General features: G+C 43.2%; 1 protein-coding gene across 3 annotated transcripts; it reads right to left on the bottom strand.

Moving 5' to 3' along the window:
• Window positions 1–45938: 45938 nt before the first annotated feature.
• Window positions 45939–127299, bottom strand: LOC138764598 (uncharacterized). Of its 3 annotated transcripts, XM_069940725.1 has the most exons (5): window positions 127096–127299; window positions 115794–115896; window positions 98489–98528; window positions 51400–51434; window positions 45939–46123 (listed from the first exon to the last, which is right to left on the bottom strand). In XM_069940725.1, exons 1-5 carry the CDS (start codon window positions 127120–127122, stop codon window positions 46059–46061), a joined length of 270 nt encoding a protein of 89 aa, XP_069796826.1. In that variant the 5' UTR covers window positions 127123–127299; the 3' UTR covers window positions 45939–46058. The 3 variants fall into 3 exon arrangements, with proteins under 3 accessions (XP_069796826.1, XP_069796820.1, XP_069796822.1); XM_069940719.1 differs by lacking the exons at window positions 45939–46123; window positions 51400–51434; window positions 98489–98528; window positions 115794–115896 and adding an exon at window positions 118065–122740; XM_069940721.1 differs by lacking the exons at window positions 45939–46123; window positions 51400–51434; window positions 98489–98528; window positions 115794–115896 and adding an exon at window positions 118065–122737.
• Window positions 127300–144179: the final 16880 nt, after the last annotated feature.

The following is a 144179-nucleotide window of genomic DNA, read 5'->3' as shown; positions in this document are numbered from 1 at the left end:
GACTTCAATCAGAAGTCAATCAGAGCATTCTGGAAATGTTCTCTAAGAAATAAATCTGTGAGGCTGTTAATACAATTTCACCAAAGACTGATGGTATCCCACCCTTTCTTTGGTCCATCATCAAGTTATTAAGAAGATACTAGCACTCTGTCAGTTTTCAGGTGATCATAAGTTCAACAGTTGCTTACCAAAATCTGAGAAAGTCTTTTTAGACATCCACTTTTACTTGCCTTTCTTTGAGGACTTTGAAGTATGTATTGGGCCAATTGCTGCAAATCCCCACTGGCATTGCCTCCCAGATTGGTAGATTCTACTTACCAACAGAGGTCCAATTGGTTCAGAGAATATAAACATGAAAGTCAAAATGTACTACTGATATAGTGGTAGTTCCTTGAACTGTAGGACTACCAATATATCAGGTGTGGCAAATGCAGTATGCATCTTGCTATTTTTTTTTAACATATTTTGTTTGTTTGCTTATTATCTAGATTGGAAGATTTAGAATTTAATTATAAAACATGTGTTATTTCAAAATGGAGTCTTCACCATCTGCAGATTTGTTCAGTTAACTGAGCGTGATTCTGAATACCACTCCAGTCAGCTGCTTGCAGGCCATTTTACAGGAAAGCTTAATTTAAACATTGCCTTTCCATTGAATGATAGTGCCATCAGCAAATCAATGAAATATCCTTCAAGGGGTAATATATATTAATTTAGCTATTTGATCTCCATGGCATATATTGAAAATAAAATTGCTTAATCTTTATGAAAACTGGTAAAGATCTTCAATCATTCTGCATGGACCTTATGAAAATAGGGAAGGACGAAAGAGCATTAACGGTACTCCTTCTAGAAAGGATTTGCTACAAGTCTTGTTTCAGCCTTTCTTTAATTTAGTTCTTCTCCTAATGGGGACCAAATCAATGGGGAAAGACTCTAACAGGATGAAACAATATGCAAACTGAAATAACCAATCTTTAATAACTGGTGTTTACTATGTAGTGGGCCAGGTTTTAATTCCACATTTGATCATCATGAGTTTATTGTCATATATGTTGTGCAATATACATAAGCACTGGAATCCTCACTTACTCCAATATTTGGCAGCATAATTGAATTTAAAAAAAGACAATAGATTTCAGGTTTATTGTCAGATCACTCTGAGGTACTTTTTTCCGATGGGCGAGGCAGAATTACCATTTATTCACACTGAAAAAACCATGTATCAATGTATACATGTAAACAAATAGAAATGTAAACAAACTGACTGTGCAATACAGAGAGAGAAAAAAATAAAATGCAAAATAAGAGTCCTTAAATGGGTCCCTGTTTGAGTTTGTTGTTGAGGAGTCTGATGGTGGAGGGGGAGCAGCTGTTCCTGAACCTTGTGATGTGAGTCTTGTGGCAACTATACTTCTTTCCTTTTAATAGCAGTGAGAACAGATCATGTACTGGGTGATGTGATTCATCATTGCTGCTGCTCTCCAACGGCAATGCTCCCTGTAAATGTTCTCAATGGTAGAGAGGACATTTCTAGTGATGTCTTGGGCTGCATCCACTACCTTTTGCAGGGCTTTACGTTCAGGGGCATTGGCGTCCCCATACCAGACTGTGATGCCGTCAGTCGGCACACTTTCTACCACACATCTGTAGCAATTTTCCAGGGTTTCTGATGTAATACCAAACCTCCATAAATCCCCGAGGAATTAGAGCTGGTGACCTGCTTTCTTCATGGTGCCATTAGTGCGATTAATGTGTTGGGTCCAGGGAAGATCCTTCGAGATAATGACTCCCAAGAACAGAAATTTTCTTACCCTCTCCACCTCCGATCCCCCAGTGATCACAGGATCGTACACCTCTGGTTCTTCCTTTCTGAAGTCAACAATCAGCTCCTTGGTTTTAGTGATATTGAGTAAAATAAATAATAATTATGCAGAGCAATCCCAGTGTTTGTAACTCTTTGTTAGAGCAGTTGGAGGAATTAGATAGAATTATTTTTTCAAAGCCATTTAGTTGAACTTTTTTCTGAGAAATCAATATCTACAAATTTGCTGACGATACACGGTAGTGGGTTGAATAAAAACAGGTGATGAGTCAGTTTACAGGAGGGAGATTGAAAAGTTGGCTGAATGGTGGACCAACCACAACCTTACACTCATTGTCAACAAGACTAAGGAGCTGATTATTGACTTCAGGAAAAGAAACCCAAAGGTATATGATCCACTGATCATTTGTAGATCAGAGCTGGAGATAGTGAGCAAATTTACATTCTTTGGAGTCACCATCTCGGAGGATATTTCCTGGACCAAACACTCTAATGGATGTCAGTGCTGCTTCATCCTTCAGTGTTTGCTGAGGTTTGGTCTGATATTGAAAACCCTGGCAAATTTCTGCGGATGTGTGGCAGCAAGTGTGCTGACCAGCTGCATCATGGTCTGGTTTGGGGATGCCAAAATCTCTGAGCGGAAAGCTCTGACGAAGTTAATGAACACAGCCCAAGACATCACGGGTGAAACCTGAGGAGCCTAGAAGATCACTGGAGTCCTCTGGAGTCCTCCTTTCCTCTATTGATGACATTCATAAGGAACATTGTGTGGTGGAATGTGGTATTGCAGGCATGACCTCGCTGGACTGGGCAGACTGGCCCGCAACATTCTTTTCCTGAACCCTCCAGGGCCCAGAACTTGACCACTGAGAAGGAGGCACAAATTATCGTGGAGGCAGTGCACCACTGGAGGCACTATTTGGCTGGCAGACCATTCACCCTGCTGACAGATCATAGAGCTGTCGCTTTATGTTTAATAATAAACAGCGGGGAAAAATCAAAAATGACAAGATCATGTGGTGGAGAATTGAGCTGTCCACCTATAATTATGAGCACTTGTATTGGCTGGGCAAGCTTAATGAGCCATTCAATGCTTTATCCAGGGGAATCTTAACCAGGGCACAAGTAGATTGCCTCCAAGCCCTCCACGATAGCCTCTGCCATGCTGGGGTCACAAGGCTCTATCATTTTGTGAGGGCCTGTAACCTCCCCTAATCAGTCGAGGAGATCAGGGAGCTAAACTCACAATTGCTCAGTCTGCGCAGAGTGTAAGCTGCATTTATACTGACCGGAGAGAGCCCACCTCATCAAGACAACTTGCCTCCCTGAACATATCAGTATGGACTTCCAGGGGCCCCTGCTGTCCACGAATCGGAAGATGCACTTCATGAATATCATGGATGAGTACTCACGTTTCCCATTCTCCATCCCCTGCCCCGACATGACCATATCCATGGTCATTAAAGCCCTCTGCAACATCTTCACCCTTTTTGGATACCCCAGTTATGTTCACAGCTATCAGGGGTCTTCATTCATGAGTGATGAGTTGCGGCAATACTTCTTTATGTCTCATAGCCACAAGTAGAACCACCAGCTACAACACCTGCAGCAATGGGCAGGTGGAAAGAGAGAATGGCATGATCTGGAAGGAAGTTCTTTTGACCCGCAAGTCAAGAGATGCCCATCTCCAAGTGTCAAGACATCCTTCCAGAAGTGCTGGACGCCACCAGGTCCCTACTCTGCACTGCGAATAATGCCACCGCAAGTGAAATTTTGTTCTCCTTCCCTTGGAGGCCAGCATTGTGAACCATGCTGATGGTCTGACTAATGACCTCAGGGCTGGTGCTTCTCCATAAGCATGTTAGGACCCACAGGCAGACCTGCTGGTCAAGGAAGTGCACCTCCTGCATGCTAACCCATAGTTTTCCCTGGTACGTTTCCTGGATGGACGGGATGACACAGTGTCCACTCGAGACCTGGCTTGAGATGAGGTTCTGGCACAGGAAATACATGTAGTAGCTCCCGTCAGAGACCATTCAGCCTCATGGACCACCTCGACCACCACAGTCCCTCAGACTGCTGCCCCTCACCCCTACAAACAAGTCCATGGAACCAGTAGACACAGACGCAGTTCAGCTCTCCAACACACAATCTGCTGAGCAAGCCACCGTTCCATAGGAACCGACGACACAGCCAGTGCTGTGGCGAATGCAGTGCCAGATAAGACCACCAGATCAGCTGAACTTATGAATTGTTTTGGACTACTTGACCAGTATCAATGGACGTTTCCCCTATCAGACTTCATCCAAAAATGGAGGGGTGAATGTGGTGGAACACAGTACTGCAGGCATGACCTCGCTGGACTGGGCAGGCTGGCCCATGTTCCATACCTGTAGCTCCACCCCGTCTGATTGCTAATAAAGGCTTGTAGCCCTGTGGAAGTCAGACCGCACCTCTGAAATGAAATCAAACTGCAATAGAACACACAGCAAAAATATCTCTTCAAAGCATGCAGGTTTTATTATAAATGTTCAATTCATATGCAGGAAGTGTGGATGACTAGTCAGGAGATGTCTCCAGCAGATATCTCCCTGAAGTCTCAGCTCTCACTTCAAAGATACAGATGTAATATCAAATGAGTAAGGGGCAGAATGATCCACCCATCTGGCTTTTTGGTGTTTACTTTTCATAAGACAAAATAGAATGATGTTATGCTAACTTTATCTTTACTGTTCATTGTATCTGTCCTTACAGAGTCTGCACAATTGGTACCTATTCACAAAGCAGGTTTGCAAAGTCATATTTTCAGCCCTCTAACTGTTTTCAGCCATCTTATGTCACACTAAAGATTTGTCAGCCATCTTGTGTTGAAAGAAAAAGCTTTATCATTGATATTTAAATCAAAAGCATTAAAATGTAAGTTAGGTATAAATCATTCTTCTATAGTCCTAGCCTCCTCCGTCCATACCTGCCTTGGACGTGAGCCAGGAGCATGTAGAGGCATACCGGGGCTTTCTGGTTAATTAAGCCTTTGACTACTTGCTTCATTTCTGTGGATGGTCATTGATCATTAAATAGAACTCAAAGAATTATTGAGGATCCTTACCATTCATCACACAGGATTTTTAACCTAATACCATCAGGAAAGAGGTAGAGGTCAGCTGGGGAAATAACTTCTGCTGTCAGATTATGAAATTGATGAACAATATTCTGTAACCTTGGGTTTCTCACAATTGAAAATGAGTAAGGTATTCCAGGCTAACTATACATATAATACCTTAATGATGATTATTATATGTGATTATCATGTTTCTGTGGTATATGGTTATCTCCACGCTCATGAGAATGAAATGCTATAGCACAACATTATCTATTTTCTTTTGGTGATTATAAAGGATCCCTTAACACCTTTTGAAGCAGAGTTTCTGGTGGAATGGGAATTCTCCACTGAGGCGTGCTGCCCAGGTCAGAATGCCACACGTCTAGTGAAATGCAATTTGAGTGTTGTGCACGTCTACAATAAATTGCCAGCTTTTTGATTTCAAACCAACGTTGCATTCACTGTTTTTTGTATCTACTAGTAGAATTTAGTGTCACTGACACACTTAAATATATGTGCCTCAGGTAGTCTCCCACCTACAATCTATGCGACTTACAGCCATTTGAACATACGACCAAAATTATTTTTTTAAATAAAGGAAAAATATAAAAATTACGCTTTTACAGATGAAAGTAGGGCCCTATCTATGGAAAATAGCACCTATGGCAGGGGTGCCACCCCCCCTTGCAAGAACTGGCTAGTGGCCACTATGTTGCATTTGACGACTGATAAAAACAGATACAGTGAATGTCTGAGGTACATTTTGAGGTATCACCAGTCTGTCAGAATGGAACACAATCATAAGTTGAGAAGTTGAAGACTACCTGTATATACATTCTTTTATAATTCCTGATTTTCAACATTTAAATTCTACTTAGATCTACTTTTCACAGATTTAATGTGGATGGCTTTTCAGTTCCCTCTTATGAACTCTCTTTAATTCTATTTTTGGAGCTTGCATAATCCCTTTCTGCAGCTTTCAGCATCATTCTCCATCACATTGCATGTATACAGGCAGACAAAATGGTTCCATCAAAACAATCACTGAATCATGAAGCACGGAAGCAGGCTCTTCAGCCCACTGAGTGCATGCAAGCCATTAAGCATCCATTTACACTAGCCCCACTTCATTTTCCCCACATTTCCATTAACACTCTGCATTCCACCACCCACCCACAAAGACCAGGGGCAGTTTACAGTGTCAATTAACCCACCAACCTACAAATTATTTGGAAGGTGGGTCAGAACTGGAGCACCCATGGGGGTCACAGGGAGAATGTGTGGAGGATTTAACCTGAATAATTAGAAATGTCAAGCAGCAGCTGCTCTAGCTGTGCCCCTGTAATTCTCATGATAAACCGTGCAATTTATCTTCCAATATGGTTAAGTGAGCCTACATATTCCAGCAAAACCATTATAAATGAGCAGAGATTTACAGGTCATTTAGGTGGAGATTCATCATCAGAAATAACAAAGGCTTCACCTAGAAATATTTCATTTAAAGATGAAAGTTTGAGAGTACAGAGTTTGTATGTTCCTGTCAGGATTAAAAGCAAAGTTAACGGGCAAAGGAAGCCTTGGTTTTCAAGGGATATTGAAGATCTGGTTTGAAAGAAGGGAGAAGTGTCGAGCAGGTATTGGCAAGATGGAGCAAATGAGGTACTTGAGTATAAAAATGCAAGGAAAACCTCAAGAAAGAAATCAGGAAGGCTAAAAGAAGACATGAGGTTGCTTGGCAGACAATGTAAAGTACAATCCTAAGAGTTTCTCGAGGTATGGTAAGAGCAAAAGGATAATAAGGGACAAAATTGGTCCCCTCAGGGACCAGAGTGGTTGGCTTTGTTTGAAGCCAAAACAGAAGGGGGGGGGGAATCGTAAATGTTTTTTTTTGCATCAGTATTCACTAAGGAAATTGGCACAGCATCTTGGAATATAAGGAAAACCAGAATTGAGGTCATGGAACGTATACAAATTAAAGAAAAGGATGTGTTTGCTGTTTTAAAGCAAATAAGCATGGATCAATCACAGATCCCTGACCAGATATTCCCTTAGGGTTTGAGGGAGGGTAGTGTAGAAACTGCAGGGGCTCTGGCAGAAATATTTAAAGTGGCCTTAGCCATGGGTGCGGTGCCCGAGGATTGGAGGTTAGCTCACATTGCTCCGTTAATTAAAAAAGGCTCCTGGAAATTATAGGCTGGTCAGCCTGACATCAGTGGTAAGTAAATTACTGGAAGGTGTTTTAAGAGATCAGAGTAGACATAGATTGAGTAGGGATAGTCAGCATAGCTTTGTGCATGGTAGGTTGTGTTTAAACAAACTTAGAGAGTTTTTTGAGGTGATTACCAGGAAACCTGATGAAGGAAAGGCTGTGGAAGTTGTCTATAAGGACTTTAAAAAGGCCTTTGACATTGGGCTCACATGGAAGCTTAATCAGGAAGGTTCAGATGCTTGGTATATATGGTGAAATAGTAAACTGAATTTGACAATGGCTGGTCAGGAGAAATCAGAGGGTAGTGGGGATGATTGCTTCTCAGACTGAAAGCCTGTGACGAGTGGTGTGGCTCAGGGATCAGTGCTGGGACCAATGTTGTTTGTCATCTATATCAATGATCTAGATCACACATGTCAAATTCAGACCCGCAGGCCAAATTTAGCTCGTGATATAATTATATTTGGCCCGCAAGATCATATCAAGTATGTATTAGAGTTGGCCCGCTGGCTGCCGCGCCTGTATAGCACATGCACAGCTAATACTACAAATCCAAGAATGCGTTGGCGCCGGCCCGTCAGCCCGCTAATCGCCCCCACCTCCTCTCTTTACCTTCATTAGCATCTGCGACCTGTCGCCTAACTCACATGTAATAAACTCCTTATGAAAAATGGCCAAACGAAAGACAGAAAACAGGACCTTTCAAGACAGGTGGGAGGCAGACTATATGTTAATCATTTTAAAAGACAAACCTGTTTGTCATTGAAGCAATTTGTTATTTTTTTGACTTGTTGGCTTGTGAAAAAAAAAAACATTTAAAAGGAACTTAAAGGCTATAGAGAAATATTATTTATTGAATATTTTATTTCTCATTTGTTAATGCTTCTTCTGGAAAGAGTTTAACCAAAACTATTATTAAACATTTATTTTAATAGGAAAAAGTTTAACATTACATATGTTGAAAGAAGAGAAAACATGCAGATGTTGTTGAAAATTTTCAATAAATATTTAGTTTGGCCCACGACTTAGTCCAAGTTTTTAATTTTGGCCCTCTGTGAATTTGAGATTGACACCCCTGCTCTAGATGATAAGGTGGTCAATTGGATCAGCAAGTTTGCAAGATGACATTAAGATTGGAGGTATTGTTGACAACGAATAGGGTCTTTGAAGCTTGCTGAGGGATCTAGACCAGGTGGATAAATGGGCTGAAATGGCAAATGGAATTTAATGCAGACAAGTGTGAGTTGTTGCATTTTGGAAGGACAAACTAAGAAAGGCCCTAAAAGGAAAAGAGTTAGGCCACTGAGGAGTGCTGTAGAACGGAGAGATCTGGGAATGCAAAAAATATATCTACAAGATTGAAAGAGCGCAGAGAAGATTCACTAGGATTTTTCCCAGATTTCAGGAACTGAGCTGCACAAAAAGGTTTAAACGTTTGGACTGTATTCCATGCCGTGTAGAAGAATGAGATGAAATTTGATGGAGATATTTAAAATTATGAAAGGGATAGACAGAATAAATATAGGTAGACTTTATCCACTGAGGGTAGGTGAAATATTGTGGTGGTACACCACCAGCCTACTGCAGGGGCAACCTCTGTACCTGCAGGAGTGTAAGGGGGAAGGACATCACCTGGCCGGCTGCCAATCAGTCGGCCTGAATGGATCAAGCCCCACCCGGTCGGGTGTCAATCACCCTCCGGGATATAAGCCTGTGCCGGCCTCCTGAGGCCTCACGCTGAGTTGCTGCAGCCACAGACAGCCTGGCTCTGTGGAGGTGTTTGTGGATTAAAGCCTGTTGTTCAGTCTTTACCTTGTGTGTGTCTGATTCTGTCGAACAGAGCACCACAATTTAATCCACAAAATTTTCCCATGGCTGCCATGGAAAAACTCCTGTGCACAGGGAGCCTCGAGGTCGACCCACGCCACCTGGAAGCCCAGACACACTTTAAGATCTGGCGGCACGCGGTCGAGGCAATCATCGAGGCACATGACAGCAACATCCTGGACTCCGATCAGAAGAGATTGGTCCTACTCCAGTCAAAGCTGGGTCCCCGAGACTTCCAGGTAACGAAAGGCTGCACCACGTACAAGAGCACAATGGAAACTCTTGAGAACTTGTACAAGCCCCCCATGAATGTGGTCTGTGCAAGGTACCTCCTCAACACCCAAGCCCAGCAACCCGGGGAGACGGCTGAGTCTTACCTGGGACACTTGTGAGAGTTGGCCTGACCATGTCTTGCTGAACCCGGCGTAGGTGTAGAGGAAGTTGAGAGGCTGATACGGGATGCCTTTGTCTGAGGGCTATGCTCGAGGGCCATCTGGCAGAAGCTGCTGGAGAACAACTTCTATGCTCTATCCAGGACTGTGGAAGTGGTCCAAACCCTGGAAGCAGCAGCCCTGCATGTCGAAGCCTTCAATTCCGGTTTTCCCCGGCTCCCTCATGGTCCTCTCACACTGTAGCTGCAGCCCCAGCCTGAGCTGGGGAGGAGAATGTCATTGTAGCAGTCGCCCAGTGTCCCTGTAAGTACTGTGGGTCCAGGTGTGTGTCAGATCGACGATCGCGCCAAAACTGTCCAACTAGGAACCTGTATTGTTCCCAATGCGGCAAGAAAGGCCACTTTGCAAAAGTGTGCCTCTCTAATCCTGCTGACAGCTCAGCGACCCTCTATGACCTAACTATATCCCTGCGGACCATCCCCCCACGTGTGCATGCCGGATGGCTCCATTGTCCCTGGGGCGACTTCCGTCTTTGCTGACTTCAACCGCGCAATATCCGGCCCCGCCAGCAACTGTCACAGCATGTGCCCCGATCATCTGCACCAGCCCTCGCCCTCGCCACTTGCTGAGAACTACAGTGAGATCTCGTCAAGCTCACGGAGCGACATCATTTCCAGCTGACGTAATGACGTCACTGCCGCTGGCCATGATGATGTCACTTCCCCGTCGCAGCGGACATGGCTGGGGAAGGGGGCCAGCGATGGAGCGGCTCCCCACGTTCCACTGCCATCATGGGCCAGACAGTGCCTGATAGGGAGGGCCCCTGATGACATTGAGAACGACATTGTCAACACAGGTGATGACCAGGCCACTCTACTGACGCTCCCCATGCCTCCGGGTGCCATCAGCTGCCGCACGCCGCACCCAGTGACCGATAGCAACGTGGTCAACATGGGTGATGACCAGGCCGCCCTATCGATGCTCCCCATCCCTCCAGATAGCGACGACTCTGACTCTGAGATGGTCCTGGCCACCACCACACTGAGCAGGGACATTCCCCACGATCTCAGGCACTCAATGGTGGATGTGTGAGTGAATGGGCAGGTAACAAAGTGCCTATTGGACAGTGGCAGCTCCGAGAGTTTCGTTCACCCAAGTGTGGCCCACTCCCTAAGGGTAAAGGTCTACCCCACCACCTGCTCGATCGCCCTCGCCACCAAGGATAAGACTGTTGGTACCCTCGGGCACTGCTTGTTTGATATAACGTTGGGAGGGGAGACTTACACAGAATTCAAGCTCCAGGTCATGCCCAAACTCTGCACACCACTCCTCCTGGGCCTGGATTTCCAATGCCACCTGCAGAGTGTTACCCTTGCATTCGGGGGGCTCCACCCTCCACTCACATTGCCCAGCATTCCAACCTACCAGCCCTGGCCAATCTGCAGCATCTCCACACTGTGCATCACCCCACTGGTGCCCTTTCCACATCTTGCGCTAGGCTGCAAGCCGATTGCTGGCAGAAATAGGCGCTATTGCGCTGCAGACAGGGATTTCATCAAGGCGGAGGAGCAGCAATTCCTGGTGGAAGGCGTTAGAGAGCCCAGTAACAGCCCTTGGAGAGCCAAAGTCCTGGTGGTCAAAGGGGGAAGTAAGCCAAGGATGGTCATGGATCACAGCCAGATCATTAATCGGTACACCCAGCTGGATGCCAACCCCTGCTGAGGATCGCTGACATGGTCAATTAGATAGCCCGCTACTGGATTTTCTCCATGATTAACCTGAACTCGGCATTTCACCAAATCTCTATTCACCCAAAGGACAAGCCCTACACCACCTTTGAAGCAGATTGGCACCTGTACCAGTTCCGCCGGTTTCCTTTTGTGGTCTGTCTTCCAGTGGGAGATGAGTCACATGTTAGACAGGCACAAGCTGAAGGTGACGTTCCCGTATCTGGATATTGTCACTATCTGTGGCCGTGACCAGCAGGACCACGACGCTAACCTGGAAAAATTCCTCCAGACTGCCGGGGAGCTGAACCTCACTTACAACAAGGAGAATTGTGTGCTCAGCACCACCTGCCTCACCTTCCTGGTGTACATCGTGGCCCATGGAGTCGTCAGCCCAGATCCATAAAGGATGCGCCCATTAATGGAGTTACCTCTCCCACCCATGCAAAAGGCCCTCCACAGGTGCCTGGCCCTGTTCCTTTATTACTCGCAGTGGGTCCCTCACTTCTCAGACAAGGTCCGCCCAATGGCCCAAGCCACAATTTTTCCCCTCCCACCTGAGACCCAGGCAGCCTTCACTCGCATCAAGCAATACATGACGGATGCCATGATGCAGGCTGTGGATGAGGACTTCCTCTTTCAGGTGGAGAGCGATGCCTCCGAGGTGGCCCTTGCAGCTACCCTCAACCAAGGGGGGGTGCCAGGTCGTCTTCTTTTCCAAGACCCTCCATGGCTCCGAACTAGGGCACTCCACCATTGAAAAGGAGGCCCAGGCAATTGTGGAAACGGTCCACCACTGGCGCCACTACCTGGCCAGCAGGAGATTCCGCTCCTTACGGACCAGCGGGCCGTGGCGTTCATGTTTAACACTTGCCACAAGAGCAAGATAAAGAATCACAAGATCCTGCGCTGGAGAGTTGAGCTGGCAACCTACAGCTATGACATCCAGTACCGCCTTGGGAAGTTTAACGACTCCCCTGATGTCCTCTCTCATACCTGTGGATCTATGCATGATGACAGGTTGCAGGCATTGCATGAGTCCCTCTGCCATCCGGGCGTCACCAGGTTGTACCATTTAATTAAGACCCGGAACCTGCCGAACCATCAGGGACGTCAGGGACATGACCGAGGTCTGTCAGGACTGTGTGGAGTGTAAACCCTGCTTCTTCTAGGCCCCCCCCCCCACCCCAGGCCCACATTGTAAAGGCTACTCGGCTTTTCAAGTGTCTCGGCATGGACTTCAAACCGAAAAGTCTACTTCCTCACGGTAGTGGACGAGTACTCACGCTTCCCTTTTGCCATCCCTTGTCTGGACACCTCCATGGCCACCGTCATCAGGGCCCTGGGGCAGATCTTCACAATGTTTGGCTACCCCGCCTTTATCCATAGTGACCGAGGGTCTAGTTTCATGAGTGACGAGCTGCGCCAGTACATGACGGCGAGGGGTATCGCGACTAGTTGCATGACAAGCTATAACCCAAAAAGCAACGGGCAAGTGAAACGCGAGAATGTGGTGATCTGGAAGGCAGTCCTCCTGGCTCTCAGGTCAAAAGGGTGGGCCATTGAATTCTGGCAGGATGCCCTGCCCGAGGAGCTCCATAACATTCTGTCACTGCTGTGCACGGCTACCAATGAGACCCCTCACGAACATCAGTTCTCATTCCCCAGGAGATCAGCAACTGGAATGCCACTCCCAGCATGACTCACGTTCCCAGGACCAGTGCTTCTGTGTAAGCATGTAAGGACACACAAGGCTGAATTCCTGGTGGAGCAGGTGTTCCTCCTTCATGCAAACCATAACTACACTTACATTACGTTCGGCAGTGGCAGGGAGGACACCATCTCAACCAGGGTCCTGGCACCATCAGGAACACCCACCACACCATGCCACCCTCCAACCCAGGACGACACTGACCAGGCATACACCCCCATCCCCATGCCGCTATGGGGCACGCAGGGCCTCTTTGACCACCAGGAGCCCACTGCAGCCTTAAGAGATGAACCTGCCCCCCCCCACCCATCCAATATTACTCGCATACGTCGACCCCGGCCCTCCTGGCCACCCCTCCGCACGGCACCACACCAGCCACACATACACCCCTGCCACCAGCCCCCCCCCACTTCCCCTCTGACCAGTGACCAGGAGCCAGTCCTACGACAGTCACAGAGACACCAACAGCCGCCGAATCGTCTCAAACTGTAAATATTGTCTGTACATAGTTGGTGTGATTCCTTGTTACTGCCCTCCCCCACCCCCCAGGACAATTTTAAAGAAGTGGGGTGAATGTGGTGGTACACCACTGGCCTACTGCAGGGGGAGACCTCTGTATCCGCAGAAGTGTAAGGGGGACAGGACAACATCTGGCCGGTTGCCAATCAGTCGGCCTGAATAGATCAAGCCTCACCCGGTCGGGTGTCAATCACCCTCTGGGATATAAGCCTGTGCCAGCCTCCTGAGGCCTCACACTGAGTTGCTGCAGCCACTCCCAGCTGGCTCTGTAGAGGTTTTTGTGGATTAAAGCCTATTGTTCAGTCTTTACATTGTGTGTGCCTGATTCTGGCTAACAGAGGACCACAAATATAAACCAAAGAACATGGGTTGAGTGAGAGGGGAAAAGTTTAGGGGGAACATGAACGGGGACTTCTTCACACAGAGAGTGGTGGGAGTGAGGAATGAGCTGCCAGCTGAAGTGGTGAATGTGGCCTCAATTTTAACATTAAAGAAGAATTTGTGCAGTTGAATGGATGGAAGAGGTTTGGAGGGCTATGGACTGGGTGCTGGTCAGGTAGACTAGGCAGAAAAATGGTTGAACACAGAATAGAAGGGCCGAAGGGGCCTGTTTCTTTGCTGTAATGTTCTATAGTTTTATGGTTCTCACTTCAATTTCTTAGGATCCCAAGGCATATTTACTGCATTTCATGATTTTTAGTTATGTACATAAAAGAGACCTTTTGAAGTAAATGGGTCATGAGCGATTCCTGCCCACATGCTTCACCATTTAAAATTTTGCCTTTGGCATAAAAAATCTGCTGCAATATTAATGGGATGAAATGTAAGAAACATCTATAGGGAATATTCAGTCTAAAGTGTATTGCCAAATAGTTCTATTGCATTGTAAATTCATTGCAAATGTCTTGTTTTATCTTAGGTGGCATCCACTCAGTGGAAAAGCCATGAAAATACTTGTGTCCTTGCTTAGCTTTTGTTAATATATTTTATAGAATAATTAACCAAAATAGGCAGATCAAATTCCAATTTCAAGGTTGGATCTTTTAATCTCGACACAACAAATTTGCTCAATGTAAACATGTGGCAAAATCAAAGGTAAAAAAAATATATATTTTAACATCAGAAACACATTTATCTACGATCAGCACTGGATTTCCATACTATTAGACATGGTTTTACAAATTAATTTGATGAAAGGCTCAAGCCTGAAACATTGGTTATGTATCTTTATTTTTGTGACATAAAGTACTCTGTTTGACCTGTTGAATTTCTCCAGCATTAGTTCTTACTTCAATCACAGTGTCCGCAGACTTCCACGTTTAGCATTCTACATGGCATCCTTTGCTGTTCCTCCCACCCTGTCCACTTTGCATTGGGCTCCCCTCTCTGCATCTCAGACTTGATGAAATGTCGACCATTCTTTCTCTCCCTCCTGATGCTGCTTGCTCCCTGTGCTCCTTCTGCAGACTGTGCTTTATCTCTCCTGCCTTCTTCTCTCCCTCCATCACTCTCTTACCCTCATTCTCTTTTTCTCCTTTCCACCCTGTCAGCCTCTTTCTGATAGAATATCTGACTCAATATTTCATAGAATTTTATGGGAGAGAAGAGGTAGCTCGGCCTTCACAGTCTCTCTCATTCTCTGAGGGGCTTCGTGCCATTCTGCACCACAACTGATCAAGTTTAAGAGATTTATTTATTTTTTAATTTACACGTACAGTAGGATAACAGGTCCTACTGACCCCTAAGCCACATGCTGCCCAAATACACTGGTTAACCTACAAACCCCGTATGTTTTTGATGAAGGGGAGGAAAGTGGAGCACCCAGAGGAAGCCCACGCAGACACAGGGAGAAAGGTACAACTCATTAAAGACAGTGCCGGGTTCGAACCAGGGTCGCTGGCGATGTGCCACCGTATACGGAACTGCTCGATGGCAGCCTAGGATGGGAATCCCTGTTATGCAGCTGAAAATTGGCGTGTGACTGTCAAGAAATCCATTGCAGCTTAGAAATGAGGTATTATACACTTGAGCGGTTATTAACTTAGGACTAAGTTATATAAATCCACAGAATTCTGCAGCAGTAAACTTGCTCTTAATCCAAAATTTCAAAGACATGTCTTGAAACTACCAACCGGTCCTCTGAGAGTGACAGCAATGAAGCAGTAGGGTGCACTTCTCCTGAAAGTAATTTGCTTAATATCCCCATCAATTATCCTCTATTTTTGCAGTGATGTTGTTACTTTTAATGCATGGTTTTTACTTCTCAGTTGTTTTATTATTATAGAGCCAGGAAAATATTAATTATTACAAAACTTTCTTGAAGAATGTTATGATTCACCATTTCCGTTTAAATGCTCAGTTGCTCTGCCATTCGATAAGAATGCACAGACATAAACGCAATAACTGCAGATGCTAGAATCTTGAACCAACAACGAGAAGCTGGAGAGACTTAGAACAGAAGAAAAGAAACATGCCGTCTTTTGCATGTCAGAAGCTGCACAATTTGCAATGTCAGTGAGTGTACCAAATATGTATTTTGCATGAATATGTCACTTCCCATGTGTAGGAGAGAATAGAAGGGCTTTTGTTTTACATTTACCAAGCATAACAAAACCAAAATACAATGTTTCCTTGCAGTACAATCTAAATTATATGAGGGCGAAGATAATCATTTCCTCATTAATGCTTGTGGTGGTACACCACCGGCCTACTGCAGGGGCAACTTCTGTACCTGCGGGAGAGTATGAGGGACAGGACCACACCTGGCCGGCTGTCAATCAGCTAACCTGAATGGGGATCAAGCCCAACCCAGTCAGGTGTCAATCACCCTCCGGGATATAAGCCTGAGCTGGCCCTCCGAAGACTTACTCAGAGTTTACAGCAGTACAGCCAGCCCTGCTTTGTCAATTGAATCCTGTTGTATGGTCTCTTCAGTTTTGTGCGTTTGCTTTTGTCTAACAGCGCACCACAATTTAATCGACAAAGACATTTTTCCAGGCTACTATGGAAAATCTCCTGAGCGCCGGGACCCTCAAAATCAACCCACGCCACCCGGAAGCCCAAACACACTTCGAGATAGAGGCACGTGGTTGAAGCAATCATCGAGGCGTATGCAGACAACATTCTGGACTCCAAACAAAAGAAGCTCGTCCAAGCTGGGTCCTCATGCCTTCCAGGAAAACAAAGGCAGCTCCAAGTACACTCTCGAGACATTGTACAAACTCTACACGAATGCGGTCTTCGCAAAGTACCTCCTGAATACCCGAGCCCAGCAACCTGGGGAGACGGTTGAATCTCACCTGGGACACCTGCGTGAGTTGGCCCAACCATGTCTGGCTGAACCCAGGGTAAATGAATATGAGGTCAAGAGACTGATCTGGGATGCCTTCATCCGAGGCTACCCTTGAGGGCCATCCAGCAACAGCTGCTGGAAAAAAAAAATCTACCCCTGGCCAAGACAGTGGAATTAGTCCGAACCCTAGACGCTGCAGCCATACACACAGAAGTCTTCAACTCCAGGTTCGCCCAGGCCTCCTCGAAGTTCCCTCACACTGCTGCTGTGGCTCTAGGCCAAGCTGAGGAAGAAAATATTGTTGCGGCAGGCACCCGGTGCCCCAGTAAGTACTGTAGGTCCCAGTGTGGGTCAGATCGTAGATCACAACAAAACTGCCCGGCTAGGAACCAACGCTGCTCCTGATGCGGCAAGAAAGGCCACTTTGCTAAAGTGTGCCTCTCAAAGCCAGCTGGCAGCTCAGCTGCCCTCTACAACCTCCCCACCTCCCCTGCGGGCCCCACCACATGCACATGCTGGGCGACAGCATTGCCCCCACTGCCACTTCTGGCATCCCCGACTCCAGGGTCACAACTTCCGGCCCTGCTGGAAATGATCGCTGCATGTGCCCTGCGCACCCAGACCAACCCCCGCCGTCGACAGTGCCGCCCACTGAAGACTGCAGTGACATCACTTCTGGCTTACGGCATAACATTACTTCCAGCCTACGGAGTGACATCACTTCCGCCGACCATGGTGATGTCACTTCCCCGGCGTGATGAACGCAGCCGGGGAAGGAGGTCAGCCATGCCCAGCCTCCAATCTGGCACCGCCATCTTGGGCCAGGCAGAGGCTGACACTGGGGCCTTCCAACAACAACATGGTCAATACGGGTGATGTCCAGGCCACCCTACCAACACTCCCCACACATCCAGACACCATTAATTGCTGCCCACTGCACCCTACGACTACAGAGGGCACCACCGGTCGATAGTCACCTCGTACGCTGCCTGCAGAGGACACCCATGATCACAAATCCTCTCCATAGCTGGAGAACGACGGCTCAGACCCCGAGACGGTCCTAGCACCCACCACTCTGATCAGGAATATTCCCCACGACCACTGGCGCTCCATGATTGATGTGCAAATCAACAGGCAGGTAACAAATTGCCTGTTCAACAGTGGCAGCACTGAGAGTTTCATTCACCCGAGCTTGGCCCACTCCCTTAAGCTGAAAATCCACTCCACAACCTTCTCTAACACCCTCGCCACCAAGGATCAGACTGTTGGTACTCTTGGGTGCTGCTTGGCCAATATAACTGTGGGGAAGGGAGATATACACGGTGTTCAGGCTCCTGGTCATGCCCAAACTCTGCGCCCCATTCCTCCTGGGCCTAGATTTCCAGTGAAACCTGCAGAGTGTCACCCTTGCCTTCGGAGGTCCTCAACCTGCACTCACCTACACAGTACGCCAACCTACCAGCCCCGGCCAACCTGCGGCCTCTCCACACTGCGCATCACCCCTCTGCACTCTTCTCACACCTTATGTTAAACTGCAAGCCAATTGCCACCAGAAGTAGGCGCTATTGCACTGCAGACAGAGATTTTATCAAGGTGGAGGTGTGGCGGCTTCTGGCAGAAGGTGTCATTGAGCTCAGCAACAGCCCTTGGAGAGCCCAAGACCTGGTGATCAAAGGGGGAAGTAAACTGAGGATGGTCGTGGATTACAGCCAGACCTTAAACCAGTACACCCAATTAGACACCTACCCCCTGCCGAGGATAGCCGACATGGTCAATGAGATAGCCCGCTATCGGGTTTTCTCCATGATTGACCTGAAGTCGGTCTATCACCAAATCCCCATCCACCTGTGGGCCAAACTCTACACTGCCTTCGAGGTGGATGGGTGCCTGTAGCAGTTCTGCTGAGTTCCCTTTGGGGTCACGAACTGGATCTCTGCCTTCCAACGGGAGATGGATCATATGGTAGACCGGCACAAGCTGAAGGCGATGTTCCCATACCTGGATAACATCACCATCTGCAGCCACGACCAGCAGGACCACAATGCCAACTTTGAGAAATTCCTCCAGACAGCTGAGGAGCTGAACCTAACTTACAAAAAGGAGAAGTGTGTGTTCAGCACCACCCGCCTCACCATCCTGGGGTACATTGTGGTTCATTGGGTCATCGGCCCAGATTCAGAGCAGATGCACCCATTAATGGAGCTACCCCTCCCCCCCAACACTAAAGGCCCTCTGCAGATGCCTTGGCTTATTCTCCTACTATTTGCAGTGGGGTTCCCCGCTTCTCGGACAAGGTCCGCCCACTGGCCCAGGCTACAACATTTTCCCTCCCACCCGAGGCGCAGGCAGCTTTCACGTGCATCAGGCAGGACATAGCAGATGCCACGATGCAGGCCATGGATGAGGACTCCACTTTCCAGGAGGAAAGTGATGCCTCCGATGTAGACCTCGTCGCAACTCTCAACCCGGTGGGGGGGCACCCCGTCTCCTTCTTCTCCAGAACCCTCCAAGGCTCCGAGCTAGGGAATTCTGCTATTGAAAAGGAGGCCCAGATGATTGTGAAAGTGGTCCATCACTGGCGCCACTACCAAGCCGGCAGGAGATTCACCCTCCTCACTGACCAGCAGGCCGTGAGTTCATGTTCAACACTGCTCACAAGAGCATGATCAAGAATGACAAGATCTTGCACTGGAGAGTCGAGCTGGCAACCTACAGCTATGACATCCAGTATCATCTGGGGAAGTTTAACGACTCCCCAGATGTCCTCTCCCGGACCAACGCATCTCTCCACAATGACAAACTGCCAGCACTGCATGAGTCACTCTGCCACCCGGGCATCACCCGGTTGTACCATTTTCTTAAGTCCTGGAACGCCCCGTACACCATCAGTGATGTCAGGGCCATGACCGAGGCATGCTGGGTCTGTGCAGAGTGTAAATCTTGTTTCTTCCATCCACCCAGGCTCATGTCATAAAGGCCACTCAGCCCTTTGAGCACCTCGGCATGGATTTCAAGGGACCCCTGCCTTCCTTGAACTGTAACGTCTACTTCCTCACGGTAGTGGATGAGTACTCCCGCTTCCCCTTCGCTATCCCATTGCCCGGACACCTCCACGGCCACCGTCATCAGGGCCCTGGCACAGATCTTTATCATGTTTGGAATTTATCTACAGCGATCGGGGGTCTAGCTCGACCCCCAGCCTCCCCGGCCACCCTCCACACTGCACCGCACCAGTCACTCCGACCCCCGCCGCGAGCCCCCTGCATACCACCTCCGACCAGTGACCAGGACCCAGTCCCGCGATGGTCACAGAGACTCTGCCAGCCAGTGGATCATCTCAACCTATAAATACTGTATATTGTGTGTGATTTTCTTTTGTTACTGCGCCTCCCCCCCCCGGGACAATTTTAAAGAAGGGGGTGAATGTGGTGGTACACCACTGGCCTACTGCAGTGGTAACTTCTGTACCGGCAGGAGCATATGGGGGACAGAACCACACCTGGCTGGCTGTCAATCAGCAGACCTGAATGGATCAAGCCCCACCCGGTCGAGTGTCAATCACCCTCCGGGATTTAAGCCTGAGCCGGCCTCCCGAGGTCTCACTCAGAGTTGCTGCAGCCACAGCCAGCCTGGCCCTGTGGAAGTCTTTGCTGATTAAAGCCTCTTGTACGGTCTCTTCAGTTTTGTGTGTTTGCTTCTGTCTAAAAACCACCACAATGCAAAAGACTTCCTTAAGTACCCAGATGTAGGTTTTGCCCAAGGAAATAAAATGTCTGGAGTCCTTCCGCTAGCAGACATTGAGGGGCAGAGACTGAAGGGGAAGCCCATCAAACAATGGAAGAGGAATAAAATTATCATAATAAAATTATGATAAAATATAACTTTAACAGGTATAGATTGTGGGGTTTAGTTTTGGTGCACTTCACAAACTGACATCTCAGTAACATTTTACAAAAGATATTTCATTTGGAGGGGCGTGGCAAGATGGCGAGGAGGGCAGACGTGCGATCCCACCCCTCCTCAGCCAGTTTTTTAAGCACCCGTCTTTAAAGTTTATATAAGTGATTAAAAATTGTATCTTTATTTTTGGGAACATTAGTGGGTCTTAATGGCGATCAATCTTAAAAAAATGAAAGCTCAATTACAGAAGAAATGACCTTTTAAAAGTGCTGAAGAATTGAGGCCTACCTGTCCAGTTGAAGCCACAGAATTTTCATTGGAACCTCCAAGGCACAGAGAACTCCTGCCTGGCTGAGTATTACACTGGTGCCGACCTTGTCTCCACAAGATGGCGCTGGCATGTTGACGAGGTCGGCTGGAGTTGATTCGCGCATTCACGATGTTGAACGCGCGGGTGACCTGGCTGAGAGAAGAGCCCGGGCTGCCATCGGGTGAGCCGGGGACGCACAGAATGGCGTCGGAAGCTGCCTCTACACAGTCCCTGGCCTTGCCGGGCATGCGCTGTCCTTCAAGGGTTGTGAGTTACTGGACCACGTGTGGGCTGTGGGGTGGGGGGGGGCGCTGAGTGGCGGTGTCCCGACGTGGTCAGGATAACGCCGTTGGGTGTGCAGACCCGCAGCCTCACCAGGAAGGGCCTGACAACATTGGAAGAAGAGGAAGACTTACCTTTAGTGAGCAGTTCACGGGAACAATTGGAGGTCTAGAGAAGGTAGGCCTCAAAATGTGGAACTGGAATGTCGGATTGAGTCTGTTTGTACAGCCTTGGAAGGGATTGCCTATCATATGGACAATATCTCTAAACAAATGACTCAAGGATTTTTGGATGTGACAACTGAAATATCTAATATGTCTGAAGATATATCTACAGTTAAGAGGGATGTCAGTAAATGTATTAAATCAGTGGATACAGTGCAAGAATTTAAAAAAAAATTGAAACAGCTTTTTCTGAATGTAAAATTCAAGTTGTACATAATAAGGAAAATATAGAAAAAGTGGAAGTTTCGTTTGTGGATTGGGGAATCCAGAAGAAAGATTTACTGAAAAAAATTGATTCATTGGAAAACCAAAGTCAGAGAAACAATGTGAAAATTGTGGGTCTCCCAGAAGACATTGAAGGGTCTGATCCAATAAAATTTTTCAAGAGATGGATTCCTGAGATGTTGGGCAAAGAGTTTTTTTTCGGAAGGTTTAGTATTGGAGAGGGCACATAGAGCGCTTAGGAAGAAACCGTTACTGGGAAAACCACCACGACCGGTCTTAGTTTGGTGCCTGGATTATCAAGACAGAGAAAATATATTACGGTCGGCGGGACAGAAGGGACGACAAAGTCAATCTCCAATGATTATTCAAAATAGTAGAGTATATATTTACGCAGATTTGAGTCATGAAATTATTAGGCGAAACAGGAATTTAATTCGGTTAAAGAAGTACTGTGGCGGAAGGGTTATAAATTTTATTTTCGATATCCTGCAGTGTTAAAAGTCTTTTATGGTAACTTTCAATCTCAACTTTTTGAGAATGATCATGATACATTCAATTTTGCTAATTCATTACCGGATATACAAGGACATGGAAGAGTTTCGCCACCGTCGCCCAAAAAGAGGGCAAAAGGAAATGGAAATGGGCTGAATGGGAAGAATGGGAAAAATGGAAAAAATGGAAAGAAAGAGGTTTTAACACAAAGTCTTATTGACATTGAAGGTCCGGAACAATCATTGGGAATGGAGTCATTGGGTTGAATATATTTGCAATACTGGATTGTGTTGATGTGAATGATGTACTTCTGACTGAGGGTGGGGTAGATAACACTGAAATCTTTGATAGTCATCTCCCACTTGTGGGGTTTACCACTATTATCTGAAGCAATTTAGAGTGTTACTACCTTTTGGTAGTTTTTTTTGGTGGGGGATAATTAAATATTTTTTATATATACTTTAAAAAAATATTTAGGGGAGGGAAAGTGGTTTTAATTTACTAGAAGGGGGCGATATTTTGTAGTAAGTGATTATATTGTTAGTTTATAAGGATGTCTAATTTGAAATGTTCAATTTTCAATGTTCAGGTGTTAAATAACCCGATTAAGCGAAAGTGAGTTTTGGCTTATATCAAGAAAATGAAAATTGACATTGCTTTTTTACAAGAAACACATTGACTGAAAAAGAACATTTGAAATTGAAGAGAGATTGGGTTGAGCATGTGTTCTTTTCTTCATTTAATTCTAAGGCAAGGGGTGTAGCGATTCTAATTCATAAGAATTTGTCTTTTGAGTTGCGAACTATGGAAGGAAATGCTGAAAGTGTTTTAAAAGTTAATTGTAAAATTTTTACTGAATCTTGGACTTTGCTTAATGTTTATGCACCTAACGTGGATGATGTGTTTATTTTGGATGCTTTTTTTTATTAAATCAAGATAATGAAAATATTTTAGTTGGGGGTGATTTTAATTGTCTCTTGGATCCTTTGTTGGATAGATCCCCAAAAAGTATAAAGAAATCAAAGATGGCGATACAAATTGGGGCCTTGATGAAGGATTTAAATTTGGTGGATATTTGGAGAAGGGTTAATCCTATAGTGAAAGATTTTTCTTTTTACTCTACTCGACATGATTCATTTTCTAGAATAGATTTTTTTTTAGTATCAGCACATTTACAAGGAAGGGCATTACAGGCAGAATATAAAAGCAGGGTTATATCAGATCATTCTTTTTTTTTGTTATGTAAGTTCAAAAATGGTATATTCATCTTATAGATGGAAATTTAACACAATATTGTTGAAAAAACAAGAGTTCATTATTTTTGTTAAAGAATAGATTAATTTCTTTTGTCTGAAAATACTAATTCAATATAAAAAGTCATTTTGTGTTATGGGATGTGTTAAAAGCTTATTTAAGAGGACAGGTTATTAGCTATACCACTAAAGTTAAGAAGCAGTATATGGCAGAAAGTTTAGAATATGAAAGCAAATTAATGAATTGGAGAAGGAATTTCAGAAGGAAGTGACAGAAGATAAAAAAGTGGCTTTGACTAAATTGAAATTGCGTTATAACACTGTCTTAGGTAAACTTGTACCTCTTATTTTGTTCGTTTTAGATTGGTCACAGTGTTTGAGCTACTGAAAGAAAATAGACACACACACACCGAGAGTAGTTCAGTTTATACAAGTCTTTATTACTAAATCTGAAGCTAAATTCACACTACAATATGCAAGCCCTTCCCAATTATTCTTATCAACACCTGGACTGGTCTCAATTGCTGAAGCGAGACAACGACTGCACACTTGTAGTAGGTTGTCAGGGCGCCAGTAGCAGCTTCTCCCTCGACTGGGAAGTTAGCTGGACTCTTGAAGTTCTTCTTCTTGCTGAGAGATGTTGCCAACTCTTGGAGAGACTCAAACTTCAGCAGTGGGACCTTGGCATATATTACCCAAAAGTTGTTTACTTCAGATCTTATTTCTTTGAACAAATGATTTAATTATCTGCAACCAACAAAAGAAAACTGCATCTCTGGGCCTCATGGTGGAAGTTAGATAATGTCTACTGATTCATATGCCATCCCTGGGCCCCATAGTGTAAATTAGATAATGTCTTCTGATTCAAACTGCATCCTGGGCCCCATGGTGGAATTTATGTGTGTCTACTAAATATGCATCCTGGCCTCATGGCATAAATTAGATTATGTCTGCTGATTCTAAAAAAAACAAGCAGGTTCTCAGCCTTGCAGAAGCAAAGCCTGCAAAAGTTAAAAAAAACAGTTTAAATCTTCCATTAGAAACACATTGCTGACTTATCAATTTGAATGTTTAATTAATCAATCTAAGCAGCATTATTATGAGTTGGGTGAGAGGGCACATAGGTACTTACATGGCAGTTGCAGAAGGAACAGGGTTCATGGATTATTAATCCTATAAAAAATAATTCAACAGTTACCTATAAACCTCAGGAAATTAATGACCAGTTTCATTCATTTTATAAAAAATTATATACTTCTGAGGGGAAACAGGACAGTGGTTCTATTGATTCTTATTTATCTAAGTTAACGTTACTAGCATTAGAAGAGGAGGATGTTATGGATCTGGAAGCTCCATTTACAGAATTAAAGATTAAGGCAGCTATGTTGGAAATGCCCAATGGAAAGTCATCAGGTGACGACGGGTTTTTGGTGGAATTTTATAAAACTTTTTATGAAGATTTATCTTTGGTGTTTGAGGAGGTATTACAAGTGACTGAACAGCATGAGTTACCAGAATATTGCTCTAGTGCTTTAATTACTGTAATCCCAAAAAAAGGTAGAGACCCGTTGAAAGTGTTTTCGTATAGACCCATTTCTTTATTGAATGTTGATTATAAAATTATAGCGAAAGTGTTAGCAAATCGACTTGCTAAGTATTTACCTGAATCGATACATGTTGATCAAACAGGTTTTATTAAAAATAGAAATGCTTCAGATAATATTCTTTGATTGATTAGTCTAGTCAATGCATATCGACAGCAGCCCAACCATCCAATGGTGGTTGCGCTTGATGCAGAAAAAGCTTTTGATAGGGTCGAATGGGATTTTTTTATTTAAAGTATTGGAGAAGTTTAGATTTGGCCCTTGTTTTATTGGTTGGGTTAAAGCTTTATATACAAACCCGACTGCTAGGGTGGTGACAAATGTTCAAGTTCCATCATTGTTTAAATTGACGCGTACAACTCAACAAGATTGTCCATTGTCATCAGCTCTGTTTGTATTGGCTATTAGTTCAAACAATAAGGCAGAATGAACATAAAAGAGGGATGAGAGATATGGATGAAGAGTATAAGATTAATTTATTTGCAAATGATGTTTTGATATATTTAACAAACCCAGAACAATCATTGCCACATTTACGGGAATGTTTATGACATATGGAACACTATCTGGATATAAAGTTAACTGGGATAAGAGTGAAATTTTTCCAGTCAGAGAAGGAGATTATTCAGAGTATAAAAATATTATAAAACTGAAATGGTCTGATAAAATTAAATATTTAGGAATAATTGTAAATACTGAGTATCAATCTTTATACAAGTTAAATTATGTTCCATTATTTAAAAAAATACTAAAGCAGATTTAATTCAGTGGAAAAATCTTCCATTAACTTAAATTGGACGAGTTAACTATGTTAAGATGATTTTTTTTCTCATATTCAATATTTATTTCAATCAATACCGTGTTCTCTTTCAAAGAGTTTCTTTCAGGATTTAAATAAAGTTATGAGAGAATTTTTATGCAAAGGTAAACTACCATGGGTAACATTATGTAAACATACTTGTAAGTAAATGGGCTTCAACTACCTAATTTTCAAAATTATTATGAAGCAGCCCAGTTAAAATTTATTAGTAGATTGATGGATTTGGACTAGCCCCTGAGTTGGGCTAAAGTTGAGATAGCTTGTATTTCTGAAGTTGAGGTGTATCAATTTATATTTCGATGGAATGTAAATTTGTTGAGGGAATATAATATGCCGATATTAAAACATCTATTAAAACTATGGATTAAAAAAATAAGATTTTAGGATCAAAAGGCAAATTGTCAATTTTAACTCTATTAAATAATAATCGGCTTATTTCGTTTTCAATGTTTAATAGTCATTTAAAGAGTTAGAATTCTTCTTTTTCTTTGGCTTGGCTTCGCGGACGAAGATTTATGGAGGGGGTAAAAGTCCACGTCAGCTGCAGGCTCATTTGTGGCTGACAAGTCCGATGCGGGACAGGCAGACACGGTTGCAGCGGCTGCAGGGGAAAATTGGTTGGTTGGGGTTGGGTGTTGGGTTTTTTCCTCCTTTGCCTTTTGTCAGTGAGGTGGGCTCTGCGGTCTTCTTCAAAGGAGGTTGCTGCCCGCCAAACTGTGAGGCGCCAAGATGCACGGTTTGAGGCGAGATCAGCCCAATGGCGGTGGTCAATGTGGCAGGCACCAAGAGATTTCTTTAGGCAGTCCTTGTACCTTTTCTTTGGTGCACCTCTGTCACGGTGGCCAGTGGAGAGCTCGCCATATAACACGATTTTGGGAAGGCGATGGTCCTCCATTCTGGAGACGTGACCCATCCAGCGCAGCTGGATCTTCAGCAGCGTGGACTCGATGCTGTCGACCTCTGCCATCTCGAGTACTTCGACGTTATGGATGAAAGCGCTCCAATGGATGTTGAGGATGGAGCGGAGACAACGCTGGTGGAAGCGTTCTAGGAGCCGTAGGTGATGCCGGTAGAGGACCCATGATTCGGAGCCGAACAGGAGTGTGGGTATGACAACGGCTCTGTATACGCTTATCTTTGTGAGGTTTTTCAGTTGGTTGTTTTTCCAGACTCTTTTGTGTAGTCTTCCAAAGGCGCTATTTGCCTTGGCGAGTCTGTTGTCTATCTCATTGTCGATCCTTGCATCTGATGAAATGGTGCAGCCGAGATAGGTAAACTGGTTGACCGTTTTGAGTTTTGTGTGCCCGATGGAGATGTGGGGGGGCTGGTAGTCATGGTGGGGAGCTGGCTGATGGAGGACTTCAGTTTTCTTCAGGCTGATTTCCAGGCCAAACATTTTGGCAGTTTCCGCAAAGCAGGACGTCAAGCGCTGAAGAGCTGGCTCTGAATGGGCAACTAAAGCGGCATCATCTGCAAAGAGTAGTTCACGGACAAGTTTCTCTTGTGTCTTGGTGTGAGCTTGCAGGCGCCTCAGATTGAAGAGACTGCCATCCGTGCGGTACCGGATGTAAACAGCGTCTTCATTGTTGGGGTCTTTCATGGCTTGGTTCAGCATCATGCTGAAGAAGATTGAAAAGAGGGTTGGTGCGAGAACACAGCCTTGCTTCACGCCATTGTTAATGGAGAAGGGTTCAGCGAACTCATTGCTGTATCTGACCCAGCCTTGTTGGTTTTCTTGCAGTTGGATAATCATGTTGAGGAACTTTGGGGGACATCCGATGCGCTCTAGTATTTGCCAAAGCCCTTTCCTGCTCCCGGTGTCGAAGGCTTTGGTGAGGTCAACAAAGGTGATGTAGAGTCCTTTGTTTTGTTCTCTGCACTTTTCTTGGAGCTGTCTGAGGGCAAAGACCATGTCAGTAGTTCCACTGTTTGCGCGAAAGCCGCACTGTGATTCTGGGAGAATATTCTCGGCAACACTAGGTATTATTCTATTTAGTAGAATCCTAGCGAAGATTTTGCCTGCAATGGAGAGCAGCGTGATTCCCCTGTAGTTTGAGCAGTCTGATTTCTCGCCTTTGTTTTTGTACAGGGTAATGATGGTGGCATCACGAAGATCCTGAGGCAGTTTTCCTTGGTCCAAACAAAGCTTGAAAAACTCATGCAGTTTGGCATGCAGAGTTTTGCCACCAGCCTTCCAGACCTCTGGGGGGATTCCATCCATACCTGCTGCTTTGCCACTTTTCAGTTGTTCGATTGCCTTATATGTCTCATGCAGGGTGAGGACCTCATCCAGGTCTAGCCTTACGGGCTGTTGAGGGAGCTGGAGCAGGGCGGAATCTTGGACTGAGCGGTTGGCACTGAAAAGAGATTGGAAGTGTTCTGACCATCGGTTGAGGATGGAGATCTTGTCGCTGAGGAGGACTTTGCCGTCTGAGCTGCGCAGCGGGCTTTGGACTTGGGGTGAGGGGCCGTACACAGCCTTTAGAGCCTCATAGAATCTCCTGAAGTCACCAATGTCCGCGCTGAGCTGGGTTCGTTTGGCGAGGCTAGTCCACCACTCATTTTGGATCTCCCGGAGTTTGCGCTGAAGATGGCTGCATGCGCGACGGAAGGCTTGTTTCTTCTCTGGACAGGACGGCTTTGTAAGGTGAGCCTGGTGGGCAGCTCGCTTCTTTGCCAGCAGCTCCTGGATTTCCTGGCTGTTTTCGTCAAACCAGTCCTTGTTTTTCCTGGAGGAGAAGCCCAGTACCTCTTCAGTGGATTGCAGTATGGTAGTCTTCAACTAATCCCAGAGGGTTTCAGGGGACGGGTCCGTGAGGCGGGTTGCATCGTCGAGCTTTGCTTTGAGGTTTGCCTGGAAGTTTCCTCTCGCTTCGTCTGACTGCAGGTTTCCAACATTGAACCTCTTTCTGGGGGCTTTATTGTTCCTGGGCTTTGGCTTGAAGTGAAGGTTGAGCTTGCAGCGAACCAGCCGGTGGTCAGTGTGGCATTCCGCGCTAGCCATGACCCTGGTGTGGAGCACATCTCGTTTGTCATTTTCTCGCACCAGGATGTAGTCCAGGAGGTGCCAGTGTTTGGATCGGGGATGCATCCAGGTGGTCTTACGGCTGTCCCTCTGCTGAAAAAGGGTGTTTGTAATGACAAGCCGCTGTTCTGCGCAGAGCTCCAACAGGAGGCGCCCATTGTCGTTACACTTGCCGACGCCATGCTTGCCCAGGATTATTGGCTAGGTTTCTGAGTCTTTGCCGACACGAGCGTTGAAGTCGCCCAGGCTGTAGGGGTGCATTGGATGAGGTTGCGCAGGTCGTTGTAGAACTTTTCCTTTTCTGCTGGTTCCGCCTGGAGGGTTGGAGCATAGACACTGATGAGGGTGATGCGACGCTTGTTTTGAAGGGGGAGTTGCATGGACATGATTCGGTCCGAGAGGCCTGTCGGAAGGTTTTCGTGTTTGGAGGCAATGAAGCTCTTGACCATGAAGCCTACACCAGATAGGCGTCATTCATCCGAAGGCTTGCCAGACCAGTAGAGTGTGTAGCCCGCGCCGCGTTCTTGGAGGCTGCCTACATTTGCCAGGCGGACTTCACTGAGAGCGGCTATGTCGATGTCAAGTCTGAGGAGTTCATGTGCAATGAGGGCAGACCGACGTTCAGGTCGGTGGCTGTCAGCCTTGTCTAGCATGGTTCTGATGTTCCAGCATGCTAGCTTGAGTTTGTGAGCATCTTTTGAGGGGGAGGATGTGGAGGGGTAGGACGTGGAGGGGGAGGACGTGGACCTGTCCTCGGGCCTGCGCAAAGGAGCTTTTAGGTGGAATGCAGTGCGTGCAGTACTGGCCCCACCCTTTACACCCATGGTTCGTGTGCCTTTAGAATTCTAACGGCAGAATTCTAAGGGTATAAAAACATGGCATGATTGCTTTGTAGAAAGACAGTTTCTTTCTTTCAATCCATTGAAAGAGTGTTTTGATATTGCTGAAAATTCTTTATTTGTTTATTATCAACTTTGATCTTTGGTGAAAAATTTGTATGGTAGAGAGATGACTTTACCTGTATTGACGGAATTCGAGTCTTTGACTTCTTCTATAACAAAAACCATTATATTTCTGTTCTTTTTTCTTTGGCTTGGCTTCGCGGATGATTTATGGAGGGGTAATGTCCACATCAGCTGCAAGCTCGTTTGTGGCTGACAAGTCCGATGCGGGACAGGCAGACATGGTTGTAGCGGTTGCAAGGGAAAATTGGTTGGTTGGGGTTGGGTGTTGGGTTTTTCCTCCTTTGTCTTTTGTCAGTATATTTCTGTTATGCACTAAGAATTACAAGATAATATGGATAAGTCGGGATGGGAGAAGTCTAAGTTTAAATGGGAAAATGATTTAGCTTTTGTTTTTCTTGAAGACTACTGGGCAGATACATGTCATGATGGTGTTACTAAATTGATGAATGTGCGGCATGGAATGGTTAATTATAATTTTCTACATCAATTGTATTTAACCCCAAAGAAATTGTATTTTGGATTCTTGTTTTAGATGTGGTGTATGTACTGGAACTTTTTTACATGGTGTTTGGTCTTGTTTGCATATACAACCATTCTGGCAAAAAATTAGGTTAACTTTGGAAAAATTATATGACATTAAGTTACCACTAGATTCATCTATTTTTTTTAATGGGTTATATGATTCCTTTAAAGGGATTAGGGTTGGATAAATTTCAAATTGCATTTGTACACTTAGCATTGTCTGTAGCTAGAAAATGTGTAGCAAGTACATGGAAAGATAATATAGTGATTAATATAATTTGATGGCATAATGAATAGAAAGCTTGTATTTTTATGGAAAAAAATTACATATTATCTGCATGACAATTATTCTTTTTTTGTTAATAAGTTGTTACCATATTTGGAATATATGCATTTAGATATATTTTGATTTATTATATACTTTTAGTTTCTGATTATATATTTTAGCTCTCCTTAAGAGAGCTGGTTGATGGGGTGGGAGGGATAGGAGTGGGGATTTGATTTATTTTTTTTCTCTCTTGTATTTTTTTCTTACTTTTTTCTTTTTTAATATTTTTTGTATTACTGTTAATGATTCTTCAAATACATAAAGTTAAAAAAAATATATTTCATTTGAAATGAAAGAGCAATGCCCAAGGTAGAGCCTTCATGTCTGCCAGTGTCTTTACAGCGACTTTGAAGAATGCGTATGAAGACTTCACAATTAGTTGTTAATTGGACTGTTGTGAAATCGAATGGACAATAGTTTTAAAGGAACAGATGCCCAGGCTCAGAAAATGATTAATCTTTTGTCAGGGCCAGAGATCCAAGTCTGGTTGAAGTTTGCTGTTCTAAGATGGGTCATGTGGTTTTGCAAACAGAGAGAAAAAAAAACCCATGCTATTCTTTGTGGAGAGAGAGAGAGAGAGAGAGAGAGAGAGAGAGAGAGAGAGAGAGAGAGAGAGAGTTTCAGTTTACAGCAGGTGTTGGTCCTGGAACCTGCAAATTTTGCAGGCCTGCTATCAGACCCGATTTGAAGACTGGTTTTGAGTTCTGAGTTTAGCCTATTCTAAACCCTTGTAGTCAATTACAAGAAGATGTGGCTGGTTAATGTGTCTCTCTTGCAATAAGGGGGGAAAAAAAACTCTCTTGTGATAACCTGGAAGAAGAGGTTATCTTTTGGAAAAACTGTGAGGGAAAAAGTTTCGCCAGCAAGACACTGAAGTGGCTGTGTGTGTGTCCAACAAATTATGAATATCTCTCTGAAACCAACAAGGACCTTACTGAGGGGGTAACAATTTAAGTTAAGCCATCAGAACCTTATGAAGATCATAAATGTTAAATTCTGTGTCTTCTTTCTTTGGCTTGGCTTCGCGGACGAAGATTTATAGTCCACGTCAGCTGCAGTCTCGTTTGTGGCTGACAAGTCCGATGCGGGACAGGCAGACACGGTTGCAGCGGCTGCAGGGGAAAATTGGTTGGTTGGGGTTGGGTGTTGGGTTTTTCCTCCTTTGCCTTTTGTCAGTGAGGTGGGCTCTGCGGTCTTCTTCAAAGGAGGTTGCTGCCCACCGAACTGTGAGGCGCCAAGATGTACGGTTTGAGGCGATATCCGCCCACTGGCGGTGGTCAATGTGGCAGGCACCAAGAGATTTCTTGGTGTGGGTATGACAACGGCTCTGTATACGCTTATCTTTGTGAGGTTTTTCAGTTGGTTGTTTTTCCAGACTCTTTTGTGTAGTCTTCCAAAGGCGCTATTTGCCTTGGCGAGTCTGTTGTCTATCTCATTGTCGATCCTTGCATCTGATGAAATGGTGCAGCCGAGATAGGTAAACTGGTTGAACGTTTTGAGTTTTGTGTGCCCGATGGAGATGTTGGGGGGAGCTGGTAGTCATGGTGGGGAGCTGGCTGATGGAGGACCTCAGTTTTCTGTGTATAGTATGGAAAATTGCCCAATACCAGTGAAACTTGGAGAAGTGAAAAGTGAATATTGATCTTATTATTATCTTTGAAGAAAATTATTATTTTTTGTTTAAGTTACCATTGTCTTAGTGAATTTCTGTTCCTGCTGGTATTTGGAGTCCTCTGGGCCACAGAAGTGGCAATGGTGCCACGTGGCAATTCGGAGCATTAATGTAGCAATGTACAGTAATGGAATGTATATATGAATAATTATACTGAGGATGCAAAAATACTTTGCATGGTTTTCTTTCGAATATAATTATATTATGAATGAGGATTATTTTTGGGGGAAAAATGAAAGTAAATAAAGGTAGGAGGTTTAGGTGCAACTAAATGAAGCCACTGACCATATGACCTGGGTTGTCAGCCTGGTGATAGCAATGTTGTTTTATTCAGTCAATTTACAAGGTTAGACACCAAAAGCCACTGGAGAGCCATGATTATCATTTGATCCCAAATATCTTGAAGGGTTTTCAACTCAAAGTCAAAGTACTCTTGACATCTGACAGAATACATGATGCCTTTGCATGCTTGGTCTGAGAGAATCAAATGGGTTCAATCTTGAACCTTTGTGCTTTCTGTGTACCGCGATAGCATGGACTTTCATTGGAATGGGAATGCACTGACAACCACACATCCTTCAATGTGGTCAGGAAAATTGTACAATAACCTCACATTTCTCAATCACACCTCTTCACCTTTTCACCAAGTTGTTTTTAAGATTTTTGGAATAGCCTATTAGGTTGAATCATTCACCACCGAAGACTTACCTAAAAAGAGCTCTCCGTTAGTTAGTCTGATCAATCTACCAATTTGTACCTACTGTTGTCTTTTAAATTATTGAACAAGAAAACAATTCAAATATTCAAAAGGTTGGGGTATTATTGTTTGACACAGATTCCCAAAATGCAGAGTTTGTTGTTTTCTTTGAACTAACTGGGCAAAGGCTTGAGCTTCGTTTTTCTCAATCTAAATGTCCAAAAGTTTTGCTCATTGAACATGTTCCTCTCTTTCATTCAGTTGCAGAATGGCAATTCTTTTCACAACTTTACAGAATGGGCTGCAGGATGTAAATTATATCAAATCAATCGGACTTAAAGTTAAATATCAGAGTGTTGAACATAAACCTGCAAGCATCTCATAAGAAAAATGACAAACTGTTTTGATAATGACAAGGGTGGAAAGATAGAATTAAAGCATGCCTTTAAATTGTTAGCAAGGAAATGTATAGCTATTACTTGGAAAAACTAGACTGATTTGGGTTTGCAGAGATGGCATATAGAATTGAGGTCATATATTCCTTTGGAAAAAAAAATAAAGTATAATTTACGAGACAAATACCTTTTTATTTCCTAAGTACAGGATCAGTGGAACATTAGCTGTGTGGATAAAAAATTGGCATGCAGGAATAAACCAGAGAGTGGTAGTGGAAGGAAAGGATACTGTCTAGAGGTCAGTGACTCGTGGAGAGCTGCAGGGATTTGTGCGATCCCTGCTATTTGTGATTTTTATAAATGAACTGGATGAAGAGGCCGAAGGATGGGTCAATAAGTTTGTGGATGACATTAATGTTGGAGGAGTTGTGGATGAAGTTGAAGGTTGCTGAAGGTTACAAGAAGATATAGACAGGGTGCAGAGTTGGGCAGAAAAGTAGCAGATGGATTTTAATCTGGATAAGTGAGGTGATGCATTTTGGAAGGACAAACGGGAAGGCTAAGTTCAGGGTGATTAGGAGTGTGGAGGTACGGAGGGATTTTGGGGTTCAAATACATACATCCCTCAATGTCGCTGCACAGTTTGATAGGATAGTTAAGAAAGCCTATTGGATGCTGGGCTTCATTAATAGGGGGACTGAGTTCAGGAGTAGAGAGGTCATATTGCAACTCTACATATCTCTGGTGAGACCGCACTTGGCATATCGTGTTCATTTCTGGAATCCATGAAGAGGATGAAGAGGAGATTTACCAGGATGTTGTCTGGATTGGAAATCAAGTTTTATGAGGCAAGGTTAGTAGAGCTAGGACTTTTCACTTTGGAGTACAGAAGGTTAAAAGGAGACTTAATAGAAGTCTACAAGATTATCGACCGAGGCTGGGGCCGCCGTCTCCCCCTTGCTCCTGCCCGTATCGGGGCCGCTGCCGTCTACCCTTCGCCCGGACCGGGGCCGGGGCCGCTGCTGCTCTCCCTGTGCCTGGACTGGGGCCGCCGCCTCCCACTCCCTGCCCGGACCGGGGCCTCCGCCTGCCTCACTCGACCGAGGCCGGGGCCGCCGTCTCCCCCTTGCTCCTGCCCGTATCGGGGCCGCCGCCGTCTACCCTTCGCCCGGACCGGGGCCGGGGCCGCTGCTGTTCTCCCTGTGCCTGGACTGGGGCCTTCCCCATAGTGTGTCGAGTGTGGCAGGCGGAGGCCCCGGTCCGGGCAGGGAGTGGGAGGCAGCGGCCCCAGTCCAGGCACAGGGAGAGCAGCAGCGGCCCCGGCCCCGGTCCGGGCGAAGGGTAGACGGCGGCGGCCACGATTACGGGCAGGAGCAAGGGGGAGACGGCGGCCCCGGCCTCGGTCGAGTGGGGCAGGCGAAGGCCCCGATCCGGGCAGAGAGTGGGAGGCGGCGGCCCCAATCCAGGCACAGGGTGAACTGCGGCGGCCTCGGCCCCGGTCCGGGCAGTATGGACCGACCTAGGAGGGGAGGCAGGCCCCTCCAGCCCGGGTAAGAAACCTGCATAGGAGAAGGCCACTCCGATATAAAACCTACGACCCAAGGACCTCGCTGCCACGTCCTAGCTTGCTCGGCCACGGCACACGAACCATGGGTGTAAAGGGTGGGGCCAGTACTGCGCGCACTGCACTCCACCTAAAAGCTCCTTTGCGCAGGCCCGAGGACAGGTCCACGTCCTCCCCCTCCACGTCCTCCCCCTCAAAAGATGCTCACAAACTCAAGCTAGCATGCTGGAACATCAGAACCATGCTAGACAAGGCTGACAGCCACCGACCTGAACGTCGGTCTGCCCTCATTGCACATGAACTCCTCAGACTTGACATCGACATAGCCGCTCTCAGTGAAGTCCGCCTGGCAGATGTAGGCAGCCTCCAAGAACGCGGCGCGGGCTACATACTCTACTGGTCTGGCAAGCCTTCGGATGAACGACGCCTATCTGGTGTAGGCTTCATGGTCAAGAGCTTCATTGCCTCCAAACTCGAAAACCTTCCAACAGGCCTCTCGGACCGAATCATGTCCATGCGACACCCACTTCAAAACAAGCGTCACATCACCCTCATCAGTGTCTATGCTCCAACCCTCCAGGCGGAACCAGCAGAAAAGAACAAGTTCTACACCGACCTGCGCAACCTCATCCAACGTACCCCTACAGCCGACAAGGTTGTCATCCTGGGCGACTTCAACGCTCGTGTCGGCAAAGACTCAGAAACCTGGCCAGGAATCCTGGGCAAGCATGGCGTCGGCAAGTGCAACGACAATGGGCGCCTCCTGTTGGAGCTCTGCGCAGAACAGCGACTTGTCATTACAAACACCCTTTTTCAGCAGAGGGACAGCCTTAAGACCACCTGGATGCATCCCCGATCCAAACACTGGCACCTCCTGGACTACATCCTGCTGCGAGAAAGTGACAAACAAGATGTGCTCCACACCAGGGTCATGCCTAGTGCGGAATGCCACACTGACCACCGGCTGGTTCGCTGCAAGCTCAACCTTCACTTCAAGCCAAAGCCCAGGAACAATAAAGCCCCCAGAAAGAGGTTCAATGTTGGAAACCTGCAGTCAGAAGAAGCGAGAGGAAACTTCCAGGCAAACCTCAAAGCAAAGCTCGACGTTGCAACCCGCCTCACGGACCCGTCCCCTGAAACCCTCTGGGATCAGTTGAAGACTACCATACTGCAATCCACTGAAGAGGTACTGGGCTTCTCCTCCAGGAAAAACAAGGACTGGTTTGACGAAAACAGCCAGGAAATCCAGGAGCTGCTGGCAAAGAAGCGAGCTGCCCACCAGGCTCACCTTACAAAGCCGTCCTGTCCAGAGAAGAAACAAGCCTTCCGTCGCGCATGCAGCCATCTTCAGCGCAAACTCCGGGAGATCCAAAATGAGTGGTGGACTAGCCTCGCCAAACGAACACAGCTCAGCGCGGACATTGGCGACTTCAGGGGTTTCTACGAGGCTCTAAAGGCTGTGTACGGCCCCTCACCCCAAGCCCGCTGCGCAGCTCAGACGGCAAAGTCCTCCTCAGCGACAAGATCTCCATCCTCAACCGATGGTCAGAACACTTCCAATCTCTTTTCAGTGCCAACCGCTCAGTCCAAGATTCCGCCCTGCTCCATCTCCCTCAACAGCCCCTAAGGCTAGAGCTGGATGAGGTTCCCACCCTGGATGAGACATATAAGGCAATCGAACAACTGAAAAGTGGCAAAGCAGCAGGTATGGATGGAATCCCCCCAGAAGTCTGGAAGGCTGGCGGCAAAATTCTGCATGCCAAACTGCATGAGTTTTTCAAGCTTTGTTGGGACCAAGGTAAACTGCCTCAGGATCTTCGTGATGCCACCATCATCACCCTGTACAAAAACAAAGGCGAGAAATCAGACTGCTCAAACTACAGGGGAATCACGTTGCTCTCCATTGCAGGCAAAATCTTCGCTAGGATTCTACTAAATAGAATAATACCTAGTGTCGCCGAGAATATTCTCCCAGAATCACAGTGCGGCTTTCGCGCAAACAGAGGAACCACTGACATGGTCTTTGCCCTCAGACAGCTCCAAGAAAAGTGCAGAGAACAAAACAAAGGACTCTACATCACCTTTGTTGACCTCACCAAACCCTTCGACACCGTGAGCAGGAAAGGGCTTTGGCAAATACTAGAGCGCATCGGATGTCCCCCAAAGTTCCTCAACATGATTATCCAACTGCACGAAAACCAACAAGGTCGGGTCAGATACAGCAATGAGCTCTCTGAACCATTCTCCATTAACAATGGCGTGAAGCAAGGCTGTGTTCTGGCACCAACCCTCTTTTCAATCTTCTTCAGCATGATGCTGAACCAAGCCATGAAAGACCCCAACAATGAAGACGCTGTTTACATCCGGTACCGCACGGATGGCAGTCTCTTCAATCTGAGGCGCCTGCAAGCTCACACCAAGACACAAGAGAAACTTGTCCGTGAACTACTCTTTGCAGATGATGCCGCATTAGTTGCCCATTCAGAGCCAGCTCTTCAGCGCTTGACGTCCTGCTTTGCGGAAACTGCCAAAATGTTTGGCCTGGAAGTCAGCCTGAAGAAAACTGAGGTCCTCCATCAGCCAGCTCCCCACCATGACTACCAGCCCCCCCACATCTCCATCGGGCACACAAAACTCAAAACGGTCAACCAGTTTACCTATCTCGGCTGCACCATTTCATCAGATGCAAGGATCGACAATGAGATAGACAACAGACTCGCCAAGGCAAATAGCGCCTTTGGAAGACTACACAAAAGAGTCTGGAAAAACAACCAACTGAAAAACCTCACAAAGATAAGCGTATACAGAGCCGTTGTCATACCCACACTCCTGTTCGGCTCCGAATCATGGGTCCTCTACCGGCACCACCTACGGCTCCTAGAACGCTTCCACCAGCGTTGTCTCCGCTCCATCCTCAACATCCATTGGAGCGCTTACACCCCTAACGTCGAAGTACTCGAGATGGCAGAGGTCGACAGCATCGAGTCCACGCTTATGAAGATCCAGCTGCGCTGGATGGGTCACGTCTTCAGAATGGAGGACCATCGCCTTCCCAAGATCGTATTATATGGCGAGCTCTCCACTGGCCACCGTGACAGAGGTGCACCAAAGAAAAGGTACAAGGACTGCCTAAAGAAATCTCTTGGTGCCTGCCACATTGACCACCGCCAGTGGGCTGATAACGCCTCAAACCGTGCATCTTGGCGCCTCACAGTTTGGCGGGCAGCAACCTCCTTTGAAGAAGACCGCAGAGCCCACCTCACTGACAAAAGGCAAAGGAGGAAAAACCCAACACCCAACCCCAACCAACCAATTTTCCCTTGCAACCGCTGCAATCGTGTCTGCCTGTCCCGCATCGGACTTGTCAGCCACAAACGAGCCTGCAGCTGACGTGGACTTTTTACCCCCTCCATAAATCTTCGTCCGCGAAGCCAAGCCAAAGAGAAAAAGACAAGATTATGAAAGGCCTAGATAGGATGGACAGCCAGTGCCTGTTTCCCAGGGCAGGAATGGCAAACACCAAAAGACATATGCAAAAGGTTAGGGGATGTAAGTTTAGGGGAGTTATCAGGGGAAAGTTATTAACACAGTGAGTTGTGGGTGTCTAGAATGCCTTGCCTGTAATGGTGGTGGACGCTGAAACATTGGGGCATTTAAAAGACTCTTAGACAGGTCATACCCACACTCCTGTTCGGCTCCGAATCATGGGTCCTCTACCAGCATCACCTACGGCTCCGAGAACGCTTCCACCAGCGTTGTCTCTGCTCCATCCTCAACATTCATTGGAGCGCCTTCATCCCTAACGTCGAAGTACTCGAGATGGCAGAGGTCGACTGCATCGAGTCCACGCTGCTGAAGATCCAGCTGTGCTGGGTGGGTCACATCTCCAGAATGGAGGACCATCGCCTTCCCAAGATCGTGTTATATGGCGAGCTCTCCACTGGCCACTGAGACAGAGGTGCACCAAAGAAGAGGTACAAGGACTGCCTAAAGAAATCTCTTGGTGCCTGCCACATTGACCACCGCCAGTGGGCTGATATCACCTCAAACCGTGCATCTTGGCGCCTCACAGTTCGGCGGGCAGCAACCTCCTTTGAAGAAGACCGCAGAGCCCACCTCACTGACAAAAGGCAAAGGAGGAAAAACCCAACACTCAACCCCAACCAACCAATTTTCCCCTGCAACCGCTGCAACCGTGTCTGCCTGTCCCGCATCGGACTTGTCAGCCACAAACGAGCCTGCAGCTGACGTGGACATTTACCCGCTCCATAAATCTTCATCCGCGAAGCCAAGCGAAAGAGAGGAAAATTGAGAGTTACGGGGTAGAGTGGATTTAGTACTAGGGATATTTGATTGATACAACATTCAGGGCTGAAGGGCCTATACTGTGCTGCAACGTTCTGTGTTCTAACCCGGAGGAACTCACAAGCCTTGTATCATCCATTGGAAGTAAAGATATGTAACTAATGTTTCAGGCCTGAGCCCTTCTTCAAGGTGTGTGTAAAAAAGCAAGTAGGCATCTGAAGTGCCAGTTGATGAAGTAGACAAAGACGATGTGATCAAACAATAATCATGGCTTTTATTAGCAGAAACTCATGTTACAATAATGAAAGACAATAGATGCATATGCAGTTATACCCAAGGGGAGTGTCCTTAACAGTCGAGATAATGCACAGCCAATGTTAGTACAGCAAGGCTCACCAGAGGGGAAACAGGCAGCTTGGCAGACATTCACCACAGTGTCCCCCGGCAGAAGAAGGGACAGCTGCTAGGAAACACTGAAGCTAGGAAAAACTGAAGCAAGCGATACATGGATACCATGTTTGGCCTTGAGATACTTTAACAGCCAAAATACGCCAGAATCTAGCAAGCAATCAAAATATAATGAGATGTTTTATGAATATGTCAGCCTATCAGGTTGTTTACGAATTCTGGTGCTTCGTCTCAAAACAGGTGGCTCCTTTGCAACCTTGGGAATGGGTACAGGTCCTGGGTCTGTAGTGTGGAAAGGACTGACTTCTGGACCCGCTCCAGAATCACCAGCATGAGGCAGTGGAGCCTCAGCATGGCCATTTGAAAGGTTACTAGGGGTCACAGGCTGGGGGGTGAGTCCAACCTCTCAGGCTCCCTCTGAGTAGGGGTGCGAGGAAGGGGCATACCAGGTGATGTCAGATCTCTTAGGGGTACAGTGTTAGACAACCAATTTTCCCCTGCAACCACTGCAACCGTGTCTGCCTGTCCCGCATCGGACTTGTCAGCCACAAACGAGCCTGCAGCTGACGTGGACATTTACCCCTCCATAAATCTTCGTCTGCGAAGCCAAGCCAAAGAAGAACAGTGTCAGTATTCCCATCTGGGCATTTAACATGAGCGTAGTTGGGGTTAGTATGCAGTAGCTGAACTGTGCGCCCGGGCATGGCTCTTCAGCAGCACGGTTCCAGGCTCAGATAAACAGGCTGGCCAGTCCATCACAGTTCCTGATTTCCTAGGAAAGGAAGCATACGTTCATGAGGTGTTTGATTTGTTGCAATACACAATAAAGACTGAATAGAATGTAATGCCTCAAGCAGCACCTCCTGCCACCGGGTAACAGGGTAACTATGTGTTTTTAAAGCAAGATTAACAGTCTTCCAGACTGTAGCATTAGCCTTTTCAACCTGCCCATTGCCCTGCGGGTTGTAGCTCGTGGTATAGCTGGTGGCAATCCCCTTTCATAGCACGGCTCGCCACAGTTCAGCGCTCATGAATGCTGAGCCTCTATCGGTATGAATGTAATTGGGAAAACCAAAAATGCTGAAAATTCTGTCAAGTGACTTAATGACAGACGCTGACAAGACGTCAGGGCAGGGTATCGCAAAGGGAAACCTGGAATATTCATCAATTACAGTAAGGAATTATACATTTTCATTGTTGGAAGGTAATGGCCCTTTAAAATCTAAGCTAATCCCCTCAAGAGGTCAGGTTGCCTTGATGAGAGTGGCCTCTGGAGCTTTGAAGTATTGCGGTTTGCATTCTGCACAATCAGGTCAGCTTTTAGTCAATTTCCTGACTTCTTCCAGAGAGTAAGGAAGGTTGTTAGCCCTTGTGTAATGGAAGAATCTCGTGAGTCCTGGGTTGCACAGTCTGCTATGGATCTCTTTTAGCCCCTCCAGCTGAGCACCAGCAGCAGATCGTGACAATGCGTCGGAGGGATCATTTAACCTGCCCGGTCTGTACTGGATCTCATAATTATAATTTGAGAGATCTATTCGCCAGCGGGCCATCTTATCGTTCTTGATTTTACTTTTGTGTTCAGTACTGAATATGTAGGCTACAGATTTCTGATCAGTGACAAGAGTAAAATTTATGCCGGCTAGAAAGTGTCTCCAGTAGCGAACAGCTTCAATAATAGCCTGGACTTCTTTTTCAATGGCAGGATGTTTAAGTTCAGGTCCGCGTAACATGCAGGAAAAGAATGCCACAGGTCTGCCCTTTTGATTAAGGGTTCCTGCCAAGGCACAATCTGAGACGTCAGTTTCCACTTGGAATGGGACAGCTTTAATTCTCTCGAAAGCCTTCAAGGCCATTGGAGATAGAGGAAAAGATTTAGTGTCAAACAGAAGGCGTGCCTTCGTGGCATAGTCCCGAACCCATTTGCAGTAGTAGGAAAAGAATCCCATACACCTTTTAAAGGCTTTTGCTGAGTTTGGGGGTGGTAACTTCTTAAGGGGGGGGCCATTCTTTCCGGGTCGGGACGGATTTCGCCCTTGCAGAAAATGTAGCCCAGAATGGGTAGCTCTGTCGCATTGAACAAACATTTGCCCTCATTAATTGTAAGGTTGAGTTCGTTAGTTGTTGCTAAAAATTTCTTTAAGTTGTTGTCATGCTCAGCCTGTGTTTTCCCACAGATAGTGACATTATCCAGATAGGGAAAATTACCCTGTAACTCATACATCCTAACAATCTTATCCATTTCCCTCTGAAACACTGACACACCATTAGTGACCCCAAAAGGTACCCTTTTAAACTGGTATAACTCCCCATGAGCCTCAAAGGCTGTATAGGGTCGTTCCTTTTTTTTAATGGGGATTTGGTGGTAAGCTGCTTTGAGGTCGATAGTGGAGCACACTTCGTATTGCGCTATCTGGTTAATCATTTCATTGATGCGTGGCAGGGTGTAGGCATCCAAGTTAGTGTAATGGTTGATTGTCTGGCTCTAGTCAATAGCCAGTCGTTTCTTCGTGTGATTTTTCACAACTACCACCTGGGCTCGCCACGGACTCTTACTGGGTTCAATTACTCCCTCTTTAAGCAATCTCTGGGTCTCAGCTTTGATAAATTCACGATCCTCTTTGTTGTAAGAACGCCTCTTAGTGGCAATCAGCGACACTCGCGGGATAAATCACTGAAAATGCAGGGAGCTTTGATCTTTAATGTGGACAGACCGCAGTAACTAGCGCGGGGGAGGGATGGTAAGTGTGGGTAGTGGCCCACTGAAATTTAACACTACACTGTTCATCTAAAATTGAATATCTAACCCCAGTACCACAGGGGTGCAGAGCTCCAGCATAGGAAAGAGCCACACATCAGACAGGCAATGTCCCTGCAAATTTAAAGTAACATTACTCTTGTACCGTACAGTTTTTGTAAGTTCACTACAAGCCATCAATATCCCTCACCAATTTTCAGCGCCACAAACACCCCTTCCAAACGGAGCAACATTTAACTGTAGCCGTCATTTGTTTCCTGCAACTGTTGCTCCATGATCATTTCATTGTTATTTTCAACTTACCTTTTGCATTTATTATCTCTTTCCATGTATTCATTTAATATATGTAGTCTTGTCATTTGTATTGGATATTTGGCTGCACAAGTCAGAATTTTGGTGCACATTTGCACTGCACCATGTGTACGACAATAAATATCATCAGTAGGCAGGGAGAGGTCAGCTCATGCAATCAAAAAGACAATGGAGAGAGTTGAAGTAGTTCAACAAAAGGCGGGGGGAGGGGGGGGAGAAAGAATGACCAGAGGGAAGGCCAACTGCATTTGACAGGTTAATATGGGGAAGTAACAATAGGACAAAATGACATTTCTTTTGTTTTAAATTTTTTTTATTGTTTTTAATAAATAGCTTATATTAATATGAATAGATACACATAATTAATGAAACTATAAGTATATCAAAAACAAACATAAATTTAAAAACATATCCATAATTCATAGTCCAGATATTATTTAAATAAGAAAGAAAAAAAGTTAAAGATAGAAGAAATAAAAAAGAAAAATAATAAAAAAAGGAGAAACAAAACACAAAGAACTCAGTACCCTTCCCTAACAACGTTGCCAGATGCTATAAAAAAATTAGAAGAAAAGCAAAAAGAGAAAAATAGAAAATGAAAAAGCAGGGATTGATCAGGGTTTGTGAGTGGAAGATAATGCTTGACGAATCTTGTTGAATTTTTTGAAGAGGTGACTAGAAAGGTTGATGAAGGAAGAGCAATCGATGTGGTCTTTTTGGATTTTAGTAAGAATTTTGATAAGGTTCCTGCATGGAAGATTAGTGAAGATGGTTCAATCTCTAGGGATTGATATAGAGATAGTCAGATAGGTTCAGAGGTGGCTGGAAGATAGGCACCAGAGAGCCATGGAGGCCGGTGACGAGTGGTCTGCCTCAGGGATTGGTGATAGGTCCTTTGTTGTTCGTCATTTATATTAATGATCTGGATGACGGGTGGTAAATTGGGTGAGTAAATATGTGGATGTTACAAAAATAGGGATGGTTGTGGATAGTGAAGAGGGTTTTCATGGACTACAGAAGGATTTGGACTGTTTGGAAAAGTGGGCTGAAAGGTGGCAGATGGAGTTTAATGTAGATAAGTGTGAGGTGCTTTATTTTGGGAAGAATAACCAAAACAGGACGTATGCAGTGAAGGAGAGGGCATTGAGGAATGCTGAGGGATCTTGGAATAATTGTTCAGTATTCCTTAAAGGTAGATTCCCATGTAGATAGGGTGGTGAAGAAGGCTTTTGGTATGCAGGCCTTTATAAATCATGGCATTGAATATAAGAGCAGGGAGCTGATTTTGAGACTGTTTAAGGCTTTTGTGAGGCCAAGCTTGGAGTATTGTGTGCAGTTCTGGTATCCAAATTATAGGAAGGATATAAATAAGTTAGACAGGATGCAAAGACGGTTTACAAAAATGTTGCCTGGATTGTGGTATCTTGAATACGGAGAAAGATTGAGTAGACTGGAAATTTATTTGTTGGAGCGTGGAAGGTTGAGAGGGGATTTGGTAGAGGAATTTAAAATTATGAAGGGAATAGATAGAGTAGATGTGAATAGGCTCTTTCCCCTGAAAGTAGGGGAGATTGGTACAAGGGGTCATAAATTAAGGTTTAGGGGGCAAAACTTTAGAAGTAATATAAGAATATGCTTCTGCACTCAGAGAGTGGTGGCTGAGTGGAATGATCTACCAGAAGAAGTAGTTGTGGCAGGGTCAATTTTGTCATTTGAGAGGAGGTTAGATGAGTACATGGATGTGAGGGGGTTGGAGGGTTATGGGAATGGGAGTGGGTAGGTGGAACTCGTGGAGTATCACGTAAATCGGTGCGAACTAGAAGGACCAATATGGCCTCTTTCCATACTGTAAATTGTTATATAGTTATACGGTTATAAAAGAACTTGGAAAAGGCACAAGTCAGACAATTCAATTACATTGAAATGAAATTATCGAAAGTGAGTCATAAATGACCCCCACAGTGTCTGCAATCTTATATCTGTTTGCAACTCAGGAAAATTATAATTTTGGTTCTGATTTTATTACATGGGTTAAATTATTGTATTCACGTCCATCTGCAACAATTCTTACTAATTTACAAGAATCTCACCTTTTCCATCTGCAACATGGCATTTGTCAAGGATAACATAACATAACATAACATAACAATTACAGCACGGAAACAGGCCATTAGGCCCTTCTAGTCCGCACTGAACCAAACACCCCTTTCTAGTTCCACCTCCCTGCACAATGCCCATAACCCTCCATCTTCTTCTCATCCATATACCTGTCCAACCTGTCTATTAAGTCCTTTTTTATTTGAACCATTAGCAATTAAGTTTTGTGAGTGCAAAGAGATTTCAGGTATATGGAGGAAAGGGATGGAACATAAGGTCTCCCTTTATGTAGATGATCTCCCGCTTTTCATTTTGGATTCAGTCGCTTCCCTCCCCATATCATGTCATTACTTTCACAATTCAATCTTCTGCAAATTGAATTTGCATAAAAGTGAGCTTCTTCCCTTGAATTTTCCTGCATAAATGTATGACGGTTTTCCTTTTAATATCATTAAAATTTCATTCACCTACTTTGGAATTACAATTATAAAGAATGATAAACATCTTTTTAAGGAGAATTACCTTGCTGTGTTCAAACAAGTGAAGCATTCCTTGACTCAATGGTCACCTTTGTCGACAACCTTAGTTGGCTGTATAAGTTCGATTAAAGTGAATATCTTTCCTAAATTTTTATGTCTTTTTCAATCTGTAACAATTTTTGTTCCTAAATAATTTGTTGACTTACTTGATTTGGCTATATTGTCTTACATGTGGAAGGGTAAGACCCTCACCTTAATAAAGTTCTCCTACAGAGATCTAAAAGAGATGGTGGTATGGCTCTGTCTAATTTTAGATTTTATTATTGGGCAGTCAATATACGATGTCTTACCTTTTGGTCTTTTTTCCCAATCATAATAATTCTGACTGGCCATTGTAAATAGCAATGGAGCTGAACTCAATCCCCACCCCTGCCCCCACCCCCCCAACCTCCCCAAATATTTCCAATGCACCAATTCTGGCCTCTTCACTTCCACTTTCAACTAAATGATAGACAATCCCATTGTTAAACTTTCTGTGAGAATTTGGGGGAAGTTTAGGAAACATTTTGCATTTCATAATTTCTCTCTTTCAAGCCCTATTACATCTAATCACCTTTTTCACCTTCTTTGCATGATGCTATTTTTCAGAAATGGTATAGAGAGGTTATTCAAAGTTTTTCAGGGTCTCTTTATTCATGGATATTTTACATCATTTGTGCAGCTTTCTGCTAAAACTGACCTGCCCAAACCTCAATTCTTTAGATAGTTTCAAATCTGGCACTTTCTTGAATCACAGTTTTCTGATTTTCTAAGAAGTCTGAATCAAATTTTGTCGCTGAGTTTTTTTAGTTTAATGCCTTCAGTAAACCAGGCGTCCTCTTGTTCTGCTGGAGTGAGCGAATCATATGGTTTACTCCACTGAACTGGTGAAGGGGGTAGGGGAGGGGGCAAGGCGGGTTCAACGTCCTCATGATGAGACAGAAGATCAGCCACCTGTTCGTGTATGTGGCCCACCCCTTCAGGCCCTCTGGTCGCGCGACTCTGAATATACCACTTCCATTTAACAATAGAAGACTTCTGAGCCTGCCCGATCTTTAGATTACATAGAAACATAGAAACATAGAAGATAGGAGCAGGAGTAGGTTATTCGACCCTTCGAGCCTGCTCTGCCGTTCAACGAAATCATGGCTGATCTTAAAGTTCAGTACCCCGTCCCCGCCTTCTCTCCGTAACCTTTAATACCCTTATACTGAAGAAATAGATCTAATTCCCTCTTAAATATATTTAATGAACCTGCCTCTACTGCCCTCTGTGGCAATGAATTCCACAGATTCACCACCCTCTGGGTAAAGAAATTCCTCCTCATCTCGGTCCTAAATGGTTTGCCTATTATCCTCAAACCATGGCCCCGGGTTCTGGATTTTCCCGTCATTGGAAACATCCCATCTTCATTCATTCTGTCCAGTCCTGCCAGAATTTTATATGTCTCTATGAGATCCCCTCTCAATCTTCTAAACTCCAGGGAGTACAATCGCAATTTGCGCAATCTTTCCTCATAAGTCATTCCTGCCATTCCAGGTATCAGCTTGGTGAATCGCCTCTGCATTCCCTCCATTGCAAGAACATCCTTCCTTAGATAAGGTGACCAAAACTGCACACAATACTCCAGGTGGGGTCTCACCAAGGCCCTGTACAGCTGCAGTAAGGTATCCTTGTTCCTATACTCAAACCCTCTTGATATGAAGGCCAACATACCATTTGCCTTTTTTAACCGCCTGCTGTACCTGCATGCTCGCCTTCAGAGACTGGGGTACAAGTACCCCTAGGTCTCTCTGCACTTCCCCATCTCTTAATCTATTGCCATTCAAATAACAATCTGCCCTCCGATTTGTATTACCAAAGTGGATAACCTCACATTTATCCACATTGTAGTGCATTTGCCATGTATCTGCACAGTCCCTCAATTTATCTAAATCACACTGGAGCTTCCTGACCCCCTCTTCCATGCACACAACCCCTCCTAGCTTAGTGTTATCTGCAAATTTGGAGATATTACATCCAATCCCCTCATCCAGATCATTAATGTAAATTGTGAACAGCTGGGGTCCCAGTGCAGATCCCTGTGGCACCCCACTGGTCACCGCCTGCCACTCAGAAAACGAGCCATTTATCCCAACTCTCTGTCTTCTACCTGCCAGCCAGTTCTCAATCCACATCAATACTTTGTCCCCAATCCCATGAGCCTTGATTTTGTAAGCCAGTCGTTTATGCGGGACCTTATCAAAGGCCTTTTGGAAGTCCAGGTACACCACATCCACTGGCTCTCCCCCATCTATTTTACCTGTCACCATCTCAAAGAATTCCAATAGATTTGTCAAGCACGATTTACCTTTTGTAAATCCATGTTGACTCTGTCCGATCCCTTCTCTGCTAGACATATGTTCCGCTATTACATCCTTAATAATGGATTCCATCATTTTGCCCACTACTGATGTAAGGCTCACCGGCCTATAATTTCCCGCTTTTTCTCTACCCCCCTTTTTAAATAGTGGGGTAACATTAGCTACCCTCCAATCCATGGGTACTGATCCTGAGTCTATCGAGTTCTGGAAAATAATTCTTAAAGCATCTGCTATCTGAATGGCCACTTCCTCAAGTACCCTAGGATGTAGATTATCAGGCCCTTGGGATTTATCTGCCTTCAATCCCATCAATTTCCCCAAGACCATGTCCTTAGAGATACTGATTTCTTTCAGTTCCTCCCTTGCATTAGTCTCTATGTTTCCCAACATCCTTGGGAGGTTATTTGTATCCTCTCTTGTAAAAACAGAACTAAAGTAAGAATTTAATTGGTCTGCCATTTCCTTATTCCCCATTATATATTCCCCTGATTCCGACTGCAAGGGACCTACTCTGGATTTCACCAATCTTTTCCTCTTGACATATTTATAAAAGCTTTTGCAGTCGGTTTTTATATTTGCCGCAAGCTTACTTTCATAATTTATTTTTGCTCTCTTGATTAATCCCTTTGTCCTCCTTTGGTACATCTTGAACTGCTCCCAGTCTTCGGTTGTGGTACTTTTTTTGGCCAATTGATATGCTCTCTCTTTGGACCTAATGCTGTCTCTAATTTCCCTTGTTATCCACGGTTGAGTCACCTTTTTTGGTTTATTTTTATGCCAAACCGGTATAAATGATTTTTGCAATTTCTCCATTAGATCTGTGAATGCTTTCCATTCTCTATCCACAGTCAACTTCCCCATAAACACCACCCAATAAATCTTACACAACTCCCGTCTCATACCATCATAATTCCCTTTATTTAAATTCAGGACCTTAGTCTCGGTTTTAATTTCTTCACTCTCCATGTCGAGTGAGAATTCGATCACATTGTGATCACTCCTACCCAAAGGTCCTCGCACAACAAGATTGCTGATTAGCCCCTTATCATTGCATAATACCCAATCTAAAATGGCCTGCTCCCGAGTTGGTTCCTCCACATATTGGTCTAGATAACCGTCCCGTAAACATTCAAGGAATTCCTCCTCCTCAGTATTTTTACTAATTTGGCTAGTCCAATCTATATGCAAATTAAAGTCTCCCATGATGACAGCTGTTCCCTTATTGCACGCTTTTCTAATTTCTCTTTTAATGCCTTCCCTCACCTCTACACTACTATTTGGAGGCCTATCTACCACCCCCACTAACGTTTTCCGCCCCTTGCTATTCCTCAGTTCTACCCATATAGATTCCGCATCATTAGCCAGGACCCAGTTCATTTTTGGAAGTGCAGGTCGCAATTGGACATCTGTATCGCCTGTCATTCTTTCCGTCTCCAGCAGGGCCCAGTAACAGGCCAGTAACTGTTGTTCAAAAGCAGAATTACGAGTGGCAGCCTCGGGTGTGGTTCATGACCAGAATCCCAGTGGGACTTGATGGCCCTCTTGTTTCTGCCAGAGGCTCCAGGAGGCCATATAACCAGTAACGGAGACCTGTAGTTCATAGGGGGTATTTGGGATGCGGGGAGAAATGGGCAGGACCTGAAGGATAGCCTGCTTGGTGGACTGGAACACCCTTTCCTGATCGTTACCCCATAAAAAGTCTGTTTTCTTTCGGGTAACCATATATAAAGGACGAAAAAGCAACGCCAAATGTGGAATGTGGCGTCGCCAGTATCCCAATAACCCTAGGAAATTCTGGGTCTCCTTTTTACTAGTAGGAGTGACCAAGACTGCGATCTTATTGCGAACTTTATCAGGAACCACCTGTTCTCCAGCATGCCACTGAATTCCAAGGAAAATAACCGTCTGGGATGGGCTCTGCACCTTGGCAGGGTTAATGGCCCACCCTCTTTGCATCAGGGTATCTTGGACACTCTCCATACCTTCCTGTACCATCTCTTCTGTGGCCCCTTGGATCATCACATCATCAATATAATGGTGAATCAAGAGAGAAGGCAATACTGGCACCACATAATGCAGTAGCAGATCAGCTTGCCACTATCAGCCGCGACAATACCATCCCCCTGGCTCGATGGGCACATGAACAGAGTGGCCATTTGGGGGAGAAAGGATCAGCTATGTGGGCCCATACACATGCTTTACCCATCCATCAGGATGATGTCCGCATGGTCGTGCGTACATGCCCACGACGCCAGCTTTTGAAGTCCCGCACCGTTCCTCCTGGTCCACATGGCCGAATAAGATGGGGAGCTCGCTCGGCTGCGGTCTGGGAAATTGATTACATAGGCCCCATGCCAGACTGTATGAGTAAACGTTACATCCTAGTAATGGTTGACACCTTTTCGGGCCTGGTTTTTGCTTTTCCCACCAAGACGGCTGACCAAGCTAGCACTATCCAAGGACTAAACCATTTAATTTCTCGTTATGATGTACCAGAGGAGATTCAGTCTGATAATGGCTCGCACTTCTCCAGGAAAGTAATCTGTGATTGGGCAACTGACAACAGTATCTTATGGGTCCACCATATTCCTTATTACCCGCAGGCTGCCGGGTTAGTTGAACGAATGAACAGCTTACTGAAGGAACAAATTTGTTTATTAACACCACTGGGGATCCTGAAGGGGTGGTGCCACATGCTGCAGCAGGCAGTCAACAATTTGAATCATCGCCCTTTAAAGGGAGGTACACCTTTCCACCGACTTCTTCACGCTTCTGAACTACAGCCTATTCCAGAGGAAAAACAGTCATTGCCCCTATTCCTGAGCTAGAGAATGCCAGACAAAAGGTATGGGTGGCACCACCAGGTAGTGGGCCTCCTGTAAAAGAGGAAATAGTCACACCTGCCCAGGGTAACACTCGGTGGGTAGCTATTGAGGGACAGGATGGTTTAGTTTGTTTAAATACTGAATGCTTACAGCATCTTGAGTGACATATGTAATGGAGTATTTAAACCATGCTTTTGCTTATGCAAGGCTGAGTATCAGTAACCTACTTTGAGAATAATGAAAGAATCAGCACACATAATCTAAATTCCACCATGGGGCCCAGAGATGCAAATGTCTTTTGTTGGTCGCAGACTGTCAGGCGAAACCTTGAAGATAAGTAAACCATTGTATTCAAAGTGATAAGCATATGAGTAAACAATTTTTGGGTAATATAAGCCATGGTCCCGCTGCTGAAGTTTCAGACTCTCTGGGGGGTGGAAACGTCTCTCAGCAAGAAGAAGAATTTCTAGAGTCCAACCAACGTCCCGGTCGGGGGAGGTAGAGAAGCTGCTACCGGCACCCTGACAACCTACTACAGTGAACGGTCGTAACCTCGTTTCGGCAGTTGGGACCAGTTCAGGCGTTGATAAGTATAATTGGGAAGGGCTTGCATATTGTAGTGTGAAATCAGCTTAAGATTTTGTAATAAAGATTTGTATAAACTGAAGTGCTCTCAGCGTCTGTCTCTGTTTTGTTTCGGTAGCTCAAACACTGTGACCAATCTAAAACTAACAAAGCAAGAGGTACAAGTTTACCAGGACACATCCCGAAAACAAAACTAATATTAAGGGAGGCAAATCTTACAGCGGCTCGCTCAGGTTTCTTCAGCAGCACCCCCTCTCAAACCATGCCCCCCACCCCCCATACCACCACCAGAAGCAATTCCAACTTGACAATGCTTCATCACTGTTGAGTCAAAATCTTGGGGCCTCCTACCTTGCAATTCTGTATGAATCGTTTTCCGAGATGAGCTGCAATTTTAAGAATACGTATCACAATTAAAACTGAGTATAAATTATCTCTGGGCAGGTAAACACTGAGTAAGTGGTTCTCCTAAAATGGACCTTCCTGAATGTATGAATAGTTTGCCCAAAATCCAGGAAGATGCATATGCCAATTTGAGAATAGTTCTCATAGAGTGGGCTCCTCTACTCTTTAATAGTGTTGGGTGATTTGCACAGTCCATTTCTCAAGAGCAGTGCTTTCCTTTGAAAGGAACTACAAGGTTCCACTGAGATTATCAAAAGCTTCAATATTTGAATGCAAGAGCCAGAAACCATAAGAGTTGCCAACACATTGAAATTTGATGTTAGTAAATTGATTAAACAAGTCAGAGAAACTTTAGTTTTCCACTTCCATTGATTTTTCTCTTGGCTATTAAGAATAGGATTGCACAATTAATTGGTCAAGGAGTGTGCTTGGGGACAAGGCAAAGAGGTAAATATATTTGCTTGTGTTTTGAAATTTTTAATCTCATGAATAATTAAACAAGAACATTTATAACCATGCTGGAAAGAACTCAGCATTACAATGTAAATAAATTCCATGGCTGCCTTGCTCTTGAGGGATATCAGTCATATAAACTTCACAGGTTTCTGCATGATGGAAACTCCTACTCGACTCACAGTTATTTTTTTATATATGGACACGGTTGAAAAAACAGATGTACATAAGGAAGCTCTGATAAATAAAACATTATTCTGTACTCTGAAGTTTCCATAGAAGAGGCAATTTCAATGCTTTTGCATAGAATTGGAAGTTTAATTTTGACAGCAGATAACCTAAATTGTAGCAGATGTTGGACATATAAAATGTAACAAAAAAAACAGAAAACACTTGAAATTTGAAATAAAATCAGAAAATGTTCTTGGTTAGGGTGCGTCTGTGAGAAGAGAAACAAACTGAAGTTTCAGTTCAGAATTGAGAAGAAGGCTGCAGAGGGTGTCACACATCAGTGAGTCCATGAGAGATACCAACCTCCCAGCCACTGAAGACCTCAATGTGAGGCATTAACTCAAGAAGCAACCAACATCATAAAGCACATCCATAATTGCTGTTTGGATCCATTGTTGGATAAATCTCCAAAAATTGTTAAGGAAACTAAGATGGCTAAAAGGGTATTATAACTGATGGGGGAATTAAATTTAGTTGAAATATGGCGACATATTCATCTGACCGAGAAGGATTATTCGTTTTATTCTGCTCGTCATGAGTCGTTCGCTAGAATAGATCAATTTTTGGTTTCAGCTCATTTACAGGGAAGGGTTAACTGTGCAGAATATAAGAGTAGAATATTGTCAGACAATTCTTTGTTGTTGATTTCTTGTGAGACAGTGGAGAAGGTTGAAAGTTTAATGAGTTGTTGTTAAGAAAACCTGAATTTGTTTTGTTTTCGAGAGATCAGATCAATTTTTTTTTTTTCTGGAGACAAATGAGGGATCGGTACAAAGTAAATTTACATTGTGGGATGCTTTGAAAGCATATTTGTGAGGCCAAATTATTAGTAATACAGCCAAAGTGAAGAAACAATATACGGTGGAACTTTTGGAGTTAGAGAAAGAGATTGCAGATTTAGAGAAAATATTTCAAGAAAATGGAACAGAAGATAATAAGATACAGTAATCCAATACAGTAATACAGTAAGCCAAGAAGCCAAGAAACTTCGTTACAATATGAAGCAAACTTATAATTATGAGAGTTTGCTTTTGAGATCAAAACAGAGTTATTATGAATTAGTGGAAAGAGCACAAAGAATTGGAATGGCAGTTGAAGACTGAGCATGCTTCAAGAACAATTAATGCAATACATGGAAATTCAGGTATTACATAAACTACAGGAGATAAATTAGGAATTTTGTTCTTTTTATCGGGATTTGTATGCATCTCAAGGGAATGTAGATAATGAGCAGATTGATACATTTTTGTCTAAGTTGAATTTACTTTTATTGGATGAGAATGATATAAAATTGTTAGATGCTTCATTTACAGATTTTGAACTTAAAGAGGCGTTACAATCCATGCCGATTGGTTAATCATCTGGTGAGGATGGGTTTACAGTAGAGTTTTATAAGAAATTTCATGATTTGTTGTTTCCAGGGTATATGGATGTATTGAAGCTGGCTGATGGAGGACCTCAGTTTTCTTCAGGCTGACTTCCAGTCCAAACATTTTGGCAGTTTCCGCAAAACAGGACGTCAAGCGCTGAAGAGCTAGCTCAGAATGGGCAACTAAAGTGGCATCGTCTGCAAAGAGTAGTTCACGGACGAGTTGCTCTTATGTCTTGGTGTGAGCTTCCAGGCGCCTCAGATTGAAGAGACTGCCATCCGTGCGGTACCGGATGTAAACAGCGTCTTCATTGTTGAGGTCTTTCATGGCTTGTTTCAGCATCATGCTCAAGAAGATTGAAAAGAGGGTTGGTGCGAGAGCGCAGCCTTGCTTCACGCCATTGTTAATGGAGAAGGGTGACACAAAAGAGTCTGGAAAAACAACCAACTGAAAAACCTCACAAAGATTAGAGTATACAGAGCCATTGTCATACCCACACTCCTGTTTGGCTCCGAATCATGGGTCCCCTACCGGCATCAACTACGGCTCCTAGAACGCTTCCACCAGTGTTGTCTCCGTTCCATCCTCAACATTCATTGGAGCAACTTCATCACCAACATCAAAGTACTCGAGATGGCAGAGGCCGACAGCATCGAATCCATGCTGCTGAAGATCCAGCTGCGTTGGGTGGGTCACGTCTCCAGAATGGAGGACCATCGTCTTCCCAAGATCGTGTTATATGGCGAGCTCTCCACTGGCCACTGAGACAGAGGTGCACCAAAGAAGAGGTACAAGGACTGCCTAAAGAAATCTCTTGGTGCCTGCCACATTGACCACCGCCAGTGGGCTGATATCACCTCAAACCGTGCATCTTGGTGCCTCACAGTTCGACGGGCAGCAAACTCCTTTGAAAAAGACCGCAGAGCCCACCTCACTGACAAAAAACAAAGGAGGAAAAACCCAACACCCAATCCCAACCAACCAATTTTCCCTTGTAACCGCTACAACCGTGTCTGCCTGTCTCACATTGGACTTGTCAGCCACAAACGAGCCTGCAGCTGACGTGGACATTACCCTCCATAAATCTTCGTCTGTTAAGCTAAGCCAAAGGAAAAAAGGAAAGGATGTATTGAAGCAGGCTACAGATAAGGGGTTGTTTCCTTTGTCATTTTCGAGAGCACTGATAACAGTTATACCAAAGTAAGATAGAGACCTATTGACCTATATAGACCTATCTCTATATATCTACATAGACCTTATAGACCTATATCTTTATTGAATGTCGATTATAAAATTGTAGCAAAAGTTTTAGCAAATAGATTGGCTAATTTCTTATCAAAATTGGTGCATGTAGATCAGGCAGGATTCATTAAGAATAGATATTCAGCTGATAATGTTAGTAAATTACTTACAATAATCAATGCATCTACACTGCAACTTAACCAGCCAATGATGCTAGCGTTGGATGCTGAGAAGGCTTTTGACCGAGTTGAGTGGAAATTTTTGTTTTAAGTGTTGGAGAGATTTAAATTTGGACCATTTTTTTATCGGCTGGGTTAAGGCACTATATACTAATCCTTCTGCGCGGGTGGTGACAAATGGTCAGATTTCTCAGGTATTTACATGGTTTAGATCAAATAGACAAGGATGCTCATTTTCACCAGCCTTATTTGTGTTGGTTATAGAACCTTTAGCACAGGCAATTAGACAAAATATGAATATTCAGGGTATTACAGTTGGGAAACGTGAGTATAAAATTAATTTAATTGTGGATGATGTGTTGATATATTTATCTAAACCTAAGAACCTTTACAGGATTTATTAAAATTTTATGGATCGATGTTGGGATATAAGGTATATTGGGATAAAAGTGAGATATTACCTATATCTGATGGTCTACACAGATTATATGCGAATGACTAAATTTAAATAGTCAGATAAGATTAAGTATTTAGGTGTAATTGTTGATAAGGAGTATAAGAATTTATATGGTTTGAATTATCTACCTTTGTTGAATAAGATTGATTTAAATAGATGGAAAGATTTACCATTAACATTGATTGTTTGGGTAAATTGTATCAAAATGAATATATATCCCTGTATTCAGTACTTGTTTCAATCAATTCCATGTACTATACCAGGGAAATTTTAAAAAGAATCAAATAAAATGATACATTCTGTTTTGTGGAAAGGTAAATTATCTTGAGTATCAATGCAAAAATTGACATGGACACATGATCTGGGAGGTCTTCATCTACCACATTTCCAAAACTATTACTAGGCAGTGCAGTTGAAATTTATTAGTAGACTGTTTGATATTGACCAACCACCTATGTGGGTTTATGTGGAAATGGATCAGATACAGGAAAGTTCAATACATCATTTTATATATAAAGGGAATTTTTTGCTTTTACAAGCATATAAGTTCCCTGTATTGAGTCATTTGTTTAAAGTATGGAGTAAGGGAAATCAATCTATAGGTTTGAAGGATGTATGTTCAATTAAAACTCTGTTATATCAGAATCAGTTAATTCCCTTTTCTTTGCATAATCCTTTTTTGAAAGATTGGGACTCAAAAGTTTTAGTATTAATTGAAGCTTGTTTTGAGGCAGATTCATTTCTTTCATTTGATCAGCTTAGAGAGAAGAACACATTGTTTGCTTATTATCAAGTACGTGATTTTTTTAATGAACTGTTTTGGTTGGGAAATTTTGATTGCGAACGCAATCGAAGTTTGAAATGTTACTTATGGATAAGGGAAAGAAAGGGTTTGTTTCTGAAAAGTATTTGTTGTTGCAGGTAAAATTGAAGAAGGTCGGGGTATTGAGAATAAGAGATAAATGGGAACAGGAGTTATCTACTATTTCTGAGGAAGAATGACCAGATCTGTTTTTGCATAATGTTACAAAATTAGTTAATGAGAGTTATAGTTTAGTTAATTATAATTTTCTCCACCAGTCATATTTAACTCCTGAAAAGTTAAAGAGATATGGTTTTAGTGATTTGGATTTATGTTTTCGGCGTGGAGATCAGATAAGCACTTTTGTTCATTCTGTGTGGAATTGTGTAAAAGCTAAGCTTTTTTGGAAAAAAGATTATAAAATTTTTGCAAGATTTACTCCAAATAGCTTTATATGTGGTTGTGTTTATTAAGTTATATGAATCCATTAAAAACACGATTGGATAAATCTCAGATTGCATTTATTCGATTAACTTTGTCAGTGGCTAGGAAACATATAGCAGTAACCTGGAAAAATGACGTGGAGTTAAATATACAAAAATGGCATAATGAAATTCAATCATGTTTTCGTTTAGAAAAAAATACATAAAATTTGCAAAATAATTATTCTTTTATTTTTGAGAAAATGTGGACTCAGTATTTGGAAAATATGAATTTAGAGGTTAAGTATTTTTTTTAATTTGTTTTGATTGGTGAATTGCCCACTTTGTTGATAAATACTATTTTTGTGTATTTTAATCTCTGAGGGAGGGTGGGATAGTAAGGGGTGGGATAGTGGGGTGGAGGATGGGATGTGGGTGGTATAGGGGTTTTTAAATGGGTTTGTTTTTTTTTGTATTTTATATCTGTATTTTGTAAAATTTTAAATAAACTTTTCAAAAAAAAAAGGACATCCATCACCCTGGTCACAACCTTTTCTCATTACGACCTCCAGACAGAAGGTACAGAAGCCTGAAGTCCAATACCTCTTGGCACAAGAATAGTTCTTTTTACACAATGGCTATCAGGCTTTTCAATGTTACTTTACTGCCCTTGTAATGACTGCTGTGGCAGGGCTACGGAGTGAGGACATGTCCACACAGGGTGAGGGTGAACCAAAGAGTGAGTTTATTGGTTTGAATCTGCTGCGTCTCACGGTGATGTACCCGCCAGTTTCTGAAAGTGATGCTACTGCGTTGTGGTGTCACTCTTCGGCCAGCGGGGCACTACATGGAAATGGAGGGCGGCTTAGCCCGCATGTGTCGCTAGGCATGGGGCTCCTTATCAACAGTGATGGGGAGCCCACGCCACAATGGACCGGCCGCATGTTGCCACAATTAAGCCCATTTTCTCATGTGGTCGCTTGGCTCGCTACACCAGCCCCCCAGAGAATCGCCGCTGCACTCTGAGCAGTCTTTGGGCAGTCTACCTTTGTGTCTGACCCAGGGTTGGGGGATGATAGTTCAGAGTCCAGGTGGGCTCCTTTGAGGCAGTTGACTGTGAATCTGTCCTGTCGGCCGCCAGTGTCCAGTGTGAAAAACACACCATCTCTCCGTAGTACCTTGAAGGGGCCCTCACACAGGCATTGTGGGGGAGAGGTCCCTTGTAGTCCTCTGCAAATGAAAATGTAGTGAGTGGACTGCAGATCCGCTGGGACATAGCTGGGTGTTGAGCCATGTCTGGACAGTGGCTGTGGGGGGGGGGGGGTGGTGGTGGGGGGGGGTTGTCTGCCTGTTTGCTCTCTCAGCCTATGCAGGACATCTAACACGCTGGTCTGTGGGCCGAGGGTGTTGAAATGTAGGTCCCTTAGGATAGAAAGCAGTGCTGGTAGGTCCACCTTCAGTTCCGTGTGGATCCCAAGCCGTACCCACGGGAGTTCGTCTTTCCAGTCTGGGCTGGTCATTTTGGCATTGAACATGGCCTTCAGGTGGTGGGGAAACTGTTCAACCAATCCGTTTGACTGGAGTTGGTAGGCCATTGTGTGGTGATCCTGGCTGCCGCAGGATTTTGCAAGTTTGGACTAGAGGAAGGAGGTGAACTGTGCCCTTCAGTCTGATATGACATGTGTCAGGTCTCAAATTCGCAACTCAGGTGACAAGGAATGCCCTGGCGCACGTCTCTGTGTGGCTCACAGCCACAGGTACCACTTCTGGCCGGTGGGTGAATCTGTCAATGGTTGTGAACAGGTATCTCATGCCTTGGCTCACCGAGAAGGGGCCATTGATGTCGATGTGGACATGTTCGAACCTGCATTGCACCAGCTCGAATGTCTGTAGCGGGCTATGGTGTGTCACTGCACTTTGGCCCATTGGCATTCTATGCAGGTTTGAGCCCACAGGGTGGTGTCTTGATGGAGCCCATGCCACATGAACTTGTCCTTATGGAGCGGTGAGACAAACCATGGATCTGGTTGAAATCCCGCCATTGCCAAGTCACGGGTAAGATCACCCTTGGGGTCCCAGTGGAGATGTCACACAGCAGGGTCGGTTATCGTGGTGCAGGGCAGAAATCTCCGACCTTTATTCTGGTGATGGACATCCGTTGTGCTGGACGTCTGCGTCTTCTCTTTGATCTTTGGTGAGCTAGATGACTTTGAACCTTCCGCAGGTTGTGGTGATAGTAGGGCTGGACAGCGTGTTGACTACTACATTGGGGTGAGCAGTGACATGGCAGAGATACATGGTGAATTCCAATACGTAGGAAAGGAGCCAATGTTATCTGGCTGACCACAGATCCGAGACCTTGCTCTGTGCATAGGTCAACGGTTTGTGGTCTGTGTAGGCGGTGAACACTCTCCCCTCTAGCATGTAGCAGAAGTGCGTTATCACCAGGTACAAGGCCAGCAGTATATGGTCGCATGCGCTGTATTTGAGCTCTGGTGTTCAGAGGTGCTTACTTCTGTCTGAAGTGTCCATTGTGAGTGCTGGGGGAAAGTAGGGTCTGAATGGGCCAATACCATGGCCCTTGAGAGTGCTGACTTGGTGGTGTGAAAAGCCTCCATGGCTTCCGGCCTCCATTGCAGGGTCTTGTCGCTGAGTTTGATGAAGTCTAATGGGGACTGCATGAGGGTGGCCGCTCCTGGAAGGAAACGATGGCCGAAGTTGACCATCCCTAGGAACTCCTATAGCCACTAGGTCATGCTTAGATTAGAGAAATGCTGGATAGCTTCCACCTTGTCGGGCAGTGGCATGGTGCCCTCTGGGGTGATGCCGTGCCCCAGGAAGTCTATCGTCTGCTGGCCAAACTGGCACTTGGCTGAACTCACCATGAGCCGAACTGCTGCAGTCTGTTATACAGGCGGGTGAGGTGCGTCCTTTGGGTGCTGGTGTTGGGGAAGGTGATGAGGATATCATCTAAATAAATGAAGGTGAAGTCTAGGTCACTTCTGACCACGTCCATTAGCTGCTGGAATGTCTGGTCTGTGTTTTTAGTCCAAAATGCATTCTTAGGAATTCGAAGAGGCCTAAGTGTGTGATGATGGCTGTCTTCTGGACGTCGCTGGGTGTACCGGGATTTTATAGTACCCTTTTATGAAGTTCACCTTGGAGAATACCCTGCAGCCCTGTAGCCTTGTGGAGAAATGTGGGATGGGTACCTGTCTTGGATCGTTACTTCATTTAGATGTCAGTCGTCGCCATATGGACACTAACCGCCGGACCTCCTCTGCACTATGTGGAGCAGGGAGGCCTATGGGCTGTTTGAATGGTGGACAATCCCCAACTCCTCCATGGTGGTGAACTCAGCCTTGGCTTGTTGGAGCTTGTCTGGCGAGAGGCGCCGGGCTCATGCATGTACTGTGGGGCTGGCAGTCTCTATGTGGTGCCCCACACCATGTGGCGGGTTGAAGTCATGGAAATTCAGAGATAGTAAAGCTGGATATTTGGCCAGTAAGGAGGTGTATTCATCTTGGTTCAAGGCATGGATTCCCAGTGGCAGGAAAGAGTGCCTCTGCAGTGTAAGGGGAAACTACTGGAAAGTTATGGTGTTTACCAATCAGCATCTTGTAACGTCTACCAGCAATTTGTGAGCCCAGAGTAAGTCCGCTATGAGTAGTGCCTGTCCCACAGCTGTGATGGTGCACTCCCACTGGAAAACTGCATCTGCAGTGTGGATGGTGACCAGGTGGGTCACATAGAATGGAGGATCCACTGGACGCATGTAGGGCAAGGCTTTTGGCTCAAAATACATGGGTGGGATAAAGCTAATCTCTGTGCCAGTGTCGATGAGAAAATCCCTCTTTGTTCTCATCTCTGAGGTAGAGTAGGCCTTCCTGTGTGCCAACCACCGAGGCCACTATCGGTGGCCAGCCTGCCTGTTTACCTCTGCTGTGTTGGCTTTGGCAATAGGGTATGAGCACGGGAGGGGGAGATGCACCACCGGGCATTCCTGTCCCATCAGCGGTGGTAGAAACAGTACTTGCTGTTCTTCTCTGTGCGCCTTTCACATTGTTGCTGGGCCGCAACCACCGCTGGTGCTTCTTGTGGGCTGGGCAGAGTGGCGGTATCAATCACTTAGATTGGATGCACATGGAGGGAGCTCTGCTATGGCGGATGGAACAGCCTGTCTGCCTCCTTGACTACAAGTTGCGGGGCACTGAACTCTATGTCCGAGACTGCCGAGGCTATGTGTACTGGTAGTTTTGAGAGGAATAGGACCTCAAAAAGGAAACAGTTGGTGTGCTTGTCCACCAGGGCCACAATCTCATGCACAAGTTCGGAAGGATTTCTGCCGCCCAGGCCCGCATGTTGAGGCTGAGCTCAATGGCATCGAGGGGGAAACTTTGAAATTGCTCGTACTTGCGCTCCATCGCTGGGTTTTCTACGAAGGAGCATACTTTGGCAGCTATGGGTGGATCTAGGGAGCTGACGACATGCCAGAACTTGGTGTCTTCTGAAACAATTCCCCTGATGTGGAACTGGGACTCAGGCAGCTGTAGCCATATCCTGGGCTGGTTTGCCCTGAAGGGTGGTAAATGAACACCCACTGCATTGGTCGCCGATGCCGCAACTGTGGATATAGTTGGTTGCTGCATCCTGCTGCGTTCGATGCTGGTTCTAAAAAATGTTGGAACTGTCGGGGTCACCACTGTAACGTCTGCTGCAGCAGCGCTATTGAATAAAGAGACGTCCACACAATATGAGGGTGAAACAAAGAGTGAGTTTATTGGTTTCAATCTGCTGCATCTCCGCGTTGGCCCACCCACTTCTGCTGAATTACCCGTTGGTTTTCAGAAGTAAGGTCACTGCATTATGGTGTTACTCTCTGGCCTGCAAGGCACTACGCAGAAGCGGAGGGCTTCTTCTCAGCAATGAAGGGGAGCCTGTGTCATCTTGAACCAACCATGTGTTGCGGCGATTTTCCTCCTTTTTCTCACACAGTTGCTCGGCCCACCACACCCTTATCATAAACTACTCCAACCACAGAAAGACCTGTCTGCATTATTGAAACACAACCTTTTTCCTTACACTGCTGCAATTGGGTAGGGAGCTTAAAAGGAGGACCACTAAGGGGGTAATCTCTGGATTGCTTCCTGTGCCACATGACAGTGAGGGCAGAATTAGAATTAGGTGGAGGTTAAACATATGGCTAAAGGGGTGGAGTGAGAGACAAGGTTTCAAATTCTTGGACCACTCGGATATTTTTTGGGGAAGATGAGACCTATACCATAATGATGGGTTTATATCTTAATCCCAGAGGGACCAGTCTCCTGGCGGGGGTATTTGGTAGAGCTGTCAGGGAGGGTTTAAACTAGTATAGTTGGGGACAGGGTTTCAAGTTAGGCAGGACAGCAGGGTGAGGGTTTGTAGGTGCAGGAAAGAGACAAGTTTGAATAATTTAAGTGAGGAAAAGCAGGAGGTTGTAAAAAAATGTAGTGAAATTTGTGAGAATTGAAGAGATGAGGATACGGAGAAGGTAGGATGTAGGAGATCCCTGAGATATATTTATTTTAATGCAAGGAGCGTAGTAAGGAAGGTGGATGAGCTAAAGGTGTGGATTGATATGTTGCATTATGATGTTGTGGCCATTAGCAAGATGTGGTTGAATGTTCCAGGATTTTGCTGCTTTAAATGTGATTAGATGGATTAAGAGGGGGAGGTGTGGCATTACTTGTCAGGGAGGATATTACAGCAGTGTTGATGCAAGATAGACTGGAGGGCTCGTTGAGGGAGGCAGTTTGAGTAGATCTGAAAAATAAGAATGGTGAGGTTACTATATTATAGGCCTCCAAATGGGGAAAGGGATCTAGAAGAGCAAATGTGCAAGGAAATAGGTGAGATGTGCAGGAGAAATAGGGTGGTGTTGGTTGGGGATTTGAATTTTCCAAACATAGATTGGGAAACGCAGTCAGTAAAAGTTCAGGATTGCTTTTTGCAGCAATATGTTGAGAGGCCGACTAGAGCGGGAGCGATGTCAGATCTGTTGTTTGGGAATACAATGGGGCAGATGACAGAGGTAAGCGTTAGAGAGAACTTCAGATCCAGTGATCATGGGTCCATTAGCTTTAGCTTAATGATGGAAAGGGATAGGTCGGGCCCGAGGTTGAAGGTCTTTGAGTGGGGGAAGGCTAGATTTGGAGAAATGAGAAGGGATTTGCAGAGTTGTGTGGGCTGAAATGTGGTTATTTTATCTTTGCTACATAAAGAATGCTGTGTGATTTGTTGAGTTTCCCCAGCATTTTTGTGTAAACTACAATCATAGTGTCTGCAGATCTTCTTACACTCATTTAATGATTCTTAATTTGCTGATCATTTATCACTGAAGTTTGTTTTCATTTTTTATTACATTTATTACATTTTTTTTACATTTTGTCGTGTATTTACCCTAAAGAATAGACTCACATGATATTTAAAATGGCGTCTAACTGAACACACGTATCGAAGATAACTTATTGCATGATGCCACGTATTCACGCATGTTCCCATAACACTCTTCCTTCACAAAATAAAATTGTGCTTACTTGTAAATAACTATACAGTTTAACTTGAATATATTAACACTTGTGGACACTACAGTGAAATGTAAGCACCACTTCAACTAATTATTTTATCTAGAAGTACCAAACAATCTAACTTGAAAATGCATTAAACTGGGAAAACATACAAAGATTTTAAGTCAATGCACATAGTCTTTGAGATGTGCTGTAGGGTGTTTTTTTCTCTCTTGGATCTTCTCGGGGATGAAAAACGCAGAACAGGATTTCAGATTTCAGATTAATTATCAGCATACATACATGATATCACGTACAACCCTGAGATTCCTTTTTCCTGTGGTTGCATCAGAATTATCACCAATTGGTAGTGAAAAAAATAAACTGCACTCACTGTGAACATGTAAACAAATAAAAGAACTGTGAACAGATAATGAATGTAAACAAACTGACCATGCAATACAGGGAGAGCAAAGAAAATCAATAAAGTGCACAAGTAAGAGTCCTTAAATTAGTCCCAGATTGAGTTTGTTGTTAAGGAGTCTGATGGTAGAGGGGTAGCAACTGTTCCAAGTCTTGTCCTGGGTGGTGAGGGTCTTTGCTGATTGCTGCTGTCCTCCACCAGCAGCTTTCCCCATAGACATACTCAATAGTGGGGAGGGTTTTGCCTGTAATGTCATGGGCTGTGTCCACTATCTTTTGGAGGGCTTTACCCTCACACCATGCAACTGATCAGCACACTTTTCACCAAACATCTGTAGAAATTTGCCTGTGTTTCTGGAATCATACCAAATCTCCACAAACTCCTGAGGAAGCAGAGGTGCTGACGTGCATTCTTCACGATGCCATTAGTGTGTCTGGGTCCAGGAAAGATCTTCTGAAATAGTAACTTCCAAGAACCTAAATGTGCTCACCCTCTCCACCTCTGATCCCCTAATGTTCACTGGATTGTGTATTTCTTGCTTTCCTTTCCTGAAGTCAACAATCACTCCTTAGTTTTTGTGACATTGAGTGCAAGGTTGTTATTGGTGCATCATTCAGGCAAGTTTTCAATCTCCATCCTGCATGCTGAATTATTACTATCCTTTATAAAAACCATTATCACCGTATCATCGATTTGTAGATGGTGTTATTGTCATACCGAGCTACAGTGTCATAGGTATAAAGTGAGTAGAGCGGGGGGTTAAGAAGACAGCCCTGTGGTTCTGGTACTGATGCACATTGTGGATGAGAAGTTCTTACCAATCTTTACTGATTGTGGTTTTGAGGTGAGGAAGTTCATGATGCAATTACCCAGTGTGGTGTTAACTCCCAGGTCTTGGAGTTTTTTGATCAGTTTTGATGGTGTTAAATGCCGAACTGTAGTCGATAAAGAGCATCCTGATGTGTGTATCTTCGCTCTCCAGATGTTGCAGGGCTTTGTGTAGGGACAGTGAGATGGCGTCCACCTGTTACTATGATAGGCGAACTGGAATGGATCCATGTCACCGCTCAGACTGAAGCTGATATTCTTCATCTCCAGCCTTTCAAAACACTTCATCACTGTTGATAGAAGTGCTACTGATTTACAGTCATTAAGGCCGGTTACTTCCCTCTTCTTGGGATTGGCATTATTGACACCTGTTTGAAACAGGTGGGTACCATGCCTGATGGATTGAAATACTGAAGATATCCGTGAATACCTTTCTAAGTTGATTGGCCATGTACTCCATCCGGGGCAGATGCTTTCCTTCGATTCACTCGAAGGCAGCATGCACGTCATCCTCAGATACAGACAGGATGGGCTCATGAGGGGACCTGAGGGTGTGGAGGGGTGGTCCTTCACTGTCACTGTTGTCAGGTTGAGCATAGAAGGCATTTAGTTATCAGGGAGAGCTTTGTCATCAGCTACTTTTTTTCTGGATTTGGGTTTGTAACGGGTTGTGGCGTTCAGGCCCTGCCACAGCTGTCGGGTATCCCTTGTTATTTTCATTTTTATCTGGAATCTTCACTTTGCCCAGGAGATAGCTTCTCTTGTTGTACTTAAATGTCTGTGATCTGGCTCTCAGCATTGTTCATCTGGTTGGGGAAAACCCTTAACTAGTTGATGTGTTGTTTCCACATCTTGTCACCCACCAGTACCAAATATGAACATTGACATAGTTTCTTGAGAAGTCTGCCTTTAACCCCTGTTTCTTCATTCTCCCTGTAATGTTTTTATGAATACTTATTCTACGACCTCCAGAGAACTTGTTGGCTTACTCAGGATCGTCGACTCCTGAATTTGAAATCCGATGTTAGGGTGCACCATAGCAAGTCGGGTTCTCAAGATGCGTCCATACATCAGTTCTGCTGGCATGTATTTTGTAGTGGAGTGTGGTGTTGATGACAGAACCCCTGCAATTTTATGATTCCGTGATGTTCTTAATGACCTCTTTGCTTTCATCACCCATGCAAAAGTCTGAACGAAGCGGTCCGCTTTCCCATTGGTACTTGGATGGTAGAGTGCAGATCAAATGTGCCATATGTTGCTCTTTCACAAGAACCTCTTGAAAGCGTCCGATACAAATGGAGGTCCGTTGTCAGAAATCAGTTCCATAACCTGCAAAACACACATCATAGTCTCTCAATTGTCTTTTCCATTGTTGTTCACTTTTGCATCAATAATAATCAGAAAGTTTTCACCTGTAAATGGACCAGCAAAATAACTATAAATCCAGTGCCATCACTGTGATGGGCATTTCCATGAGTTCGCTTCTGCCTGTATGTGCTACTGTTGCATTTCTTAGAAGATGTGGCATCTCCAAACCATCTGTCACTCGATGGCCACCAGATGTGCATGCCTGCCAGAGTCTTCATCTGGACCATTCCTGGCCTCTTGCCATTTCTTGGAGATGATCATTCTCATCCCCCACAACAGGCAGCCCTCTTCAAAAGAGACTTCATATTACTGAATATAAAAAGCTTTCCAGTCGGGATAATACTGTTAGCTTCGGGCCACCCATTTAAGTGTGACCTCTTTTCTTTCCTCATTGCTGATAGCTTTAACTGTATGGGCAAGTGGTGAAGTTGTTCCTGGTTAATAACTGTGGCTTCTGCCATCCAATTTATGTACCCTTATGTCTGTTCTGTTGCAGGCAGAGGTAAGCATGATAATGCATCAGTATGCCCATTTTTGTCTGCAGGGCAATGCTTTAGCTCATAATCATATGCTGCGAGCTCCATCGCCCATCATATAACCATACAAACATATAACAATTACACTACAGAAACAGTCCATCTCAGCCCCTCTAGTCTGTACTGATTTAAGTGATCTCCTCTAGTTCCACTTACCTGCACCCTGCCCATAACCCTTCAATCCTCTCACATCCATGCACCTATCCAACTTTTTCTTAAATGAAAAAAATGACTTTACTGCAGCCATTTCTTCGCGAAGGTGATTCCACTCAGCCACCACTCTCTGAGTGAAGAAGCTCTCTCTCTTGTTAATTCTAAACTTTTGTCCCCTAACCCTTAACTTATGACCTCTCGTTCAAATCTCACCTACCGTCAAGGGGAAGCGCCTATTTACATCTACTCTATCTTCCCCCTCATAATTTTAAAACACCTCTATCAAATTCCCCCCTCAACCTTCTACACTCCAGTGAATAAAGACCCAATTTAATCAATCTTTCTTTGTATTCTAGATATTACAATCCAGGCAACATTTTAGTAAATCTTCTCTGCACCCTCTCTACCTTATTGATATAACTGAATTCTTGCAGAGGGATGCCTTTTTTGGGGCCTAAAGTCAAGTTCAGTGGTTTATTGTCCATCACTAAGGTGAAATTCCTAACATGTAGATATTGATGAAATAACTTGAGATCAAAAATTATGGTCAGTCCTTCCATCTTCAGTTGCGCATAGTCTGTCAAAGAGTTGGCTGTTCTCCCTTTCCTGTGACTTATGACAATACTGCATATAAACCAACAGGTGAAGCATCAACAACAAGGGTAACGTCCTTGTCTGAGGTCATAGTGAATGAGAACATTGTTCCTTAAGGTCAGCACTTTCTTCAAGCAATTGAAAGCTTTGTCAGTTTCAACATTCCAACACCATTACTGGTTTTTTTTTCAACAATTGGTTGAGCAGGTTATACAGCATTGATATGTTGGGGATGTGCTTTCCTCAATAATGTTTAACCAAACCTAAGAACGATTTCAACTCAGCTTCATTCAATGGGCAGGGTGACTGAGAACAGCTTCGGTGCCAGGTGTATCCATCCTGACTCATTCATGATCAATCGTAAATCCTAAATATGTTACTGAGGGTACCATAAATACACATTTGTCTTTTTTTTAAACTTTAAACATAAAAAACATTAAAAAACCTTGTTACAAAAATACATTAGTAAAATACATAGTCTTAAATTAGTAAATTAATAAACAAACACACCCCACCCCCTCTAAAAACCCCAAACTACCCTTATTTCTACAAACTAATGGATCACTATGCAGCGTCTAAAATACCTCAGTATAACATATATAACATATATAAAAAGTAATTAAAATATCTTAATTAATATATACTAATACTTTTAATAAAAAAGTAATAATTATTATGTAGTCTATATGTTATTTTTTTCTAAATAGATAATGCCACATTTGGATACTAATCTCTACATCATCTTTCCATGTTACTGCAATAAATTTTCTTGCAACAGCTAAAGTTAAATAAATAAAAGCAATTTAAAATTTATCCAATTTCAATCCCCTTAAATCTGCCATAAATCCAAACAAAAATAATATAGGATCAAGCAATAACTGAATATTATATAAACATTCTAAAAATTGTCTAACATTTAACCAAAAAATTTCCACATTTTCACATAACTAAACAAAATGTAAAAAAAGTCCTTTTTGTCCTCCACACCGCAAACATAAATCTGAGTCCCTAAAATCATATCTTTTTAACTTCTCTGGTGTCAAATATAACTGATGTACTAAATTATAATTAACTAAATTATACCTTACATTAATCAACTTAGTTACCGCATTTCATATATCTTTAACCAATCCTCCTCCATATAAGTTGTTAATCTTTCTCCCTTTTACTTTTTATTCTAAAAACACCAAGTTTATTCATCTACTCTTGCAACAAACAATGAATTTCTGATACAAATCTTTTTTTTAAGGATTCTGTAATTAATTTTTCAAATCTAGACAAATTAGGGAGTTTAATTTCTTGCCCCAAATTTTATTTTAAAAAAGCTCATATTTGATAATAAGCAATATTGAATTCATTGAAATATGAATTTTTTCTTGTAATTGGTTAAAAGAAAGAAAAACTAATTTCTCAAAAAAATCCTCTACCCTATGATTACCTTTTGAGTTCCATTCTTTTAAATAACAACTATCCATTGAAAATGGTATAATCCTATTTCTATACATAGGAGTCTGACCAGTAATTTTACCCTGAGCTCCAATTATTCAATCTCTCTTATACCAAATATCAATTAAATGTCGAAGCACAGGAACATTATAAGATTTCAATAAACTCGGTCTCCACTTATATATAAAAGAATTTACATCACTGACGATAATTCTACTCTAGCCCATAAAAGAATTTGAACCCTGTCTAACATTTGATTAATAAATTTCAGTTATGCCGCTTCATAATAATCTTCAAAATTAGGTAACTGAAGACCTCCTAACACATATTTCCATGTCAAATTTTGCAATGAAACTTTGGATAATTTACTCTTTCACAAAAATAAATGAACAGCTGCATTTAATTCTTTAAAAAAAAAGATTTTGGCAAACAACAAGGAATAGAATGAAAAAGATACTGTATTCGTGGAAAGACATTCATCTTAATACAGTCACCCATCCTATTAAAGTTAAAGGTAAATCCTTCCACTTCTTCAAATCTGCTTTAATTTTTCTTAACAATGGTATATAATTCAACTGATATAACTGACAATAATCTACATTTATTATAACTCCTAAATACTTTATCTTTTCAGACCAACGAAACTGAATAATCTGTTTACACTCAGAATAATCATCATTTGAAACAGGTAGTAATTCACTCTTGTCCCAATTAATTTTATATCCAATCATCTTTCCATAATGTTCCAAATATGTCTGTAAATATACTAAAGATTCTTTAGGGTTTGTTAAATAAATTAACACATCATTCGCAAATAAATTAATTTTATATTCATCCTTCCCAACAGTAATACATTTAATATTAATATTTTGTCTAATAGATTGAGCCAAAGGTTCAATCACTAAAGCAAATAAAGTCAGGGACAATGGCAAACCTGTCTCGTTGATCTTGATAAGGTAAATGATTAAGAAATTACTCCATTTGCTACCACCCTAGCTAAAGAATCATTATATAAGGCTTTTACCCATCCAATAAAAACTGGACCAAATGTAAAATGTTCCAACACTTTAAATAAAAAATGTCATTCAACACGATCAAAAGCTTTTTTCTGCATCTAAAGGCACTACCAAAGGTAAATCACATCGTTCTCTAGAAGCATTAATTAATGTAATTAATTTAACAGCATTATCAACTGAGTAATGATTTTTAATAAATCCTGCTTGATCTACATGATTTAACTTTGGTAAATATTTTGCTATCCTATTTGCCAACACTTTAGCTACAATTTTAGAATCTACATTTTGCAATGAGATTGGTCTATATGAGGCTACTTTTAATGGATCTCTATCATTTTTTTAAATAACCGTATTCAATGCTCTGGAAAAAGATTCCAGAAGAAATGATGATTTTACTGCTTGTTCTAGTACTTGACGAAATATCGGAAGTAATAAATCATAAAATTCCTTATAAAATTCCAACATAAATCCATCCTCTCCTGGAGATTTCCCATTAGCCATTGTTTGCAAAACCTCTTTAATTTCCATATCCGTAAAAGAAGAATCTAACTCTTGGATTTCTAAATTATTCAAAAATTGAAGATTTAATCCACCCAAAAAAGATTCTACTCTATCAATATCATGTTCAATCTCTGACTTATGTAAGTCCTGAAAAAAAAGAATGAAATTCATCATTAATTTCTTAAGGTTTATAAGTAATTTTCATACCCTTTTTAACAGCATTTATTGTCCTAGAAACTTCTTCCATTTTCAACTGCCAAGCTCTTTCATAATACTGCTGTTTAGATCTTTGAATTAATTTCTCATACTGATATGTTTTTAAAGTATTATAACCCATTTTCAAATTAGATAACTGTATTTTTTTTTATTTTCAGAAACATTCCTCTGCAAATCCTTCTCCAAATTTTTAATCTAGCAAATATTTTTTCTTAACTTTAGCAGTTTAGCTAATAATTTGACCTCTTAAATATGTTTTTAAAGCATCCCATAACACAAATTTACTCTGCACTGAATTCTCATTTAATTGTAAAAATATAATAATTTGATCTCTAAGAAAAGTAATAAATTTTGGCTGTTTCAATGACATAATATTAAATCTTCATCTGTAACTAATTGGAACCACATCAGAACTAACAGATTAAATCGATAAAAGTGAATGATGTGACAACATTCGACTTTTATAATCAGCACTAATTATTCTCCCTTGTAATTGAGCAGATACTAAAAACAAACAATTATTGGAAAAGATTCATATCTAGATGAAAAAAATTCGATTTCCTCCTTCTCCAAATATCCACCAAATTTAATTCCTTCATAACTTCCATGAGACAATCCACCATCTTTAATTTTCTTAGAGACTTTGGGGATTTATCCAATAAAGGTTCTAGACAAGAATTAAAATCTCCTCCCACCTGATTTGCCTGATTTAATCTCAAAAAGGCTTCAGTGATAAACTTTTCATCATCTACATTAAGAGCATAAACAACATCCATAATTCTGAAAAATATCTTACAATTCACCATCAATGCCCTACCCTTTCTGTCCAATACTGAGTCCAATGCAAAATACAATTTTTTAATGAATTAAAATTGCAACTCCACATGCTTTAGAATTAAAAGAAGATGAAATAACTTGGGCCACCCAATTCCTTTTCAATTTTAAATGTTGTTTTTCAATCAAATGTGTTCCTTGTAAAAAAGCAATATCCACTTTCATTTTCTTAATATAAGCTAATACACATTTCCTTTTTATTGGATTATTCAAACCCTTAATGTTAAAAGTTCAAAATTTAAGTTAGACATTACCACTAAAATAAATCAAGTACACACTAAAAATACAAGTACAACTAAGGCTCCAAACTACTACTGAATATATATAAACCCGTCCCCCCTCCTAAACAACAAAAGAAGAAAAAAAACACCTTTCAAAAAATTGTGACTGGTACTGCCCATAAAACACCTTCAAAATTGCTGGATATCGAAAAACAGACCGATATCCCTTCCTCCACAAAACCGCTTTAGCCGCATTGAACTCCTTCCATCTCAAAATAACCTCCTGACTCAAATCAGCATAAAAAAAATTCCTTATTACCCTGCACCTTCATCGTGCTTTGATTCATACGAGTTTGCTGAATTGCCACACATAAAATCATCTCCTGATCTTGGTGCCTAAGACATCTAATCAATACTGCCCGCAACAGTTGACCTGGTAAAGGTTTCCTTCTTAAAGTACATAGGAACATAGGAACATAGGAAGTAGGACCAGGAGTAGGCCAAAAATGGCCCATCGAGCCTGCTCCGCCATTCAATACGATCATGGCTGATCTAATTTATGGCCTAACTCCACCTACCTGCCTTCTCCCCATATCCCCTAATTCCTCTATCATGTAAAAATTTATCTAACCAAATTTTAAATATGTTTCATGAGGCAGCCTCAACCACTTCCCTGGTTAGAGAATTCCAAACATTCACTACTCTCTGGGAAAAACTATTTTTCCTCATCTCTGTCCTAAATCTACTCCCCCGAATCTTGAGACTGTGTCCTCTCATTTTAGTTTCCCTGGCCAGCTCAAAAAACCTTCCTACATCTATCCTATCCATACCCTTCATAATCCTATATGTTTCTATAAGATCTCCTCTCATTCTTCTGAACTCGAGCGAATACAATTCTAGACGATTTAATCTTTCATCATAAGTCAACCCCTTCATCCCAGGGATCAACCTAGTAAACCTCCTCCGGACCGTCTCCAAAGCCAGTATATCCTTCCTCAAATATGGAGACCAGAACTGGACACAGTACTCCAGGTGCGGTCTCACCAGTACCTTATACAGTTGCAACATTACCTCCCTACTCCTGAATTCAATTCCTCTAGCGATGAAGGCCAACATTCCATTTGCCTTCTTAATAACCTGCTGCATCTGCAACCTAACTTTTTGCGATTCATGCACAAGGACTCCCAAGTCCCTCTGCACAACAGCATGCTGTCATTTTTCACCCTTTAAATAATATTCAGCTTTTATTTTTCTTGCCAAAGTGGATAACCTCGCACTTACTAACATTGTACTCCATCTGCCAGACCTTTGCTCACTCATCCAGCTTAACTATATCCCTCTGCAGACTCTCCACATCCTCATTACAATTTGCTCTTCCACTCAATTTGGTGTAATCCGCAAACTTGGCTATACCACATTTTGGCTCACTGCTAGAACTTCCGTCATTTTCAATGATGATTTTATTCTTTAGTTTCTGGTTTTTCATCCCCCTGTGACCCTTTTTCTCTCTCTTTTATTTCCATCTTGAACACTTTGACTTGCTGTGCACCACATTATCACACAAATAACACTTAGCCATTTAGTAATAACAGTTATCAGAGCTGTGGTGATTTCTCCCACAACAGAAACATTCTCGTCGGTCCATTCTCTTCACTGAGTGCTCACCATGTGTAACATCAATGTGACGATTGGCCATTTCGAAACTCAATGCTATCTCATAGGCGGGCGTAACATCCAAATTTTTTTGTGATCCACGTGGCAGTCAGCAAAACTGATTACCATCGTGTTTCTAAAGGCTTCTTACAAAATTTTTCCAAAAATACGTCTCCAACAACCTGCGCAGTTCAGTCATTGTTTAGTCAGCTTTTAGCTTTCTGGCATAGAATATATATGGATGGTCACCAGCAAGGTCACATAACTTGGTATGTGGTTTGACCAGTGCAAATTGATCAGAATGTGTGTTCTGCTCCCCACCTCGCTCAAAAACAATGCAAGTTTCTTTTTTATATTGCAAGAGTGTCTCTCATATCATGGGTGACACCAGTACATATTGAACTTATCTACATAATCATACCAGTCTTCAGTCTCTCAATATTCCCCAAAATGTCCTTCTGCCATTTTAACTATTTAATATTCAGTACCAAAGTAAATCCAGTCCCCAAGTACAGTTTATTCTCACTCTTTCATTGTCTTTGTGCCAATTTTTTCCATTACCGACAAACTTTCATCCTGTTGCTGCTCGCCATTGTCCCGGTCACCATTTTTTGCCACAAAAATTCTAACTTCTGACATCCTCTTTGCTCAAAATCTCAAATATTCCATCATCCAGAGTGTTTTTTTTTTGTTTTGAACCTCATAGCCAATTCTGTCGTGTATTTATCCAAAAGAAAAATCTGACATGATAGGAATTCTGTTTAAGATTCCGTCTAATTGAACATGTGTATCAAAGATAACTTATTGCCTCACATCATGTGTCATTGCTATAACACATTTCTCTTTTGTATATGCATCTTTTCCTTAAGAACCTCTCCTTCCAGGTGCTGCCCACGGTCGGGAAGCAGGTGGGAGCTGCTTCTGAGGCAGTGACTATGGCTCCCAGCGTCCATCGTGAGTATGCCCCGGGAAAATTGGGAGTCTCGTTGACTGAGTAAATAGTTGGCCTCCTGTGCAATTAAGAGATGCTTTCAGGACCAGAGATGTAGTGTTGAATGCGAGGCAGGAACTTTTGACTCCAAAAGAAGGGGGTTAAGTTAGATTAAGTAAGTCAATAGTGATAAGTTAAGGTGTAATTCTGTTTTCATGTTTAAAGATAATTAAAAAACTTTTGTTTAAGTAACCATTTGTCTTGGTGAATAGCTATTGCTGCTGGGTTTTGGGGTCCTCAGGGCTCGTAACAATGGACATCCTTAGTTGAAGGCTAAATATTGATTTGAACAACAACATTGCATGTTTGGAAGGTAGTGAAGGGAGATATAAAGTTTGGCTTAACTCTACAAAGGGTAATTCCTCTGGTGAAACAGCCTTCCCTTAACTCAAGAGGTGAGATTGGGACTAACCACACTGGAGTTTAGAAAGATGAAAAAAAGAGACAAAATTAAGAAAGAAAAATGTAAGATTGGAGCAGTGAGGTTGATTCCAGTGGCTGATGAATCTGGAACTGGGCAACATAATTTCAAGATTTAGGGGAATAATTTTAAGACAGAGATGACGAGGAAGTGATTCTCTTAGAGAGTGAAAATTGGTGAAATTCTCTGCCCATTGAAGCAGTAGAGGCTGATGCATTCAATTTATTTAAGACCCAGGTAGATAGATTTTTGAATGGTAAGGGAGTTAAGAATTGTGGAGAACAAGGAGTAAGTGCAGCTCTGCACCGAGCGAGATCAAGCACAATCTATTGAATCGCAAAGCAGCTTGATGGACCAGATAATGCATTTCTGCTCCTATTTATTATGTCCTTCAAGCAAAAACAAAACCAAGGAATGCTTTATATGCTCAGCTGATCAGGGGACATCTATGGAATGAGTGAGAGGGATGACAAGTTTTCCATAGAGCTCACCATTCTCAAAATTCATTATTCTCTTTTTTTTATTTTCAGATTTCTAGCATCTGCATCTTTTAGGCATCTCTTTGAATTCAGTTCTGGGAAAGTTAGCCCAGATATTGAACTCAAATGCTATTTTGTTAAAATTACAGTGCTATTGCTTTGCTACAGAGGCCACTCTCAGGAAATAGAAATGGTCATTTGGCGAGTTTTAGGTGCACCTGTCCTTGTTCTCAAAACCTTTTTATGACTCCCTTGACTCTATCATCTCTTCCTTTGTTTGGAGAAATAAATGCTCTCGTCCTAATAAAACTTTACTTCGAAATCCTAAAAAGAAAGGGGGTTGGGCATTGCCTAATTTTAGATTATATTGTTGAGCAGCTAATATTAGATATAATAATTTTTGGATTTATAATAAGGACAGACAGGATGTTATTAATTGGATTAATTTGGAAAATGTTTTCTACCAAGAAGAATTCCCTCATTTTGATAGTTGGAGCTCCATTACCCTTCTCTGCTTCTAAATTAACAGATAATTTTGTTGCTAAACATTCTTTGAGGATTTACTTTAAATTTAGAAAACATTTTGGATACCACAGATTTTTATTAATTAGTCTCCTTTCAGCTAATTCTTTTTTCCTACCTTGGGTACAAGAGTTTGGTATCCAATCTTTCCAAGATCTTATTGACCAAAATTTGGCCTCTTTTGAACAATTATCTTCTAAATATAAAATAACTAAGCATATTTTAGATGTTTGCAGATTGATAGCTTTTTTAAATCCCTTGGCATTATAATTCCTTCAAGATTTGGAATTAAACATAATAGAGAAGATTTATAATCTTAAACCAAATACCAAAAAGTTGATACCTGTTCTCTATGAGCTATTATTGATGTCTAGTGAAGATTTCCTGGACAAGACTAAGAAATGCTGGGAACAAGATTTTCAACAAGAATTTTTAATGCTACATGGGATTCTATCTTGAAATTGGTTAATTCATCTTCTCTATATGCCTGACATTCATTATTGCAATTTAAAGTAGTGCATCAAGCTTACTTTTGCAAAGTTCATTTGGTTAAATTTTATTCTAATTTCTCATCAAAGTGTGATAGAAGTAAAACTGAAGAAGGTATATTATTCCATATGTTTTGGTCATGTTCCTCACTTTCCAGTTATTGGGAATGTATCTTCTGTACCTTGTCTTTAGTTTGTAATATTAATTTGGCTCCTAATCCTTTTCTTGTCCTATTTGGAGTCAGTAAGTCAGCTGATTTAAATTTATCTGGGCTACAGTCCCATGTAGTTGCCTTTGTTCTTCTTGTTGCTATGAGATGGAAAGATGCTGTCCCTCCCTCACATACTCAATGGTTATCTCACATGATTGCATGCTGGACTCTGGAAAAAAAAATAAAAGCTCTGGCTGAACATTTGGGGGACATCTTCACGTAGAGGGTGGTGGGAGTGTGGAATGACCTGCCAGCTGAAGTAGTGAATGTGGGTTCAATTTTAACATTTAAGAAGAATTTAGACAAGTATATGAATGGGAGGGGTATGGATTAGGTGCAGGTCTGTGGGATTAGGCAGGAAAATAGATCAGCATAGAACAGATGGCTGAAGGGCCTGCTTTTTATGCTATAATGTTCTATGGTTCTACTTGATTGAATGGAAGATTACATTCCAAAATGTAAATAGCATGGTGGATTTAGGGCCCTTGTACTGTGTCTTTAAATTTATAATCAGCATTAATGGCCCCTTCTGAAAAAATGTTCTGCATTTTAATGACATTCAAAGAGATAGGTCTGTAAAACCACAGAATCAGCATATTTATGTGAATCTTGGTCAAAAGTGAGTGACTTCCATTTGTGATCTCATGGTCTGTGGCATTACAGGTAATGCCTATCCAAGTGTAAATTTAAATTTGATCAGGTCTCCTGCCTCCCTCAAACTTTTCAGTCGTGAGTTCCAGATATCTGTCATTCTTTGGATTAAAGCATCTTTCTTTTTCCTCTATTTTCCTTTAATCCTTCCACCAAAAGTCCCAGCAATGATGGGTGAAGAATACAGCAACCTTTTTTAATTATAGCCGCAGGTAAAGAGATAGTGGCATTTCCAAAGAAGATAGATACTTTTAATCGAAAGTCGGATAACCTTTAAAAAGACCTTTGGATGACTTTATGTGAATTGAGTGTTTGCTCCACATATTGTACCTGAGCACATATTACTTGCAACCTCTTAAACCCTGTTTGATTACACACATTCTTGATTTTAATACTTCCTCTGACATTAAATGTCCTTACGCACGGCTGCACTAGTGCCACATTGAATCTTTCACTTGCTAGCTATAACATCAATGTTTGTATGTTCGATATAAAGTGCAAAGAGTTATTAGCCACTGAGATGGATAAAAAACATTTCCTCACAATCCAAAACTTTCTCAACGAATGGGAACACAATGTGCACTTAAGAATGTCACTACACCTTCGATTTTATACTGATGCTTGACTCATCCTATAGTTCAATGAAGCAATAAAATAACACATTGTAAGCAATACATTGTGTTTCATTTGTGATCACAAAGGAGAGTGGAATACTCACTGTTCTTGGAGAAGGCCATTGCACTTGTCTCATGAAAGGAAAGATTGTTTTCTTCCACTGAGACATGATACCCCAAAAAGGAGATGCAAGGTATATTGTGGCATGTTTCGCACATTCTATGGCTTCTGTCTAAGACTGACAATCTGATTTAAATTATTTGTTCTGCCAAAGACTTGATTATATCTTTTAATCACTTTACTTCAGCTGTTGATTTTATCAAACCAAATTAAATGGATACTTTGGCAGAGACAATTATTCTGCAGTATTTTATTTCCTCTTGATGACATTGAATGCGTACTTGCACCTACAAAACCAGGCTTTATCCTAATTAGGCTGTGATTGAACAATTGCAATGACACAAATAACTCGTGAATGAAAAATTTATGAAATGCAATCATTCATCAAACTGATTCCAATACATTCCTTGTCTACAATGGCATTCCACTTTGTAACTACACTGGAAAACAAGATTTTGTTTGTTGGACACTTTTAGGTGTATTTTATGAATTTTGGGCGGCTAATCACAAAAATCACCTGAAAATATTCCTATCACGTACCTTATTTTTAGATATAACTTATTTTTATGATTTTCAGTCATATTTTTACCATGCTTCAAGCGTACTAAACCATGTAATGAAACATGTCATTGAAATTCCATTTTCTATATTTGTCCTTGGACTGCTTCCCTCCTAACATTGGCACAGACAATGATGAACCTGGTGAAAGGTTTCTCCAGGACATTGAAACCAGGGAAATCCGGTATTAGAGCAACAGGGATCCATCAACGCCGGCAGATTATTGTGGGGCACTGACATGAGAGGCATCAGATGCTGAGTACAAATGAAAATCAGCATCAAAACATTTTTAAGACATTTGAACTAATGCAATGTGTCTGTATCATTATGCGATTAAACATGTTAAATTCAATAAAAGTTAATGTTTTGCCATCTTCCTATGTGATACAGCAAATCCGAAATGATCTTTGTGTTCTGCTTGAAGATGTCAATTATAATTACCAATTTCTTTTCAGGAAGCAAACTTAAAAAAAAAAATTGTCCAATGCATACTCAATGTCATGCAAATATTACAAGATCACCAAACCACCATTATTAAATTATCTTATTTCTCTGCAATAAAATTCAACACCCCCTAAATAGTCACAATATAAGATTCATTTATTGTCATCTAATAACAGAGAAAATGTAATATTTCATGAATTTTCCTTTTGCTTACTGTAAGGCTTACAAAGAGTCACTATAAATATTGCCCGGTACCCCTTACAGTAAGTGAGAAAGAGTAGCAGAGTGTCCCTTCAGAGACACTGAGTGTCTTGGATTTGCCTCCAGTGCTCCCATAGCCGCTGCAACTGCACAGACCCCTGTTTCATCCATCGGCAACCCGAGCATCAGTTCTATATCTCCCCTCTCAAGGACCATCCTGCTCTCAGCACCTTAATGAATCCCAGTAATGTTACTCCGTCAATCGCAAGTCGCTGACAACCTGTAGCCTGTAATGGTTCTTTCAACATCTAGACCCCTCCCTGGTCTGCTGCCGTGGTCACCATCCTGTAAGTTTGTCTCTTCTGGTTCTCCTTCTCAACAGGGGACATTCTCCCCATTCCTGAGCCCATTCTCTGCTCCCCAAGCATCTGCAACCCCTTGTGGCTTCTGCTGTGCATAGGCGTCACCATCTTGGGCATTGTTATGTCTCTGTGTTCATTGGGAGACTTCTTAAATAACTTAGAGATGCAAGATTCAAGTAATGAAAGAGACCGATGACTTCTACAATCTGAGGAAACTGTTCACACACACATACATACACATAACATATGCCCCACAGTAGTGTACTACAGTCACTATAGTGAGAAGGGTGTATTCTTTTGCAGTTACAAAATAGTTCACATTATCCTGATGATATAACAGGAACAGACCCCTCATTTGTGGGATTTCAATTAACACCACCTGTTCCTTTAACAGGCTGTTTAAAGCCTCTATGGAGTCACCAGCAGTTGAACTCTGGGGATTGGTGATGTGCTCTCCGCTCTCCGCTCTCCGCTCTCTCCGCTCTCTCCGCTCTCTCCGCTCTCTCCGCTCTCTCCGCTCTCTCCGCTCTCCGCTCTCTCCGCTCTCTCCGCTCTCTCCGCTCTCTCCACTCTCTCCACTCTCTCTACTCTCCACTCTCCACTCTCCACTCTCTCCACTCTCTCCACTCTCTCCACTCTCTCCACTCTCTCCACTCTCTCCACTCTCTCTACTCTCCACTCTCTCCACTCTCTCCACTCTCTCCACTCTCTCCACTCTCTCCACTCTCCAGGGTCTACATCAGTGGCAGTTACAGCAGCTCAGGAAATGCTGCCATCTTTTTGTTGGCAATAGTGAATATTGTGTTAGGGCCACCTTGCCCTTATGTAATTTTTGTTGTAAGTAAAGAAATTTTGGTTTTTGTAGCAAAGCGAAATTTGCTGGAGAACTCAATGGGTCAGGTACCATCTATAGAAGGAAATAGACAATGTTTGGGTTGAAACCTGTTTTATGGCTTTGCTCTATTTCAAGCCCTTGCAGTCTCCTGGGTCTCCATTTATTTTATTGAGCTGGTTTCAAGCAAGGAGCAAAGACACAACGCTATTCCACAGCTTCCTGCAGCTCGGCCTTAAATACCAATGGCTCTGTAACAGGCCTTAAGTGGCTTGTTAAAGGAGCTGATGGTGCATGCAACCACAGTGGTCTGTGCACAAGATGGCAATGCCTGACTGGGCAGTATACCATGAGGGGTGACAGACTCTGGGGGAGCAGCCGACAGGTGCTGGTAGGTTAATTATCAATGCTAAGAACACTTTACACAAAGCCCTGGAACTCTTTTATCAACTTGAGTTTGGCATTTAAATACCATCATCGTCTCAAAACTGATCAGCAAACTCCAAGACCTGGGACTCAACACCTCACTATGTAATTGGATCATAGATTTCCTCATCTAAAGGCCACAAATTAGTTAGGATTGGTAAGAACATCACCTCCACAATCTCCATCACTACTGATGCACTATGGGGCTATGTTCTTAGCCACCTGTTCTACTCACTTTACATCTATGGCTATGTGGCTTGCTCTGATAATAGTACCATCTACAAATTTGCTATTGATACCACAGTAATGAGTCGTATAAAGAAAGACAATGAGTCAGCATATAGGAGGGAGATTGAAAACTTGGCTGAATGGTGCACCAACAATCACCTTGTTACCAAAACCAAGGAGGTGATTGTTGACTTCAAGAAAGAAAAATAAGAGGTGTATGATCCAGTGATCAGTAGGGGATCAGAATGGAAAGGTTGAGCAAATTTAAGTTCTTGGGAGTCACTATCTCGTAGGATCCCCTGTACTCCTGACCATAAAGCCCTATAAAAGGTAATGGACATAGCCCAGGTCATCACAGGCAAAACCTTTCCCACCATTGATAACATCTGCAAGGAACCATAGAACCATAGATCATGAAAACAAGCTATTAGGCCCTCGTAGTCTGTGTCAACCATCATCTTACCAGTTCCTCTGATCTTCTCCCATTCCAAAACCTTCCGGACAACAGACAATAGGTGCTGGAGTAGGCCAATTGGCCCTTCGAGCCAGCACTGCCATTTATTGGATCATGGCTGATCATGATGGATCATGACCTCTCCCATCCAATTTATTCTTAAAACTCAAGATTGAACCTGCATTCACCACATCAGATGGAAGCTCATTCCATACTCCCACCACTCTCTGAGTGAAGAACTTCTCCCTAATGTTCCCCCTGAACCTTTCCCCTTTTAGCTTAAAACTATGACCTCTTGCATTTATCTCCCCCAATCTAAGTGGAAAAAGTCTACTCACATCCATTCTGTCTATAGCTCACATAATCTTGCAAACCTCTATCAAATCTCCCCTCATTCTTCTTCGCTCCAAGGAATAAAGTCCTAACCTGTTTAATCTTTCCCTGTAACTCAACTCCTGAAGATCTGGTAACATCCCAGTAAATTGTCTCTGCACTCTTTCAATCTTATTGATATCCTTCCTGTAGTTAGACACCCATAAATAAAGAGTATCAAGTTCCTTGGTGTACACTTGATATAGCATCTCACCTGGTCCCTAACACCAACCAAGAAAGCCCAATAATGCCTCTACTTCCTGTGAAGGCTGTGGAAAGTTAATCTCCTACACTTCATCCTCTCTACATTCTACAGAGGATGTATAGAGAGCATACTGAGCAATTGCATCACCGGTTTGGAAACTGTACTATCTCAGACCATAAGACACTGCAGAGGATAGTGAAGTCAGTGAAAAAGATCACTGGCGGGTCTCTTTCTACCATGAAGGACATCTAAAACACATGATGCATTCAGAAAGCAATAAACATTGTGAAGGACTTCACATACCCCTCATATAAACTTTTCTCCCTTCTGCCATCTGGTAGGAGGTACCGTAGCACTCGGCCCCTTATGACCAGATGGGGCAACAGTTTTTTTCCCCCAAGCCATCAGGCTCCTGAATTCCCAGATCATATGTGGATAGTGTGCCATGGAGTTTTATTGGTATGTTTTAATATTTTAACTTATATTTATGTAAATCAGCTCCAGGGTCTTGGAGAAATGTTATTTCATCTTTACTGTGCAATACATGCTATCAACAACGAATAAAGACTTGACTTGACTTGAAATTTTGCCTCACCAATGTCTTTAACAACTTCAACATCCAAACTCCTAGACTCAGTACTTTGATTTATAAAGGCTAAGATGGCAAAAGATTTCTTTACAACCACATCCACGTGTGACATCACCTTCAGAAAACAATATATCTGTATTCACAGATCTCTTTGCTCCTCCGCACTCCTTGGTGCCCTACCATTTACTATGTATCATTGCAAGATCAAACCAGCAACCACAAAGAAGGCATATCATACAGGGGTAAAGATGAACAATTACTATATTAACAAAAAAATTCACCTTCAAACTTTAATTCAAAATCCCCCCCCCCTTTTATGACAATGCCCACTGGTTACTATGCAAATTTCTATAACAGTGTAAAACTAATAAATTCCCCAGCCTAAATATAACATATTTAACAAGTCTAAGTTATATTTCCAACCGGCCTACAGAAAAACTTAGACACAAAACAAACAAGACTCACAAAACTTCAATCTCAACCGAAGCAAAGATCATAAACAAAATTCAGTTTGCTTGTTAAACTGAAGCCAAAAGATCTTTGAGAGAGAGAGAGAGAGAGAGAGAGAGAGAGAGAGAGAGAGGACAAAATTTGAAGTTGTCTTGTGTTGCTTGCAGAGAGAGGAACAACGGGCTTGGTCTGGATCCTTCTGACTGCCTTCGGAATGTTCATCCTTCTTGAAATCCAAACATTCTAAACTGTCCTCCAGACCATGACTCATGCTCTGGGCCTCGTTTCCCTCCACAGCACCACCCAGTGGTGGTTTATCGTCCAAGTCCTGAAATTTTTAGATCATTTTCTGCACATGCTCAGTCCGTCTCCCACTCTCTCAGCAATCCACCTTCACCGTGCCTCTCTAAGGAAAACTGTCACTTTTTAATATAAAATTACACAACACATAGGCCAATACACAACACAGAACTCTGTAACAGTATGCCATACCTTGGTTTGCTCTTCCAAAATGCATCACTTCACATTTGTCTCCATTAAATTCCATCTGCCATTTACTGGCCCATTCTCCCAGTTGGACCAGATCCATTGGCAAGCTTTGAAAATCTTCCTCACTGTCCACAACACCTCCTCTCTTTCTGTCATCAGCAAGCTTGCTGATTTAATTTACCACATTATCATCTAGATAATTGATCTAGACAACAAACAACAATGGTCCCAACATGGATCCCTGAGGCACACCACCAGGCTGTGTTCTCCCAATCAACACATCCAATTTTCAACCTCTCAATGATACCTAGTGTCATAACCTTCTGAACTAGCCTCCCATGTGGGACCTTGTCAAAGTCCATGTAGACAACATCCACAGCTTTTCATTCATCTACCTTCTTGGTAACCTCCTCAAAAAGGCTCTACAAGATTCCTTAAATATGACCTACCATGCATAAAGCCATGCTTACTGTCCTTAATCAGACCATGGCTCTCCAAATACCTATATATCATGTCTCTAACAACTCCTTCTAATAATTTACCTACTACTGATGTCAGGCTCACTGGCCTATAATTGCCTGGATTATTTTTGGAGTCATTTTTAAATAACAGGACAACACAAGATGCCCTCCAATGCTCTGGCACCTCACATGTGGCTAAGCGCATTTTGAATACATTAGCCAGTGCCCCTGAAATTTCTGTACTATACTCCCACAATATCTGAGGAAATATCACATCTGGCTTGGGTGATTTATTTATCTTTATTCACTGTAAGGCAGCATGCACCTCTTCCTCTTTAATCTCCACATGTTTCATGTCCCTTCAGTTTTGTGTCCCTTCCTTTCTTATGCACTTTGGTAGTTTCCTGAGTAAATACTGATGCAAAAAAAAAACTGTTTAAGATCTCCCATATTATATGAGGCTCCACACACAGTTGATCTCTCTCATCCTCTCAGGGACCACTTTTGTCCTTTACTATCCTTTCATTTTTAATACACTTACAGAAATATTTTGGGTTGTCCTTCACATTATCTACCAAATCACCTCATGTCCTCTTTTTGTCTTCCTGATTTCTTTCTTGAGTATTTTCTTGCTTTTACTGTACCCTCCAAACATTTCATTAGTTTCTTGTTACCTATACTTGCTATACATCTCTCTCTTCTTCTAACCAAATGGCCAATATCTCTTGAAAACCAGGGTTCCCTATGCCTGTTAACTTTGCCTTTAACCTAACAGGAACATGCAAACTCTACACTCTCAAGATTTCACCTTTGAAGGCCTTCCACTTATTTACCACTCCCCTTTCGGGAAATAACATATCCCAATCTACTCTTCCTAGATCCTTTGTTATTTCCAGAATATTTTCCTTCCTCCAATTCAGAACACCAACATGAGAACCAGACCTATCCTTCTTCCATAATTATCTTGAAGCTAATGACATTATGGTCACTGGACCCAAAGTTTTCACCTACACATACATCTGTCACCTGCCCTGTCTTATTTCCAGATTAAAGATCAAGTACTGCATCCTCTCTTGTTGGTACCTCTAAATATTGATTTAGAGAATTTTCCTGAAGACATTTCACAAACTCCAAACCATCCAATCATTTAGTTAAAATCTCCTACTATCACAAAGTTCTGCTTCCGTCGGAGAGCAGCAGTAATCATCAGTGGTCCACACCACCCAGCACATGCTCTGTTCTCAGTGCTGCCATCAGGAAAGAGGTATAGCTACCACAAGACTCGGACCACCAGGTTCAGGTACATCTGCTCCTCTTCTATCATCAGACTCCTCAGCATGTATCTCAATCAGGGATACATTTAGGGTCATTGCCATGTGAAGGACTTAGACAGATGTGTTTTGGTGATCTCTCTGTGAAGAATATCAAAAATATGGTTGTAGTGATATGATTATATGTGCTGGCTGGTCTTTCCTCCAGGTGTCCTTCTACTTTGGCTCCTCCCTTAGTCCTACCCATGTGACCCCAAGCCATAAAGGTTGAGTCCCCTCTCCTTCCTGCTCATTCTTAGCCTTGGACCCAGACCAGCAGTCTCTAGTACAATAAAGCCTATCATTCCCCTCAGTCTTTGTCCGAATCATTATTGGGGCTACTGATAGCGCCAAACAATGGTTAAACCTCAAAACCAAGAATCTTTTTTTACCATAAGTGGATAAAGCAATTACCAAGGCAGCAAAAAGGAAAAATCAAGGAAGTTTCTACTCAGTCAGCAACATCGAGCGAAAGCCCAAAAGGGAGCAACACAAGAGTGTCCTTGGGACCAGTGAACCCTGATAGAGCTGGGGAGTTGGGACAATATCTAAGTATTATCCTGAAGAAAATGGAAAATTTGTGTAACCGTTTTATAAGCGGCAAAACCGCAATGAGAGACATGCCAGAGAGGATAACTGAATTGAAAGATATTGTTGAAGATTTAATGCAATGAATGGCCCAAGTGGAAATTGACTGCCAAAACACAAGAAAACTTAAAAGGTATGGAAGAAAATGCAAATAAATGGGATTTTGGGGAGACAAGGTATACTGGATAAGATCGATCACATGGAGAATTTCAGCTGATGTGACAATGTCTGAATTATTGCATTGAACGTAGGAATTGAAAGGAGAGACCCAGTGAACTTCTTTGAATCATAGATCCCACAACTGCTGGGAGAAAATAAATTCAAAGAAAAATTACAGATAGAAAGGTCACTGGACCTTCAGACGCAGAAGAGCTGGTGACCAACAATCAGGATCAGTCCTGATGAGACTTTGGAGTTATCAGAAAAGGGAGACAATTCTGGGAGCAACTCTAAACAAAACAATGGTCCACCTGAGATTGACCATGAAAAAATGCTATTCTTGTAAGATTTTAGTCCTACTTTCATTAAGCAAAGGAAGGAGTTTAACAATGTAAAATGACAACTGCGTTCTAAAAATTTGAAATACTTGATGAGATACTCTGCGACTCTGAGGGTCAAAGTAACAGAAGGTCATTGGCGATTTTTCAAGACTAAGAACGAGGTGGAAGATTTTTTTAAGAAGATTATGAAAAGATTAAGGTTAAGACTGAGAAAAATATTTGCATTGGGATCAGGTAAAAGTTGTATTTTTGAACCATCTTGTACTTATTGTTATCCAAAAAAAAGTGAAAACTTGGTAAAAGTTGTAGCAGGGTGGAGATTCCAATCTAGGAGGATATTGGCACCAGGAGAGGAGCATTTCTACAAGATGGCACTAAAGGGAAGGTTTCTTCTTCCACAAAAGATTTTGCGGGCATTCTTCACAGGCTTTCGTGATTTTCTGTTTACATCATCATCTAGGCAGGGATATTGTATGTGTTTCTTAATGGGGAAAGATCCCTGTGTTATTTAAACAATCAGAAAAGGTTTCAGTGCTAAACAATATTTGTTTAAAAATTAGTATGGATAGAATATTAAAATGTATTTGTCTTAATGCTAATGGCTAAACGGGCATAGTGAAAAGGAATCGGGTTAGCACACGAAAAAAATTAAAGGCAGGTGTAGTCTTTCTACAAGAAACAAATCTTTCTTTGTAAATTTTATTTATAAACTATAATAAATCATACAATCCAATACATAATGTTTTATCCCACATTACCCCCATCCCCAACCCTATCCCTCAACCCACCCAACCCCCCTCTAAACTACCCCAAAATAAAAAAGAAAGAGGAATGATCCTCTTTTAGTAACAACTAAACCACTTAATCATTTGCCATGGTTTGGGATCGCACTGCCAATGTATGGGAAAGAAAATATTAATGATCGAGACGCATATATTCCATATATGGGCTCCAAGTTTTAATAAAAAAAGAATAATTATTTTGTAAGTTGTACGCTATTTTCTCCAAAGGAATACATGATCTCATCTCCATCTTAATCTCATTGAATATTCAGTTTAGTCTCATTTTTCCAGGTAACTGCAAGTGACAGGGTCAATTGGTCAAGGGGCCAATAAAAGGAATGAAAGGGGAGGGAGCGGCCAGTGAGGAGTGGCTCAGTGAGTGAGTGGAGCAGTGAAGGAGTGAGACTTCCTGGCTTTGGCTTACCAGGCTTCGGCGAAAGCAGGCAAGGAGAAAAGGTAAGCTGAGTTATTGGCCTTCGTATTCAGAGTCATGCCAATAGGGTTAGTGCTCTGTAGTGGGTGTCAGATGTGGGAACAATGGGTGACCTCCACCCTCCCAAATGGCCACATCTGCACCAGGTGTACCGAGATGCAGTAACTAAGGGAGCAAATTAGGGATATGGAGTTGCAGATTTATGACCTGTGGCTTGTAAGGGAGAATGAGGAGTTAATTGACACAACTTTCGGGGTGATAAATACTCCAGAACCCGTGTCAGGTAAGTGGGAAACCGTCAGGGGGGAAAGAAAAAAGCGAGAAAAACGGAGAGCACACCAATGACTATGCCACTCAGCAACAGTTATGTTGTGTTGGATTCTGTTGAGGGAGATGACCGGACAGAAGATGGCCACGGGCACCAGGTCAATGGCAATGAGCCTGGCAGAGTGGTGCAAAAGAAAAGGAAAAGGAGAAATGCAGTAGTTATTGGGGACTCTATTGTCAGGGGTACCGACAGGAGGTTCTGTGAGCCAGATAAGTATTCCCGCTTGGTGTGCTGCCTCCCTGGTGCAAGGGTACGAGATATCACAAATCGGGTCCAAAATATTCTGAGAGGAGAGGGAGAGCAGCCTGATGTCTTGGTACATGTGGGTACAAACGACATTGACAAGAAAAGGGAGGAGGTAACGAAAAGGGATTACAGTGAGCTGGGATGAAAGCTGAAAGACAGGAACGCTAGGGGGGTAATCTCGGGATTACTACCTGTTCCAAATGCAAGTGATGAAAAGAATATAAGGATAAGGAAAATTAATGTGTGGCTGAGGGGCTGGTGTACAAGGCAAGGATTTGGCTTCTTGGATCATTGGGATCTCTTTTAGGGAAGGCATGATCTTTACAAGAGGGACGGGTTCCACCTAAATCCAAAAGGTGTCACATTTTGGCAAGTATGTTTGGGACAGCAGTGGGGCAAGGTTTAAACTAATTTGGCAGGGGTATGGGAACCAGGGTAGGGAGGATAAAGTAATGGCCAGGAAAAGTAAAATAAGAAAAGTAATATTGGGAGGAGAAAGTAAAAAATCAGATGGTGCAGTGAGTTTTCGGGTCAATGATAGTGTTAAGAAAATTACAAAGAAAAATAGTGGGCTGAAAAATCAAAAGAAAAGGTTACAGAAGTCACTAGATATTAAAAGGACAAAGAGCATAAGGGCACTTTATCTGAATGCCCGCAGTATTAGAAATAAGGTTAGTGAACTTGAGGCGCAAATCAGTACCCATGGCTATGATTTGGTAGCCATCACGGAAACATGGCTACAAGGTGACCCTAAATGGGAATTAAACTTTCAAGAGTATCAGGTGGTGCAAAGAGATAGACAGGATGGTAAGGGAGGTGGAGTTGCACTCTTAATCAAAGATGAGCTCCAGGCAGTAGTGAGGGATGATATAAGATCTAAAGAGCATAATGTTGAGTCCATTTGGGTAGAAATAAAGAATAACAAAGGGAAAAAATTATTGGTGGGTGTTATCTATCACCCACCAAATAACAATAGTTTAGTGGCACAGGAAATAAATAGAGAGATAAGTGAGTCATTAAATAATGATATAGCAGTAGTCATGGGGGTCTTTAACTTCCACATAGATTGGGAAAACCAAGTTGGTCGTGGGAGTCTGGAAGAGGACTTCATAGAATGCATCCGCGATAGCTTTCTTGAGCAGCATGTTAAGGAACCAACAAGAGAAAATGCTCTCCTGGATCTCGTGTTGTGCAATGAGATAGGTAGAGTAAATGATGTAATGGTTGGAGACCATCTGGGAAATAGTGATCATAGTATGATTGAATTTCTCATTCAGATGGAAGGGGAAATAGTTAGATCTAAAACTAATATATTATGCTTAAACAGGGGTGACTACCATAGGATGAGGGAGGAATTGGGCAGAGTGGACTGGGAGCACAGGCTAATTGATGAAACAGTTGAGGAACAGTGGAAGATTTTCAAAGAAATATTTTGTAATGCTCAACAAAAATATATTCCGGTCAGGAAAAAGGGCAGCAAGGGAGGGAAAAATCAACCGTGGTTAAGAAAGGAAATAAAAGAGAGTATAAAATTGAAGGCGCAGGTATACAAAGCTGCAAAGAGCTGTGGGAAACTGGAAGATTGGGATAACTTTAAGAGACAACAAGGGGTTACAAAGCGGGTAATAAGAAATGGGAAAAAGGATTATGAAAGTAAATTGGCACAAAATATAAAAACAGAAAGCAAAAAATGTTATAAATATATAAAATGGAAGAGGGTAGCCAGAGTTAACATCGGACCCTTGGAGGATGAGAAAGGAAAACTGGTAGCAAAAAATGAGGAAATGGCCGAGGCATTTAACAAATATTTTGTGTCAGTCTTCACTGTGGAAGACACGTCCAGTATGCCCAAGTGTGGAGTTAAGGATGCGAATGTTGGGGAGGGCCTGATAATAGAGTTGTTACAAAGGAAGTAGTGATGGAGAAACTAATGGAACTAAAGCCAGACAAATCACCTGGTCCTGATGATATGCATCCAAGGGTTCTGAAGGAAATGGCAGAAGTTATAGTTGGTGCATTGGTGGTCATATACCAAAATTCCTTGGATTCTGGGCAGGTCCCGGCAGACTGAAAGACAGCAAATGTCACGCCACTTTTTAAGAAGGGATGTAGGCAGAAGACTGGAAATTATCGGCCAATTAGCTTGACATCAATAGTTGGAAAAATGCTTGAAGCCGTCATTAAATAGGAAATAGTGAAACTTTTGGAACGTAAGGGTTCAATTAAGCAGACGCAGCATGGTTTTAGAAAGGGAAGATCTGGTTTGACAAACTTGTTAGGATTCTTTGAGGATATAATGGGTGTGTTAGATAGAGGGAACAGGTTGATGTTGTATATTTGGATTTCCAGAAAGCGTTTGATAAGGTGCCGCACAAGAGATTTATCAGTAAGTTACAGGAAAGTGGAGTCCGGGGAAGTATATTGGCCTGGATTGAAAATTGGTTGTCTGACAGGAGGCAGAGAATCGGGATAAATGGGAGTTTTTCAGGTTGCAGAGAGTGGTAAGTGGGGTGCCGCAGGGGTCGGTGTTAGGCCCACAACTGTTCATCATTTACATTGATGACTTGGAGGAGGGGACAAAATGTGGTGTAGTCAAGTTTGCGGATGACACCAAATTGAGTGGAAGAGCAAATTGTAATGAGGATGTGGAGAGTCTGTCTGCAGAGGGATATATTTAAGCTGGATGGGTGGGCAAAGGTCTGGCAGATGGAGTACAATGTTAGTAAGTGTGAGGTTATCCACTTTGGCAAGAAAAATAAAAGAGCTGAATATTATTTAAAGGGTGAAAAACTACAGCATGCTGTTGTGCAGAGGGACTTGGGAGTGCTTGTGCATGAAAGTTAGGTTGTAGGTGCAGCAGGTAATTAAGAAGGTAAATGGAATGTGCCCTTCATCACTAGAGAAATTGAATTCAGAAGTAGGGAGGTAATGTTGATACTGTACAAGGTACTTGTGAGACAACACCTGGAGTACTGTGTCCAGTTCTGGTCTCCATATTTGAGAAAGGATATACTGACTTTGGAGACGGTCCAGAGGAGGTTTACCAGGTTGATCCCTGGGATGAAGGGGTTGACTTATGATGAAAGATTAAATCGTCTAGGATTGTATTCGCTCGAGTTCAGAAGAATGAGAGGAGATCTTATAGAAACATATAGGATTATGAAGGGTATGGATAGGATAGATGAGGGAAGGTTTTTTGAGCTGGCTGGGGAAACTAAAACAAAGAGGACACAGTCTCAAAATTCAGGGGAGTAGATTTAGGACAGAGATGAGGAAAAATAGTTTTTCCCAGAGAGTAGTGAATGTTTGGAATTCTCTATCCAGGGAAGTGGTTGAGGCTGCTTCATTAAACATATTTAAAATTCGTTTAGATTAATTTTTACATGATAGAGGAATTAGGGGATATAGGGATAAAGCAGGTAGGTGGAGTTAGGTCATAAATTAGATCTGCCATGATCGTATTGAATGGCGGAGCAGGCTCGGTGGGCAATTTTTGACCTACTCCTGTTCCTACTTCCTATGTTCCTATGTTCCTATTTCTTATTCACTGCTAAAGCTCGTCTTAAAAAGAAATTTATCTAATTTTAATTCCAAACTCAATTTTTTTAATATATCACAATAAAAAAATATCTTAGGGTCAAGTGAAATTTTTAATTTGAACGTAACCTCCAAAAATTCCTTAATTTTATTCCAAAAAGTTTTAACCGTCTTGCATAACCAACCCGAATGTAAAAAGGTACCCACTTCCTTGTGACATCTAAAACATAAATCAGAAGAAATATATTCATTTTTCTTTAATTTCTCCACAGTCAAATATAATTGATGGATAAAGTTATAATGAACCAATCTGTACCTTACATTTGCAATTTTAGTCATTCTATCCTCACATATTGGCATCCAATCATCTTGAGAAATAGAAGTTTCTAAATCTTTTTCCCACTTTACTCTAGATTTATAAACATCTCGTTTAAACATTTTATTCTACAAAAAAACATTTATAAATCCTTTCTTACCACCATGAGTAAGTACAATTTCAAATTTAGACCTTTTTTGGAAGCCTCAAAGTGGTGCCAAAATTAGCTAACTTACTTTAACTTGATAATAGGATAAAAAGAGTACTTGAAGATATCTCATACTTCTCTTTCATTTTTTGAAAAGAAATAAAATAACCTGCCTCATAACAATTTTTTTACCAATTTAATTCCTTTTTGCTCGCAGAACTTTAAAAGTTGGTCATGAACTGTAAAGGGAAAAAGCTTATTTTGAAAAGATGATTTAGCTGAAATTTTCCCTTGGGTATCTATAATTTCTTTTTTTTTAATTCCATAATTCCATCAAATGTTTTAACACTGGTAAATTATAATTACATAATAACTGAGAATTCCATCAATAAAAAAATTGATCCATCCTCTTTTCACCTATCTGAGGTAGTTCAGTATTAGCCCATATCAGATGGGTGTTCCCTTGAAACATCCTATTAATAAATTTCAATTGAGCTGATTCATAATAATTTACAAAATTAAGAAGTCGCAAACCTCCCATGACCATATAACCGTTTACAGCGCAATAACAAGCCATGTTGGCCCTTTGAGTCCGCACCAGTTCACTTGAATAACTTCACTTGCTCCCCTCCCACTCTCTGCTCATAACCCTCCAACCCCCTCACATCCATGTATACACCCAGCCTTCTCTTAAATGACAGAAGGGACCCTGCCACAATGATCTCTTTTGGAAGTCCATTCCATTCTGCCACCAGTTGTTGAGTGAAAAAGTATCCTCTAATATTTCTCCTAAAGTTTTGTCCTTTTACCCTTAACTCATGCCCTCTTGTTCCAACCTCCCCTGCTCTCAGGGGAAAGATACTGTTTATGTCTAGTCTATCTATTCCTTTCATAATTTTAAATATCTCTATCAAATCCCCTCTCAGACATCTACGTTCCAAGGAATAAAGTCCCAGTCTCATAAATATTTCACTGTAGTCCAGATACTGTAAGCCAGGCAACCTCCTTGTCAACCTTCTCTGCACCCTCTCCACCTTTCTGTATCCTTTCTATAATTTGGAGACCAGAACTGAGAACAGTACTCCAAACCTGGCCTCACCAATGCCTTAAACAGCCTCAGCATCACTTCCCAGCTCCTATACTCTATAGTATGATTTATGAAGGCCAGCATACCATATGCCTACTTAACCACCCTGTCTACATGGGAATCCACCTTCAATGAACTCTGTACCATAACCCCCAGGTCCCTCTGTTCCTTAGCGTACCTCAATGCCCTCCCCTTAATTGCATATGTCCTATTCTGGTTATTTTTACCGAAATGCAGCATCTTGCACTTGTCTACATTAAATTCCATCTGCCATCTTTCAGCCCACTATTACAAACAAACCAAATCCTTCTGTAATCCAAGAAAACCTTCCTCACTATCCACCACTCCCCCTATTTTTGTATCATCTGCATATTTGCTTGCCAGGTTAACCACACCCTCCTCCATATCATTAATATAAATGATAAACAACAGGGGACCCAGCACTGATCCCTGAGGCACCCTGCTTGTCACAGGTTTCCAACCTGAAAGGCAGTTATCCACCATGACTCTCTGCTGTCTATCTTCCAGCCACCTCTGAACCCATGTCATAATCTCTCTACTAATCCGTAATGACTGAACCTTCCTTATTAACCTTCCATGTGGAACCTTATCAAAACCCTTACTAAAATCCAAATAGATCACATCAACCGCCCTACCTTCATCCACTTTTTTGTCACCTCCTCAAAAAACTCAACAGGGTTTGTCAAACATGACTTTCCCTTTACAAACCCATGCTGGGTGCCCCTAATCAATCCCTGCCTATCTAGATATGCATATATACTATCTCAAAGAATACCCTCCATAACTTTCCCCATCACCGAAGTCAAACTTACTGGATGATAATTACTTGGCCTGCACCTTATGCCTTTTATAAACAATGGAACTACATTTGCAATCCTCCAATCCCATGGTACCACCCCCTCCTCCAGTGATCTTTGAAAAATCACTGTCAGTGCCCCCGCTATTTGTTCCCTGACCTCCCTTAAAGTCCTAAGAAAAATCCCATCAGGACCAGAAGACATCCAACTTTATTGACCCTAGAAGCTCCAAAACCCTCACTTTACTAATCCATATCCTCTCCATAACTAAGCCATTTGCCTCATTTAGCTCATATAGCCCAATGCCCCTTTTCCTCATGAATACAGATGAGAAAAAATTGTTCAATATTTCTCCCATCTCATACGGTTCCTCACATAGACCATGTGTTCCATTTCCAAGTTAACTTCTACAATGATGCCCTTGCTATTTTGTCTTTCCACAAAAATGTTCTCATCAAAATATTCAAATCTTGCAAGAATTTTTGAGGGATTTTACATGGAATAGACTGAAAAAAGATATTGAATTCAGGGAAAGATATTCATTTTAATTCAATTAACCTGTCCTGTCAATGTTATAGGTAAATCCTTCCACTGATTCAGATCATACTTAATTCTAGAAAATAAGGGTAAGTAGTTCAATTCAAATAAATGATTGTAATTGCTATCAATAATAATACCAAAATACTTAATCTAAATCAGACCATTTTAAACTTCACAACCTGTCTACAAGATGAGTAATCCACTTGAGCTAAAGGCATAATTTCACTTTTTTCCAAGTTAACTTTATATCCCAATGACTCACCATACTGTTCCAATTATTTATGCAAAGTCTCCAAAGAAGAAATGTATCTTAACAAATCAGACCATGCTAAATTAAAAGGACGATGCTTGGAACAAGTAATATTGTCTTCATTTGACTCAAAGGCAAGGGGAGTAGTGATTTTAATTAACAAGGATATACCAATAATAATAGAAGACATGTCCACTGACCATACTAGAAGAATTGTAATGGCACACTGTAAAATCTATTTATGAATATTTATGCACCAAATTATGATAATAAAGCATTTATGAAGGATATCTTTGTGAAAGCAGCAGAGACAAGACAAAATATACTGGTTGGGGTGGGGGGGGGGGGATTTTAATTTATGTTTGGATCCAGTATCAGATAAATCAACAAGATGATAACAAGGGCAAAAGCTACTAAAGCAACATTATTATTTAAGAAGGCTTTAAATTTGATTGATATATGGAGGCATCTTAATCCTGTAGAAAGAGATTATTCATTTTACTCAAGGATGCATGATTCGCATACAAGGATTGATTGGTTATTAATCTCTGCCCAGTTAAAAAAAATAGAGTGATAAGAACAGAATATTTGGTGAGACTTCTGTCAGATTACTCACCATTATTTTTAGCTATTGCAATAAAGGAAAAAAAAAGACAAGAACTTATCTATAGATGATGTCTCAATGCCACACTGTTGAGAAGGAAAGTCTTTTGTGAGTTCATTAAGAGACAGATACAACTTTTGTGAAACTAATCTTCCTTCCACTGATAATAGCTTTTTAATGTGGGACATGCTTAAATCTTACTTAAGAGAACATATACAAGAAAAATCTCAAAAGAGAATATTCTACAGAATTGGATGGTCTGGAGAATGATATAACAAAACTGGAAAAAGGATATCAAAGAACAAAATATAGACTATCATAATTTTTAAAAAAAACTGACATTACAAACATATAGAATTTAAAAAAATATTAAAAAATAAACAAAAATACTATGAATTAGGAGAACGGGCACACAAAGTCTTATTTTGGCAAATAAGAGCAGAGGAGTCATCAAGTATGATAATGCAATCTAAACAGAGGCTGATATTTTAACATATAATCAAAAAGAAATAAATAATATTTTAGACAATACTATACAAAATTATATGAGAAGAAATTGAGAAGGATTTGGGATCTATATGAGTTACTAAGTCCCGGGGGGAGGATGGGTTCCTGCCCACGTTCTGTGGACAATTTAAAGATTTGTTGATGGCTCTCATGATGGATATACTAAACCGGGCAGTGAAGACCCAGACTCTCCTAGAATATTTTTCAACGGCTGTAATTACAGAGCTACCAAAAAAAAAACATTAAAAACCTCATCATATAGACCTAAATCACTTTTGAATGCTAACAATAAGATATTGGTAAAGGCACTAGTCAATAGATTAGGAGAAATATCTTCCAAAATTAATACATACAGATCAGGTTGGATTTATTAAAGGAACCCACTCTTCAAATAGTCCAGGCAGACTATTCAACATAATACACATGACAACATCAAGCTGAATCCAAGTATAACAATTTCCCTGGATGCAAAAAAAGCATTTGATCACTAGAATGGTCTTTCTTATTTAAGACATTGGAGAAATTCAGTATAGGTAGAATCTTTATAAATTGGATAGAAACTCTTTACTATAAACCACAAGCCAAAATTATGGCTAAGAGTCACATGTCAGTGGTTTTCCCCTTGAGTAGATGGCAGTCTCTTCAATCTGAGGCGCCTGCAAGCTCACACCAAGACACAAGAGAAACTTGTCCGTAAACTACTCTTTGCAGACGATGCCGCTTTAGTTGCCCATTCAGAGCCAGCTCTTCAGCGCTTGACGTCCTGCTTTGCGGAAACTGCCAAAATGTTTGGCCTGGAAGTCAGCCTGAAGAAAACTGAGGTCCTCCATCAGCCAGCTCCCCACCATGACTACCAGCCCCCCCACATCTCCATCGGGCACACAAAACTCAAAACGGTCAACCAGTTTACCTATCTCGGCTGCACCATTTCATCAGATGCAAGGATCAACAATGAGATAGACAACAGACTCGCCAAGGCAAATAGCGCCTTTGGAAGACTACACAAAGAGTCTGGAAAAACAACCAACTGAAAAACCTCACAAAGATAAGCGTATACAGAGCCGTTGTCATACCCACACTCCTGTTCGGCTCTGAATCATGGGTCCTCTACCGGCATCACCTACGGCTCCTAGAACGCTTCCACCAGCGTTGTCTCCGCTCCATCCTCAAAATCCATTGGAGCGCTTTCATCCCTAACGTCGAAGTACTCGAGATGGCAGAGGTCGACAGCATCGAGTCCACGCTGCTGAAGATCCAGCTGCGCTGGGTGGGTCACGTCTTCAGAATGGAGGACCATCGCCTTCCCAAGATCGTGTTATATGCCGAGCTCTCCACTGGCCACCATGACAGAGGTGCACCAAAGAAAAGGTACAAGGACTGCCTAAAGAAATCTCTTGGTGCCTGCCACATTGACCACCGCCAGTGGGCTGATATCGCCTCAAACCGTGCATCTTGGCGCCTCACAGTTTGGCGGGCAGCAACCTCCTTTGAAGAAGACTGCAGAGCCCACCTCACTGACAAAAGGCAAAGGAGGAAAAACCCAACACCCAACCCCAACCAACCAATTTTCCCCTGCAGGCGCTGCAACCGTGTCTGCCTGTCCCGCATCGGACTTGTCAGCCACAAACATGCCTGCAGCTGACGTGGACTTTTACACCCTCCATAAATCTTCGTCCGCGAAGCCAAGCCAAAGAGATTGAGTAGACAGGGGTGTCCCCTATCCCCAGTGCCTTTTATCCTAGTGGTTGAACTGTTGGCGGAGATTATAAGAAAAGTTCTCATCATAAAATGCTTCAAAGTCAGACAAGAAGAACATAAAATTAGTCTATTTGCTGATGATGTACTATTATCTTATCCGGCTGAATCCTTGATAAAATTACAAACAACTTTAGAGAAATATGGAAGACTTTTGGGTTTCAAAATAAATATGGATGAGTGAGATAATACCATTGACCAAGATATTAACAAGGTAGTAGATTTAAATGGAAGATAGATGGAATCAAATATTTAGGAATAATGACAGATAGTAATTTATAGAACGTATACAGATTAAATTACACTCCTTTTTTAGAAAAAAATTGGGAAAGATGTACAGAAATGGAAAGACCTGCCAATCACTTTAGTGAGAAGAGTAAATTGTATTAAAATGAAATTAATTCTAAAATTACAGTATCTTTTGCACTACCTAAAAATATCTTTAAATTATTAAATTATTATCTAAGGTGCCGAGACTTTCACTGGAAAAATTAACATGGAAGGACTTAGGCCTCTGGATTTTAGGAAGTATTATTTATCATCTGAAGTGAAATTGCTTTCATTCTTCTTTGAAGAAGATAGTCCCCGCTCATGGATCAGAATGGGATTATATTCAATAATGGGGAGACAGCGAAGGACTATATTCATAAGTGGAATGTTAATAACAATAAAGATGGATAATCCTACATTAATACACATGATTAGTATATGGTAAGAAATCAATGAGGGTATTGGATAAAATGAAAGGATATCTCTAAGAGCACCATTATGTAAAAATGTGTGGCTGCCCACGAATCTGGGGAACAGTGTACTAAACTCCTGGTATGAAAATGAAATAAGACATATTGATAATAGCCATGCAGAGGGACTTCTTATGTCTTTTGAACATCTAAGACATAAATATGGAGTAGATAATGGGACTTTCTTCAGTTTTAAACAGCTAGGGTCATTCCTGAGGGAAAGATGCGGCCCAATTTTGGTCCCACCTGAAATTAGCAAAATGGAACAAACAATTGGGCTCAGAGCACCACCTAAATTTATAACAAAGATGTATTATGCACTCCAGAGTGAAAGTGCAAAACCAGATTTACAGAAGTCGAGAGAAAGATGGGAGTCAGAACTAGGTGTTGCATTATCGGAAAGGTACTGGTTTGATTGGTGTTTGGATAGTATGACATCAATTATAAATGCAATATATTGATTATTTCAAAACAATTTCACTCACCAACTATATCTTACACCACAGAAGTTGTATTGATCAAAATCTGAAATATCAGAGATGTGTTTTAGATGTGGGCCAGAAACAGGAACGTTTTTACACCTCCTGACTCTTTGGCTCATTCTAATCTAGAAACATGACATTATTGTTATCAATGCATGGACACAAAAATTCTGGCTGTTTCAATCTTGAAATAAATCTAACTTATGTCATAATGGAAGACAAATTGATTCTCTTGCAATCTTCTTCACATGGAATGAGAAAGAAAAACCATTCCAATGAATTCTCCAACAAAGATATTTTGTTTATCATATTCAGCACCCTGTTTTAACAGCAAGAGAAGTTCACAACCTCATAGCATCACTCCCAAACATTATATTACCTCTGAGTTTGAACAAGGATAGTAACATCATGAGTGAATGCCAGGTCTGCTCTTCACCTCATCCATTTTGTGACCTCCATCACCCTGGCATTAAAAAGTAAAGGCTACAGCAGAAATGCTGCATGAAGAAATCTCCAATCAATTCACAGAACTCAAACTTCTCTGCTCTGGAATCCATTTGGTAAATCTCACCTGGACCTTTTCTTAGTCCTTCATTTGGAGAAATTGACCCAAGGACTCCTTTTGTTAATAAGTCAGTGTCTTTTATATATAGATGAATATTTATGAGAAAAAAACAAAAATAAAATATTCCAACAAATCAGGGTCTCATTTATGGACTTTAATATTTGCATTTTAATTTTTAAAAATTCTCTCTGTGTTGCTCAATCTGTTTGCTTGCATTTGTAATCTGTTTACACTTGTTTATTTGTTTACATGCGTACCGTTTCCTTTTTTTTTGGCATTAGCAGTAAGTGGTAATTCTGCCTCGCCCGTAGGAAAATGAATCTCAGGATTGTATGTGATGTCATGTGCGTACACTGATAATGAACCTGAATCTGACATCTGCTCTGGTGTCTCGGTAAGTGGTCAAATCTGGGAGAGCTTGGCAGGAACCTGGAAAATTGTTTTTCTCTCCATACTTGCTTGAGATACACCATTATGCCTCCAGGATTTCTGCTTGATATTGTAATGGGCACAGCAAGGGCCAATGTTATTACCATCAAATAATCTATTTTTGGACACGCTGGTTGAGAAATAAATATTCGCAAGCACTCTACTGTTCTTTTGTGCAATTTATCTTTCGGAAACATTTCCTAGAGGGTCTGGATGTGGCCTTTCGAAATGATGGGATGGCACATGAAAATTCTATGGAAGTCAAATTGACCAGAGAAATGTTGCTCTTGAAAATTCAAGGTTAAAGATAACAGCCAAGCAGTGGATGGGAAATATAATAAGTAAACGTATATAGAATAAGCAGAGTCCCCCGGGAACCTGAACTCTGTATACCTGTATAACCAGGCATGTGTACAGAAATTTAATCTTGACAGGTTTTACATGCAAGTGTTTGTGACTTTCTTAAAGTACTTAACGAACTGCTGTGGAGTCCAGGTCGACCAGTTGTAATGACAGCAGGAATATAATTCATTTGGGGACAAAGTTGAGCTGCTTCTTACTTTCCTTTGCAAAACCTGGTATAAAATGATCCTCTCGTTCTTTAATGGACAGGTTATTTATCAATTCCATCAACAAAGCAGGTGGCTGGCTATAGCACAACAGAGATGACTTTGAAGCCTCACCATTATACAAGCAAAGGTCAACATGTCATGCATATTTCTACATTAGTACTTAACCAACTTTTAACTTGATCATGATACATGGGTCTGAAAGTGCTCACTGTTAAGTTGCCCCTGACCATCTGGGTCCACTTATCATGTATCATCTTGACGAATATGTTGCAGAAAATGAGGGAATTGGGAATATGTGAGGTATTAATTTGCCAATATATGATAGTAGCTGTGCTCAGTTTTGAAATAGAGCGTGAATTACCTGAAACAAATATAACCGGCACAATAAATATAGAAACTCGGCAAATATGCCCGCCTACATTTTGCACATACCTTGATGAAGGGCTCAAGTCTGAATGGGCGTTATGTATATATAAAGTACACTGTTGGACTTGCTGAGTTTCTCCAGCATTATGTTTTTACTTCAATCACGGTGTCTGCAATTAATGCCCATTATCGTCAATGCTAAAATCAAAATGTTTATAGAAAATGACCAGGAATGTTCTCAGTGTTGTGGAAACTAAAGATCTTATACCACACTTAGAATATGAAGTGTGCTTTAGCTCTCCAAAGCAAAGAAACAACATATTTGCCATGGATTCATACCTGCAATGACATAAATTTTGGATGTGGATAAATTGACTCAACAATAGTCAATTAGAAAGTTATAGAAAGATGGATAGAGATCCATCAACCCATAAGGTCTGCACGAACCAGCAAGCATCCATTTTAACACTAATCCTACCTAATACACTGTGTATTTGTCAAACCGTCCCATCATCAATTCCCACTCCAAATCCTATAAAGGGGATGGCAAAATCTTGCAGGTTCCAAGCAGATCTTCTCTTTCAACAAAATGCAGCCATTCTACTATCTCTCCCCCAGCACAGCCCACACTACACCCCCACAACTGCTCGCAGAACTCAGTAAAATGTGACAAATGATCTTCACCGTCTTGTTGGAGGAAACCAGAGCATCCAAAGGAAACCCACAGAGTCAAAAGGAGGACATGCAAACTCCACATAGACAGAGGTGAAGGTCTGGATTAAAGCCTAGTTGCTGGTGGTGTAAGGCTGCACGGCTGCAATCTCTGTACATCACAGTTTCCAAGGATGAAAGGTGACCTCATTGAAACGTGAAACATTTTGTCTTATTAAAGGAATGGTTGCAGAACAAAGGCTCACAGTTTCAGATCTTTCAAGACATTTAATTTAATTTAGACATGTAGCACCATTACAGGCCCTTCTGGCCTAAATACCCCAATTAAACTATGACCCCGGTACATTTTTTGAAGGGTGGGAGGAAACCAGAGCATACAGATGAAACCCACAGAGACATAGGGAGAACGCAGAAACTCCTACAGTCAGTGCCAGATTCAAACCTGGATCGCTGGTGCTGTACTAGAACCGTGCTAACTGCTAAACTAACCGTGACACCCTTGGGGCCTCTATTTTTTAAAGTATCACACTGTGAATAATTTTTGTACTCCCCACATTCCTCTCAATTCCTACCACCTCAGATTCTGCTACTCATCCACACACAAGGATCAATTTATAGTCACCAGAGATGTAGCGGAACCTTTTAACTCAGTGATTGGGGAGCCTGTGCTATCTTTAGGCGCTAAATGATGACAGACAGATGGTGCCAAATGGGGTGGAGTTGGGAGGAAGTGATAGGTAGAAACAAGGGAAAAATAAAATACAGGGTGGGGTGGATGGCAGATGGTGCCAGAAGGGTAAGGTGATTGTGAAAGGGAACACTGCTGCTGAAGGTAGGAAATTGACAGAACTACATAAGGAAGGGATGGTGGACTGATGGCAAAACACAGAAATGCAGGAGGAAGTCAGTGGAAGATAAAGATATGTTACTGTGGTGGTACACCACCGGCCTACTGCAGGGGGCAACATCTGTACCTGCAGGAGTGTAAGGGGGACAGGACTACACCTGGCCGGATGTCAATCAGTCAACCTGAATGGATCAAGCCCCACCTGGTCAGGTGTCAATCACCCTCCAGGATATAAGCCTGCGCCGGCGTCCGAAGTCTCACAGAGTTACTGCAGCCACAGCCAGCCTGGATCTATGGAGGTCTTTGTGGATTAAAGCCCGTTGTACAGTCTTCACCTTGTGTTTGTCTGGTTCTGTCTAACAGTGCACCACAGTTACCAATGTTTTGGGCCTGAGCCCTTCCTCCAGCATTGTGAAGAAAAAGAACACATCTGAATCAAAGGCTGGGGAAAGAATGGGAGGGAAAGGAATACAGACCAACTGACAAAAGGTGTTAATTGGATATGATAAGACATGAGAAAGGAAAGGTAAGAATTGATTTTGGCTCTGTGAACAGAGAGAGAGACCGACAGACAGAGTTGGAGGAAAGAAACCCCTGCACCATCTTCTTCTCCATCTCCTTTGCTCTAGCTCTGTCTCTCTCTCTCCCTCTCTTCCCTTTTCCTTTCACAGAGGCAAAATCATTTCTCAACTTGTGGTGGTACACCACCAGCCTACTGCAGGGGGCAACTTTTGTACCTGCAGAAGTGTAAGGGGACAGGACAACACCTGGTCGGGTGCCAATCAGTCAGCCTGAATGGATCAAACCCCACCAGGTCGGGTGTCAATCACCCTCCGGATATAAGCCTGTGCCGGCCTCCCGAGGCCTCGCACTGAGTTGCTGCAGCCACAGTCAGCCTGGCTTTGTGGAGGTTTTTGTGGATTAAAGCCTGTTGTTCAGTGTTTACCTTGTGTGTGTCTGATTCTGTCTAACAGTGCATCACACACCTTTCCTCAACATATCCAATTAGGAAGGTGCAGTCTTTAGGTATAAATTTTAAGATAGTCAAATGGATTGAACATTGGCTGAAAGGGAGAGGCCAGAGAGTGGTAGTGGATAATTGTCTGTCAGGTTGGAGGCCGGTGACCAGTGGTGTGCCTCAAGGATCTGTATTGGGCCCATTGTTGTTCGTTATATACATTAATGATCTAGATGATGGGGTGGTGAATTGGATTAGTAAATATGCAGACGATACTAAGATAGGTGGAATAGTGGATAATGAAGAAGATTTTCAAGGATTGCAGAGGGATTTGGGCTGCTTAGAAAAGTGGGCTGAAAAATGGCAGATGGAATTTAATGCTGATAAGTGTGAGGTGCTTCATTTTGGTAAGAAGAATCAGAATAGGACATATGTGGTAAATGGGAGAGCATTGAGGAATACAGAAGAGCAGAAAGATTTAGGAGTAACGATACATCGTTCCCTGAAGGTAGAAACTCACGTGAATAGGGTGGTGAAGAAGGCTTTTAGTATGCTGGCCTTTATCAATCATTGCATGGAATATAGGAGTTGGGAGGTGATGTTGAGATTGTATAAGACGTTGGTGCGGCCTAATTTGGAGTTCTGTGTGCAGTTCTGGTCGCCTAATTATAGGAAGGATATAAACAGAGTGGAGAGAGTGCAGAGAAGGTTTACCAGAATGTTACCTGGGTTTAAGCATCTAGAGTATAGGGAGAGATTGGACAGATTAGGTCTTTATTCTTTGGTGCGTAGAAGGTTGAGAGGGGATTTGATAGAAGTATTTAAGATTATGAAAGGGATAGACAGAGTGGATGTGGATAGACTATTTCCGTTAAGAGGAGGAAAGATTAAAACAAGAGGACATGAGTTAAGAATTAAGGGGCAGAGGTTTAGAGGTAACATGAGGGGGAACTTCTTTACTCAGAGAGTGGTAGCCGTGTGGAATGATCTTCCGGGAGAAATAGTGGTGGCGGAGTCAATTGTATTATTTAAGAAAAGGTTGGACAGGTATATGGATGAGAAGAAGATGGAGGGTTATGGACATTGTGCAGGGAGGTGGGACTAGAAAGGGGTGTTTGGTTCGGTGCGGACTAGAAGTGCCTAATGGCCTGTTTCCGTGCTGTAATTGTTATGTTATGTTATGTTATGTTATGTTACACCTTTGGTTTGTTGGTCTGCACTCCTTCCAATCCTAGTGTTCCTCCTTTAATTCAGATATTTGTCTTATTTCATTTATAACTTGCTCAGGCCCAAAACATCAGAAATAAATGATACATTTGCCTCCTATGGACACTGAAAGACCAGCTGAGATACTCCAGCATTTCTGTGCTTTAACCACAATCACAGCATCTGCCGACTTTCCTGTTTCATTCAGTGTACTGATAGGAACAATGGCAGAGAGAAGGCTGCGAGGTCAGTGGGTAGGTGAGGATGGAAAAAGGGACTGGTGGAAAGCAAACTGTTGGGTGGAGGTGGTGTTGGAAAGAAGGATATGTGAGAGGAAACCTCGATGGATGAGAAGCAAATAGAAAGGGACTGAGGGGAGCAAGTGACTTAAAACTGGAGAATGCATTGTTCATGTCATTGGGCTGTAGACTACCCAGGTGGAATGTGAGATGCTGTCCTTGAAGTTTGCATCTGGCCTCACCCTGGCAATGGAGGAGGTTGAGGACAGGCAGGCAGGAATGGGGAGGGGAATTAACATGAATGACAAACCAGAGCTCCAGTGCGCACAAGAGGACTGAGTGCTCGGCCAAGTAGTCGCTAAAGCCTTCTCCAGCATCTATCCATTTCCCACACTTCTGCCCTCACAGGGCATCCCAAAATAGAAATTTGCCCGTATCTCCTCTGCACATTACAAAATGAAATTGTCAAGTCCCATAGTGAGCAAAGTTTCAACATATTTCTGTCTGGATGCTTAAGGTCACGAGCACATACAACTTTCATAATCCCATCTTCCGTGATTACTTTTTATCTCCTGTGATGGCCTCTTTTTGAGAATGCTTTTCTTAAAGAGCGTATCAAAATGGAAATGTGGAAGTCTCGTCCATAATTCCCCAGGCACCAAGATTGCTTATCTGTATTCTGATGAGCTACATTTCCATAACTCTTCCATTCTTTACTTCTACTTTCTTAGTGACAAGCCAGCTTTTAAAACAAAAAATAATTCTTTGAAAACATAAAGAAAACATTTCCAAAAGGAAGAAATGTCAACCTTTCGAACAACAATGGGCCAGAATTTGCTGTAATGCTACTGAGAATGGATTCTCCATTATTTCTTCACAGATGCACAACAATTTCAGTCAAGGTTGAGATGAAAACTCAAAAATCTGCGATTCAAGTTTCACTGATCTGCAGTTGACTTGTTTTTCAAAAAATAGCCTCTTATCTTCAAAGGCTTTTCTCCAATCCCCACACAAAGTGTCTTGTGGCAAAGCCAAAGGATAACTGAGCCGTGAAAGTCTGCAGGCACTGTGATTGTAGTAAAAACACATTGAAATGCTGGAGGAACTCAGGTGGTCTTGCAGCATCCATCAGAGATAAAGATATATTGCCAACATTTCGGGCCTGAGCCCTTCCTTAAGGAATAAGGATGACATGAGTCAGCTTTGCCCAGATTTGATATTAGCCTGTACAGCAAGGAACTTTTGATATTTCTATATGAAAGAGAGGGAGGCAAATTTGGCCCATGAGTCCACACCATCTTTCAGATCAATCTGTCATCTATTTTCCCTCCTGCCACTTCATTCTCAAAACTCCCCTGAGATTCTATAAGAAACACTACAGGCAATTTACATTTGCCAGTTAACTTGTTCGGGCTGTGGGATGAAACCAGAATACCTAGAAAGAAACCTCATGGTCACAGGCAAAACATGCAAACTCCAAATAGGAGATCGGATTGAACCCGGGTGACCAGAGCCACAAGACAGCAGCTCTTCTAGCTGTGCTACAAGTGACCTTGTGGACAACTCTTTTGGTGGACCTCTAAACTTGTAACAGATGGTTTTTTGACAATTTTGCTTCCATTGAACCTGTAACCACTAAACATCCAGAAAGGTCAGATAAAAGCAATCGTAGCTCGAGGCACCATTGTTCAAAGAAACTTGCAGGTGTCAACACAGTACATCAAACTGGCCTGCTGGGAATGCTGAATAGCTGTTCGCTGGAGACAAGCTTGCCTAATGTGAGAATCCATAGAATTGTTGCCCATGATCCTGCAACTTAATGCAAAGCAAGACCTGCTGGATGGGGTGATGCATCAGTGTCACAATGAATTTTGACCATCTCTCTCATACCTCCGTAGTCCCATTTATTCCACTAGTGAAATGATACAGCGGTTATCATGAAAGCCACCAACTATGCAGTCCTTGTACTCTTTGAAGGGTGAGATTTAATCTTAAAAATTTGGTCAAATCAAAACAAAGATGGTGGCACTGCCGGAGCCATGGTAATGGCAGCACCATTGCTGGTTCAGACCCGTGGGGAGTGGAAGAGCGGAGTTGCAGTACTCTTGTAGGGTTCAGCCACCCAGTAGACCACCGTTGGCTCTGCACGGGCTTTGAATGGCCCGTTAATGGTGGTTTTAGTTGAAATCCCGGGACCGCGGGTCTGCACTCAAGATGGTTGCTCCTGTTCATTGGCAGCAGAATCTGGGTAAGCGGAGGACTGGAGCAGGGGACCAGAGGATGGGAAGATCACTCCCTGTCCAACAGGGAGAAGTGGAGGAGACGCGGGTACGGAGACCATGGCGGCGGACCGATGAAGGGGCTCTGCGGCTGAGGGGACCACTGGTGACTCAAGGCAGGAACCTGCAGAAGCAGTGGACTGCTAGAGACTGCTATCGCGAGACTCACACTTGGCAGCGGACTGCTGGAGACGGGCTGTAGACTGGAAGCGCCAGTTATCGGAACCGGGATGCAAGGAGGTGCTGCAGGGACTGTGGAAGTGCTGGAGGCGAATCTATGGACAGTGACAAATGTTGTGTTCAAGAATAGGTTCTATGGGTTCAAAGAGAATCAAGGCTGGTCATGTGTTATCGACAAACAGGGGAATTCATAGAAGTTCAGATTTATTATCAGAGAACATACATGACATCACGTACAACCCTGAGATTCTTTTTCCTTCAGGTGAGGCAGAATCACCACTAATTGATAGTGGGAGAAAAGATAATTATACAAAAGAGAGAAATGTTAACAAACTGTCGGGGTAATATAGAAAAAAAAAATACACAGTAATAAATAATGTGCAAATAAAAGGCTTTAAATAAATCTTAGATTACGTTTACCAAAAGGTAAAAATACATAATCGCCTTTTCAGGCCTTAGTCCTTCATCAAGGTATGGAGAAATGTTGGCAGACATCCGAACTAAAGAATAGGGGGAGAAGGGGTGCTCACAAAGGCAGGAGGCGATAGGTGGTGAAAGGAAGAAGAGGTCAGCAGCCATGGCTAGGTGAAGGGAGGGGGAAGGAAGGTAGGAGAAGAGGAAAGGGGAAGGGAAGAGGGGAGGGGGAAGAGGACAACAGTTTAGCAGTAATTTAAAAAGTGAATGTGAATGCCATCTGGCTGGAGAGTGCCTAGATCGAAAATCAGGTGTTTTTCCTCCAATTTGCAGTCGGTCAGGCCTGGACAGACATGTGAGTGTGGGAGTGTGGCACAGAACTGAAATGGTTAACTCAGGAAGGTCTCTGTCACTGGTGCGGAAAGGAGCGAAAGTGATCAGTAAAGCAATTTCCCAATCAGTGCCCAGTCTCTCCTATTCAGAGAAGGCCACAAAGGGAGACCTGGATGCAATAAATCAGTCTTGTGGATATACAAGTGAAGTGTTGTGACACTTGAAAGGCCTGTTTGGGGACTCGGACTGTGGTGAGGGAGGAGGTGTGGGCACAAGAGTAACACCTACTGTGACCACAGAGGAAGGTGCTGGGGGTGAGGGGATTAGTGGGGATTGATGAGTGCTCGAGCAGTCAGTCCCTACAGAAGGCAGAGAGGGAAAGAGAAGGGTAGGTGTGTCTGGTAGTGAAATCCTGTTGTAAGTGCCAGAAATTCCAATGGATAATGTGCTGGATGCAGAGGCAGGTGGGATGGTAGGTGAGGATGAGGGGATTCTATGTTTGCTGCATGTGAGGGCAGAGGGGGCCAGAGCACATGAGTGGGAAATAGAGGAGATGTGGGTGAGGGCTGAGCTGATAGAGGTGGAGGGGAAGCCACATTTGTCGAAGAAGGCAGACATTTTGGAAGACATAATCTTGGGAACAGATGAGGCAGAGGCAGAGAAATTGAGAGAAGGAGATGGAATCCTTGCTTGGGACAGGGTGTGAGGAAATGTAATCAAGGTAGTTGTGGGAGTTAATGTGTTTGTAATATATGTCAGTGGAAAGCTTGTGTCCTGAGATGGAGACAGAAAGATCCAGGAAGGAGAGAACATTATCAGAGATGGACCAGGTGAGTTTGAGATCAGGGTGGAAGTTAGACACGAAGAGAATGAAGTTGACACGTTCATCATGGGTACATGAGGCAGCACTGATGTAGTCATTGATATACCGGAGGAAGAGTTGAGGGGTCTTGCCAGTAGGCTTGCAGCATGGATTGCTCCACAAAGCCAACAAACAGGCAGGAATAGCTGGGACCCATGTAGGTACCCATAGCTACTCCTTTGATTTGGAAGAAGTGAGATGAATTAAAGGAGAAGTTGTTTAAAGTGAGGACAAGTTCTGCCACGCAGAGGAGGTAGAGGGTGACTGGTCGGATCTCTGGTCCAGAAAGAAATGAAGTGGGGGATGGAGGTATAAAGGGATTGGACATTCATCATGAAGATGAGGTGGTCCAGTTTGGAGAATCTGAAGTCATTGAAGAAATGGAGGACATGTGAGTTATCATGGATGTAGGTGGGGAGGGATTGGAGCAGAGGAGAAACATTAGAGTTAAGAGTTCAGTGATACAAGGGAAAGGAGAAACAATGGGTCTACCCGGATGGTGGGTATGTGTATCTTGGGTAGAAGGTAAAAATGAGCAGCCTGAGAATGGGGGACATTGAGGATGGTGACTGTGAGGGGGGAAGGTGACCAGAGGTGTTGAGATTGGAAATGGTGTTGGAGAAAATGGCTTCATGTGCCATGGTGGGGTCCTGTGGGAGGGGTAATAGGAGAAGATTCTGTTGTCGTCTGGCATCAGCAAGGAGGAGGTCAGTGCACCAGACCACAACTACATCACCCTTGTCTTCAGATTTAATAGTGAGTTTGGAATTGTTGAGGAATGAAGGGAAGGTAGAGTTTTCAGTGGAAGTACGATTAGAATGCAAGAAGGGTATGGTGAAGTTGAGACAGTTGATGCCTCAGCAGTAGGTGGAAATAAAAATGTCCAAATCAGGCAGCTGGCCAGGACAAGGTGTCCAGGAGGAAGAAGAAGACTTAAAGCAGGAGAAGGGACCTTAGGTGGGGGTGGGGGGTGGGTGTTGGAGAGTCACAGTATTAGAAATAGTCCCAGAGGTGAAGGTGACATAAGAAGAGTTCAGCATTGTGGCGTGCATAGAACTCATTAAGATGTAGGCAGAGAAGCATGAAAGTAAGCCCTCTGCTGAGGACCGAGCACACTGTCTCAAAGAGGGGGAGGTCAGAGGGAATGGTAAAAACCAAGCAGGGGTGTTAGGTGGATTTGGAGAGTTGGGGAGGTCAGAAGGTAAAGGTAGAAGATGGGAGAGGTTGGAGGGAGGAGGGTTGTGGCTTTGGGAGCTCTGGTGAATTGGCGATTGGGGCCAGGGTTCAGGTCTCCACCCCCTACCCAAGACCTCTTTCTCCGGCTTTAAGCCTTATTTTTCCTCCCGATCTCTCATCCTGGCCAGCTGCCCACTCTGGACCTTTTTATTTCCAACTGCTGCTGAGGCATCAACCATCTCGACTTCACCACCCCCCGCTTGTGTTCTAATCTTACTTCCTCTAAACGCTCTGCTCTCCATTCTCTCCGCAACAATCTCAACCTCACCATCAATCCCACAGATAAGGGTGGTGCTGCTGTGGTCTGGCACACTGGCCTCAACTTGCTGAGGCCAGATGACACCTCTCAGTTAACACTTCCTATCAAGCCCTCCTACAGGACTCCACCATGGCACATGAAGCCACTGTCTCCTTTGCCATCTCCAACCTCATCACCTCTGGTCATCTCCCCACCACCCCAAGGCCACCAACCTCATTATCTCCCATCTCCACACTGTTCGTTTCTATGTTCTACCCAAGGTACACAAACCCAACCATCTGAGGTGAGTAAGTCCAGGATCCAATTACATAGTGGGGTATTGAGGCCCAGGTCATTAGTACTGAGGAGATAATGTGTTGAATGCCAGCCTGTAGTTGATAAAGAGCATCCTGATGTAAGTGTCTTTGCTGTCCAGGTGTTCCAGAGTCTTGTGTAGAACTAGTGAGTGTAGAGTCTTGCCGTTATCTAGTGGGATTTGACCTAAGAAGAACATCTCAGGAATACACTACAACCCTGTGTGATGAAAGGAGGGGGAGGGCACCTCACAAACTAATAACCAACCTAACCCATCTGTCAAAAGTTCCCACATTGGCCTCATTAACCACTTCAAAACACACTAAATAATAGAGGAGACAAATCATCCTCGTTCCTGAACCATTGCCTGGGAAGAAGAAGGTTTGTTTAACCTGTTACATCTTTTAAGATTTTTTTGTTCAGAAGATAGGCATCAGTCCATAATGTTGTCACCACAGCAGGCATTTCTCTTTTAAATCTCTAATTCACAATTAGTTCTTAACTGTGACCATGAAGCTTATAAACTTTATAAGTATTGCACAACAAAACACTTAAATGGTCATGCCTGTTTTATGGTTGTTCCACTGCAGAACTATGAGAAGGAGGTTGCAGTTTTACCATCATACTGCAATATAAACATTCTCTTTTGAATAAGATACCTAATTAAGTTTAGTTATGCTAAATTCCTCCTTCACAAAGGAAGAATTGCTGACCTCCCTAATCCACAGTTGAAGAAACATTGGGCTATTCCAATTGCCAGCAAATCGATCCTTTATGAACAACTGGCAAAGATCAATGTTTATATATCTTGGCAAATTGAGTTCTTTGTGACAGCTATTAACCTTGCAACTCATTTTATATATGTGTGTGTGTGTGTGTGTGTGTGGGTGTGGCACGCCTGTGTTTGTATACATCGTATCTGTGTGTGTATGTCTATATGAATGTGGGTGTGTATGTTTATGTGTGTATACACTGTATCTGTGTGTTTGTTTGTGTATGTGTGAGTGTGTGTCTGTGTCTGTCTGTATGTATTTGTGAGTGTGTATGGGTGTGTGTCTGCCTGCCTTTGTGTGTTTTTATGTATCTCTGTGAATGTATGTGTGTATGTGTGTGTATCTGTGTCTGTGATGTATCTGAGTGTGTGTGTGTCTGTGTCTGCATGCATCTGAATTTATCTGTGTGTGAGTGCATGTGTGCGTGTGCATGTGTGCATGCACATGCGTGTGTGTCTGTGTATGCATGCGTCTGTATTTATCTGTGTGTGTGTGTGTGTGTGTGTGTGTGTGTGAGAGAGAGAGAGCGAGAGGGTGCGCACACATGTACATCTGTATTTCCAAACAGTTCTTGTATTTCAGCATTTATTTCTTGCTCGCTGAAGGTATGGCATTGATATTCTGGGTGATATGATGTCAGTCAATTGGAGATTACAGTGTGATTGGAAGTCTTCAGCAGTTGACATCAATTGAAAAAGGATTTGCACCAGAAAGGCAAAGTAAAAAGATGTAAAGATTGTGTGATGCATAATCACATCTGGTCACTCAAGAAGGCAGATCTTTTCAGGTGATGCTTATCTTTGACTGGTACTAGTTTTGATGAAGGATAAAGAACATAAGAAGTAGAAGCAATTGTAGGCCACACAGCCCCTCATGTTTCCTCTGTTAATCAGTTAAATCATGGCTGGCCTCAGCGTCACTTTCTTTCCCAGTCCCTACAACATTTGATTTATTTGTTATTCCATCCTCTCTCTCACCACTGATGCACTTAATACTTCAGCAGCTTCAAGAAACCTCTCCTGCTCTCTCTCCAGCTGGGAAAATATTAGCCAATAATCAAGTGATTATTATCCCAGTCTTCGTGCTTATGGCATGCTTACAGGGATGATCATAGTCCAAAAACACTTGCAATAAAATTCCTATATTCCTCTCCCATTGTTTAAAAATCCTGATGGCTGGCTCACACTGATTTTAAACTCACTGGACACCCAGTTTTGGACGTTGCTTTTAACCTTAGAGCAGGGGTCATCTCCTGCATCCAGTGCTCCCATTGTGGTCTCCTCTACATTGAAGAGACTGAAAGATCAGTTTGTTGAGCACCTCAGCGCCACAATAGGGTAGACCTCCCAGTGGCCACCCATTTCAATTCCGTGTCACATTCCCTTGCTGATGTGTCTGTCCATGGTCTCACGCACTGCCAGACTGAGACCACATGCAGAATGGAGGAATAACATCTCATCGTCCGTCTGGGCATCCCTCCCCCCCCCCCCAATCAGATGGCAGTAACATCATCTTCTCTGCCTTTTGTTAACCCCCAACCCCCCCCTCACCCCACCTTCCTCCCCATTGCCTTTCCCCAGATCCGTCTCTCTTCCTTTTCCCTCTGTCTCTTTTCACAGAGCCAAATATCAATTGTGACCCCTCCTTTTATCATATGTAATTAACACTTTTTGATGGTCTGGGCTCCTCCCCCAGCCAATAATGTCACTATTTTGAACTTCTTATGCTTGCTTATCCCTTGAAGAAGGGCTCAGGCCCAAAATGTCGCCAATATCTTTATCTCCTATGGACGTTGCAAGACCGGCTTAGTTACTTTTTAACGACATTCAGAGCATCTGCAGACTTTTGTGTTTCACTAATCTGAGAGCAGTCCCATTTCTTACACCTAATATGGAATTGTAGCTGCAAAGCATTGAACTGGAAGTCAATAAAGACGATCATCAAAACTGTCGAGAAGATCACTGGCGGTCTCTTTTTTTAAGGAAAATATGGGTTGGCACAATATCGAGGGCAGAAGGGCCTGTACTGTGCTGTAATGTTCTAGATTCTATTCCTTAAAGTCCCTCTAATCAAGCTTGTTTTACTGAAAAGGTATTATACTATTGAGTGTTATCTGAAAAAGTGAATTAAAAGTGCTTTGGGATTTGATAGGATAAAAAAAAGACACCGATTCTGGAACTGCTGGAATGGCGGTTCTTCTGCTGGTGTGAATCTAGCAGAGGAGAGAGCAGAGATACAAGGCAGCTCCAAAGGGTTCAACTGCCTGGAACTAATGCTGGAAGCTCTGTACAGGTGTACAATGTTTTTTTAAGAGGAGCCAACAGTGTTTTTAATCCCAAATCCTGTAACCACTGAACTGTGCACAGGATGGCATTGCCTACGCTAATGGCAATTCTTCCTAATATTCAGAGCTTTTGTATCTAGCCTTATCCAGGTTACATTCATATCCCTTTAGACATCAAAACTCCAAATCCTTGCAGATAGTTGCCATAGACTCCTTTAGAAGTTGGCATCCAAGTTGCAGACTCTGGGGAGCAGCATACCAGGACAGGAAACAAAAAAACAAGGAGAGCATCCCCTGCTGAGAAGGAGAAGCAGAGGAGACAACCCTACAGGATGTTCTTTACGGCGGAGGACCATTGAGGAGCTCAGCGGCTGAGGGACCCTCACAAGTTGTGGGCATCTTGTGGTCAGAAGCCCCACACGGGGTGCAGGCTGCTGGCTGCTAGAGACTGGGTCATGGGAACAAGGTCTTGGAGCTGGAATTGAAGAGGGGGCTAAGGGAAAGAAAGGCTTCCGAAGGGCATTTCACAAAGGAACATAATTTATTAAGAGAAGACTTCACTGGTCCGGAGAATTCAAAGGAATTATTTATAAATTCAAACCTAATGTTTGAGTATACGGGCTCCAAATCTGTAAAAATATAGAATATTTACCTCTCAAATTATACGTGATTTTTTTTTCCCAAAGGTATACAACTTTGAATCTCTGTTTGCCATCTTCTTGATATTAAAGAATATCTGATTTCCAAGTAACAGCAATACATTTCCTTGTTATCACTTGAGCTAATTTAATGAATTTCAATTGAAAATCTGATAAATATAATTTAGGAGTTGTATTTTCAAAATTCCCCATCAAAAATAACTCAGGATTCAATGGAAATACACCTGTAACCTGTTGCAAAAATATACTTACAAAAATCCAAAAAGGTTTAACTTTTGAACAAGACCATGTAGAATGAAAAGTTCCAGTATCTTCACCACATCTAAAACATCTATCTGATATATCCGATATCCATTTATTCGGGTCTTGAGGGGTAATTGATATAATTGATATAAAAATTATACAGAAATAATCTATATCATACATTGATAGTATTGGATGTAACATCTTTACATAGATTTTGCCAAATTTGTTGATCTATTGATATATTTAAATTGTGTTCCCATCTTTCCTTTGACTTAATTATACCTAATTTAGGTGTTTTCTCTTCTAATTTCATATATGCTAATGAACATCATTAACTAGGTGAAGAGGGTTTCATCTGATAATAGGGGTAACTCAGGGTCTCAGTATCCCTGTGTCAAGTAGCTCACTTCCTGATGCCTTAAACTCTTTCCACAAATCAGGAGTGTGACGAAGTTCTCCTTGTTTGTCTGAATGTGTGCAGTCCCAACAATGTTCAGGAATATCAACATTATCCAGGAAGAAGTAGGTTTCTTGAACATCCTTCTCTGCATTTATTGCCTCCATCACTACTGAAGACTGGCTGCAGGACATTCCGCTTACAACATCCTGGAACTCCTTACCCAACATTATTGCAGGAACACATTCAGCAGAAGGATGCAATGGCTCAGGAAGGCAGTTCACTTCCATGTTCATAAAGGCAACAAGGGATGAGCATTAAACTCTTGCTTTGCCAGTAACAGCTACATCCCAAAACTATTTGGTGATCTTACATTACTCACAAAGAATAGCCTCCATCAGTGCTATCCCTGTAGAAGAATGGCCTTTTAGAAGGCCCTGACCTAAATTGTTGACTATCCTTCTGCCTCCACACTTTCCACTTGACCCATTGGGTTCTTCCATAAACAGGCAACTGTTTATCCTGAATCTCTGTCCTAAAATCATACTTCATAAGTTTGAAATTTCCCTTTTAAGTTTCCATATAACTTCCTCCTATGCTTCTAAGCTCCAATGACTATCGAAGCAAACTGCTCAACATCTGCCAATCCAATTCATCCAAGGAATAAAAGCAATGAACCTTATTGTACTTTTTACAAATTTCTTTTATTTACCATTATGGAAGTTCCACTGTGTTTTTTAATTTTTTTTTTTATTTAGACATAATAGCAAGGCAACAGGCCATTTCGGCCTATGAGTCTGTGCCTCCCAATTTACACCTAATTAATCTACACCCCCAGATGTTTTGAATGATGGGAGGAAACCAGAGCCCCTGGAGAAAACCAATGCACACACAGGGAGAACGTCCCAATCCCCAACGCTATAAATGCATTGCACTAACCTCTACACCAACCCTGCTGCCCCTTTATGTTGTGTTGGGACCATCCTTACAAAGACAAATCAGCTTTGAGATTTGTATTGGCAAAGCAGTAGTTTATTAAGGACAATACGAGGGAGCCTTTTCTCTTGTTCTTTCTTCCATCATCTGCTTTGTCCCTTGGGCTACTCAGTCACTGGACATTGAAGCCCTCTGTTGGAATATATTCTGTGCTTTCAGTGGTTGTTGGGTTAGATTTGTCACTTGAGACCTTAGAGAAATAAATCTAAGTGTTCCTCTGCAATGATGTAAAAATTACTTACAGAAATGGCTAGAAGGATTCTCCATTGTGTGGTCCTGTTCATCAATACGGCCCTTAGGAAGGGCAGTCCCTCCCACAGAAGATTGGAAATATCTGTCAGCCAGCTGTCAAAGAAATATCAAAATATTTTTCTGACATTCAAAATCCATTAAAAAAGTGTAAATATTCTAGAACCAATATAAAAGTTAATGTCAAAGAAACATTAAAAAGTGCAAGAATTCCTCAAACACTGAAACATTTTATTACTTCTGTTACATCATAGTCCAGCAGCAATAGAAATTCACCAATACAATGTTATCTTCAAAACAATAATTTATTTTTAATAAATATTAATAATATAATAATATCTTACTTATCTCTAATCTTAACCCCAACAATGCACAAATGTATATGTGTGTGTGAACTACCCAAACCATTGCAGCTTAGGTACAATTCTGAAAAAAAATCTTTGTTGAAACTTCAAACTTTTAAAACTATTGTTCAGAAGTGATTATGAAGTAATTGAGACACTGAGTCATCAAACTTTTTAAAACTCACGAATTCTTGTTGAATTGCTTTCAGAGAAATGCTTCTTCATACAAATGATTTGTCACAACTTCTACCTTTCTTGTGTTGGGGTTTTGAAGATTGTGACCTCCACAATGCTTTCACAGGTCCAGGCAAGGGCCAGATGAAGTAACTGTCAAAATGGTCATGATCCAGATGGAAGAATTATTTACTTTCTTTAGCCAGATGTAGGTCCGTCAGAAATGAACATTAAAATGGCCACAGTAGCACTGCTCTCTCTCTTGACAAATAGAAGCACATGGAGTGAGCATCTTCCTTCAAAGTCACTCTAATTCTGAGTCTTCAGATGATTTTCTGATGAACTAAAATGCTTTCTGAAGTATTCAATCACATGACTTCCTTTGATCAAATACAGTGTTTTTCTGACAAAAATTTCCAAAAAACATAAGTCAACAAGAAAATGGCCCAATATGTTTAAACAGATGTCTCTTTGAGTGAACATTTATTTTTTTAGGTTTTCAATTGAGATCAATAATGTAGGTTTTATGGCCACCCTTCACTACACATTAATAACCTGGGACTGGAAAGAGTAGAGAGCACCAAGTTCCTTGGAGTCCACTTAAGTAGTGACCTATCCTTGATACAAAAAATTGCACTTGCTAGGAAAGCACAACAGTGGCTGCACTTCCTGAGAAGTGTCTACAAGAGTTCAATCTAGAGTGTCCTGGCTGGCTACACCTCAGTGCTGTTGAGCATTGGATCAGAGTTCAATCCACAGGACCATAAGAATGGCAAAGAGGATCACTGGGATCTCCCCCCAACCCCCACCCCATTGACATGATCTACTGGGATCATTATCTGAAGAGGGTTCGCAAAATCATTAAGGACCCCTACCACCCCACCCACAGCATCTTCCAGCTACTGCTGTTGGAGACGAGATACAGAAGTAGCCCACAGCCAGAACCATCAGTCTGAGAAACAGATTCTTCCCATAAGCAATGAGACTGCTGAATGACTGATGAATTGCTCATACAATCTCTCCGAGACTCAACTATCTATGTCACAATATATATTTATTTTATATAAATATATATAGGGCATATTAATCATTTGTAAATACGTGTTCTATGTCCATATATGTGTTTGCATGTTTTTACACCATGGACTGAAGAATACTGTTTTATCCAGTTGTAGTTTACAATTGGACAATAGAATTAAACTTGAACTTAATTTTAAAGTGTAAAGAAAGACAAGATGCAGAGTTGGGTGGAAAAGTGGCAGAAGGAGTTCAATCTGGATGAATGTGAGGTGATGCATTTTGAAAGTTCAAACCAGAAGGCTGAGTACAGGGTTAATGGTTGAATACTTAATAGTGTGGATGAACAGATGAACCTTGAGGATTTGGAGATGGATGGATATTAAGGAGATTGAAGATTGTTTTGAAAATGGAAAATTTTTCACATTTGAACAAATAAGGAAAAAACTTAATGTGCCTAACAATATTTTGTTATTAGTAAATTAAAGCTTTTTTAAAATCTGGCAAAATAGGTCTTAGTTTGATGTTACCTAATCAAAGTGAAATAGAATTACTGATTTGTAATAGTATTGTAACTAAATTTATTTCAGAATGTATAATTTATTTTGAATGAATGCCCCCAAAATTGGGGTGCATAAATCAAGATTAAGATGGGAATGTAGCGTGGTTGCTACGGTTATAGCTCGGTTTCTAGCTCGTGGTAGAAAGAAGACTCGCACACCAATAGAGTGTAATCAACACTGACTTTATTGGACTTCATATCTGCCTTTTTATAGGCAGCCATTCGTGTCACCACTGGGGCGTGGCTTGAGCGATTGTTTGTTCTGGATGTGTGGGCTTGGATTGGACCCCCTACAATCCGCTGGCTGTGATTGGCCAACTCAACTGCTATTCCTGCGGCCTATGAGAGTGGCAGCTCATCCAGCTTGCTCTCTGCTTGATCATCTTGTTCCGTGACTGCTTGCTGTGTCGTCCCGTGGAGTGGGCTGTAGGCCACTATATGACCACCCCCCCAGAACCGATGATCGGTACACTGTCTTTTGGTGGCCAATCCCTGCACCATGTGATTGGGAGAGTAACTGGCTGGATAATATCCAAATGGGCCGATTTAAGCCGGTCAAGCATGAAGGTCTCCTCCCTGCCGCCAATGTCCAAGATTCAGGTGGAGCCATTGTGTCTGATGATGCGGTATGGCCGTACACAAGGCCAGTGAAGGGGTGGTTGGTGGGCCTGATGTCGGACAAAAAGGTAGTGAGTCTGGAAAGTTTTTTAGGACAAAGGTACTGGCTTGCACAAGAGCTCTGGGCCTAACTGGGGCTAGTGAGCCCAGGCACTCATGCAGTTGAGACAATGTAGCTGCCAGGAGCTCCCTCAAGTCCTCAGAAGCTGCCACAAATTCATCCAGGATGACTAAGAGCGTGGGATAGATCAACTCGGCAGAGAATGCCTCGAGATCCTCTTTTGGGGCAGTGCAGATGCCTAGCACGACCCAAGGGAGTTCATGTGCCCAGTTCAATCTGGTGAGGCGGGCCATCAGAGCTGTCTTCAGATGCCTGTGGAACCTTTCCACCAGCCCGTTGGCCTGCAGATGGTATGCTGTGGTGTGGTGGAGTTGAGTCCTGACAGCATTTGCTGAGGTGGTCCACAGGCTGGAAATGAATTGGGCCCTCCTGTCAGATGTTAAGTGTTCAGGGACCCAAAAATGTGCCACCCAGGTGTTCAGTAATGCCCGTGCATATGTCTCCATAGAAATTTCAGGTAGCACCACTCCCTCTGGCCATATAGTTATCGGGTCATCCATGGTCAATGGATAACATGCACCTCTGGATATCGGAAGCGGCCCCACAATATCGATGTGCACGTGGCTGAAACAGCAGCATGCTGGTTCGAAAGGCTGCAGAGGGGCTTTAATGTGTGCTGAACCTTGGATGCTTGGCACTGAATACATGTTTTGGCCCACTGAGTGACCTCTTTACAAAGGCTGTGCCAGACATACCAGTTCTAACTACAGTTGTGATAATGAGGTGAGCCAAATTATGGACTGAATCAAAAACTTGCCTCCTCCATGCGACCTGTAAGATGGGGTGCTGTTTACCAGTCGAGGTGTCACAGAGTAGCGTGGGGTGTTCTAGATGTCCTCCATTTGCAGGTCAGTAAATGCTGTCCGTTACACTGGTATGTCAGGGTCTGCTTGCCTCGCATCTGCCAGGCATGCATAATTGATACCCAGGGCAGGGTTGCACACTGCTAGCATAGCCAGATGGGATATGGCATCAGCTACCACATTGGATTTGCCAGTGATATGTTCAATGTCTGTCGAAAATTCAGATATGTAGGACTGGTGCCGCTGTTACCTGGCTGACTTTGGGTCTGCACCTTGCTGAAAGCAAAGGTAAATGGTTTGTGGTCTAGGTAAATTTTGAACCTCCTGCCCTCCAAGAAGTAATGGAAATGCCAAATTGCCAGGTATAACACTAACAGCTCCCTATCAGATGCCCTGTACTTGAGCTCTGGTGGCCTGAGATGTTTACTGAAAAAGGCTAGCAGCTGCCACTCTCCTTGACTAGTTGTTCAAGTCCACCCTTGACAGCTGTGCTGGAGGCGTCTATCGGAGAGAATTTGGGGCATCTGTCCTGGAATGCACAAGGAGGGTGGCTTTGGCTAGAGCATCTTTGTGGCTTGGAAAGCCTTGGTCACCTCCTGTGTCCATTGAATGTCTTTACTGGGCCCTGCCATGAGGGGAAATAGCGGACTCATGATGTGTGCCACTGCAAGTATGAAGCAATGATAAAAAATTGATCATACCTGCAAACTCTTGCAGTCCCTTCATAGTCATTGGTCTGGGGAAGGAACGAATAGCATCCACTTTGGTGTGTAACAGCCTTGTTGGTCAATGTGATGGCCCAGGAAATCAATTGTCACTTGGCCAAACTGACACTTGGCCAGATTGATGGTTAAACCACTCACTTATCTTGGAGAACAATAGTCTTAAGTGAGTGGCGTCCTCAGTATGGGTGTGGCTGGCTTTTAAAATGTCATCAAGGTAGACAAAGATGAAGTGCAGATCCTGGCCCATTGCATCCATCAACCTTTGGAAAGTCTGAGCTGCATTTTTCAGCCCAAGTGGGGTTATGGTGGCTGCTTTGGGAATGTCATCGGGGTGAATTGGGATCTGATGATAACCCTTGATGAGGTCCACCTTGGAGAAAATCTGTGCCCCTTGTAGATGAGTGGTAAAGTCCTGGATATGGGGCATGGGATATTTGTCTGGCACAGTAAACTTGTTAAGCACTGGTAGTCCCTTCATGACCTCCAACCTCCAGCTGCCTTAGATACCACATGGAGGGGGGAGGCCCATGGGCTACTGGACAATGCCAAATTCCTCCATCTTTGGAAACTTTTCTCTAGCCAGGTTGGGTTTCTTGTGGGGAAGATGCCACACCCTGGCATGAAGGAGAGGGCCCTCCGTAATAATTTGGTGTCTCACCCCATGTTTGGGTTCTGCTGAGTTGAAATGGGGTGTAGTGATGGAGGGGAATTCCGCTAAGATAAGAGCGAATTTGTTGTCAGCAGTACTCACCGAGTGTAGATGGGGGTTAGTAAGTTTGGTGCCCTTGAACGAGAAGGTCCGAAATGACTGGGTGTGTACCAGCCGACACCCCTTAATGACCACCAGTAGCAAGTTGACTCCTCATAAATTGGCTGTCCTGAAAGTGGACGGGTATTGCACGGGCACCAAATGTCTGAATGTTGGAGCCATTTGCTGCTCGAAGCTCTTTCTGCTGCGGGCTTCTAGGCTGGATGGGGAAGAAATGTTGGCCCGACAGGGAGCCTTGGATGTGGAGGAGGCTATGCAGTAGGCCAGTCATCGCAGCCATCAATGATGGCCAGCCTTGGCGTTTACCTGGAATGTGCAGGGTGAGTGGCATCGACAGGTCTTGGTACCTCATCGTTGATAATAGAAACAGTACTTCTCACCGGTGGGATGCATTGATTGGGTGGTGTTTTGGTTGGACGGTTGGTCGGACCGTTGGTCAGTGGGCTTCCTGGCTGGGCAATGCTGATGAGATGCTGTCACCTGTTTAAGTGAAGGGTAGGAGTCCCTCTTCACCATTTCTTAGCATGTCCTGGGATTGCTGATGTCTTCCTCCACGATAAGCAGCCAAATGTATTCAGGAAACCGCTCCAGAAAGATCTGCTGGAACAGCAGGCAAGAGGTGTGCCCATCGTTGAGAGGAGGGCTGAAGGGACCCTGTCCCCCAAACCATCAATGTGCAGCAGTTGGGCCGCACGTTCGTGCTTTGAGAGCCCGAAAATGTGGGTTAATAGCTCTTTGGTGGCCACATACTTCCCTGGCTCTGGGGGCTGCTGGAGGAAGTATATGGTGCGGGCTGCAGTGTGTTAATCGAGGGTACTAACCACATGGTAGTAGTGTATATTGTCTGCAGAGATCTGGCGACTGTCGAACTGTGCCGTGGCTTGCTGAAACCACACACGTGGTTGTGACGTCCAGAAGCTCAACAGCTTCAACACTACGACCTTAATTGGAGGCTGTTCCTCCATCATTAGGTCCAAACTGCCATTTCAACCAGTTGGGGTCACCAATGTAGCGGGGTCGCTATGTTTATAGCTCAGGATATACCTTGAGGAAGAAAGAAGACTCGGACACCAAGGGAGTGTAATCGACACTGACTTCATTGGGCTGCACCTTTGCCTTTTATAGGGAGCTGGCCGTGTCACAACTGGGGCATGGCTTGAGTGAGAGTGGGAGAGAGTAAGAGAGGGAGAGAGAGAGAAAGAGAAAGAGAGAGGGAAAAGGAGAGAGAGATAGAGGGAGAGGGAGAGAGGGAGAGAGTGAGTGGGGGAGAGAGAAAGAGAGGATAGAAAAAGAGAGAGGAAGAGGGAGAGAGAAAAAGAGAGAGAGGCTGAGAGAGAAAAAGAGGGGGAAGGAGACAGTGAGAAAAAGTGAGAGAGAGGGAGAGGGAGAGAGAGTGAAAAAGGGAGTGAGAGTGGGAGAGGGAGAAAACGAGAGAGTGAGGGAGTGAGAGACAGAGAGAGGGGGATTGAGAGTGAGAGAATAGAGAGAGAAAGGGAGAGAGAGGGAGAGGGAGAGAGAGGGAGACAGAGAGGGAGACAGAGAGGAAACAAGAGAGAGAGAGAGGGGGGAGAAAGAGAGGGAGAAGGAGAGAGAGCGAGAGAGAGGGAGAGAGTGTGTGTGATTGGTTGTCCCGGATGCGTGGGCCTGGATTGGATCCCCTGCAATCCGATCCGCTGGCTGTGATTGGCCAATTCGACTGCTATTCCTGTGGCCTATGGGACCAGGTGTCTCATCTGCATGCTGTCTGTCCTATCGCTGAGTTTGACGACTGTTTGCTTTGTCATTCCATGGAGTGGGCTGCGGGCTGCTACAGGAAGTAGATTTACAGACACAAAAAAATTAAAAGAATTGGATGGAGTTATATAAGAACAGTATGACTAAAATTATAAATGTAAGATGTAAGTTGTTTCAATATAATTTTTTTACATCAATTATATTAGACTCCACAAAAATTAAACAGATTAAATCCTGTTATATCAGATTTACGTTTTAGATGTAGATCTGCGATTGGAACTTTATTTTTGCATTTAACTTGGCAATGTCCTAAAGTTAGGCAATTTGTTTAGGAGTAGGTAATTTTTTAGAATAAATCATGCGGGTCAAATTCCCACGAAATCCGATATTATTTTATGGAGTAATATTAAGGCTATAAGGCCAAGACTAAAATTAAATATGTATTAAATTGAATTTGTGTTAATTGCTTTAGCAGTTTCTGGGAAATATATAGCGATATTGTGGAAGTCAGAAATAGATTTAGCAATGGAAAGATGGCACGCAGAACTTCGTAGTTGTATACCATTAGAGATTACTTACCTGTGAGATAAATGTCATGTTTTTTGGAAAATATGGTGCCCATATTTACAAAATCTGGGTTTTAGTGTTTAATTGGCTCTCTGAACACCTCATTTCTTGGTAATGTCCAATTGATTTTATTGTATAAATGTTTTATTTTCTTGGCATCCTCTGTTTTTTTCTTTCTTTTCTTTTTTGAGCAGTTGGGGAGGAGAGTTGGGAGGGTGAGATTATAAATAATACATATATAATTTTATTTTGAAGTAATTTCTGGATTTGAATGTAATGTGGCGGCGCACATCCTCAAGGCGAACCAGCCCCGCTTGTATCGCCACGGGGAAATGGCGTCGTCGGAGGTTTCTCTGACTCCAGCATCCCTTCCAGCGCGCACCCGGGGCAGCGATTATGATGTCACAGTGCACCAGGTGACTGAGCTCCCGCTGCCCTTACAGGGACGCACTGAATATGAATAAAACCTGTCATTAACGACCCTCAACGTGGTTGCTGTGTTTCTTCCACTGCTCACACCGCCACAGTGGTGACCCCAATGAGCCCAGATGTTTTTCTGGATTCAAAACACCACGGTTTCAGCAGAGGTTTAACGCTGTCTCCATCAAGCTTTCCCCCTTTTGGACCCACCGACCATAGTTCGGGCAGGCAGAAGAACAATTTCAACTCTGCAACATCTCGTCAGATGCCACAATGTTCTATCATGTCATGACCACTCTGGACCAAGATATGGCTGCGAGGGTGGATGACATCCTCCACCACCACCCCCCGGCTACGGGCAAGTACACTGCCCTCAAAACCAGCTGCTTGGAACTGTCGGGATACCTCCCCAGCAATGGGCTTCCAGGCTCCCTCACCTTTTATAGGGAGCTGGCCGTGTCACAACTGGGGCATGGCTTGAGTGAGACTGACAGCTGATTGGTTGTCCCGGACGGACCGTAGTCCGTCGGTGCAGATGGATGAAATGCTGGCCCTGGCAGAAGACCACAAGCCTTTTTTTTCTCTCCCACCAAATATTCCTGGAACAGATGCCAGAGGACATCCAGTTGCTCCTCACAGATGAAGACATCTTGAACCCAAGGAGAGGAGCTGCCCGTGTGGATGCCCTCTGGCACACAAAGAGGAGAATGAGGCAGCCCTCAACCAGGTGGCATGACCAGGAGCCAGCCAACTTCAAGCTGCTCCCAAGACCAAGCGAGAGGAGGCCCAGTCGACCTGATATTTCTACCACCAGCGCTGGGGAGTCAAGCCCGTAAGTGCCGCCAGCCCTGTGGGTTTCAGGGAAATGACCAGGCCAGCTCCCATTGATGGTTATGATGGTTGGCCACACAAACAGCCTCCTTCATATGATGGACAGATCCACCGGCTGTAGACTCCTGGTCGACACAGGGGCTGAGCTCAGCGTCCTTCCCCACACAACATTAGAGACTTGCACCTGATCTTGAGGTCCAACCCTGCGGGTGGCCAACGGCTCCACCATCAGGGCCTACGGCACCCGCAGGGCACAGATCTAGATTGGGAAGGAGAAGTTCCTCTGGAGGTTCATCCTAGCCTCCATGGGCACCGCGCTGTTAGGGGCTGACTTCCTCAGAGCTCAAGGCTTACTGGTTGACTTGAAGGGCAAAAGGCTGGTTAATGCCCGATCGTTCCTTTCCACCCGACTGGACACAGCAGAAGCCCACAGACCTGAAATCACCACCAGAGTTGCCCCCAGGGATGAGTTCAACGAGATCCTCCACAAATTCCCTGCCATCTTAGAGCCATGGTTCAACACCGCCCTGTCCCAGCATGGGTTCTTCCACCACATTGCCACACAGGGCCCTCTCCTGCATGCTAGACCCAGACGGTTGCCACCCAAGAAGCTCCAGCAGGCAAAAGAGGAGTTCTCCAGGCTCCAGGAACTGGGAATCGTCTGACGCTCGGACAGCACCTGGGCATCGCCCCTCCATATGGTCCCAAAATTGTCCAGGGACTGGAGACCGTGTGGGGTCTACTGTCAGTTGAATGATGCAACCACCCCTGACAGGTACCTTGTGCCCCACATACAGGACTACTCCGCCAACCTCCACGGTGCACGGGTCTTCTCCAAAGTGGACCTTGTGCGGTGATGCCATCACATTGTGGCCATTATCACCCCTTTTGGCTTTTTCAAGTTCCTCCATATGCCCTTCGGTCTAACAAATGCAGCCCAAGCTTTCCAGGGCCTCATGGACATGGTTGGAAAAGACCTGGACATTGTGTTAATTTACCTGGACAATATTCTCATTGCCAGTCGCAACCGCGACAAACACAAAGCCCACATCCGCACACTCTTTGCCTGGCTGGCGTACTTCGGCCTCATGATCAACATGATCAAATGTTAATTTGGCAAGGAGTCCCTCTAGTTCCTGGGGCACACAATTTCTGCAACTGGGGCCACACCGATGCCGGAGAAGATGGTGGCTGTTCAACGATTCCCCAAACCTTCCACCCTGAAAGGCCTCCAAGAGTTTGCGGGAAAGGTGAACTTTTACCATCATTTCATCCCGGAGCCATGCGCACCATGTGCCCATTGTTCGTGTTCATGGCCACCAAAGAAAAGACTTAATCGTGGTCAGAGGAGGTGGACAGGACTTTCATCACGACAAAGGAGGCTCTAGCCAGCGCCACGCTGCTGGTGCACCTGCGGTTAGACGTGCACATGGCGCCCTCCATGGACACCTCAGCAACAATAGTGGGGGGGGGGGGTTCTGGAATAGTGGCTTGATGGACAATGATGCCCGCTGGCCTTTTTCAGCAAGCAACTGCACCCCCTGGAGCTCAAATACGGCCTTTGACTGGGAGCTGCTGGCGCTGTATTCGGCCATCCACCATCCACGTCGGCTTTGTGGACTGCCATCTCGGGCGTCAAACTCAAAGATGTCCAGGTGTCCAGCTGCCCAGACACATTGCTCTGCGATGTCTCAACAGGCACACCACATCTGGTGATCCTGCCGCACTAGAGGGTGAAGGTCTTCAGTCTGATCCACGACCTCGCTCATCCACCGGTAAAGACAACCATGCGGATGGTTGTGTGTGGCAAGAGCTGAAGAAGGAGGTGGCGGAACTGGCCAGGAACTCTACCAGGTGCGAGACCTTCAAGGTCCAGCGATACACCCGAGCCCCCATCCAGAACTTTGACCCGGAAGTTTGCAGATTCCAACACATCCACATTAATGTCATCGGGCTCCGGCCATTGTCCAAGGAGGCTCATTGCCTCCGCGGAGACATGCCCCAGGACTCTCGTCAGCCAATGGATCGGCCGTTTCAGAGTCCTGGCACACATCACTAGCGACAGAGGCACGCAGTTCATGTCTGCCCTATGGACTGAGATGGCAAAGCTCCACCACACCACAGCATACTACCCGTAGTCAAATGAGTTGGTAGAGAGGTTCCACAGGCACCTGAAGGCATCGCTTATGGCCAGGCTCTCTGGACCAGACTGGGCGGAAGAACTACCCTGGGTCTTCCTCTGGATGAGGTTGGCACCCAAGGAAGACCTGCAGGCTTCAGCAGTGGAGATGGTCTATGCCGCACCACTTTCCCCGCCAGGTAAATTATTCGGCCCAGACCCTGACACCACGGCCACTGACAAAAACGTGCTGGTGGACCTATGCAGGCGACTGGCCTCCCTAGCTCCCCCACTCCCGGCACAGCACAGCACCTGGCCGTTTTATTACCCCAAAGACCTCAACTTGGCCCAGTTCATTTTCGTGCAGAGGGGACCACAATGTGCACCACTACAGCGACTGTACGAGGGGCCATAAAAAGTCTTGCATCGGTCCAGCAGAACCCTCACGCTGGACATTGTGGGGGAGAGAGAAAATTTTTATGGTGGACTACCTGAAAGCGGCCAGTGCAGACAGCCATGCCCAAGTTCCGGAGCCAGCTGCCAAAGCAACAGGACGCGTAGCCGGTTCTGGAGGGTTATGTGGTGGTGCACATCCTCATAGTAAACCAGCCCCGCTTGTATCGTCACGTGGCGGGGCAGCCATGGGGAAATGGCATCTCAGAGGTTTCTCTCTGACTCCAGCGTCCCTTCCAGCGCCCACCCTGGGCAGCGATTATGACGTCACAATGCACCAGGTGACTGAGCTCCTGCTGCCCTTAAAGGGACATGCTGAATATGAATTAAAATAGTTATTAATGACCCTCAACGTGGTGGCTGTGTCTCTTCCACCGCTCACCCCACCACAGTCATATAATTATGACTGTGGATTAAAAATTACAAATAAAATAATTTTTAAAAATCCTTGGGGCCCAAATCCATACATTTCTCAAGGTTGCTGTGCAGGTTAATAGGATAGTTAAACTAATGGATGCTGGGCTTCATTAATAGGAGATTTCATTCAAGAGTATGTCCAAATTTAAAAATTAAATTAAATTTTAAAAAAATTAAGTTGAGAGATCATATTCCAACTCTTCAAATCTCTGGCTTGACCTTACTTTAAGATTTGTGTTTCGTTCTGGTCACCTCATTATAGGAAGGATGTGGAAGGTAAGGCAAAGGTGTAGAGACTTACCAGGATATTGCCTGGATTGGAAAATGAGTCCTCTGAGGCAAGGTTAGCTGACCTTGGACTTTTCTGTTTGGAGTGAAGAAGAATGAGAGGAGACTTCTTAGAGGTCTACAACATTCTGAGAGGCACAGATAAGGTGGATAGCCAACAGCCTTTTTCCCAGAGCAGGAGTAGCAAACTCCAGAGAGCATCTGTACAACGTGAAGGGAGGAAAGTTTAGGGAAGACATCAGGGGTAATTTTCTTTACACAGAGAGTTGTGGGTACCTGGTTTGCATTGCCAGGGGTGGTAATGCAGGCTGAAACAATAGGAGCATTTAAGAAACTCTTAGACAGGTACATAGATGAAAAAAAATAGAGGTTTACAAGGTAGGAAGTGTTTCATTTTTTTTTGGTATGAATATATAGGTTAGTACAACATTGCGGGCCAAAGAACCTGTACTATGCTGTAATATCTTTGGTCTATGTTCAAATGAAGTGATTGGCAGCAGATTTCCTTCTCCAAAGGACTCCAATGTTAGTGAAATGTATTGCTTGTGACAAGTGTTTAATCAATTTGCTCTGATATGAATGGTATTTATGATGCATAATGCATATATTAAGGTGCTTTTTATCAACTACAGTTCGACATTTAACACCGTCATCCCCACAAAACTGATGAGCTAACTCCACGGCCTGGGAGCTAACACCCCACTGTGTAATTAATCATAGATTTCCTCACCTCCAGACCACAATCAGTGAGTATTGGTAAGAACTTCTCCTCCACAATCTCCTTGCACCACCAGGTGCTACCACTCTGCCATCAGACTCCTCAATGACAAACTCAATCAGAGACCCATATATGGACTCTTATTGTGCACTTTATTGTTTGATTTTCCTTGGTCTCTCTGTATTGCACTGTCAGTTTGTTTACATTCATTATCTGTTTATAGTTCTTTTATTTGTTTACATATTCATGTTGTGCACAGTTAATTTTTAGACTACCAATTAGGGGTAATTCTGCCATGCCTGTAGGAAAAAGGAATCTCAGTGTTGTATGTGATGCCATGTATGTACTTTGACAATAAATCTGAAATCTGATCACTACCTTCAGTCCTGTCTGGTAAATCTTCCCATACTTAGATTACCAATGTTTGAGAACAAAATTCTATGACAGCTCATGTAACATTAGTAGCTTCGTATTGAACATATTTAGTCATCTGATTACAATGGAACCAACAAATGCTGTAATGTACAAAAGATTTGAGATAATTTTTTTTTATAGTGTTCTTGTCAAATAATGATTTAAATCACAAGGAAAATAAAATTAAGAAGGAAATCGAAGGTTACAGAAGATTCAGTGAACGTATTGAGATTCTAGGCGAGAGTGAATGTGAGCAAATACTACAATTCTTCTGAATAATCTCTCAAGAATTTAGACTTTGTTTGATGGGCAGTCATGAACTCTTGTGGGATCTTGACAAAATCTGTTATGAAATTATCAGCTAAGCCAGTCTGCTCACACAGTTCCCATTGTAAATATGACTTTGTAACAGTGCTGTGTCACATAGATGATGCAAATTAATTGAAAGATAAAGTTCAGCATCTGCTGTTATAACTTTCCAATTGAACTTAGTATGATTATTTCTTTCTTTCAGTATATCATTAATTTTAACTTGCCTTGTGCATTCCTATGTTTCCAAATTTCTAATAAACATTTTGCCTTAAGAAGAGATTAGTTTTATCACTGTTTTCTTGCAAATATTTTCTGAGTATATTTAGTTAATAATTAATTCTTAATTCTGTCAAAACTCAACTCTAGGACAGGTGTTGACGATGAAAAGTGTGTGAATCCTGCCATATAAAACATTTAAGGAGTACAAATAGTATGGCCTTGCTTCTATGTGGAGAAACTGGGTGCAGCCTGGAGATTACTTTGTTGAACCCCTCAGCTCTGTCCATCGTAATAGAACAGATCTCCCAGTGACCAAGCATTTTAAATCCCCATGCCATTCCCTTGCTGACTTGTCTGTCCATGGTCTCGTGCACTGCCAGGCTGAGACCACCTGCAAATTGAAGGAACACGCCATCTTCCATCTGACCCACTAACCAGATGACATTAACATCGAGTTCTCCAGTATCCATTAATCCTCCCCCCTCCTTCTTCTTTCCCCTGTCACCTTTCCCCCAGCTCTCTCTCTCTCCCTCTCTCTCCCTCTCTCCCTCTCCCCCTTCTCTCTCTCTCTCTCTCTCTCACTCTCCCCCCTCTCTCCTCTTTTCTCAGAGTCAAAATCAATTCTCATCTCTCCTCATCATATCCAATTAACATCTTTTGTTGGTCTGTCCAATCTTCAGTCTTTATTCTGATGCCTTCCTGTTCTTTGCTTATTCCTTGAAACCTGAAACATCACTAAACGTCTCTTTACCTCCTATGGATACGGCAAGACTGGCTGAGTTCCTCCAGCATTTTGGTGCATTTTTGAGAACACCATTTAATGCAGTTGAATTATCTATATATCTGGCAGATGAAAATTATAAGAAATAATGGGACAGATCTTTCACCACAATGACCAAGTTTTGTATTGCTGAGATTAACCTGGGTATCTCCAAGGAAGTTCCAATTGTCATCAGCTTCATCAGGAAGTGGCATTTTCTGCTCTGCTCCCATTGACTGTGGGTTCCCGGGTTCTGCATTGTTAGACTCCTAATGGGGTACAATTTTAACAGGCTTTTCAGCTGTTAACTACCCATTGAACCAGCATAGGGTTAAACAAGTACATTTCAAATGAGTGGATGGATGAGAATCTGAATCCGAATCAGAATTTATTGTCATGAACAAGTCATGACATTTGGTGTTTTGCGGCAGCTTCATAGAGCAAACATTCATATTATAACCATCTTCTTTGGCTTGGCTTCGCGGACGAAGATTTATGGAGGGGGTAAAAAGTCCACGTCAGCTGCAGGCTCGTTTGTGGCTGACAAGTCCGATGCGGGACAGGCAGACACGATTGCAGCGGTTGCAGGGGAAAATTGGTGGGTTGGGGTTGGGTGTTGGGTTTTTCCTCCTCTGCCTTTTGTCAGTGAGGTAGGCTCTGCGGTCTTCTTCAAAGGAGGTTGCTGCCCGCCAAACTGTGAGGCGCCAAGATGCACGGTTTGAGGCGATATCAGCCCAATGGCGGTGGTCAATGTGGCAGGCACCAAGAGATTTCTTTAGGCAGTCCTTGTACCTTTTCTTTGGTGCACCTCTGTCACGGTGGCCAGTGGAGAGCTCGCCATATAACACGATCTTGGGAAGGCGATGGTCCTCCATTCTGGAGATGTGACCCATCCAGCGCAGCTGGATCTTCAGCAGCGTGGACTCGATGCTGTCGACCTCTGCCATCTCGAGTACTTCGACGTTAGGGATGTAAGCACTCCAATGGATGTTGAGGATGGAGCGGAGACAACGCTGGTGGAAGCGTTCTAGGAGCCGTAGGTGGTGCCGGTAGAGGACCCATGATTCGGAGCCGAACAGGAGTGTGGGTATGACAACGGCTCTGTATACGCTTATCTTTGTGAGGTTTTTCAGTTGGTTGTTTTTCCAGACTCTTTTGTGTAGTCTTCCAAAGGCGCTATTTGCCTTGGCGAGTCTGTTGTCTATCTCATTGTCGATCCTTGCATCTGATGAAATGGTGCAGCCGAGATAGGTAAACTGGTTGACCGTTTTGAGTTTTGTGTGCCCGATGGAGATGTGGGGGGGCTGGTAATCATGGTGGGGAGCTGGCTGATGGAGGACCTCAGTTTTCTTCAGGCTGACTTCCAGGCCAAACATTTTGGCAGTTTCCGCAAAGCAGGACGTCAAGCGCTGAAGAGCTGGCTCTGAATGGGCAACTAAAGCGGCATCGTCTGCAAAGAGTAGTTCACGGACAAGTTTCTCTTGTGTCTTGGTGTGAGCTTGCAGGCGCCTCAGATTGAAGAGACTGCCATCCGTGCGGTACCGGATGTAAACAGCGTCTTCATTGTTGGGGTCTTTCATGGCTTGGTTCAGCATCATGCTGAAGAAGATTGAAAAGAGGGTTGGTGCCAGAACACAGCCTTGCTTCACGCCATTATTAATGGAGAAGGGTTCAGAGAGCTCATTGCTGTATCTGACCCGACCTTGTTGGTTTTCGTGCAGTTGGATAATCATGTTGAGGAACTTTGGGGGACATCCGATGCGCTCTAGTATTTGCCAAAGCCCTTTCCTGCTCACGGTGTCGAAGGCTTTGGTGAGGTCAACAAAGGTGATGTAGAGTCCTTTGTTTTGTTCTCTGCATTTTTCTTGGAGCTGTCTGAGGGCAAAGACCCTCACAGACCTGTCCCCTGAAACCCTCTGGGATCAGTTGAAGACTACCATACTGCAATCCACTGAAGAGGTACTGGGCTTCTCCTCCAGGAAAAACAAGGACTGGTTTGACGAAAACAGCCAGGAAATCCAGGAGCTGCTGGCAAAGAAGCGAGCTGCCCACCAAGCTCACCTTACAAAGCCGTCCTGTCCAGAGAAGAAACAAGCCTTCCGTCGCGCATGCAGCCATCTTCAGCGCAAACTCCGGGAGATCCAAAATGAGTGGTGGACTAGCCTCGCCAAACGAACCCAGCTCAGCGCGGACATTGGCGACTTCAGAGGTTTCTACGAGGCTCTAAAGGCTGTGTACGGCCCCTCACCCCAAGTCCAAAGCCCGCTGCGCAGCTCAGACGGCAAAGTCCTCCTCAGCGACAAGATCTCCATCCTCAACCGATGGTCAGAACACTTCCAATCTCTTTTCAGTGCCAACCGCTCAGTCCAAGAATCCGCCCTGCTCCAGCTCCCTCAACAGCCCTTAAGGCTAGAGCTGGATGAGGTCCTCACCCGGGAAGAGACATATAAGGCAATTGAACAACTGAAAAGTGGCAAAGCAGCAGGTATGGATGGAATCCCCCCAGAAGTCTGGAAGGCTGGCGGCAAAACTCTGCATGCCAAACTGCATGAGTTTTTCAAGCTTTGCTGGGACCAAGGTAAACTGCCTCAGGATCTTCGTGATGCCACCATCATCACCCTGTACAAAAACAAAGGCGAGAAATCAGACTGCTCAAACTACAGGGGAATCACATTGCTCTCCATTGCAGGCAAAATCTTCGCTAGGATTCTACTAAATAGAATAATACCTAGTGTCGCCGAGAATATTCTCCCAGAATCACAATGCGGCTTTCGCGCAAACAGAGGAACTACTGACATGGTCTTTGCCCTCAGACAGCTCCAAGAAAAATATAACCATCTTACAACATTACTATAAATTCAAAGAAATAATATTAGTGCACAAAAAGTATGGCCGTGTCTTTGGTTCATCGATTATTCAGGAATCTGATGGCAATGGGGAAGAAGCTGTCCTTGTGCCATTGAGTGCTTGTCTTTGAATGTTCATGAATCTGTCCATTATCCCCCACTCCCAAGATATTGACAGGCTTGGCAGCCTATATGCCTGGGGGTAGAGCCTCACCTGCTGTGAAAGCCAAAATGTGAGTGCAGCCAGCTTGCCTGCACTAAAATTTCCCCCATGCTGCATTTAGACAAGTGGTTTTTAAACTGCTCCCCCCCCCCTCCAAACTCACATTCCACCTCAAGTAATCCCTATGCTATATGTGGTCTGTGATTAGTAAGGGACTATTTAAGGAGGCATGTGAGTGGAAAAAAAATTGAAAACCACTGTTTTAATCGTGCTGTAATTGATTTGTTATGTGCACAGTTTCACAACTCTAAAGGAAATGGGTCAATGACAATTTTTATCAAGAAAAATATTTCACTAACAACTGAGTCTAGAGCAATGGTTCTCAACCTTCCCACTCACATACCACCTTAAGCAATCGCTTACTAATTACAGAGCACTTATGGCATAGGGATTACTTAAGGTTGAATGTGAGTTAGGGGGGGCAGTTTGAAAACCACTGATTTTGATGAAACAAAGTTTGAGATGCTGGGTTCCCCATAAACAACTACTCATTGGGTCAAGCTACGTTAGACAGTATGGCATGAGACAAAGGTTTTACTCTAACACACAAATGTCAAACTCAGGCCCGCGGGCCAAATTTGGCCCATGATATAATTATATTTGGCCCACAAGATCATATCATATATGTATTAGAGCTGGCCCGCTGTCCGCTGCGCCAGTATACCGCATGCACAGCTAATACTACAAATCCCAGAATGCTTTGCAAATGTGTTGGCGCCGGCCCGTCAGCCCGCTAATTGCCCCCACCTCCTCTCTTTACCTTCATTAGCATCTGCGACCTGTCGCCTAACTCACATGTAATAAACCCCTTACGAAAAATGGCCAAACCAAAGACAGAAAACAGGACCTTTCAAGTCAGGTGGGAGGCAGACTATATGTTCATCATTTTAAAAGACAAACCTGTTTGTCATTGAAGCAATTTGTTATTTTTTTGACTTGTTGGCTTGTGAAAAAAAATACATTTAAAAGGAGCTTAAAGGCTATAGAGAAATATTATTTATTGAATATTTTATTTCTCATTTGTTAATGCTTCTTCTGGAAAGAGTTTAACCAAAACTATTATTAAACATTTATTTTAATAAGAAAAAGTTTAACATTACATATGTTGAAAGAAGAGAAAACATGCAGATGTTGTTGAAAATTTTCAATAAATATTCAGTTTGGCCCACAACTTAATCCAAGTTTTTAATTTTTCCCCTCTGTGAATTTGAGTTTGACACCCCTGTTCTAACAGAAGATGTACCCTGTTGCTCTGTGGCATTATTGCAGATTTATATGTGGTGTGTGTGTGTGTGTGTGTGTGTGTGTGTGTGTGTGTGTGTGTGTGTGTGTGTGTGTGTGTGTGTGTGTGTGTGTGTGTGTGTGTGTGTGTGTGTGTGTGTGTGTGTGTGACTGTTTTGCATGCATAGATGAGTGCAGGTATGTGGAAACATTTTGTACATTTGTGTAAATGTATATGTGCATCTAACCCAGTGGTTCTCAACCTTTTTACTTTCCACTCACTTACCACTTTAAGTATTCCCTATGGCATAGGCACTCTGGGATTAGTAAGTGATTGCTCAAAATGGTATGTAGGCAGAAAGAAAATGGTTGAAAACCACCATTTTAATTCTACCTAATTAATTCATTATGTGCACGGTTTTATAACTCCAAAGGAAATGGGCCAATGACAATTTTTCTCAAGCAAAATATTTCAGTAAAAATTGGGTCTAGAGCAGTGATTCTCAGCCTTCCCTTCCCACACATATTATACCTATATTATAAAGCAATAGATGCCATTGCATGCAGATTAGGACAATCAGTCCATTGAACTTACATTGTATCCCCATAGAGCATGTGACCAGACTTGTTTAACATAAGAGCCACATACCATATAACCATATTCTCTTCTTTGGCTTGGCTTCGCGGACGAAGATTTATGGAGGGGTAATGTCCACGTCAGCTGCAGGCTCGTTTGTGGCTGACAAGTCCGATGCAGGACAGGCAGACACGGTTGCAGTGTTTGCAAGGGAAAATTGGTGGGTTGGGGTTGGATGTTGGGTTTTTCCTCCTTTGTCTTTTGTCAGTGAGGTGGGCTCTGCGGTCTTCTTCAAAGGAGGTTGCTGCCCGCCGAACTGTGAGGCACCAAGATGCACGGTTTGAGGCGATATCAGCCCACTGGCAGTGGTCAATGTGGCAGGCACCAAGAGATTTCTTTAGGCAGTCCTTGTACCTTTTCTTTGGTGCACCTCTGTCACGGTGGCCAGTGGAGAGCTCACCATATAACATGATCTTGGGAAGGCGATGGTCCTCCATTCTGGAGACGTGACCTACCCAGCGCAGTTTGATCTTCAGCAGTGTGAATTACAGAATGGAAGCAGGCCATTTCGGCCCTTCTAGTCCACACCGATTTATGTGAAACTCCAACTAGTTCCACCTACCTACTCCCTGCCCATAACCCTCCAACCCCCTCACATCCATGTGTTCATCTAACCTCTTATTAAATGACAGAATTAACCATGCCGCAACTACCTCTTCCGGAAGGTCATTCCACTCAGCCACCACTCTCTGAGTGAAGAAACATCCTCTTATATTACTTCTAATATTTTGCCCCCTAACCCTTAACTTTTGAACTCTTGATCCAATCTCCCCTTCCCTCAGGGGAAAGTGCCTATTCACATCTACTCTATCTATTCCCTTCATAATTTTAAATACCTCTATCAAATCCCTTCTCAACCTTCTACACGTCAATGAATAAAGTCCCTGTCTACTCAATCTTTCTCCACATTCTAGATAGTGCAATCCAGGCAGCATTTTAGTAAACCTTCTTTACAATAAACTTCAGATGTTTGAGAGTGCAAGACATCAAAAAAGATAACATACACACTGATACTTATACATGCACATTTTGTTACAAAACATTTATATAAATATTAAGAAATATATTTACGCAATAATATTCACTCACTTGTAGTTTTTAATCTGCTAATTTGTTTTAATTTCACTAATCAAAAAGTACATATACCATATATATTCATGTAGTTTGTTGAATTTTATTGACCATTTTTTAGGATAAAATTTTGGAATTTGAATACTTCAACTGCAGTAAGTACCTGCAACTTTTGGGACATCGGGAGGGAGAATGCCAAAACCAGTTTATTTGTGCACATTCAAGGCATTGGGAGCTCCAATGGACGGGCAACCGAGGCCTTGGCAACTGCTCGCAGTGGGGCCATTGGGAGCTTGGATGGGTGGGCAGCTGAGGATGAGGCGAGTGTCTGCAGTCAGGGCATTTGTAGCTCGGATGGGAGGGTGACTGGGGCATCGGGAGCTTGGATGGGCATATAGTCTGTGCCTTGGCAAGAGTTCGCAGCCAGGGCCAAAAATAGGGGGGGGTCGATTTTTACACGGTATTGACTTTCACGTGGGACACATACCAAATATTTTCAATCACAATCCATGCACACTAACACTACCATAGTGAGCACCAGTTTATACAATCCCTGTCTCAGCTAACGTACTTCTGCGAGCTGCACTTTACATGTCAAAGAGCCGCATATGGCTCGTGGTCGTGGTTTTACCACTCCTGCCATAGAGTAAACTGATCAGTCCTATTCTCCACTCAATTTTCCTGCAAATCTCCCCCATGACCATCCCTCAACACCATCCACAGCCTCAAGCATTATTTCAGAAATCGCCCTCACAAGCAGTGAATCCGAGATCATTACCAAGTGTCGTAATCAAAACTTTCCTTCCCCACATCCCTCACGGGTATCTTTTGAAACCACAAACTTGTGTCTCTTAGTTATTGCACATCTGCCTAATGAAAACAGTTTGGTCCACTTGTCATCATCTGGGATATCACAGTCAACTCTCCCACTGCTTCCTCTGTCACAAGAAGAAAAATCTCAACTTCTCCCACCTAACCCCATACCTGAAATCTATCAACCTTGGAACCATTCTGGCAAATCTCCACTTAACTCTCGCAAGGACTTTCACAGCATCTCAAAAGTTTGGTGAGTAGAATCTGTGCCTCTACTCTAGTTCCTGTGTTAACAAACATTTACCAAGGTTGTGCAGAACATCTATGTTTTTTGGTGCTCATTTTCTCTCCAAAATTTCTTTAGTTTCTTGAATCACTCTATCACTCTACCATCTGCAAACAGTGGAACTAAATCAAAATGGAGCCTTTCCATCCTTCTGTTAAGTGCAGCGCCTCAAACTTCTGTATTAAATTCACTTTACTAGCTAATTTTATGAAAGAAAGAGATGCATGCATGTCAGGTGAATTCTTCAAGTGAAGCCTTGACGAACTACAATTTTGCTTCTCTCTTGAAAGCTTGTAGGTATATACTGCTTTTGTTTCAGGGTCATGGTATTCGAGTGATGCAGCACAGAACCAAGGACTTCGGTCAACTGTTGTATTACCATTTCTCTTAGTCCCATTGTGGTGTTTATGTACTGTATTTATATTTATATTTATGAACTGGCCCACCCTCTGAACCTGTGACTCCTTCCTCCTGGATATCCCCATAAATGCTGTTACACCCAAACCCCTCCCTCAGTACCTGCTTTGGAACCAGGCCAGCATCAAGAAAGCTGTGTTAACACTTTAAGGTGATTAAAGCCTATTAATCACAATTCACAATTGATTGGCAGTATAATTTAATCACCTTAATTTTAGACCATGAACAAGGTAGTACAGATGGATAAATTAGACACCAACCCCAAGGATCCAGAGGTCTTGACTAAATTCAACTCGTGGGTGCACTGCCTCAGCACATTCATGAGGTGCAGAGTGAAGAAGACAAGAGGGAAGTCCTTTTCGCTCAGGTCGGACGCCGGGTTTTTCAAGCAATAAGAGACTTTCCTACTTACTCGGAAGCGATGAAATACCTGCAGAAGCAGTACGGGGGCCTCGACAAATGTCATATACGCACGATTCCTCCTGGGTAGCCAAAAACAAGCACCAGGCGAGTCGATTGATGATTATATGCGGACACTGTGGCAGCGGGGAAGTCTCTGTGGCTGTCCACCTCGAAGGCCTAAAACGGGATGCGTGCATCACCGGGTTCAGCTCTGACTACATCAGACAGAGACTCCTGGAAAAGTGCAATCTGAGTCTGCAGGAAGAAGTGGACTTGGCTAAATCACTGGAGACAGCCCAATTAAACACTGAAGCATTCTCTTCAGGCAACACGGCCACCATGTGGTGGACGTAGATGCTGCCACCTTTGGACACGGGGTCCCATGTCACTGCTCCCGCCATCGAGCACCAGAAGTGCTACTTCTGCGGGCATAGTAAGCACCCCTGGAAGAGCTGTCCAGCCCAAAGTGCCACATGCTCTGATTATGGGAAGAAAGGGCACTATGCAAAAGTGTGTAGGTCCCACCGTTCCCCCAGTGTGGCCAATAGCCACTGCCATCATGGACTACTCCACTTCCGGCTTCACCTCAGGCATCCCTTCTGGTGGCCAAGGACAGATTGATGGGGCCTTGCGGAGCACAAGTCAGGGTGGCACTACTTCCAACTCATCTTCCACTGGCAAGGAACAATACCGCGTGTGCGACATGGGGGAAGCTATCTTGTCAAGCACCCCTGAACCAACACAGTGTAGCGTGAATTAAAACTCTCATGACTAGAGGGAGAACATATGCTTTTATTAGCTTATAACTGAGGGTAGGGTCTTACAGTGGTCTTCAGAGGGGCTCAGGGTTTAGACGGGAAACTAGGGTTATATATAGGTAGATGGGGGCAGAGCCAGCCATCATTATAACACACCAGCAGTGAATCTCAGTTCACTACACACTGTTGCAACTTGGACAGCAACCAGACTCTCGTCTCCATTGTCCTCGACCAAGACAGCCTGTACCAAATCTGTACTAACTGGCCAAATCCATGATGAGCATCAAGGTAAAAGGCCACCCTACAAACTGTTTATTTGACACTGGAAGCACCACGAGCTTCATCCACCCAAGTAATGTGCACCAATATTCCCTCATAGTGACCCTGATGCAATGTAAAGTCTCCCTGGCTTCCCAATCCCACTCGGCCGAGATCAGTGGCTCCTGCACTGTGACGCTGACTGTGTGTGGCACAGAGTACAGGATCTTTAAACTCCTGATCATGTCCCACCTCTGTGCACTGGTCATACTCTACTCTCTGTGTCCCACCACCGTCCCTGCTCAAGAACCTCACCCCCAGCTGCAAGCCAGTGGCCACTAAAGGCAGATGATAGTGCTCCAGGGACAGAGCATACATTAAAACAGAGGTCAAACAGCTCCTAGCAGAAGCAGTCAGAGAACCCAGCACCAGCCCATGGAGTGCCCAATAATCATTATGGAAAAGGAGAAAATCTCAACAGCAACAATAACTGCTGCCACCATGGGAGTTAATGCAGTTGGGCTTCATTTGCCTCCTTTCTGGACACATCAGCCTCAAATTTGGTTTCTTCAAGCTGAAACCCAGTTTTGTCTTCAGGGTATAATGGTGGAAGACACAAAATTTTGGCATGTCGTGAGTACATTGGACGCAGCCACTGCATCGCGAGTAAGTGAATTTATTGCTCGTCCTCCGGCAGAAGACCAGTACACCAGGTTCTGCCAGTTTCTTCTTGACACATTGGAACTTACTAGGCATGAGCATGGCATTCGTCTTTTGAACATGGAAGGCCAAGGTTACAAGAATCCATCAGACCTGATGAATGAGATTCTGGCATTGTCAGGTAGTCATTCCCATTGTCTGCTTTTCAAAATCTTATTTCTGTCAAAAATTCCAGCTCACGTTGCCATACCCATTCGTAACATGGATTTCCGCTGTCCCCATAATGTGGCTCAAGAGGCTGACAGGCTCTATCATTCTCCTACACAAGAGTCTGCCCAAATACATCCAGTTTTTGCTGCAGAAGCATCTCCCACATCCTACCAGCCTCCTGTATCTGCAGTCCAATCCAAGAAAGAGGAACGTGCTGATGTACATTGAGAATGGTGTTTTTACCATCACCGCTGGGGAAAAAATGCCATAAGTGCATCCAGCCATGTACCTACTACAAAAAGAAGTTGGGAAATGAGAGGTCCGGCCACCAGTAATGGCCTCGGCAGCTGGCGTACATACAGGCCTATTGTATCTTCAGGATGATGTGGGTAAGTGCAAATTCCTTGTAGACACAGGTGCTGAACTTAGTTTGCTCCTGCCGACCTATTTTGAAAGGACACATAAAAAACGCCACTTGACCCTGCGAGCGGTGAATGGAACTGCCATTCCAAGTTTCGGCACTAGACGAGTCGCAATCGGATAGGTGGAACCACGTTCCATTGGAATTGTGTCCTTGCTTCTGTCGCTCAACCCATTTTGGGTGCAGATTTTTTACATTGCCGCGACTTTTTGGTAGACGTAAAACGCATAATATTAGTTCACGCCACCATCTTTCAGACATATCGATTGGCGTACATCAAGGGTAGAGTTTCACAGCTCGGAGTACATATGTTACACAAGGACGCATATACTGCTCTACTCAATGAATTTCCCCATATTTCACCCCTAACTTTAATGCCTCAAGAACAGCCCATGTGTCTCATTACATAGACACATCTGGGCTACCGGGTCCATGCCAGGGCTCATCACCTGGCGCCTGATAAATTGCAGCAAGCAAAGGCAGAATTTAAAGCAATGGAAGAATTGGGTATCATCTGATGCTCAAACAGCCCTTGGGCCTCACCTTTGCATACGGTACCCATGAAGACAGGCAGATGGAGACCCTGTGGCGACTACTGTAGGCTTAATGATGTCACTATACCTGACAGATACCCAATTTCACACATAGAGGATTTCACCACCCATCTGCATCATTGCCGCATATTTTCAAAGATTAATTTGTTAAGGGATATCATCAGCTATTATTACGCTGTTTGGTCTTTTTGAACTCCTCTTTATGCCATTTGGCTTAAAGAATGCCGTGCAAACTTTTCAGTGGCTTATGGATGCTCTAGGCAGAGATTTAGACTTTGCATATATTTACTTGGACGACATCCATGTAGCAAGTCAAAATGAGCAAGATCACTGCCTGCATTTGCGCTGCCTTTTCCAACGGCTCCAAGACTTTGGTCTGACAATTAACCTTGACGAGTGTCAATTTGGCAAGTCAACCATAGAATTCTTAGGGCATAAAATTACAGCAGATGGCAATATCTCCATTATCAGGCAAGGTAGACAACATCCGTACATTCTCCAGATCTGTCATCGTCAAAGGGCTACAGAAGTTTTTGGGAATGACAGACTTAAACATGCCCAAACGGACCCTACTTCATCAGTTCAGTGCCCTCAACCCAGGCAACGTGGATATCCGCCTATGTCAAGTGTATCTGGCATCTTAAGTTACGGTGATGATTCTGGGGGGTGATTATAGTGGGCGCACAGTGCGGCATTGCAAACCGCCACTGTCAGTTCACAGACCTACCTGACACATCGCGGGCTAGCAGTGCTGGGTGGCAAAGTACAGTGAGTGGATCAGATGAAGCCCCTGCCTAAAGGCGTGGAGCACTAATGCCTCATAGCTTTAATTTGCTGGTCCTGTGGACCAGCAGCTGTTCACTAATGAGCTCATTAACAGGCAGGGAATAAAAGGTCTGTGTATGTCTGCAATAAATCAGTCTTGAGTTGACTATCTTTGTGTGTGTTTGCCTTTATTTAGTAGCATCTACTGTAGTAGCCGCTACAAGAGTACATATATACCATCATATGCAACAATGAAATGATTTTAAAAAATGGCAGATCTGGTGAACCTGCTGTAACAGCAGCCCTGCCACTAGTGTGGACCTGAGCTACCAGATAGCAGAAACAAATCCCTGTATGAAGGGTTCAATTACCCGGTCCTAATTCCTGCAGCTCCGTAGAGGGTTTAAATGGCCTGTTAGAGGAGCTGTCCCTGTTTTTAAACTAAAATCTTGCAACCATGAATTTGTGCCCAAGATGGGGTTGCAGACTTCGGGGAGTAATGGATTGGTGCATGTCAGAAGATACAGGGAGAACACCCCTCTTTGAGAAGGAGAAGCAGAGGAGACAACCCTACTGGACGGTGACCACAGCGGCAGACCAGCAAGGGGCTCAGTGTCTGAGAGACCCACACAGGCTGCAGGTGACTTGCAGCTGGGGAACAGGCATAGGCTGGGGCGCTAAAGGCTTCTTCATCATATAAAAAAGTGGAGGACAGCCAGAGTTGCTGCAATGGCACCACTGCTGTTGGGGCAGAGCTGGGGAGAGCATGGAGCAGAGACACAGCCCTCCCCTGAAGCGTACTGTTTCATCTTGTATTCATATGTGTGAGTTCCTGGACAACACATGGATGAAGGAAAAGGCTCTTAAGTTGTTGTAAACAGCACATGAGGCATGCGATGAGGCTGCAAACCTCCATTACAGATCCAACATACTGTGCGGCAGCACCCTGCTGACAGACAAGTCTAATCAAACAGTAAGGCATTGCTAGTTGCATTGCAACCATGATCATTATCATTACATCTTCCTTTCTTAGAACAAATGTAGCTTACTTTTAACTAACATGTTTTTTTTGTATAACTCTCTGCAATTTTAACTTTAACATCAGGAACATACATTTTCATTATTATCAACATTGTTAACATTTTTTAAAACTTGTTTTGTGTGTTCATATTTACATACACTAAAACCTGAAGAGTGAATAAGGTAACACTACTTCATTCTATAACAGGAGTTTTTAAATTTGCTCAATGAGACTCTTAGGAGGATTCATGTCTTGAAGATCTCCTGATTGATTGCTCTTGAATCTGAGTTGTTGGTTCAGATGTCTTCTCAGATGTGCATTCAGTTTGTTCAACAGTATGGGCCTTTCCATCTACTGTGGCTGGTCCCATTTGAAGATCTCGCGATTTCTTTGCAGAACAGCACTTTAATCTGTCTGAATGGTGTAAGATCTTGGTTGTACTTTACTAAAGACATTTCTCTTCGGAGTCCATATTTGTTTTGTCTTTGACTTTATGAGCTCCATTTTTGCATCTGATAAGGGGAGTGCAGTTGTGATCACGTCCACGAAGGCATTCACGTCTTCATCCATTTTGGTGTTTGTGGGCTCTCTCATGTCAACAGCTCTAGACAATGCGTCTGCTGTGTGTATTGGTTATCCAGAGTGTACGCTACATTCAGTGTATAGCGTTGCAGCCTAATCATCATTCTTTGTATTCTAAGTGGACATTTATTTAATGGCTTTTGGAGCAATGCGATCAAGGGCTGAAATTGAGTCTCTACACTGATTGCTTGTCCTGACACAAACTGATGAAATCTTTCACAGGCATATGTGATGCTGAGCAGCTCCTTTTCAATTTGAGCATATCGCGTCTCTGCATCTGTCATTGAGCGTGATGCATAGCAATGGGTTGCCAGTCATCATATTGTTGCAGAAGAACTGCACCGAGTCCACTATGTGATATCTTGATGGGTCTCGCTGGGTCATAAAACCTCAGAACTGGTTCCTCTGTTAGTAGTTTCTTTAGTTCACTCCATTACTTTTCATGTTCATGATTCCACTCCCATTCAATGTTATTTTCTGTTAGTCTCCTCAATGGAGCCATCTTTTCTGAGAGATTGGATATGAGTTTACCCATATAGTTGACCATTCCATTAAACCTCTGCCCGTCCTTTTTGCATTGTTGCCTTGGCATGTTCCCAATGGTGGACACCTTTCTAGGATCTGGTCTGATGCCTTCACTGCCAATAATATCTCCTACAAGTGTTAGTTCTGTCACCCTGAGCTGGCATTTTTCTCTATTTAGCTTCAGGTTTGCTTTACTTGTTGCTTCCAGCACTTTCCTTAGTCTCTCATCATGCTCCATTCTTGTAGTTCCCCATCCTATGATGTCATACATTGAGGTATCAACTCCATCCTGATGCTGATAGACCATATGAATAGTTTTGTGAT

Source organism: Narcine bancroftii, chromosome 1, assembly GCF_036971445.1.
Source record: "Narcine bancroftii isolate sNarBan1 chromosome 1, sNarBan1.hap1, whole genome shotgun sequence".
Classification (NCBI taxonomy): domain Eukaryota; kingdom Metazoa; phylum Chordata; class Chondrichthyes; order Torpediniformes; family Narcinidae; genus Narcine; species Narcine bancroftii.
The sequence above is the reverse complement of the archived record's forward strand: the minus strand, read 5'-3'. Positions and strand labels throughout refer to the sequence as shown.

Coding starts and splice junctions, on each gene's coding strand:
- LOC138764598 (XM_069940719.1), bottom strand. CDS start 119,283: ATGTATTCAGTGCCAAGCATCCAAGGTTCAGCACACATTAAAGCCCCT.